The sequence below is a fragment of the Haliotis rufescens genome, unplaced genomic scaffold, assembly GCF_023055435.1.
Source record: "Haliotis rufescens isolate VD_foot unplaced genomic scaffold, xgHalRufe1.0.p SCAF_7, whole genome shotgun sequence".
Lineage (NCBI taxonomy): Eukaryota > Metazoa > Mollusca > Gastropoda > Lepetellida > Haliotidae > Haliotis > Haliotis rufescens.
In genome coordinates, this window is record NW_025964361.1 from 34,342,867 (window position 1) to 34,487,045 (window position 144,179).

The 144,179-nt window shown below is 40.3% G+C and overlaps 6 protein-coding genes across 6 annotated transcripts; 3 read left to right on the plus strand and 3 right to left on the minus strand.

The window, feature by feature from the left end:
- Positions 1 to 695: 695 nt before the first annotated feature.
- LOC124118282 (RING finger protein 150-like) lies at positions 696 to 35,196 on the minus strand. Its single transcript, XM_046480391.2, has 6 exons — positions 34,528 to 35,196; positions 15,446 to 15,708; positions 12,535 to 12,606; positions 9,513 to 9,595; positions 8,545 to 8,641; positions 696 to 8,024 (listed from the first exon to the last, which is right to left on the minus strand). The coding sequence occupies exons 1-6, from the start codon at positions 35,045 to 35,047 to the stop codon at positions 7,659 to 7,661; spliced, it is 1,401 nt and encodes a 466-aa protein (XP_046336347.1). The 5' UTR covers positions 35,048 to 35,196; the 3' UTR covers positions 696 to 7,658.
- Positions 35,197 to 55,427: 20,231 nt separating this feature from the next.
- Positions 55,428 to 92,415, minus strand: LOC124118287 (beta-1,3-galactosyltransferase 1-like). Its single transcript, XM_046480398.2, has 2 exons — positions 92,185 to 92,415; positions 55,428 to 57,008 (listed from the first exon to the last, which is right to left on the minus strand). The coding sequence occupies exon 2, from the start codon at positions 56,926 to 56,928 to the stop codon at positions 55,687 to 55,689; it is 1,242 nt and encodes a 413-aa protein (XP_046336354.2). The 5' UTR covers positions 56,929 to 57,008; positions 92,185 to 92,415; the 3' UTR covers positions 55,428 to 55,686.
- A 1,007-nt stretch (positions 92,416 to 93,422) lies between these two features.
- Positions 93,423 to 96,340, plus strand: LOC124118274 (fibrinogen alpha-1 chain-like). Its single transcript, XM_048388155.1, has 3 exons — positions 93,423 to 93,535; positions 93,925 to 94,947; positions 96,121 to 96,340. The coding sequence occupies exons 1-3, from the start codon at positions 93,423 to 93,425 to the stop codon at positions 96,338 to 96,340; spliced, it is 1,356 nt and encodes a 451-aa protein (XP_048244112.1).
- Positions 96,341 to 98,151: 1,811 nt separating this feature from the next.
- Positions 98,152 to 100,712, plus strand: LOC125376206 (low-density lipoprotein receptor-related protein-like). The gene is made up of 3 exons (XM_048388156.1): positions 98,152 to 98,225; positions 98,550 to 99,836; positions 100,007 to 100,712. The coding sequence occupies exons 1-3, from the start codon at positions 98,152 to 98,154 to the stop codon at positions 100,710 to 100,712; spliced, it is 2,067 nt and encodes a 688-aa protein (XP_048244113.1).
- A 3,170-nt stretch (positions 100,713 to 103,882) lies between these two features.
- LOC124117063 (beta-1,3-galactosyltransferase 1-like) lies at positions 103,883 to 115,883 on the minus strand. The gene is made up of 2 exons (XM_046478759.2): positions 115,784 to 115,883; positions 103,883 to 105,514 (listed from the first exon to the last, which is right to left on the minus strand). Exon 2 carries the CDS (start codon positions 105,479 to 105,481, stop codon positions 104,291 to 104,293), a length of 1,191 nt encoding a protein of 396 aa, XP_046334715.2. The 5' UTR covers positions 105,482 to 105,514; positions 115,784 to 115,883; the 3' UTR covers positions 103,883 to 104,290.
- Positions 115,884 to 140,365: 24,482 nt separating this feature from the next.
- On the plus strand, positions 140,366 to 142,821 carry LOC124117080 (UDP-GalNAc:beta-1,3-N-acetylgalactosaminyltransferase 1-like). Its single transcript, XM_046478786.2, has 2 exons — positions 140,366 to 140,671; positions 141,182 to 142,821. The coding sequence occupies exon 2, from the start codon at positions 141,207 to 141,209 to the stop codon at positions 142,398 to 142,400; it is 1,194 nt and encodes a 397-aa protein (XP_046334742.2). The 5' UTR covers positions 140,366 to 140,671; positions 141,182 to 141,206; the 3' UTR covers positions 142,401 to 142,821.
- The last annotated feature ends 1,358 nt before the right edge of the window (positions 142,822 to 144,179 follow it).

Below are 144,179 nucleotides of genomic sequence, written 5' to 3' on the forward strand. Positions count from 1 at the left end.
AGCGAATGACATTGCGGTAGCCGCCATCTTCTGCCGTTTGTAAAACCAAGGGATGTCACCCCAAATGGAATGTTTGGGACGGATGACATCACGACATCATGACTCTCCGCATTGATATACTTTGTTTTCAGTAATTAAAGTTTGATGTTTAATTGATTGTTTTGTTATGAGATTTATGAATCTGTCAATATAAGGATTGAAGTTGTATTGGTTGAATTTACCATGATGCGCTTTGCTCACGTGAGGCACTGTCTTCATCAGCTGATAAACGTCAACAAATACAACTTCAATCCTTAAATAATTTACATTTAGCCTTTTGTCAATCAATCATAAATTACGTTTAGCTTTGTCAATCAATCATAATTATCTTCAATCATCATTGATACACTACAATGCAAATATATTTAAACTTGAAGATAATTGTCTCATTGAATGCAACTGGAAGCACTTGGGAAGCATTAGGGAAGAATGGCAAACTAACTAGGTTATGACAAAATTCAAATCTATTCTCTAACCTTTATGTGCCAAGTCATGTGAGGATTGAAATAATACAGAAATGTCATTGGTTGGTTGGTTGGTTTGTTGTTTTATGCCACACTCAGCAATATTCCATCTATATGACAGCAGTCTGTAAATAATTGAGTCTGGACCAGACAATCCAGTGATTAATATCATGAGCATAGATCCATGCAATTGGGATATGATGACATGCATCAACCAAGTCTGACCACCCGATCCTGTTAGTCGCCTCTTACGACAAGCTTAGTTGCCTTTTACGGCAAGCATGGGTTGCTGAAGACCTATTCTACCCCGGATCTTCATCATGATATGCAATATTACCAATACCACATATACACCTACAAGAGCTGTTTTACCAAATGATACCAGTTTAAAAATCAGTATTGAAAAAGTTCCTAAGTGGTGTATATTACTTCACCTTAAATACCACATAAATCTCAGAATTTCAAAGTTGGTGTATCCTGATTTTGACAATGGATCTAGATATTGACAATGTATCCTGATATTGACAATGTAACCTGATATTAACAATGGATCCAGATATTGACAATGTATCTTGATACTGACAATGTATCCAGATATTGACAATGGATCCAGATATTGACAACGAATCCTGATATTGACAATGGATCCTGCATTCCTACATGCCTAGCATCTAAAGGTCCTGGATGTAGCTCCTGTGTGTCACCACTGTCACCATATTGAAAATGCATGCATTCATTGTTTATAGAAGATTAAATACAATAAACTTTGAGCAAACGGAATCAAGGTGGGTGGAATCAATTTCAAGAAATTTTAAGAAAAGTAACAAAACCATATCCCATACAAAGTACATTACAGAATGAACATAATAGAGAAAATCTGTCCCATATTTATCTGCTGCATTGACATGACAGAATATTGTGTAAACATCTTAAATTAAAAGTTTTGCAATTAAGAATTTCAGTACAGTGAACATAACGTGCATGCTGACAAAAAAACAAAGGTAACCCTTGTATAACGCAATTAACAAATACATAAACTGTAACCAAAACATTCCTCTCTCAGGTTCGTCTTGATGAATTCAACATGCTAAGCACTGATGTAAAAACAAACAGGTTAGTAGTCTTGTTTATGAAGTAATATTGGTGAATGGTAAATGTTAGTATGTTACAATGGACTTGCAGTCATGTGATCAAACACACATTTTTAAAATGGTGGTTCAAATGATGCATGTACACATACATTGATGCATGTAGGACATGCATACAGAATATGGGGACTGTAGGCTGTAGAGAACCAGAGGATGCAGCCATATCAGACTGAAAAAACATATATGCCTCTTGATTATCAGAAGAAATGTAAAGGTGAGATGGGCATAGATCTTTGAAAGGCATTTAGTCTGTCTCCCTGACCCGAGAGAATAAATTAAAAAAGGAACCCAACTCAAGTCTACAATTTGCTAAGTCTAAATTGCGTCAAGGATTGTTCTAGGCTCCATTTGGATCTTATTATATTTTTAGTAGATATAGATTCCTAAACTAGGGAACTTTATTACTGGGACTATATGTCAGTCCAAAAGGCATTTAGAAGTGGTATACATCAGCCAAGATTCATGGACGTTAATGTAGATAGGTCCATAACCCCTGGAGTAAGGGTGGTCGTATTACCGGTAAATTGAGGTTACTTCTTTCGACAATACATATTACAATATCATTTCTTAAAGATTGGCATATCGGGTAATTTCAAACAGCGATTTCTTATCATGTGTTTAATGTTATACACTTGCCAAATACCTTCACTGCACTAGCATGCATCTCGAACTTCGAAATGGCTGTTTATTTCTTGAATGAGTAAATTATGTTGTACCAGCATCTTGTTTTGTTCTATTTATGAACTTCAATTCATGCATTCATGTATCTGAATTCAAAATTTAGAATTACACAATATATTGTGATATGTATCGCAATACAGCCTTGTGCATCGTAAAATATTGTAATACACTTTAAACCTCCAATACCCATCCCTAGCCTGGGGAGTATGGTCTTGCCACATCACTGACAACACTGGGTCTCTGTCCAGTTAAACAAGCTGACATCAATACAGCTTTGTGCTCACAGATGAAATTGTCTGTAATTTCGGTTTCTGAAACATGTCTAGTACGTCTAGACTCATCCTCAATAATCCTCAGTATCCTATCTGCAATCCATTATGATAAACACCCTGTACCCATTCGCTGTGAATTGACGTCACCACCGCCATCGCTCCTATCATTAACTTAGCACTGAATTTCTCTCACTCAATTCAATTCAGACTCCAAAATGAAGCAGTTGTATTGAATGTGTCAAGGGTATATACCAAAACAGTATGGCGACATGATACACTGGAGATTGACGATGGTCTAGTCTGAATCGGCTAACTGTATAAGGTGGTCGAAGCATATAGCATGTCGAAGAGCAAAAGTATATTGAAAGAGCTGGTTGTGTATTCTGAAATACTGTTTTTTCCTTACCACTTGGATACTAATTCCAACAGTATTACTTTTTGTACTATACTTTACATAGCTATTTAGGCAGGCAACAATAGTGTTTGATTAAGAAAGGGCATTAACAGATTAGTGCTGTAAGTTCATAGGAATAAAGCTATAAGAATATTAACTCATACATGGCATATAGGGCATATTGTCACACTACCAGGTAGTAATAAATCCTTTTGAACACAACTGTAATGGATTAATGTACATTGGCTATATAATATGAAATTGAAATTTACATAATATGTCTGATATATATATAGTACACGTATGTAAAGGCTTTCGAAAGGTTACACATCTTTCAGAGGCTACTATTGTCTTTATGACTGAATACATAATGCCTAATGCCAAAACGATAAATATATGAATGACAGGGAGGAAAGTTATTATTTTTAATGGAATTGTAGGAAGTTAGAGCTTAAGAGGCCAATTGTATAAAACTGTGAGGTGAGGGGCATTTTATAAAATATTCTGTTCCACAAAATACTGCAATAAAATAAGTTTGCCTCCTGTTTCAAAAGCAAACAAGTGGTGAAGATCCAGAAAAAAATGTGTGGTGAAATTATTTTTGTGTTAAGCTACTCCTGGAGTAAACAAAAATTGTGTTCAATTAGGGACCGAAATATATCCCGTCTCTAACAAAAGATTCCCTCTCCCAACAAAACTAAATGGTTAAGCTGTTGAGGTGTCTAGGAAATGAGTGACATGGGAGGGATGTGACAGACACATGCTACTGGCAAGGGATGAACTGAACCTGTCAATGCTAGTACTACACTTGAAAGATGTGCAACCCATTGAACAGAGCCTCTGGGTGTAACAATACAATGACCTGACCTCATTCATCAGGAGTAGCACTCAGTGGGATGACTAACACATGACGACAGCATGATGTTAAGAAACGTTTGTTTTTTGTAACTTCAGCTGCAAATACATTATCATAAATCAACTTAGAAAAACTTTTACTTAACACCAATATTATTACTAAGCAATCATAACACTTCATCGATCATTCTCACTTTTAGAATAATGCTTCCTGTCATTGACTCTACGTCACTGCCAAAGGTTGGATTTTATTGTCTAGATATCAACAATGTTTCATTTATATCAACTAGAGGAATTTTCTACTCACCTGTATTGGCCTGCCTGCTCTACATTTTTTGTGGAATATAGTTGCACACATTTGTCTATATTTTCACTCTACAAACCAAGCAAGTAGTATGCAAACAAGGAAATGAAAACAGTGAGGCCTAAAGTTGTCCCTTAAACAATATGAGACAATGTTTGCTTAATGCTTTCAAATGGTTAATAGTTTTGCTTGAACTATATTTTCATGAATTTTTTTTAAAAGAAAAACAAACAAACAAAGAAGTGTCTTTGAAAAGAAAGTGTTTTGATATAATTTCCTGCATCCTAAGGCATATTGGGTTAGAACTTCACATTGGTTGTCATCCTAATACAGACGTTTCCAGCCTTTATTTGCATCTTGGAAGTTGTCATAGAAACACGACAGAAATCGGTCCAGAATAAATTAGAAAACAACATGTTTTCAAATGATTTGGCCGAATTATCTAGAACACTGTCATGATTTCACCTTATTTGATAAGACATTCTTCTATATCACTACCAAATTCAACAAAAGCCTAAGGATATTTCCAATAACAACCAGTCAATAGGAACCTATCAAAAACTTGTGTTGTGTTATGTAACCCATCTATAGATATTCTAAACCATTGCATTGATACACCTCCGCTGAAAGTGTTTGGGCATTATGATAATGAAACAGTATACTAAACATGATCATAAACATTCTTCCAACAAAGCAACAAGGATAGTTCTGTAGCAGATATCTCTCAAGTCTCCTGCATCTAGTTGAAGCATCCTCACACTGCTCCATCATTCAGTATGCTATAAATGCCATCAGCATACACTCCCTGTATAAACACTTTAGGTATTAACCAAGTTAACAAAAGAGGTTGTTTGAAAAGGTCTCATGTCATCTTTGTTAAAAGATGTCATTTAAAATATCAATATAATTTCCAATACAGGTATAATTTGACTAATCAAATAGTACATTGTGTTCTCTACAGTGCTAAACACATAGAAAAAAATTACAAAAACTCATCGCTGAAATGAAATTGTACAGATATAATTTCAGTAGTATTGGTATGAAAGATGTGTTGTCCCTCCAACCATAACACTGTATGTAAGGTATGAATTAACTCGGAATGAACAGTTTATAATCAGAAAATGACATGATGGTTTTTGAGACAACCCCTACACATTTGAAAGAAGATCAATATTGTGTTAAACATCAAGAACACTCAATGAAATCTACATAATGGAGATTACACACGGGACATAAGTATCATTGAAACACCACAACAATGAGGGCTTTTGAAGCATGCTTAATGTAGAATAGCTGTCATTACCCTGTGAAGGTGTGAAAGCAAACATGTTCACTTGAGAGTTTTACTTCAACCACATGAAGGTAATTCTGCATTTCTTTCAATCAATGGTATCTACTGACTGAGTGACTATCGCCATCTTCAAAAACATGTTTGCATCTTACAGATGTTACTATCGCTATCCTCAAAGACATGTTTGCATCTGAACAATATAAGAAGTTTTGTGTAGTACTTTTTAAGATTTGAAATAATATAAAACTCACATTTGTGACAGAAATAAAATTCGAAAATTTACAAAAAGTTGCTTAAATGTTCAAATGCAGGTTTCCAATATTGACATGGCAACTTTAGCTATGGACAACACCTTTGAGCAAAGGTGACTATTTTTATCCTTAGCAAATGTTGAGTAGTGTAAGTTGTCGGTTAATATATGTTTGAAACAGAAGTCATAGAAATTGGGTGATTGTTTTTTGAGACAACCATTTCTGTTCAGTGTAAATGCAAACAAATCATTTGTTTCGGGCGAGTTATCAGCCACTCACACTTGTAAGAAATACATACAAGATAAAAAGATTCAAGAAATACAATAGGAAGGAGATTGAAAAAGGTGTTTTCTTATAAAACAACAAAGTACATGCTTCATACTTAACAATCATGAATGTCTACAGACAGGACTACATTCACAGAAGTGATGGAAGAATGATAAGTGTCAATGATTCGTAAAAGATACCGTAACAGAAAGAGTGACACCGAATCACAAATTGTCAACGTCAACATTGAACATCAATTTCAACAACATTGCAAAAATAACAAAGAAAAGGTGAAAATGTGAAGCAGACTATAGCATAGCTAGTTAATGTTTCTTGGTGTTTAGTGATGAAAGAACAGGTGAACTTGTAAAACCATAGCCAGATCCTGCTTTGGTGATCATACTGAAGAAAACCTGAAAGTGGCACTTTCCATTCGAGGGTAACCTTAATAACCCCAACTGTTGTTGTTTGTTGTTTAATGCCACACTCAGCAATATTCCAGCCATATGCCGGTGAACTGTAAATCCGGATACGATGACATGCATCAACCAATTCCAACTAAAGTCATGACGATAACTGACGTGGACAATCAAAGTCTGAAATACTATTCAAAATTACAGTTCTGTCCAAACATGGCTGGATAGGACTTTACAAACACTTTGGTTCAAACCACATATCATAATTCCGAATATATACAAATTACGAAGGGTGACACAGAAAATGGCATATACAGAATAATCAGAACCACACCATTTTCAGAAGTTTTCCTCTTCACGGCCAAGTGCCACTATCCACACCATCGACTCAAAGATTTTCAACAGCAAGGACCAATCAAGTTCTGGCAACAATTCTATATGTCCAGCCTGTTACAAGGTCACTGTGTTCTCCACCAACCTTGCATTGTCTTTGGCATTCTGTTTGTACATCTAGTCTGCGACTAGGGCTGGATTCCATATTCACTGCCATGTGATGTCATTTGATACTCTCTGCTTGACACCAGGATCTTAAGCATTCTGCTTTCATTAACTTGGAGCAGGCACTTCAACCCAGCTATATACTAGTAAACTCACAATCTACCTAAATAATTTAATAGTTTTAAGTAAAATTGCACCAAACTAAATCTTTATGCTCATCTCTATGATAGTTTAAAGAATTATATACTGATAACCTATCAACTTGTCAAAATCAATTTCGCATAACACCTTTTTACAAAAGCGTTGATGTTTTATACAAAGACACCAATTTATTTACCGAAGTTTTCTAAAGTGAAAAAAGAGAGAAAAAATGTTTTCTTACAAAGTTACATTCTTCATCTTCCTTCTGGATGCTTACACATAGATTGCTATATAAGATCTGCATGTTGCAATTTCCTGAATTATTTACTGTTTACTGTCAAAGAGTTCTCATCAACAACCTGCTCAACAGACCTGCAGTGTCTAGAGACTTCGAGCCAAGTTTCTTGCCATTTACAACTGATTCACTGAATGAAACAGACACTTACATTCAATGGTGCCTTGTGCCATTACTCCATCATTGCCACCACTTTCAATATCTACATCTACTTAATCCACAGATTATGCTAATCACAAAAGGTTCCTTGATAGAAATATCTTCACTGTTTCCTCAATGGCTAAGTTGGAATGTGGAACACCGAATCCAACACTTATCACAGACCGGATCAGCGCATCCTGGCTACACTGATAAATCCCCTTCTGTGTCCGAGTCTTTTTGATTGACTACAGTACACGATGGTTCTACACCTGCTGCCCCGATATGATCCATTAACGAATGAAGCTCGGTACATTCAGAGTCACTGGAATGAGCACAGTCTTCACTTGGATCACAGGTGACGTGACTGGAATCTATACTAGCCCTGCCAGCACTGGTGCTTGTCTCACCCCCATGGTGGAGACACAGGTGCTGGGGAAGGAGGAGAACCTTGACCTCGCCGTCTGCACTCTGCTCATCCCCCACGGAAGTCTGCTCAATATCCTCGACAGGACCCATAGCGTTGCCACTCTCCCCATCAGGGTGTACACTGTCCTCGCTGCCGCCGACCTGCAGACATACAACAAAGGCTCAAAGTGAGTGAGTGAGTGAGTGAGTTGGGTTTAACGCCGCTTTTAACAGTATTCCAGTTATATCACGGCATGTCAGCTTAATGTGGGAGGAAAGCCTGAAGTGATACAGGTCTCAGACGTTTACCACCTCGGTGAAACCCACGAGCACGGGTATGGTGCTGACAAACCTAGAAACATAATCGGGGCGAACCGGGATTCGAACCCACAATCATAGGTTTCTGGCGTGTTCAAGGGACGCAACTCTGCACAGCGAATCGCAGCGCCTTAGACGACTGGGCCACCCGTGCCCCCCAAAGGCTCAAAGAGTCAGAGTCTGGTTAAACACCGCTTTGAACAGTTTATCCATCAAATTATCATAAATCATTTTGCATGAAAGAAAAATTCACCATTATCTGCAGCAAGTGAGTTGTTCCAATCATTCTGAGTCAACAACATAAACATGATAAAGAAAAACATTTATGTAGTGCAAACAACCAGAAGCTGTCAATGGTACTCACATGCATCCCATAAGCTCGGAGTATATCTAATTTACACATGGGGCAACTTCGCTGATCCAGCAACCATGGATCCACACAGGATTTATGAAATACATGCCTAGGGAGATAAACAGAACATGATGGAGAACATAGTCAAAAGTGTCAATACAATATAATACTCTCAAAAATATTTTACATTTTGCTGACATTTATGACCTATTTACATTGAAACTTGTTGTAATCCTTTCTGATTTCTTCTTCTGACATAGTGAACTTTGAGTGAGTGAGTGATTGTGGTTTTACGCCACTTTTAGCAATATTCCAGCAATGTTTCATGTCTATCTAACAGTATAGATTGGCTGGCGTATATCTGGACAACGCAGTGTTGTGTAAGCAAATTAACAAGATGTGCCAGGTTAGTGAAAGTTCCTGATAAGACAACTGACGGTGAGTAAGGAAACAGGATGTTATTTACTAAATCCTGTACTGGCTTGTTTGTCAATGTGTGGAGTGTATAAAATAAAGATGTCTCCTTTTGTGTTGTTGGTTTGTTTGTAAATATTACTGTGTCGTGAAACTATTGCATGTGTGTCAATTGCAGTTTTCACAGTACTTTACTGCTTGTAAAACCTTCCAGATTTACAGTATGACATACTACAGCAATACTACAGCCATATCATGGCAGACAAAAGCCCAAAGCCAGTGACTGATGGCATGAGAAAATACCCCAGTTATTGGGCATGTCGGGCTACACACTGTCACCATCCAATCCTCACTAAAGTCAGTCAAACCTTACGAGAAACAGCGCTACTGGGGACCTACACTCTGCCAGAATACTCTCAGGGTCTGCCTCAGTCAAACTAGTGCTTGACAACCAACACATTAGCATTCAACACAATTTTGCCAAATCGCACAAACCATATAATCCCCAAGTAAAGGACAAGGGAGACCTATTTTGCCCATGTTCATGTTTCTGCTAGTTTACTTACTTGCAAGGAAGCGTCCTAATGACATCATGCGCCTTGTATCCTTCAATGCATACAGCACACTGGTCAAAGTCAGTGCCCATTTCCTGGTGAAGAGAAAAATAAATACAGATCAGGTCATGCTGTCAGCTGAAAAGCTATGTGTTACATACAACAATAGCAGCTCTATTACTTTCCCATTCCATGACAACACTCATATCCACTGCCCAGTTGAATGCATACACAGAGTGAGGGAGCAAGCCTTTGATTTTCAGGGATGGGTATTTTCCTTAATAAAATGATTAAGTCCCTGATCCACTGATTTTTTTTTACATATGCCCTCACCATCCTGTACAGAACACAATATCAAAGTGTCCAAACATTACAGTTTGTTATTTTTATTTTTCTAAAAAAACAATTTATGCTGGAAAGAAACTCCATTAAAAAACTGCAAAACTGACCCCCCTATCTCCACGCGCACGCACGAACGCACGCACACACGCACGCACGCTCACACATTCACTCACTCACTCACTCACACACACACACACACAAAAAAAGACAAAACAAAAACACCTCCAAACAGTTGCTCCCTAAACAGTAAAGTAAGTTAGTAAGTTCAGCTACTTTAAATATGAACCACAGGTGTCGGAAGACTTAAGTAACAAAATCTTATGCTCATTTACTATCAAACACCCTTGTCTATGAATACGCAAGAAGCGAAATGTCATCTGAGAATATGACAACCTACTTCTATGGACTGGTACATTGGTGATACATCCCACCCAGTAGATAGCAGAATAAAAAAAACCAACAACTTCAACAGCCAAAGCAGAAAGCAAATCAGCCCTCTCAGACCACCACTAAGAGTTCCTAGCCATCAAATTCAGTTTGACCAAGTCCAAATCCTCTCTACCAATCATCAGGACTTCACAAAAAAGAAAACTCTGGGAGGCCATAGAAATCTGCCGTCACAAACCTTTGATCAACAGAGATTAAGGATATTACATCCTGTTTGCCTATGAAGATCAAATCAAGCAATCAGATTGTCCAACTCATTAACCCCTCCACTACATCTGGCTTCATTACCAGTGTACTTCTTCACCTGTGTGCTATTTGTTATTCTTACTGTACATCTGTTCATCCAATTCTCTGTGAGCTACTTGTTATTTATTACCTGTTGTGTTTAATGTTAATCTGCTGCTTATCACAACACATCATGTATATAAACCCCTCATTACTTAGTAAGGATAAGATATATGGATGAACAACTTCTTTATTACAAGTAGGAGCGATGTTTCAGTGTAGGTTCTAACACTGTTATTAAGGAAATGCCTCTTAAAGAAGTTACTCTCATCACTTGGTAGTTGTCTCTGTCGGTGTAAGAATCTACATGGAAACATTGCTATATACAAGAAGGGCAAAAGTGAGCGTGGCTCACTAATACCCCCGACCCGCCTAGTGTGTCAGCAGTTTCAAATTAAATAATGGATAGGGTTAGGGTTTGAAAAAATTAATTAAAAAATGGAAAATTAATAAAAACATTTTTTTCTTTTGAATGCTCCCTCCATATGACACAGATTATATGTTCTAAGTTTGAGATGAATCCACTGAATAGTTTAAGAGAAATCGCGTGGACAAAGTTTTCGGATGGACAGATGGACGGACGGAACCTTGGAATAACTATATACCCCTGACCTAAAAGGTCGTGGTATAACAAACCAGAAGTTCCTATCCATACAGTTGTATGCTTTCCTGACCAAGTCTCATCTATCAATGTTATATTTCCAAGAAACAATCAATATTTATTTGAGGGTACACCTGACATTTCTCTGTAGTCAGAAAATATTTGTCAATTTGCATTAGCTCTATATTAACTGACACGGTTCCTTTTGTGTAAGTATGAACAAACGTATTCAATGATGTCATGACTTCTCAAGACTTTGAAATAGCTGTACACACGAATGCAAGTCACTGGGTTGCCAGTGGTCAAGTGTTAAAATCATGTATACAGGAGAAGTCATGACACCATTGTAATGAAAGCTAGCTTTAAAAAGAACACCTCAATTTGAAGCTTAAGGATGTCTGCTAGTCTGTTTTTTCATACACTGTGCAACTCACACTGGTGTATGGGGACTCCTTCAACGACACATTCAAGTCAGTCTATCAACTATATGAAGAGATGAAACCAAGCAAAAGACAGCAGGAGTCAAATAGTTGGTGTGATGTACCACACAAAAAGAGAATTTAACATCATGCACATCATCAACGAAATATTGCTGTATGTTAGAAATTGTGGGAACTATGTACCATGATATACATGCAGGTGTATCATCCATTAGCTTAAAATATTGTGCACTAACATAGAAAAATTATGACGTTTTCTTATAGATGAAGATCTTATTTGTATGTTGATGAAATATCTAAAAATTAAATTGTGATATTGGTAAGTGATTTCCCTATATTCTCCCACAGTAACGTGCATTTCACTCATAAATTATCTTGAGGGTTTTGAGCAACAGAATGCACACCACCATTTTTCCTAATTTGTACACTTAAGATTAAATACATTTTTTTAGAAACATGTATCTTAGAAAAAGTAAATAACCCTTAATACTGACATCCTTAATAAAATACTAAGTAAACACATGGTTATAATGTTTTGTTGATGTTGTGTTCATTATTTAAACCTTCCATGGTTTGTTCTCATAAAAAACAGTGTGGTTTTTTAAGCCTTCTTATATTTCTTGGTTTACAGATGTTTTGGTTAAAAACAAATAATTGGCACAAGGAATAAAATAACAAAGAATACATTTGAGATCTGTTTATTTAATAAATATGTTTATGCTATGTGAGAAATGACATTTAAGCCTGTCTCACTGGTCTTGTTGTTTAACCTGATTGTGACAAACACAAAAGTCTTAATTGCTTATCAGATTATTTTTTCAGTTTTCATTATTATGGGGTCGGGAGAATTATCTTAAGAAATGTCCCGCCTTATCGGGATTAATATCTAACATATATGAACATGTCTGAAATTCTCTACCTTATCTCCATTCTTCACAGTCTTTTGTGGAATCTTGGCAATGGCTTTCTTTGCAGCACTTGCTAGTCGCCTCTGAAAATGTAGAACACAATATTTGAGGGCACTGCAGTCAATACTAAGTTAGCATATACGTTCAAAAGAGGTGAAATGGGTTGAATGTCACATTCAAGATTATTGCACGCTATAGAGCGACGTGCATTGATGAATGTGTATATGTCGGTTTCATAGAACTAGCCCACTGAGATACAATGTCACAGTTTAACATGGGTGCCCCACTCAGACACAATATACTGACTCTTAGCCAACCAGTTTTAACCCTTTAATGCTGAGTGCCAGGCAGGTTAACAAATACCATATCTTCTAATGTCTTTGGTATGATGCAGCCAGAGACCGAAACCATCGACCTTCCGTTCTCCCAGAGATGGTCAAAAGCCCAGAAATAGCAGTAGTATTTTACAGTGAGAGCGTGAAACATGTTTGTTTGTTGTTTGCTGTTAAACACCACACTCAGCAGTACTCCAACTAAAAGACAGCTGTCTCTAAATTATCAAACAAAGTCAGTGAGTCAGACCACCCAATTCCGTTAGTCGCCTCTTACAACAAGCATAGTCGCCTTTTACGGCAAGCACAGGTTGCTGAAGACCTATTCTACCTCGGATCAACATGTTTATTGCTATCAGATGTCACATGTCAACTGTCAACATAGTAAGATAATATTTCAACTATCAGCCTTGTAAGTGCAGTAGTATTCAGTAGCCCTGGAGCCTGTGACTGATGCAAAACATGGATGATGACATACCGAAATATTCCACATTCACTGAAGACATGAATGAACAAAAAATGACAGCAGCCTTATCTCTTGATTTGCACATAGATGTTACTCTATGCATCGATTACAGTGAATACCAGTGCGGCAAGCACTTCAGTTAAGCAATGACAAACTGCCTCATCTTGCACTAGAAATGTTATTGTCAATGAATTTACAAAGTGTAGAATATAAGACGCCTCTAATATGGCTTTTAAAAGATAGGAAAAGCCTGGATATCATTCCCTCTTTTATATTCCAGACATATTATTTGTTGTTCCTTGAACGAAACAATTTCATACAACTAAATACGGAAAGAGGGAAACACTGCCATGACAGGCAGGCGAGACATGTTGAATACATAGCCGCACGGAGGTGTCTATAAACGGAGCTTACATGCATATTCCTGAACTCCTAGCCCTATCATCTCATGTTTAATACAGATATCTAATGTGTGTACAAAGTCTTCCGATGACATTACTCTTTGCCATGTTGTGTGCAAGGTAGCTATTCAGTGTGGATAACTGAAGCATTTTCAATCTTTACTATTCTTCAGTAGACATGTCGTAGAGAATAATTTTTGTATGTGAGTTGGGTTTAACGCCGCTTTTAACATTATTCAAGTAATATCACGGCGTGTCAGCTTAATGTGGGAGGAAAGCCCGAAGTGATGCAGGTCTCAGACATTAACCACTTCAGTGAAACCCACGAGCACGGGTATGGTGCTGACAAACCTAGAAACATAATTGGGGCAAACCGGGATTCGAACCCACAATGATAGGTTTCTGGCATGTCCAGGGGACGCAACTCTGCGAATGATTTTTGTAAGGAATGTAGAATATGTATGTATGTATATCATACTTGATTATCCAGGGCGCTACAAGGGCTGATTGATAAGTTCTGAGCCTCACACAGAAAGACTAAAACTAATGACAATCAAAAAGCAGCTATGACATTGTTTGAGTCAAAACGGGTTCTGGACAGAGCTTCCTACATGATTAGGAACAGATGGAAGTCCAGATTAGGAGAATAAGTGGAGTGCTGAAGGGGTTCAAAGCCATGGTAGTCATGGCAATGACTGATTTGATCAATGATGTAATATCAAACTGAAAGAGCACACCTTTCCTTTGCCCTAATTTCATCCCATTATTGCCTGAAAAGTGAAGCATAATATGCTCCGCTTTTATTCGGTCCTTTTGGAAGATAATCCACCATGATGATACATGGAGCATCCCAGAACACAGAGTCTATAACCTTTCCAACTAACGGTGGCCTGCTTTGGTGGCGGTGATGTCAAATGTTTCCACTTTTTATTGTTGTTTGGACCCAGGTTTTATCCATGGACACAAATTGTTGCAAGAACCTTTATGGATCAGCTTCAAACAGAGCTACATTATCACAAGACATGTTGTGCCTGGTGTTTTTGATCGGATTTCACTCGCATTTGGAACTCATTGAGCTGATACTTTCTTTATACCAAAGTATCTGGGATCATGGGATATACTTTCTCGTGGGAAATGCCTACCAAACTAGCAAAATGACTCACTCATTCGACAGTCTGTTATCACGATATTATTGATCCTCGGAATCATTCTGGTGTTGCGACCCTCACCGACCTTTCAAGAAGGAGATCATCTTCAAAGCTTCCCTGGCACACGTTAACTCTTTATGGTGGCATAGTAAGGGGCATCCTTCCCAAGGTAGTACATTCATGAATGAATTTTGCCACAGCTAAAACCTCTGCTCAAATAACGTAATTTTTTGTGGATATACCTCTACAACATAATGTAGTGTCCACAACAAGTAACGTCACTATCTCAATCTCTCTCCTAACTCTGCACGGAATCCTTCTCAGTCATGAGTGTAATTTGATTGGACACCACATCATTTGAATCAGGCTTTAAAACATGTTAAAAGACAGTTGACAGCGAATGGGTCGAGAGTATTAACCATGATATACTACTCAACATTTACTAAGGATCAAAATAGTCATCTTTAGTTAAAGGGGTGGTCCTCAGCAAATGTTGTATTGTATAGAATGCAGATATAATACATTAGATAACCAAGGATGATTGAAATGTTCAAAAGAAATCATTCAAAACTTACTGCAAGTCGTTCCTTTGCATGAGCATAGCGGAACCGCTGGATATAGTAGAAGACGAGCCACGCAAGGGAGATAATCATCAGCACAATAAAAGAGACAGATACAAATACTACTGAAGTCTTGCTTGGGTTCTTATCAGTGCTGCTGTCCCTGCTTGTCTTTGCACCGACAGTGATTTGCATGGTCACATTGTAAGCCGTGTCAAGGAAGCCAGCTATTGTATTACCCTCGCTGTATGGAATTGAAATGGCGATGGCCCCTTCAACTGAAACACAAGAATGCACAGTGAATACCATATACTTATGTCACATTCAGTTTACAAAGTATTCATAAACAGAACCTAAAACCATGGTTGCTTCATGGCAGGTTCCAAGCTGACGTTTTATTTTCATTTAGTTCTTCTAACTTTCCAAAGATGTCACCAAGGGTTCAGATGTGATGAATTAAGTTTGGTCAACCAAGGCTTATTATCATTCATATGCCAACAATAATGTATTGTGTTTGGCTACAGGAGTGTGTGCACTAAAGTGAGTGAGTGAGTGAGTGAGTGAGTGAGTGAGTGAGTGAGTGAGTATGGTTTTACCCTGCTTTTAACAACATTCCAGCAATATCACGGTGGGGGACATCAGAAATTCAAGGATATCCTTGAATGGGCATGGAATTAAACTCTCTGACTTATCCTTACGTATGCTAAAATGCTAAGTTCAAGATTAAAGGGTCCAATGATGAGTAACAATGCTTCTCCAGGAATGTGGAAGTAGTATGTCACTGAAAGAATACAGTCTCGTGAAAAACGTATGAACATCAAAATGTGTCGTTCATACCAGGGGTCCGGAAAATTTAAAATCCCAATCGGACATTTACATCTAGGCCACGCCCCCTTCAAATAGCGTATTTTAGTACGACTTTTCACACACATTACAAGTTTACGTATTCATAATATGATGAATTATGAATTGTTTCAATTTAAATTGTTTAATTCAACGGACAATTAATAACAAATAATATCATTTTAGATTTACATGGAAAACATACGTTTGTTTCTGTCATAATAACGATCTATTAACGTAGTGAACGGTCTAATTAATATTCATGAGTTATATTCATGAGTCTGCTCAAGTGTACGCGTTGTAACATTTGGATCGAGACTATTATCCCATATTTGGTTATCACGTGACCTCACGGGAAAAGGTTTTTTTTAAACTAAAGATTTTTTTAAAAACAAGACAGATAATTTAATCACAAATACTAAAATATCGTTGATAGCAATAGTTATTTGAATACTTTTTTCATCTGTACTTAATTATTGACCATAAAAAAATTGGATATCGATCGTCCGAGAAAGCAAAATGGCGGTCAATCAAGATTCAATATACGACTAGCTACTGAAAAAAATAAAATCTGCAAATCCTCATTGTATGTCAACCAAGTGAAAGCCGTTAGCCACGACTTACAAAATGATCGTCCAGACTTTGAGGGTTTGGCAGATCCGCTCGACTGATCTGCATCGGTCGACTGGCTGTCGTCACGCTTTCGCTTCTTGTCTGAGGTTACATATCATAGCATTGTGAGGATAATGAGGTACATCGATGATGCAAGGTATTAATGTACAGTTGTAAACACTTTTCACTCAAATTAACAAGATGTTCTCAGTAATTAATCCTCGATTAATCAGTGTCAACTCAGTTTATTGCCTATAACAGTGATTGACCGATTGGACTATCATGTAGGTACGATGTATTTACAGCAATCAAAACAAACAAAGCTTGTCAGGGTAGTTAATCTTCATTGTGTTGCAACTGCAGACAGAAACTGCTCAGTCCTAACTGTTGATCATGTCCGGTCAAAATTTAAGAATGTCCGGACAATACTTTTTAAAATGTCCGGTAAGCAATATTTTAAAACGGACATTTGAGATTCCCAATCGGACATGTCCGGCGCATATGACGGTTTCCGGACCCCTGGTTCATACACTAATGACCTTACGTTTCCCGGTCATGTGACCAACCTCTCGTACAATGGAAAAGCTGTAGATCGTATAAACTTTACATTAAAACATTAATCAGAAGTTATACATCATATTCGGCAATATTACAGAACTATCATAGTGAGGGACACTAGAAATAGGTTTCAAATAATGTACCCATGTAAATTGTTGGGAATCAAACCCAGGCCATTGGTGTGACATTTGTTTGTATGTTGGTTAAAGCCGCACTCGGCAATGTTCCACCAATATGATGTGTTAAAACAATTTCTGGACCAGATAATTCAGTGATTGACATCATGGGGATCGGTCAACACAATTAAGATACAATGACATGCATCAACCAGCCTGATCCCGTTAGTCGCCTCTTACGACAAGCATAGTTGCCTCTTACAGTAACAATGGGTTGGTGAAAACCCGGATCTTCACAGGTTCATTGGTGTGATAAGCAACACTTCAACCACTAAGTTACCCCACTGTCCAAATATTTAAAGAGCTGATAATTTTTAGCCTAACAAAGACTGAAACATTGCCACTGAGGAATTAGGCCAATTGTGAACTGCATGATTCATGATACATCTGAATTAGAGACACAAACAAGGTGTGGGGGGACTTGATACTAAACTGCCATTAGACTGCTATTTTCGCCAAGCCTCGTCCCTGGATATTTTCAGGAAAACAACAGTTTTGGTATGAGGTTAACGAAGTTTAACGTAGAACTCACGCTTATTGCAAAAGCATAGTGGCATGCATGTGTGCATGCCTGCTTGAAATAGTTTGGACTAATGCCGGTTTTATAGTGGGAGTCCACTGAGATGCCACTAACATGGATACCCTGACTCTGAGCCGACCTGTCCCGGAATGCTGAATGCCAGGCAGGAAAACATGTACCATATTTTAATGTCATTTGGTAATGCATGGCCGGGGATGTAATAGGCTGATAATTGCAAGCCCGAGCCATGTGTAACCAACAAACAAAAAGAACATATGCAAAGTTGTTCATAATGTTCATACTGTGGCTAGACATAAAGGTTCCTGCAATGTCGTCACTGTAATCTAATACACACCATCTAGTGCAATACTGTATGAGTCATATATAAAACTATAGGATTTCATTATGCTAATGTGAAACTATGTGTGTTTTAATTCTAACGCTTCTCCACACCTGTGTGCAGCAAGTTAATGTCACGTGTCAGTCTACACGAGGGTCTACAGGGAGAGGGCACACCTGTATGCAGCAAGGTAATGTCATTTGATTGTCTACACGAGGGTCTACAGGGAGAGGGCACACCTGTATGCAGCAAGGTAATGTCACGTGACAGTCTACACGAGGGTCTACAGGGAGAGGGCACACCTGTGTGCAGCAAGGTAATGTCATGTGACTGTCTACACGAGGGTCTACAGGGAGTGGGCACACCTGTGTGCAGCAAGGTAATGTCATGTGATTGTCTACACGAGGGTATACAGGGAGAGGGCACACCTGTGTGCAGCAAGTTAATGTCATGTGATTGTCTTCACGAGGGTCTACAGGGAGAGGGCACACCTGTGTGCAGCAAGGTGATGTCATTTGATTGTCTTCACGAGGGTCTACAGGGAGAGGGCACACCTGTGTGCAGCAAGGTGATGTCATTTGATTGTCTACACGAGGGTCTACAGGGAGGGGTACACCTGTGTGCAGCAAGGTAATGTCATTTGATTGTCTACACGAGGGTCTACAGGGAGAGGGCACACCTGTATGCAGCAAGGTAATGTCACGTGACAGTCTACACGAGGGTCTACAGGGAGAGGGCACACCTGTGTGCAGCAAGGTAATGTTATGTGTCAGTCTACATGAGGATCTTCAGGGAGAGGGCACACCTGTGTGCAGCAAGGTAATGTTATGTGTCAGTCTACATGAGGATCTTCAGGGAGAGGGCACACCTGTGTGCAGCAAGGTAATGTCATGTGACTGTCTACACGAGGGTCTACAGGGAGAGGGCACACCTGTGTGCAGCAAGGTTATGTTATGTGTCAGTCTACATGAGGGTCTTCAGGGAGAGGGCACACCTGTGTGCAGCAAGGTAATGTCATGTGACTGTCTACATGAGGGTCTACAGGGAGAGGGCACACCTGTGTGCAGCAAGGTAATGTCATGTGACTGTCTACACGAGGGTCTACAGGGAGAGGGCACACCTGTGTGCAGCAAGGTAATGTTATGACTGTCTACAGTAGGGTCAACAAGGTTTGTTTGCCGCACTCAGCAATATTCCACCTACATGATGGCAGTCTGTAAATAATTAAGTGTGGACAATCCAGTGACTGACATCATGAACATCGATCTACACAGACATGCATCAACCAACACAGCGAGTCTGACCACCTGATCCCATTAGTCACCTATTGTGACATGCATAGTCGCTTCTTATGGTAAGCATGGGTGCTGAAGACCTATAATTCTAATGAGGATGTTCACGGGCATACAGCAGTGTCATGTCACATGGCTGTGCCTGTAGAAATTTAAGAACCGTTCTCTAATGGTTACTCTGGGGTGTGTAGATCTGAAGGTGCAGGTGACCCAAGCATTTGGTTTTGCAGGTTCTGACCAGAGAGGTCACTTTATCATGTTTACAATCAGCCATGTGATAACTGTACATATCACATTACAATTATCACACTCATTCTCACTACATCAATACCATCTTGGTATACTCCCCAAGGAGCTGAGAACGAAAATTTACTACAACTATTATTTTACATTATTTGTTACGACTACATGGATCCAATGTCATTTCAGCTATTCATGCTAATGCACATCTGGTCCTGAGTCATCCCGGTCATGCTTACAGTTACAATGAGATGTGTTTACAATCACAGGTTTGAACCAGTATTTCAACAAAACCAAGCGTGACCTATATAAAAATTGAGACTGAATACAGTGGATGCACAATATTTAACTGTGGGTCCATGGGTTTCAAACAGGCTGTCAGAATGATAAAAAAACAATTCAATGCATGCAAAATGATTTATGTTATATGTCTATTCTGTGAAGAATTACAATCAAAGTTAAGAATCAGACTGACCCCCATGTCCAACTTTCTTCCCCATGTTCATCATGTTCACATTCTCTCCATCTTTAAGTTGAGTTTCAAGCAAGGAAAATGTCATAGAGTTTACACCAGGTGAAGGTGAGGTGAGGTCAAATGGGGTTTAACGTCGCGTCCAAGATTATTGCACTTATATCGACGTGCATGCACGTGTATGTGTGTGTGTGGCTGCTTGTTCTAGTTCGGACTGATGCCGATTTTATAGTGCTAGCACGCTGAGATACCATGCCGCAGTTTAACATGAATACCCCACTCAGTCACAGCATACTGACTCCGAGCCGACCAGTCCTTGTTTTAGCCCCTTAATGCCGAGCGCCAGACAGGGTAACAACAAATACCATCTTTTAACGTCTTTTGGTGTGACGCGGCTGGGGATCGTACCCCGGACCTTCCGCTCTCCGGGCGGACGCTCTACCATTAGACCACAGAGGAGGTCTCACCAGGTGAAGGATCTCAGAGGATTCACAATATACAGTGTCATTGTACTAGTTGGGGTCAAGGGTGTCATGTGACCAGCCTGTCATCAACATGTATTTGAAGTGAAATAGAGTTTAACAATGCGCAATGTTTATTGCACCATCGTGTATGCACATGTGTGTGCATGCCTGCGTGTGTAGCTTCTTGTACTAGCCCAGGCTAATAGAGCGAGAGACGTTTTAAACAGATACCATGATGCTGTTTAATATGTATATCCCACTCAGAAACAGAAGACTCTGAGCTGACAAGTCCTTGTTCTATCCCCTTAATGCCAAGCGCCAGGCAGGGTAACAAAAAGTATCATCTTTTGACGTCTTTTGGTATGACCGGGGATTGAACCACTGACCTTCAGCTCTCTAGGCAGACGCTCTATCCACCAGACCACAGAGGCCATCTGGCAGCACATGGTAAAACCAATATGCATGGATACATGGAGTAGACAGATCATATCATTATCATGAGAATTATTATTATGAGAATAGCGGCTGTTTGCGTGCTTTCTTCTGTCATATTGATATCATAACCTACATTAATTATATATGTTTTTATTACATTGAATATTTTTTGCCATCAGGTATATTTGTTACAATTATGTCATCATAAATAATTAATACTTTTCACAGCTTTTCTTATCATGCTTATATTCTGAGTTAATATAGCAGTATAATACATGTATTACATATTGAGGCAGGGAGATTTGTTTTGTTTGTTTGTTTGTTCCTTAACGCCACACTCAGCAATACCTATATGACGGCAGTCTGTAAATGATAGAGTCTGGACCAGACAATCTAGTGATTGACATCATGACCATTGATCCACGCAATTGGGATTTGATGACATGCATCAACCAAATCAGCGCGCCTGACCACTTGATCCCGACAATCATGACAAGCATAGTCGCCTTTTACAGCAAGCATGGGTTACTGAAGTCCTATTATTCTACCTCGGATCTTCACGATTTGTCCAACATGTAGGTCAGAGGTCAACCTTCAGGACTTATGATCATGTTCTATTGAAGTAATATTCAAAATATTTCATTTTTATTTTAAATAATCTACAGAAAAAAAGAACAACTTTTGATTTACTATTATGGTGTTTTAATTGATATTAAGTCAATAATGAAACAACTTACAACAGAGACCGAATGATTTTCAGAGGAGAAAATGGACTGTTACTTTCTAGGTCAATCAATGAAAAATGAATGTGACCTACAGCACAATAGAAAACATGTGTTTTTTGTGTCCAATGTCATTTCAATGACAGGTCATAAATCTAAGGGCATTTCCAATACCACATACACAAGCAATAGCAATAAACACATCTTAGCAATAAAATAAATACATCTTATCAATAAAATAAACACATCTTAGCAATAAAATTAACACATCTTAGCAATAAAGTAAACACATCTTAGCAATAAAATAAACACATCTTAGCAATAAATGCATCTTATTTGCATATCATCAATCAGAATCGTAAATAGTAATTGGAAACCTGATCTCATAATGACAAGAGTGGCAGTTTCACATTTTCAACACGAAATAGATTTGCACAAATATTTACCCAGATTAAAAGTTTATTTAAAATCTTTGATCATGCAAAATTGCCTCGTTTTGAGTTGTTATTTCCCCTACTGCAAGCGAATGTTGAGAGTCAGTGTTAAAGCAGGTTCCCCTTTTTGGTATTTAGAATACACCCAGAAGGGAAAGTGACATGCATCAACAAAGTCAGCAAGCTTGACCGCCCAATCCTGTTAGTCGCCTCTTACGACAAGCATGGGTTGCTGAAGACCAATTCTAACCAGGATCTTCACAGGGGCATATTGTGAAGTGTCCCTTGTCTGAACATGAAACAATGCTGAATTCATCACAGACATATTGCCATTCACAATGAAATATAACCTGTAGGTAAACCATGTTTTTACAAGGGTGTGCATCAAGCTTGCTGGGGCTGCCAGTCTCTAGGGGTTTGGGCTGGGACGAATCCAAATTTACTACCCGGCTACCCATCCCCCTATTACCCGACCCTACCCAGGTACCCGCTGTAGGTCTCAAGAGATAGGTACTAACTGTCCGATTGGGAAAATTTGACCGTAGCTCTGGTAAAATGTGTCTAGATACATGTATGAAACGATCTGGTGTATACACTGAAGTTGACTGAAGTTTTATATTTATTCAAACATATGAAAGTCAGAAGGAATGGGCGTAGTAGTCAGGAAGAACTGCGAACATTAGTGACTTGTAGTTTAAACATAGGGTTTTAGATACTTTTGTCATTAAACAATATATCACGTGACTAACCACGGTTCCGGGTAGTCCTGTGGGTACCCGGGTCCTACTCAGTACCCACCCGACCCGAGTACCCGAGTTACCCGTCCCAGCCCTACTAGGGGTGATATGATACATTTGTGCACAGTGCACTATGGAGTTTTCATATGACGAAACGAAACATGATACGTTTTTTTTCTGTACCCATATAAGACAATACACTTGCTGATATAAATTTCTTACTACTCGTTCAATGACCCCTGAGCGCTTTTGTCAGTAAAATATCACAAAATGTGTTGTAATTGAGTCTACAGCTATCTTTTCCTTTTGAAGCTGTTTTGAAATATTTATAGCCAAGCAGTTTTAACACAATTTGATGTACATATGCATATTACGATACGTATCTTGACCTTACCGTTTCGTGATGATTGTCGAAGCTTACCCATATTGTGACTATGTGGTTAAAACTCAACAATCATGATTATCGCCAGTAAAATGGATACTTCTGGAAAAGCGCACTTTGCAATTTTTGTCATTACTATAGATAATATTTGTTATCAGCAGAATGGCTTGTTCTCACTAAGTATTCGCACACATGTAGTTACCATATTCTAAGTAATAAGCACCCTGCTCTAATAAGCGTCCACGCCGATATTTGCTGATATATTGGCTAGTGAACAATCCCAATTAGCACCCTTCTGATTGATCCATATACACAAGACTTATTTATTCATGTATCACATGCACTTGTGTGTTATAAGCACCCTTAATTACGGGCAATTAAATTCTGGAAAATATATATCTGTCGTGCATAATACGCACAGACTTTTATTTTGTATCATTTCAGGCTGTCAGCATAAACCACGAAATTTACGATCTTTCAACGCCACTAAAATTATATTCTAATAAGAGACCCCTATTTCTAATTTTGAGAGCGCCCTGGAATACGAATACGGTATCTTCGTTAATTAATCATCGTAATATTTCGTGGTTCTATTTCAAGTACCAAGGACTATAATCACTGAGTCTCACCATGCAACCAGTATGCGATATATGTAACTAGGCGAAGCCCATGTCTAGTAAAATTCTGTTCGGTCTAGTAAGCTCAAGAAATGATAGGCCACTAAAATCTATTAAACATGAAGTTTAGAGCCATGACCAAAATGAACAGACCACCCTACAAAATTACTGATGTTCCAGGTATGACAAGAATTGCTTGGGTCTATTCTACTTCGAATCCCCACAAGCTGCAGGATTAATAGTTTTGGGAAAAAGATTGAAAGTAGCAAAAATCAATTTCTATTTCATGACCACTGATTGATCGTTGTCCTGTAACAAAATATCCATGCAATACTCATCCTTTCTAGTTATTGATTTCAATGTGGCAGCAAAGTTTTTATGCTTTAGCTCACACTGAGCTAGAATGCTTACTGATTTCATTGAAGGGTAAATGCTATGTAAAACCTTTCATTACGAATACAGAACAGCCAATGAGATCTACGGCTAGGAACTTGATTTAACTTGCACCTTCTGCATGTTTACCTGAAAACCTAGTTGCACCTAACAAAACCAGGTTGCACCCTGGTCCCATAAATTAATTTTTGTTGAAACATAGGCTGGTCTGCTACCAGCGTCACACAAATTAATGATGTATTGCTGTAAAATCTAATAGGAACATGTGTACATAATCTTGAAGTACCCACAGTTTGATGACATCAAGCCCAAGACGGCATGACAAAAATTTGACAAAACACGTTGATTAACGAGGTCCAGCCTTGTTCTGCAAGGATGGATACTGGGCTTATATAGTCGGTTAACTCCTTTGCCTCGCGAAGATGGGACAAGTAAGGGTTAGTCAGACACAAACTTGTAGACATGTATATACAATGTGGACATAAATATGAAGTGGCCTATATTCAATGAGTTGCACAGGTGCATGTTTCATACAGCTCAATCAAGCCCTCCTATGTCACGGAACCAATCAGAGCTTCTTGTAGTTCTGAAAAACTCTTTGTTACATAATTTGCATAAGCAGTTGATCAGAATGAATTACTTTAATCATGTTATTTTGGAATCCCCATTACAGACAACCTGTTTTCTCCAAGTGTGTTGGACCCATGAAGATCAGGGGTAGAATAGGTCTTCAGCAACCAATGCTTGCCATAAAAGGCGACTATGCTTGTCGTAAGAGGTGACTAAAGGAATCGGGTTGATGGATGTCATTGTATCCCAACTGTGTGGATCGATGCTCATGCTGTCAATCACTGGATTATCTAGTCCGCACTCGATTATTTACAGACCGCTGTCATATAGCTGGAATATTGCTATGTGTGTGGCTTTAAACAACAAACATCATCATCATCATCATCATCATAATCAAAGTGTGTTGCTATTTTACTATTACTTCAGTGAGTGAGTGAGTTGGATTTTTACACCACTTTGAACAGTATTCCAGTTATATCTGTTAGCGAAATGAGGGAGAAAAGTCCTCATGAAAAGTGATGCAGGTCTCTGACATTTACAACTTTGGTGAAACCAACGAACCTAGAAACATAATTAGGGATTCAAACCCACAATCAGAGGTTTCTGGCGTGCCTAAAGGAGTGAGTGAGTTTGATTTTACGCCGCTTTTAGCAATATTCCAGCAATATCACGACGGGGGACACTAGAAATGGGCTTCACACATTGTACCCATGTCGGGAATCGAACCCGGGTCTTCGGCGTGAAGAGCGAACGCTTTTACCACTAGGCTACTCGACCGCCCCCGTGCCTAAAGGAAGCAACCACCAATAGAGAAAATTGTGGCGACCATTATTTCAGAGTTCCATATACAGTAAACTTTGTTTATAATGAACACGCTTATAACAAATTGACGGATATAACGAACTGTTTTACTGGTCCAGGCCATTTGCTGTATATCTTATCATATAAAATTAATGGATATACCGAACACATGAAACAATGGATATAGCGAACTCTGATTTTGTGATCCCGTGTGTACTCTGTCAACAACAGTTTTGATAATAACAAACTTTTATTCTCTGAGCTGCTCATGTGTCACCAATGAGCCTATCAAAACGTCTGCGGTCACAACGCACTTACATTAGTGGTCCCTTTGAGTTCATCATAACCGCAGTTTACTGTATATTTTTAAGCCATTAAAGTGAGGTAGAAAGAGACACAACGTCACGTTCAACATTATTACTTATAAAGCCTTTTTGTCATTAAGTACTTACTTACATACATGAATCATCCTTCCCATTGGGTATTTCATAGTTTTCTTTAGGTATTCAACATATTTTACTCCCTTGGATCCATTCTACTGAGTATCTTAAACCTATGGGTTGACATTTTTTAAATACTGTTTCAGGCATGTAAGGTAACTGCTAATTTTCTTCTGTTCATGTGCTGACCTAAATGTGTCAGATGTGGCATATGCTCAGAGTGATAAACATGTGTCAGTTGCAATAAGTGAGATGTAGTATTTGTGGATTATTCTCTGCTGTAGGGTTTATGGAAAGGTAATTTGCATTTGATCAGTAGATGGGAAAAGATATCCGGGTACACAAGCTGAAATGGCTACGATTGGGTTTCTGAAATGTTTACCGGTGCATATGTACACAAGGAAAATCAAAATTATTTATCACATAATTAGGAGAAAAACCTACTGTGTTTTCAAGGTAGAGGTAGGTTAGGAGATAAACATACTGTGTTTTCAAGGTAAAGGTAGATTAGGAGATAAACATACTGTGTTTTCAAGGTAGAGGTAGGTTAGGAGATAATATACTGTGTTTTCAAGGTAAAGGTAGGTTAGGTGATAAACATACTGTGTTTTCAAGCTAGAGGTAGGTTAGGAGATAAACATACTGTGTTTTCAAGGTAGAGGTAGGTTAGGAGATAAACATACTGTGTTTTCAAGGTAGAGGTAGGTTAGGAGATAAACATACTGTGTTTTCAAGCTAGAGGTAGGTTAGGAGATAAACATACTGTGTTTTCAAGCTAGAGGTAGGTTAGGAGATAAACATACTGTGTTTTCAAGGTAGAGGTAGGTTAGGAGATAAACATACTGTGTTTTCAAGGTAGAGGTAGGTTAGGAGATAAACATGCTGTGTTTTCAAGGTAGAGGTAGGTTAGGAGATAAATATACTGTGTTTTCAAGGTAGAGGTAGGTTAGGAGATAAACATACTGTGTTTTCAAGCTAGAGGTAGGTTAGGAGATAAACATACTGTGTTTTCAAGCTAGAGGTAGGTTAGGAGATAAACATACTGTGTTTTCAAGCTAGAGGTAGGTTAGGAGATAAACATACTGTGTTTTCAAGGTAGAGGTAGGTTAGGAGATAAACATACTGTGTTTTCAAGGTAGAGGTGGGTTAGGAGATAAACATACTGTGTTTTCAAGCTAGAGGTAGGTTAGGTGATAAACATACTGTGTTTTCAAGCTAGAGGTAGGTTAGGAGATAAACATACTGTGTTTTCAAGCTAGAGGTAGGTTAGGAGATAAACATACTGTGTTTTCAAGCTAGAGGTAGGTTAGGAGATAAACATGCTGTGTTTTAAAGGTAGAGGTAGGTTAGGAGATAAACATGCTGTGTTTTCAAGGTAGAGGTAGGTTAGGAGATAAACATACTGTGTTTTCAAGGTAGAGGTAGGTTAAGAGATAAATATACTGTGTTTTCAAGGTAAAGGTAGGTTAGGAGATAAACATACTGTGTTTTCAAGCTAGAGGTAGGTTAGGAGATAAACATACTGTGTTTTCAAGGAAGAGGTAGGTTAGGAGATAAACATGCTGTGTTTTCAAGGTAGAGGTAGGTTAGGAGATAAACATGCTGTGTTTTCAAGGTAGAGGTAGGTTAGGAGATAAACATGCTGTGTTTTCAAGGTAGAGGTAGGTTAGGAGATAAACATACTGTGTTTTCAAGGTAGAGGTAGGTTAGGAGATAAACATACTGTGTTTTCAAGGTAAAGGTAGGTTTGGTGATAAACATACTGTGTTTTCAAGGTAGAGGTAGGTTAGGTGATAAACATACTGTGTTTTCAAGGTAGAGGTAGGTTAGGAGATAAACATACTGTGTTTTCAAGGTAGAGGTAGGTTAGGAGATAAACATGCTGTGTTTTCAAGGTAGAGGTAGGTTAGGAGATAAACATACTGTGTTTTCAAGCTAGAGGTAGGTTAGGAGATAAACATACTGTGTTTTCAAGGTAAAGGTAGGTTTGGTGATAAACATACTGTGTTTTCAAGGTAGAGGTAGGTTAGGTGATAAACATACTGTGTTTTCAAGGTAAAGGTAGGTTAGGTGATAAACATGCTGTGTTTTCAAGGTGGAGGTAGGTTACCTGTAGGTTTAACTGCCCTACATTGAATTCGGAACCGAACACACACCAACAACAACCTTTAAACAAAAAATGGCTCTCTAAATGATCAAGCTATTTGTTAACACTGTAATTTTTCAGTCGAACTTATGACTGTACAGAAAGCTAAACTAACATGAGGTGGGCACCCCTAAAGAAAACTAAGCAAGCCTTGTATCGGGGGTTTTATTCTACCCCCAATGTCACTATTATTGGGCTCATATCGCTCATTGTGACGCAAAAGATATGACGCCACAGTCGTATATAGAAAAACGCCAAATAGCAAGCTCTCTGTTGTCCCCAAACTTGAAATACATTCTCTTTTCAGATTTCTATCGTGTTTTCTGCACGATATATATTGCCACTAGGGCTGTTACGATTCACTTGTGTATTCGGTGAATCGAACCGTATCCATTCATGAATTGAATTCGCTATCCGTGGCCACTAGAATCGAATATTTATGAATATGCAAGCATGTGCATGTACATAAAAATACCCATAAGAACATATTACATGCATAGATTTCTTCAAAAGACAACACTCTTATACTATTTACTTTGACAGTATTGTGGTAACTGGGCATTGTCGCTTTTTGAGCAGATACTAGTACCTGGATAAGTGCAGCAAATAAATGTATTAGTATATATTAATAATTAACAAAACATGTCAAATAATTTATGTTGTTATTGCTTCACTGAAAATAACAAATAATACATCAGCTGCTGACTTATTATTGTATTCGTGAATTAATATTCATATCCCTATATTCATGATACCAATCCTATTCGCCTCATAGTGTATTCGTTGCAGCCCTAATTGCCACACATCCTTTGAATAGTGTAGTAACAGCATGTAACTATGTAAATATGCCAACCGACATTTACTGTAAAGAAATACTATTCTGAACATATTGAGCTTCCTCTGTGATACCGCCATCAAATTGGCTGTTTCAATGAAATATAGTTTATTGTGATTTGACATCTCTATTTGACCAATCAAAATTGAGGATTTTCCAAATTCATGCAAGAGTGAGTGAGTATGGTTTTACGCCGCTTTTAGCAATATTCCAGCAATATCACGGTGGGGGGCACCAGAAATGGGCTTCACACATTGTACCCATGTTGGGAATCGAACCCGGGTCTTCGGCGTGACGAGCCAACACTTTAACCACTAGGCTACCCGACCGCCCCAATTCATGGAAGAATGCTCAATTGTATAATAACCATACTGGAGATACTTCAACGGGGGTGGGGTGCTTGTTGGGGGTTAAATGTGAGGCTATGAAACGTTTTAGGAAACAATCATAGTTTGATAGGCAATTAGTTGGAAGAGCATGAGCACATGACACATTTTATTAGGGCTGCAACGATACAGGCAGGTCACGATACGATACGCATCTCGATATTCTGGTCACGATACGATATGTATCTCGATACACAAAGATAAAAAAACAAGACTTAAAGCATGTCAAGATTGAAACTTTCATAATTTTGGAACAGTCAAAATTATTTTATAATAACAAGACTACTGACATTGTTAAGCTTCAAAGTGGAACTTTCTCTAACTTTCCTTCAAAACAATTCAAAGTTCAAACACCAGCAATAATTAATGTATTCCACCAGTGATACAACTTCAAAGAATTTTGATTCAATGGTCGAAGAAATTGTAACTAAAAGTATTGTTTTATCAGGAATAATATATTCCAATATCATGTTACTTTAGTTGCAGCTTTTACTTTATATATATATATATATATATATATTTAAAATTTTAAGAACCACAAGTGTAGCACTTGATACTGGTGATTGCTATTGCAGAATATTTTTACGTATGGAACAATTTGGCCAAATTGCCACAAATATGACTTTTAACGAGTCAAAGTATGGCATTTTTAATATATGTATCCATTCTTTACGGACTAAAGTTTGTTTCAATGCGTCAAAAGCAGTAATCTGACCGTGGTTGCTGTATCGCTTCACACATGATTTCACCTAACTTAATGAAAACAATATTAAATGAAATTATGAATGAAATTAATAAAATATATTACAAACACTAGTCCAGATATAATACGAACATGTTTTAATAGCAAGATAGTATAATAATGGTATTGAATTGAGTACTTCAGTTCGGATTTGCTGACTGGTATTTCCGGTGTTATGTGCTTGCGGTGATCAGCTGATAATGTTTTTTGAGATGGGGAAAAACATCTGTTAGTGTAAAACCTGAGCTTATTAAAAATGTAAGTATGTTTTTTGGGGCCATGTGTTAACGCGCGCTATAACCAAGTTAGCGGTTTATCGAAAGGCACAATAGCGAGGAAACGCTGTACTTGAGATTTGCGTTCCGTATCGTGGCGTATCGATAAATGGGCCCAGGTTTATCGTATATCGTATCGTGGGTCAAGTATCGCGATGCATCGGAATATTGGTGTATCGTTTCACCTGTTCATTTTATGGATAACAACGTGAAAAATCTGAAAATCGGTGATGACACCAGGTTGTAGCGAAAATGGTAAGCAAATATACACTTCAGCAAAGTCGATTGTTTAATTAGTCTGACATAAGTAAACAATGAGATGGAATATGACAGGATAAACATTTTGATACCATTTCATGGAGAAAGAGCAGGAAATATTGTTTAAGTTAGATCATGTCGACCCGAAGAGGGCAAGTAGCTAAGTTTTAAACATGATTAATTTTACATATCAAATATCAATCCAAATTTATATATTACTTCCATACATGTAGACATCCTAGGTTGACAGTATAGCTGTTCAATGATTGCATGTCAATTAATGGTGGGGAGGTGAAATGGGGTTTCGCGTTCAAAATTATTGCAATGTACATGTACAGCTGCTTGTAGTTGTACTAGCCCAGACTGATGTCAGTTTTAAAGTGCTAGCGCCTGAGATACCATGCCACAGTTTAACATGGACTCCCCACTCAGAACCAGTACACAGATTCCGTGCCAAGCAGACCTTGTTTTAGCCCCTCATGTAGAGTGCTGGGCAGATGCTATCCACTAGGCCATGGAGGCAGTAGCCAACTTAGGACTATTCTTCAATACTGCATGCATCATGTTTATCAGGTGAATGTTGTTTTAGAAGCCATAATCAACAGAGCCAAGGGATGGACAACCTTTGGTTCATTTGGCTACTGGGCCACCATTCTAGGATTAGTCAACACTGCTTACATCGTGAAGTAGTTAATATACAGATTACCACATACTGGTTCTAATACCAGGGATACGAATTAATGCTTGCCTGCAGGCCTAATCCAGTAGAAATAATGTCAGGCTAATAAAATCATAATTCTACTGACTCATAGGGCCTGTCACTAACATGTGTTGTATATTATCATGTCAAACTGCGTTGCTGGGCATTTGGCACTACCTTTCAAGTCTTTAAAGGTAGAAATTTGAAAGTCTTATTTCATAGGGACAAGTAACCTTTTGCAGGGCTAGCAGAAAAAAATTCTGTTGGCTTGTTTGGGTTTTTAATTAATTTCCATCCCTGTAATACCATCTGCCACAACCACGATACTTGTCGTCTATCTTATCATAATGAGTGTGTGAGTGAGTTGGGTTTAACGCCGCTTTTAACAGTATTCCAGTTATATCACGGCGTGTCAGCTTAATGTGGGAGGAAAGCCCGAAGTGATGCAGGTCTCAGACGTTTACCACTTCGGTGAAACCCACGTGCACGGGTATGGTGCTGACAAACCTAGAAACATAATCAGGGCGAACCGGGATTCGAACCCACAATCATAGGTCTTAGACGACTGGGCCACCCGTGTCCCCCTTTTCATAATGAACACTTTGCTACCATATTTACACACATTTTAAATATATATTCAAGTGTACACATTATGTCACGATTCACCAATACATCAGTGCCTCCATAATATTCTCAGACAATACGATACACGACACACACTAAACTGTATCTATTCATATTTTAATCCTGTATAGATTAATCATAATCCCCTATCGTTTCACAAACAGAACATTTAAATGATTAAAGGTAAAGGCATCAAGTTTTTTATGAGTAATTGTTATTTTCAAATGAATATTTTAATCTAGAACACATTTCGTGATAATGATGTTACATCAATGAATTTAGGTTACCCTGGGGTACTTAATATCTACTACTACATAACACAAAGTAGGTACAATTTATGGATGACAACCTCTTTGATGTACTTTTATTATGCCATTTTGTATAGATCCATGCACAGGTATGAGGCAAGACAACGGTATAAGGATCTATATATCGAAAAGCCACATTAATGGTATAGTTATGGTTGTTATCCATAAAGTGTGTCCACTTTGTCATCAGTCAACTTCTAGTGAGTGAGTGAGTGAGTATGGTTTTACGCCGCTTTTAGCAATATTCCAGCAATATCACGGCAGGGGACACCAGCAATGGGCTTCAGTCAACTTCTAGGAAATTTCAGCAAACAATAGAATTGTATGTGCAAGCAAAAGGAGAAGTAACAGCATAAAATAGGAAAAGAAGATTTTAATAGGCATTTTCACTTATTTAAAGGGGCGGTCGGGTAGCCCAGTGGTTAAAGCGTTCGCTCGTCACGCCGAAGACCTGGGTTCAATTCCCGACATGGGTACAATGTGTGAAGCCCATTTCTAGTGCCCCCCACCGTGATATTGCTGGAATATTGCTAAAAGCGGTGTAAAACCATACTCACTCACTCATAGTTCTCACTCCATCCCTATGTTCCTATGTGTTTTACAGATGAGCAGACACACAGAGAGTACATTGGACACACACACACACACACACACACACACACACAAAAACACAGACAGAGGTGCATGATATTACCGGTATACCACGATATGAAATACCAATGAATGCGTATCACAATATGTTTGGAAAATACCGGTACATTGTGTTTTTCAAAATCATGCATATCATCTTGTGGAAGGGTTTCCTATTGTGTCAACTAAAATGGAAATTGAGAAATTAGCAACGTTTTCCTGTGGTCGAAACAGGGAAACTATTTGTAACAGCTTTCAGTATATGATGTATCCATTAAGCATGCTTTGTGACCAAAGCAACATCCAACAAAATACAAAGTTCCCAAAAACATGCAGGGTGTGTGTGTGTGTGTGTGTGTGTGTGTGTGTGTGTTTGGTTCATAACAACAACAATTTATACACGAAAGAATGCATGCAATATAATGTGGTACGTCTCACAATACAGGAATTATTATTGCAATAAATTGTAGTACAACACACAGGCCAATACCCATCACTACACACACACACACACACACACACATATATACGTCTATGTCTTTGAGCTATGCATAAGAATACGAAATTGCTGCATATTTTATTCATGATCAACACATAATAATCAAAATAGCATTTGCAATAAACGTGCTGAAGCTTGCTATCGTTTGTTGTTTTCAGTAAAAATGATGTGTTGTTCTTTTTACCTGTTCACACATGTCAGATTGGACACTTAACTAATGAGATACAGGTGTATGCCTGTGAGCCATTCATAAGAATACAAAGTTGTTTTAAGTTTTTTGATAACATGATAAACACATAATTATCAAAATAACATTTGAAATCAACTTGCTGAAACTTTTATCACTGGTTGTTGTTTTCAATAAAACTGTTGTGTTTTTCTTTTCACCTGTTCATGCTGTGAAGTCAGATGTGTTCACACAAAAATAATTTATGGTGATATACTTTCTGACACCCAGAAACATATTGTCAAATGATGTACAATGATGCAAACATAAAATTTTCAAAGTAAAAACACATAATGTCTCTATCGCCATTGGAGGTGAACGTGACACGATGTGTCAGACTGTGAACGTGACACTGGCCCACTGCTTGTTGTGACACATATATTGTTTACACATAAATTATGGAATGAAAATAATACCTACCATCATGTTCCATGACATGCAAACTCTTCTCGTCCTTCTTATCGTTGTAGACAACGACTGCGGAAGCATTATACTTCATAGCATTGGTGATCTTCTTTGAAAAGGAACATTCTCCACGGGCAATCAATGCGATCCATTTCACCTGAGGAATTGTCACATTATAGTCACCACATCCATCGTTTTTGCCTAAAACTGTTTTAACGACGACGACGACACCACTCTCTGGCTCCACCTTCAGCCTTGCAGACTTCACTGCGACTCCGAATCTCCCCTTGTCACTCTTAAAATTACGGGTCTCGTTCGTTGCTTTTATTTTGTACGTTATATTTATAAACGCCTCATAGTACGAATCGGTCGTCGACGAGTGGTAATCTTCCGACAAAGCAAGTTTCGGTGATAGCAACAGAACCATTATGATCATCTTGAAGATGAGATGTGTCTTTGGTAGCCATATTTGATGGCAGGCGGTTGTTCCAGGAATAAATTCAAAAGCTGTTCCTTTCCTTCTGCAATCACACATTGTGATGAGAAGTGGTTGTTGTTTAAAACATTGAAAAACGAAGCTACTTTCTCAACCGCCAAGCGCAAATGTGTTCCAAATGCGAGGAATTTGTCAAAACATACGTAATACAGAGATGTGACCTCCCTCGTCCTCGCTCTGCAGTGTTTGGGTGTGACGTCATGAGATTGACATTGCTCGACAGCGCCATCTATAAACACAGGTCATTGAGTTGGCAAGTCCATTTAACAACAATGAGGAACAATAAATAACACGTTGACTGTTTTATGAAACTTCCATCAACTCTTTTAGAAGTTAGATAGGGATGAACAAGGGCTATATTCTCATATCGCACCGGTTGAACGAGATTATCATACGTCACAACATTGTAGCTGTGAGAAGTACACATATTGTTTTGGCCGACAACATTTAGGGTGATATGACACACACGCACACACACACACACACACACACATACACACACATATATTTACAACTTCTGAGCTGTATTGTGGACTTAGAACGTTGTTTCAACCCACTCAGTGAAACAAGCACACGATAAATTGTATCACTGAATACGTATACAACACGGAGTGGGTCAATATATTACAATATATGATACAATACAATATCAATTCATAAGAAATGAGATTTGGGGCGGGTCGCCATAATATATGGAACACATTAATTAATTTTTCATAGGGACACTGAATAAATTGTTTATCCTAATTTTATGGTTTAGCTCAATTGATGTGTTATATGGATCCATGTGCGCACGTGGAAAAAAGATCCATCAAAGACGTACATCTTAGGGTCGACTGGTTATATTGTATTTTTATATCATTTTAATCTGATTCATTTTTATTTGTTTTGTTTTGTTTATTTAAAATGCTAATGAAGTAGAAAACCCTGATATGAACACGTGATCAATAATGAATCGTGTTTGAAGAAATTGTATATTTGATTTCAACCAAAAATAATTATATATTTGACTGATATCTTCAGGATATTTTAAAACTCGTGCAACTAGCGGTATCGCGCCAAAACGTTTTGACTTCATTATTCATAGCATCTTCTTTAGAAATTTGGACTTGGACCCAACATTATCAATTTAGGACGCAAGCAATAATTGTACCAGGCGTCGCGGTATTCCGCTCTATCTACGTACATGCAATGTGTATCGAATTTGATAATTCTTGTCACAACACATACATTGCGCAATACGCTACAGTATACTATCCACACAATAACTGTTGACAGACAGGTGAGTCTGTACACAGATAGAGCGAGGAGGGTATGTGGAATGTCCGTCCCATCACTCAACCAATGAATGTGTGACTAAGCTTTGAAATTGGCCGCGCGAAGTTGTCTCCCTTAGTAGCTATCGCGAACACGCCAAGTGGGCCAGTTCATCCACTTGCTGGCTGGCTTGCTTTTGGACAAAACAAATCATTGGTATTGACAAAATCAAACGTTTTTGTTTCAAAGTACAGTCAATAATAAATATGACTACTTCTGAATATATGTTTCATAACAAGCCTATTTTAAGAAGCGGAATTGCACTCCTATAATTTAATGAAGCGATCGCCCTAATGGTTCAAGCCAATCCAAATTTGTTATAGATCTACATGACTGCATGTTACTAAAATCACACGCACCTAACAAATGTAATAATAAAATTCATTCCAAATGTTAGTGTCATGCATATAACCGTCATGCAAATAACGGTTTAAATGTACACACTATCTTCATTGATTATTATTATCATGTGTTGTTCAATAGGCAATTGAGACGAGGACAACATTTTGAGACAGTTGTCGGGTGGTATGCAGTATCTTTGTAGCCTATAGATCATGCAGACCATAGGAGTGTTGCTATTTTATCATGGTGACATTTTATTGTTTACTACTACTACTTCTACTACTACCACTACTACTACTACTACTACTACTACTACTACTACTACTACTAACTACTACTACTACTACTACTAACTACTACTACTACTACTACTACCAGAGAGTATGCTTACAATGCGCGAGGTCCCCAGTACCCATGCGTGTCTTATTGTAGGTATTAATGGGATAGAGTAGGTCCCCAGTACCCATGCGTGTCTCCATGTAGGTATTAATTGGACAGAGTAGGTCCCCAGTACCCATGCGTGTCTTATTGTAGGTATTAATGGGACGGAGTAGGTCTCCAGTACCCATGCGTGTCTCCATGTAGGTATTAATTGGACAGAGTAGGTCCCCAGTACCCATGCGTGTCTCCTTGTAGGTATTAATGGGATAGAGTAGGTCCCCAGTACCCATGCGTGTCTAATTGTAGGTATTAATGGGATAGAGTAGGGCCCCAGTACCCATGCGTGTCTAATTGTAGGTATTAATGGGATAGAGTAGGGCCCCAGTACCCATGCGTGTCTAATTGTAGGTATTAATGGGATAGAGTAGGGCCCCAGTACCCATGCGTGTCTAATTGTAGGTATTTAAGGGACAGAGTAGGGCCCCAGTATTAATGCGTGTCTCATTGTACGTATTTAAGGGACAGGGTAGGGTCCCAGTACCCATGTATGTCTAATTGTACGTATTTAAGGGACAGGGTAGGTCCCCGGTACCCATGCGTGTCTAATTGTAGGTATTAATGGGACAGAGTATGGCCCCAGTACCCATGTGTGTCTAATTGTAGGTATTTAAGGGACAGAGTAGGGCCCCAGTACCCATGCGTGTCTAATTGTAGGTATTTAAGGGGCAGAGTAGGGCCCCAGTACCCATGTGTGTCTAATTGTAGGTATTTAAGGGACAGAGTAGGTCCCTAGTACCCATGTGTGTCACCTTGTAGGTATTAAAGGGATAGAGTAGGGCCTCAATACCAATGTGTGCCTCCTTGTAGGTATTAATGGGGCAGAGTAGGGCCTCAGTACCAATGTGTGCCTCATTGTGGCGACACACTGCACAACCCTCAACACACTTCACATAAACTCGAGTCTGGGCCGAATTCGATATGGTATTTTACTTGGTTGACACTGATATCTGGACCGTCAATCAGTACAGAACCATCAAACACTTTAACACTGTACACTTCAGGTCCATTGCTAAAACTTTAATTAGCGGGTACCAGTAAAATGCACGTCAGAAATGGTATTAAATGTAATGGATCGTTGCCAACACGTCACAGATAGCCCACGTTTAACCGCATAACACACAGAGAGACCCGTAGGAATGAGGAAAATGAGTGCCAACCACACCCTGATCACAGGATACTTCAACTGTACACGTGCAACCATCGTCGGACTGTTTGACGTTACAGAGAGACTGACGTCGTCCAGATAACAGGTGCTTGAGCACTTTGCATTTGCGCAACAGGTTCGTTATATCCACGGAAACGGCAATAGCGTTAGGACGCCGCATCGGTCGACGCACCATGCTTTGACGTCTCCGTGTCGCAGGTATTCGAACCTACCACCCTATCAGAGGAATGGCCGCATCAGTCGACGCACCGTGCTTTGACGTCTCCGTGTTGCAGGTATTCGAACCTACCACCCTATCAGAGGAATGGCCGCATCAGTCGACGCACCGTGCTTTGACGTCTCCGTGTTGCAGGTATTCGAACCTACCACCCTATCAGAGGAATGGCCGCATCAGTCGACGCACCTTGCTTTGACGTCTCCGTGTTGCAGGTATTCGAACCTATCACCCTTTCCGAGGAATGGCCTTGACCTATGAACATCAACGTCGAATACGGCACTGGGCAAGGACAGGGCAAGTCTGGCAGATCTGTGACTGGCAGAGAGTGCTTTTTATTCACGAATGACGATTCTGCATATTCCATTGTGACGGTCGGGCTCGGGTGTATCGTCACAAAGGGGAAACGAATGGCACCAAGTGCATCCATATAGTGTAGGTGGGATGATGTTTTGTGGAGAAATTTGTGGAACATGTCATCATCTGTGACAACATCAATGGATCTACGAAATGACGTTTTACAACCGCGTGGTGTTAGTATTCCTTCGCGAACAGCAACAGGGAACACTCTTGCAACACGCAACGCTTGGCCAACACTGCAAAGGTCGTCCATGTTTGTTCATGGCTGCAGACAACACCGCCATACTTCCATTGCCAGCTGGCTCACCAGACTTAAACCCCTTTGAACAGTCGTAGGATCATCTGAATCGTCAGATCAGGAGGCATCCTCATCAACCACAGATCTGTCAACAGGTGGAAGCCACACCGAGGGACGCATGACAACCGATTCCCAATAACGTCATCAGGTGTCTGACGACGATGAGACGGTCATGTTCGATATCGAGAATGTCAGATATGTGTGAACCAACTCACGTCAAGTGTACGTCACCTGTTTTAAAAAATACCCACTGATATGATCAAACACAACATAATCGAATAACCATTTCTTGTTACAGTAAAGTACGGTTATAACGAACACAAAGGGACTACTAATTTTAGTTCGTATTAACCGTAGTTCCTTATAAGCATATATACAGCATAACTAAAGCAAATAGTCGGGACCAAAAAGTAAGTTCGTTATATCCGTCAGTTCGTTATAAGCGTGTTCGTTATAACCGTAGTTTACTGTAGTTTTATTTTTTAGCCACCATCAAACATAGGAGAATATTTTCTTTTGCCGAGCAATTTATTTATGTTAGTTATTCTTAATTATTGTAAGTGCAACATATAACTTATGTAAGCAATGTTGTGCCCCCAAATCAAGCAAAATGTTGAAAACAATACTCGTATTAGATTTAAAGTTTCTCGAACAAACAAACCCCTGACAGTCTTACTGGTACGGAGTGATCCAGCGTAAGGAGTTTTACCATAAAACTCGGACAAGGCACTGTAGTTTCAGTGTGGTTACAGTCTGTTTTCCAGATCCTAGGGAATACATTAAATAATAAATCCAACTCAAGTCTAGAATGATTCGGCTGGCCTAGACTGAAATTAAGCATTGTTCGGGGATTCATTTGGGGAATAATGTTTGTTTTGTAGTACCTTTTATATATGTTTTAAATACGATAACTTAGTTCTTGGACTAAATGTAGATGTGGTGGATTGAAATGTTAATGACCGAAATCTCCAAATGTAATATTACACTCCTTTCCCCAACACTGGAGACCTATGTATAGTGCTTGAGTGTTCATCGAACAAAAACAGTCCGTCAGTGTCGTTAACCGTATATCAGGGTGATCGGGAATTTGACCTCGACCATCCTATCAATAGCCTGGGGCTGAATCTAAAGGTTAGAATGGCAAGGCATATAGATCACCGTCAACAATAGACCATGAACTGGATACTCCTGATTGTACCTTACACAGATAGGGACAACTATAAGGACAAATGATGGAATGGGCGTGGTCCTTTGCCACACCCGGGGACGTTCAGTTCATTTCAGAATCAGTTAATGAGTGATGTTGCGTTACGCATGTATTTACGCCACGGCGACCTTTAAACGATCGAGTCCAACTCTAATTCGAAAGAAAATAATCTAACTCAGTCAACCAGTTACACTTTACGTGCTAATATACTAAATCTATTATTATGTCATTCGTGGCCAGGTGACTTGAGTTTTAGGTTTGATTTTATGCATTTTATTCCAGCTATGTATGGTGAGTGAGTGAGTATGGATTTACACCGCTTTTAGCAATATTCCAGCAATATCGCGGCGGGGGGCACCAGGAACCAGCTATGTATGACGGAGGCCTGTAAATAATCGAGTCTGGACCAGACAAGCCAGTGATTGGCATCACGATAAACGATCCACGCCATCGAGGTTCCATGCCACGTACTCATCCAAGTCAGTGATCATGACCACCCCGTCCATTAAATCACCCCGTACGACAGACACGGGTTGCTGGAGACCAATAGTAACTCGGGATCCCAGAGGGTGACTGTGTAGTCATTGTATGTAAGTGACTATTATTTATTACAAATTCAGAGCCTAATTCAGCAACATGATCCCAATTGGGCATTAAAACATTTTTTTTATTTATTAAAGTCTCATAAAAAACAGCGCCTAGGATCACCGATTACTAATTACACGTGCGAAGTGGTCGACGCACCTACTTTGCCCATACTGTCTCTCAATCACCACAATCACTTCAATTTTATTATGGACAGTACTCTTACATCCTATTTCTAAGGGTCGGAATGAGTGAGTTGGGTTTAACGCCGCTTTTCACAGTATTCCAGTCATTTCACGGCGTGTCAGCTTAATGTGGGAGGAAAGCCCGAAGTGATGCAGTTCTCAGACGTTTACCACTTCGGTGAAACCCACGAGTACTGGTATGGTGCTGACAAACCTAGAAACATAATCGGGACGAACCGGAATTCGAACCCACAATCATAGGTTTCTGGGGTGCCCAAGGGACGCAACTCTGCACAGCGAATCGCGGCGCCATAGACGACTGGGCCACCCGTGCCCCCCTAAGGGGCGGAGGGGCAGCCTAGTGGATAAAGAGTACTCGTGACGCTGAGACCCGGGTTCGATTTCCCACATGGAACAATGTGTGATGCCCATTTCTATTGGAATATTGGGGGCACGGGTGGCCCAGTCGTCTAAGGCGCCGCGATTCGCTGTGCAGAGTTGCGTCCCTTGGGTACGCCAGAAACCTATGATTGTGGGTTCGAATCCCGGTTCGCCCCGATTATGTTTCAAGGTTTGTCAGCACCATACCCGTGCTCGTGGTTTTCACCGAAGTGGTAAACGTCAGAGACCTGCATCACTTCGGGCTTTCCTCCCACAATAAGCTGACACTCCGTGATATAACTGGAATACTGTTAAAAGCGGCGTTAAACCCAACTCACTCACTCACTCACTATTGGAATATTGCTAAAAGCGGCGTAAAACCAAACTCATTCACTCGATCCTATTTCTACAGCGAGTTAATTACAATAAGGCTATATGTCTTTAGCAAATGTGGAAATGATTACTCGATCACACAGCTAAATTGAAATACACTCATACTATGAGACAGATCTTACCCGTGTTTAATTATTAGGATTACATTTTGATTTATATCAGAATATCTTAGCCATGCACATATTTAAAAATACAATTCTGAATGCCAGGGGAACGTGGAAACTATCAATCTCAACATATAAAACAACACTTTGCATTCTTCCAACAGGGAAATTAATGACTATCCGTTTCAATCTAAGTAGACAGACATGCTTTTTCGTGATAACACTTTTCAGCAGTTCTGTCGCGGAGTACGTAATTGACACCACGCAAGAGCACAATTGGAACATAAACATGTCAGCGATGCTGGCCTCATGTTTGCGGAGATATAATCAAGAGCAGCCGTCATATTTATTATCTGAACATGTCCACGCGATATGAAAGCGTTTGTGACTAGAGTTTCATGGTCTTGGGACGCTTAGCGTTCTTCACGCACGACGAGGCTCCTTAAATCGATATGTTATCAACATCAGCATCCGAGTAGGTCAAGTGCGGGCAGGGGTCAAACTACCACATACAATAACTGATATTAAGCAGTGGCTTTAAGGGCAGTAGGAACATGATGGCAAGTGCGTAGAAAGGTCACTAATTATGCTTATCAATGTTCTCCTCATATACCGTGGTAAACATGCATGGATGGAGGTTAACGCCGATTTGATTTGACAATGAACTGAGGCAGCGAGTTGTACAATTACAACCACCACCACCACCATTACCACCACCACCACTATCACCACCACCACCACCACTACCACTACCACCACCACCACCACCACCATTACCACCACCACCACCACCACCACCACTACCACTACCACTACCACTACCACTAACACCACCACCACCACCACCACTCCCACTACCACTACCACTACCACTACACCACTACCACTACCACTTCCACTACCACTACCACCACCACCACCACCACCATTACCACCACCACTACCACTACCACTACCACTACCACTACCACCACCACTACCACCACCACCACCACCACCACCACCACCACTACCACTACCACTAACACCACCACCACCACCACCACCACTCCCACTACCACTACCACTACACCACTACCACTACCACTACCACTACCACTACCACCACCACCACCACCACCACTACTACTACTACTGCTACTGCTACTGCTGCTGCTACTACTACTACAGTAACTACATGCCCATGATGTGACTTGGTTGATGCATGTCATCCTTGGTCGTTGTCAATCGCTGTGATATAGCTGACATATTGATGAATGAGGCGTTAAACAACAAACAAACAAACAAACAAAACTACTACTACAGCTACTACTGCTGCTGCTGCTGCTGCTACTACTACTGCTACTACTACTACTACTACTATTACAATTTATATACATTTGTATCCCGCTGCTGCGACACAACGCAGGCCCAAACTGCATTCAATTATTACCCCGGGCATAGAGTCAGTGCATTCAGCTTGCATTCCCTGCTCACTTAGGCCTGATACAAGGATGCTTATAGTAACTAGGTCATATCATGTTATGAAGTACGTATGACATAAACATATGTCAGCCGTGTTTGTGGCTTTGAGCAACACATTCATTCGACATATTCACAAATGACATATTACGTGCAACATAAACGACACAACCTAATGCGAGCTGGGACACGTTTATGGTATTAGTATGTCCTCTGGTGTGCTGAGTCGGGCAACCCTTAAACGTGTATAGTGACCATTGTATCTAGATACGTATCGTACTGTGACCAGTGTATCTAGATACGTATCGTACTGTGACCAGTGTATCTAGATACGTATCGTACTGTGACCAGTGTATCTAGATACGTATCGTACTGTGACCAGTGTATATAGATACGTATCGTACAGTGACCAGTGTATCTAGATACGTATCGTACTGTGTCAAGTGTATCTAGATACGTATCGTACTGTGTCCAGTGTATCTAGATACGTATCGTACTGTGACCAGTGTATATAGATACGTATCGTACTGTGTCCAGTGTATCTAGATACGTATCGTACAGTGACCCGTGTATCTAGAAACGTATCGTGCAGTGACCAGTGTATCGAGATACGTATCGTACTGTGACCAGTGTATCTAGATACGTATCGTACAGTGACCAGTGTATCTAGAAACGTATCGTGCAGTGTCCAGTGTATCTAGATACGTATCGCACTGTGTCCAGTGTATCTAGATACGTATCGTTCTGTGTCCAGTGTATCTAGATACGTATCGCACTGTGTCCAGTGTATCTAGATACGTATCGTACTGTGTCCAGTGTATCTAGATACGTATCGTACAGTGACCAGTGTATCTAGAAACGTATCGTACAGTGACCAGTGTATCTAGATACGTATCGTACTGTGTCCAGTGTATCTAGATACGTATCGTACTGTGTCCAGTGTATCGAGATACGTATCGTACTGTGTCCAGTGTATCTAGATACGTATTGTGTAGCGACCAGTGTATCGAGATACGTACCGTGTAATGACCAGTGTATCGAGATAGTATCATATTGTGATCAGTGTATCGAGATACGTATCGTGTGGTGACCAGTGTATCGAGATACGTATCATGTGGTGACAAGTGCATCGAGATAGTATCATATTGTGATCAGTGTATCGAGATACGCATCGTATTGTGACCAGTGCATCGAAATACGTATTGTATTGGAACTAGTGTATCAAGATACGTATAATATTGTGACCAGTGCATCGAGATACGTATCATGTGGTGACCAGTGTATCGAGACACGTATCATATTGTGACCAGTGTATCGAGATGCGTATCTTATGGTGACCAGCATATCGAGATACGTATCATGTGGTGATAAGTGTATCGAGATAGTATCATATTGTGATCAGTGTATCGAGATACGTCTCGTATTGTGACCAGTGCATCGAAAAACGTATTGTATAGTAACTAGTGTATCAAGATACGTATCATATTGTGACCAGTGTATCGAGATGCGTATCGTGTGGTGCCCAGTGTATCGAGATACGTATCGTGCTGTGACCAGTGTATCGAGATACGTATCGTGTGGTGACCAGTGTATCGTGATACGTATTGTGTGGTGACCAGTGTATCGAGATAGTATCATTTTGTGCCCAGTGTATCGAGATACGTATCATATCGTGATCAGAGTACCAAGATACGTATCGTCACCGGTGTACCGAGATACGTCTTCTATCGTCACCAGTCTATCGGGATACGTATTTTGCCTAATGTATCGAGATACGTATCGTATTGTGACCAGTGTATCGAGATACGTATCATGTGGTGACCAGTGCATCGAGATACGTATCGTATTGTAGCCAGTGTATCAAGATACGTATCATATTGTGACCAGTGTATCGAGATACGTATCGTATGGTGACTAGTGTATCGAGATATGTATCGTGTAGTGCCCAGTGTATCGAGATACGTATCGTATTGTGACCAGTGTATCGAAATATGTATCGTGTGGTGCCCAGTGTATCGAGATACGTATCGTTTTGTGACCAGTGTATCGAGATACGTATTGTGTAGTGACCAGTGTAGCGAGATACGTATCATGTGGTGACCAGTGCATCGAGATACGTATCATGTGGTGACCAGTGTATCGAGATAGTATCGTATTGTGCCCAGTGTATCGAGATACGTATCGTATTGTAGCCAGTGTATCAAGATACGTATCATATTGTGACCATTGTTTCGAGAAACGTATCGTGTGGTGGCCAGTGTATCGAGATACGTATCGTGTGGTGACCAGTTTATCGAGATACGTATCGTGTGGTGACCAGTGTATGGAGATACGTGTTGTGTGGTGACCAGTGTATCGAGATTCGTATCGTGTGGTGACAAGTGTATCGAGATACGTATCGTATTGTGACAAGTGTATCGAGATACGTATCCTGTGGTGCCCAGTGTATCGAGATACGTATCGTATTGTGACCAGTGTATCGAAATACGTATCGTGTGGTGACCAGTGTATCGAGATACGTATCGTATTGTGACCAGTATATCGAGATACGTATCGTGTGGTGACCAGTGTATGGAGATACGTGTTGTGTGGTGACCAGTGTATCGAGATAGTATCATATCGTGATCTGAGTACCAAGATACGTATCGTCACCGGTGTACCGAGATACGTCTTCTATCGTCACCAGTCTATCGGGATACGTATCATCTTACACACCTGTGAATGAGAAACCCATTTGAGATGCCTGGTATCAAACCACTCTCCTACCCAGAGATCCATGCGACCAGCATAGTACCTCTGCCATCGTATTGTATCGTGACTGGTGTATAGAGATAAGTATTGTATCATGGCCAGTGCATCGAGAAACGTATAATATCGTGATTTGTGCATCGAGAAACGTATTAGAGAAACGATAGTGACCTTCCGTATCTCTGTGACCTCTGAACATGAAATAGAGGTACTAGCCTTAACAAATCTTATCATGTAGGCAGACACACAAACGACATCATATCGGGTACTCAAACAAGATTGGACACTCACAATCTTTTAAAATGCTTTTGTGCTTTATACGACCGACTCGCTAGATTTAGCACACTCTGTCATTCTATTTGAGGACCATCCACCACCTGAAAAAACACACCATCATCAGACAGATTCAGCGACTTGAACACTCGCTCTCATTCCGTTTGAAGCACACCCACACACTTCAACACATGTCATGATCCTATACAAGCCAGTTGGAACACACAGTAGTGCTATATAAGGAAGATTAGCTGGCCTAATGAGCCAAGGCAATGACAGAATAATAGATATGGTAGATCTCATAATTAAGACTCACTTTCGTATGCTACGCCCGGGGCAAATTAAGATAATGACTTTGGGCTGAGTATCTCTATCGAACAAACTTTGCTCATGTTTGGCGAGAAAAGTCACAACAAGCAGGAAACAATGGCCAAAGATTTTTTATTCCATGCAAGTTCATCGGTCCACCCTTTGTTAGAAATGTATCAACGGAAGCTTTTTTTTTGCAACGCCTTTGGTCGTCGCTTCGTTGTCATGCCGCCATATGTCTTCCTGTTGTTTGCTGAAATATATAGTGCTGTTATTCGACACGACAATGGTATATCACTGACAATTCATTTTACCGCAGTAATATTCCCATTACTTGCACTTAGTAAACACCTGCAACTGCACTTGATAGGTTAAGAAATGATGGTACAAACAGAAATGTTCGAACATGTTTACCTCTGCCCAGAGTGTAAATGTTTGGTACAGTTATCTGGTATGTGGCAACCGATACCAACGGAAGTTTACGGGGTCTGCGGTATGCTAGGTCAAATACATGCGTTAATTTAATAACTATGTTATCTATTTTTTTTCCATGTGAATGCTGTTGATTCCAGACTTGCAACATCAACTACTACACAGTATAAGTAAGAATATACTTCAGAAAACTACCCGACAGCCAAACTGTAGTTCTGCGCCATGACTGTGGGATTCGTGTTCATATTAAAATGGTTTTATTAAAAGCCGAGGCAAGTCTAGATCAAACGAAACCAAGTCTAGTTTTCTTGATTCCACACATGAAAACAACAGATGTTATTCTAGTCAAATGGGTGAAAAGCGTAATATCCTGATGGCAGGCAGTTAGTTCCAAAAAGAGGTGGAATGTAAACTACTTACCGATACTGATAGTTATAATGTTAAATTAACAAATAAAATATTTGAAAGGAGTCCTGACTGTCTGGATAGGTCATCACACTGACATGTCCGACCTGAAGCGAGTGTTGATTGCAAACCTGAAGCAGAAGTAATATCCCAAGAAAGCTTGAAGCGGATATCTATTGCAAACCTGAAGCAGTAGTAATCTCACAAGAAAGCTTGAAGCGGATATCTCAAGCAATAGTAATCTAAACACACCGTGAAGCAGGAGTAATCTAAACTCACCGTGAAGCAGAAGTAATCTAAACACACCATGAAGTAGAAGTAATCTAAACAAACCGTGAAACAGGGGAAATCTAAACTCACTGTGAAGCAGGAGAAAGCTAAGCAAACTGTGAAGCAGGAGTAATCTAAACACACCGTGAAACAGGGGAAGTCCAAACACACCGTGAAGCAGGAGTAATCTAAACACACCGTGAAACAGGGGAAATCCAAACACACCGTGAAGCAGGAGTAATCTCAACACACCGTGAAACAGGGGAAATCTAAACACACCGTGAAGCAGGAGAAATCTTAACACACCATGCCATACAAATATGTGATAAATCATGTATAAAAACATCCGAAAACATAGAAAATGTACTTTTAAGTAGCTTTTGAGTCGCTGAAATGTGAAGTGAAAATGTCAAAAACTAAAATGGAAATGTCAAAAACCAAAACGAACAGGTCAAAAACTAAAATGAAAATGTAAAAAACACAAAACGAAAATGTCAAAAACTAAAATGAATACACAGAAAACTATTTCCACCGCGGTGTAAATATTATCACTGCGGTGGAAATAGTTTTCACCTCGGTGTAAATATTATCTCCGCGGTGGAAATAGTTTTCTGTATTTTCATTTTAGTTTTTGACATTTTCGTTTTGTGTTTTTGACATTTTCATTTTAGTTTTTGACATTTTCGTTTCGTTTTTCAGCGATTCAATATCTTCTTTACACATGATTTATCACATATTTGTAAGACAAATCGTGTTAATTTGCAAAAGGTTACGATAACAGTAAGTGAAATATCAAAATATTGAAAAACAGACTCCGTGTCCCTTATGGGCCACCGTACTTATGGCAGTACTTCCCACGGGATATGTAAAGTCTCTTTCGTTTCATTGTTTATTCTTTTGAAGCGAGATATAGACGAAGCTATCGTTCGGAACTCCCCGCGTTAACCTTTTCGAGGTTGCGTGATTAGAAAACACATTCCGGCTGTCACTTAAACCTGATCTGGTAAGCGACGCTCTGATTGCTCTGATTAAAGGTCGTTCTGACATGACCCGTAATGTGATGTCCTCAGAGCTTTGTTAGCTGTAGCGAGAACTAAGATATGATTCTAATGCAAGATTGCATATATTAATGATATTCCACAGTTATCTATTGCAAGCATTACTTAGAAGTGTGTAGGATATTCACTTGCCCATTAGATGTGTGTTTATGTCCAATAATCCTCATGTACGGAACATGTTAAAATCGTATAAAACATCATTCATGTGTACAACAGTAAAACATGCTAGCCCAATTTGCGTTTGTTAACCATACATTGTTCTATTTGTTGAGACAATGTAATGATTTTGGTGAAGGAATTTATTATACACCAGCATTAGTATATGCGTGCGTATGTGTGTGTGTGTATGTATGTGTATGCGTGTGCTTGTGCGTGTGTATGTGAGTGTATGTGTGTATTTGTGTGTGTGGGTATGGGTATGGGTATGTGTGTATATATGTGTGTATGTGTGTGTTGTGTGTATCTGTATATGTGTGTAACATGATCGTTTATTAATTCAATCATGAATACATGCATTCGATTGTTGATATAAATACTTTACAATCAATAAAGCAACCTTGATTATGATTTGATTGTCTTCTCGTTTATTTTGAACATTCGTGTCGTTTCAAATACAAGCAATAAAACACTTCAGGAAGAGAATTTATGGATGTCAACTTCTTTATTATGAGGAACACAACGTTTCGGAGTACTTACTCCTTACAGAAAACATATATATATGTACCTGTAAGAACAACAAAAGTAATACGATAACAAATGAGGAAACTTAACACGGGAAGCCAACAGTTAATTGACGCAACTGACTATAATAATCCAGTGGGAACTGGACTTTTATAGTCAGTTATCTCCCTTACCTCGGGAAGATGGTCGTGTATGTGATCGATGCAGTGTGGTCGGGGTCGCTGACTTGGTGGATTGTGTGTTATCGTGACTCTAGGGTGTAGACTATTGCTCATAATATCAAGTTGTACCCGAGTGCAAATTTCATGATGCGCACGTAAAATCACTACAACTGACTTGCGTTTCTGTAATATTTACTCACAGTTAATATCCCTTTATGGTTGGTTGTTGGTTTCTTGTTTAACGCCGCACTCAGCAATATTCCAGCTATATGGCGGCGGTCTGTAAATAATCGAGCCTGGACCAGACAATCCACTGATTGACATCATGAGCATCGATCCACGCAATTGGGATACGATGACATGCATCAACCATGTCAGCGAGCTTGACCTGCCGATCCCGCTAGTCGCCTCTTACGACAAGCACCATCGCTTTTTTATTGCAAGTATTGGTTGCTGAAGACCTATTCTACCCCGAATCTTCACGGGTCTATTACAGGAATGATGCAGATGAGATAATAATATGTATTTTAAATTGAAGATTGTTCTTATAGTTACAAAAGAAGCAACTGCTGACAAGCATTGATTGCATGAATTTAACTGTGGGGCAAAAGAAATGATACCGTTTTTTATGTAAATGAAAAGTGAAAAAAGATGTTAAATTTCGATTATGTCTATTTAACCATCACACATTCATGCCATGGTTTGTAAGAAAGGAATCTGCAATCACATGATTCCCTACAATGTCTGAATTGTAAATTTGTGCCGACAAAGCAAATTCATTGACTTTCAAAGATAAGGTGGCTAAGCGACCAATCAGAAGTTGAGGACTATGTAATTTTTTTTATTTTTAAAAGTTTCAAATTAAACTATATCTTAGAAAATAAACCCACGTAGAACCTTCCTTTGAGTGCTTGGCGCCAATACAGTTCATGTTTGGGATATAATATCGCCAAGTCAAAGATGTGATAAAATCAACTGAGAGGTATAGTTTCGTTTGCTCCTCAGTTTATGAAGCATGCTATGTGCCAGATTACAGATTCCTGCTTAGACGACATAATTAAATTGTATTTACCTAGCTCCGGATTCGTAAAATATTAAACGGATATATCGTTGACGAAGATCGCAATTTGCCTCACAGACAGTGATATTCATTCTCGATATAATATAACCCTGATTACAAATCTTTTAGCCAATTGTATATGTAAATATTTACCAGATTTAACATTGAGAAAGTGTGAACTACAACGAAGCTATTGCTGAGAGAGGCGGTCGGATTGCCTTGTGGTTAAAGTGTTCGCTCGTCACGCCGAAGACCCGAGTTCTATTCCCGACATGGGTACAATGTGTGAAGGCCATTTCTGGTGTCTCCCGCCGTGATATTGCTGGAATATTGCTAAAAGCGGCGTAAAACCATACTCACTCACTCACTGTTGTTGAGAATATCAGTTATTAAATATTTTATATAAAATATATCCTTATAGTAGGTGCAATTACCAAACTTGGGACCACTTGATAGCGAAAGATGCCAATTGTGATCATAGTTATACAATAAACTACGTTTATAACGAACACGCTAATAACGAACTGACGGGTGTAATGAACCGTTTTTGGTCCCGTACATTTGCTGTATATATGCTGTAAATGTGCAGACAACAAACTACGGTTATAACGAACTAAATTTAGTGGTCTCTTTGAGTTAGTTATAATCGTAGTTTACTGTATTTCAATCGTGGAACAAATTCTGTAATAAACGATATACTATAATCTACTTCCTGTTACTACCCACACATACATGACCAAAACCATTGTCATACAAAAGGGATATAACTCTTGACACCCAGTTCATTTCACCATAAAAAAAGAAGCCGGTCATGCGTGTGCTCAGTAATAACTGTATAAAGGGCCATAAAATCAAAGATAGTTTTGTAAGATGCCGGGCCTCTAAAAGACGCCGGGTCAATTGTTCAGTGCAAAAAATAGAAGCCGGGCCTCTAATAGACGCCGGGTCAAAGGCTTAGCTACGAACACAAACTATTTCCATTTCGTGACGATTCGGGACATTCGTGGTCATAGTGAGATGGGGGTATTAATAGACGCCGGGCCTCTAATTGACGCCGGGTCAAAGGTTTGTCCGCTATAGATAGAAGCCCGGGCGTCTAATAGAGGAAATACGGTACTAACGGAAAAATAATCGTGCTTCAATTAAGAAAAAAATATTCTGAAATTAAATATGCATCTTTTTCAGTACGTATTCATGAAGACATCACCACGACTTTAAAGTCGTTATCCTCTATTCGCGTAAATAACGCTAACGCAATGCCACAGCTTGCTGAAAATTAGCGTCTGCGCGCCGTGGACATGCTGCAAACAGGAATGGCGCAAAACGAGGTTACTAGACGTTTGAATGTTCTCGAAACACAATATTGCCATTTTGTTAGATGTTTTCTACAGCAGGACAACAACTCATGACTTACTACGGGCCGGTCATTCACGTATGACATCACGTCAACAAGACAACCATATTCGGTTGGTGCATCTACGAAATCGATACCAAACATACACATGAACAGCTCGGACAATTCCTGGATATACCAACTAGTGGCAGAACCATAGGCAACTGGTTGGTCCAGACACACAGCGATACGCCCTATTTTGCTGCCACGTCATCGTCAGGCACACCTAGCCTGGTGTAGACAGCATCCGAGGTTGATGGTCCTGCAAGGGTCTACATGCGTCCGGGAGAACGTTTCAGCGACGCATGCGTACATCAGCGTCGTCAGTTTGGTGGGTGGAAGTGTAATGGTATGGGGTGACATCACAATTCATGGGACCACGGATGGAAATGCTAACACACACGTTGCACCTGCTGACTTTTTAAGGCAACATAACATTGCTGTACTGTTATGGCCGGCTGTTTCTCCAGACCTCTTCCCCACAGAACATGTCTGGGATGAGATGTATCGACGTCTACGACAGGATCAGAAGCAACCAGTTATGCTCGCTCAGCTGGGCCAATCTTTGGTTGACATTTGGAACAACAACCCCCAGGCTGTTTTCAATCATCTACATCATCAGCTGCCTCGCCTGTATCAACACAAATGGTGGTCGCATCCGATATTGACTTTGTTGATAAAGTTGTTAGACCACCTCTCTTTAAAGGCTTGTTGCTCTGTCTCCTGTTACCAGGTATGGGATTTGTCATTGAATTTGTTATGATAAAGCATTGATCAGACAATTGACCAAATATTATTTTGTGTTTGCAATAACAAAACATTTACACCTTTTATGAAGCAAAATTACTTTCCCCCCCGTTTTAAATAATTTCCACTGGAAAGTAAATGTTTTGCGTGTCACGTCATATTGAAGGAGTCCCCCAGAATCAGTGATGGATTGTTTGAACATCGACAACACGTTTCTTGTTTGGTATAATTAGAAATGAAGGCCTAATCAACCTTTGACCCGTGAAGATCCGGGTTGGAATAGGTCTTCAGCAACCAATGCTTTCCGTAAAAGGCGATTATGATTGTCGCAAGAGGCGATTAAAGGGATCGGGTGGTCAAGCTCGCTCACGTGGTTGATGCATGACATCGTATCCCAATTGCTTAGATCGATGCTCATGATGCCAATCACTGGATTGTCTGGTCTAAACTCGATTATTGACAGACCGCCGTCATACAGCTGGAATATTACGGAGTGCGGCATTAAACAACAAACAAATCAATCAAAAAATCTTGCATGTAAAGTAACAATTCGCCTTATGTATAATTAATGCGTTAGTTAGTGGAAGTTGTTTTTCGTTGCAGAAAATATTTTTGCAGTTTAATCATGGCGGCCTGTAATTAACCAAGTTTGGGCCAGATAAACCAGTGGGAGACATGAACAACTACTCGTGCCGTCGGTGTACGATAGCACATACTCAACCAATTCCCACACTGTAACCATCTAATCCCCCTTCTGACGACCATTAATGGGGACCTAGGACCTCTACCCTGATATTCTCTCTGCGTTTGAAATGTCATAGAATGTTACTCTTTTTGTTATTTATGGTTGCATGATAAGCACTGGGGTTTTCAAATAGAGCAATACTGTATGAATGCCTTCAACTAGATATAAAAGTATTTATTAATTATATATTTTGCAACAGTAATATTGATATATTTCATAAATATGTTTATATGATAGACACTTGTTGTATAGAATCGGCAGCCTTGAACATGAACCTGCTGTTAAAGTATTACATTATAGAATGATGTCGGTAGTTTTCTCTATATGAATAAATATTTGAATATATTTGATTAGTCTTTTGGTTACAAAATAATTTTCACTGTTGTTTTACACTGACACTTGTTTCCAAAAACTATTAAAAGATACTTTTTGATAATTCTCGAAATTGACTTCAAACACATTTTCTATTGAATGTATGCATGCTTGTTGAGACTGCATGAACTGCCGTTGCGTTGTAATGTCAGATGTAAAGAAGCTATAAATGTCAACCGAATTTGTAGGATGTGTAATACTGATAGCATTGAAGATGAACTCCATTTCATAATTACATACCGAAGGGGCATACTTCATCAAACAATTGTAAATTTAATAAATTCCTGACTTCTAATGATGTGTCAATCCTTAACAAATGTGCATTAAAGAAACTCTGAAATGTAAATATGCACTTGATAGTAAGTATATTGTGTCATCTACCGCTTAATTGCCATATAGATAGATAGATAGATAGATAGATAGATAGATAGATAGATAGATAGATAATATACGGAAAATAAACTTACTTACTTACTCGAAACCTACTTACTCATATGACCCTTGCCCTCTTATTTTGAGTTCGTAGTTTAGAAAAATAGACACTCGAGACCGGTTCATTCGTAATTGTTGACCGTAATCTTCGCAGTCAACATAGCATGCATTAATATGCCTAACAAAGCGGCGTTAAACTCCACCCAGTCTGTCAGTATGCTTAGCAAGGGCTCGACAAAGGTTGCAGCGGGAATGTACCAAGGATTTACAGAAGCGTTAACCTGCTACAACAGTGTGAAGATTTATGCGACAGCTGATCAGGTAAACTCTATTAACACTGAAAATGTGGATAAACGTTTTCCATATCTGAATCTACAGCTAGCGACAAGAATATTTCTTGAAAATGGCGCTTCATCTAGCGAAACATGAGCTTGAAGAGAATAGAATAGAAATATACTATTTCTACTCATTTGAAGTACTACATTACAGTTACTCAAAAATGACAATTTAGAACTGCATAATGTAGTAACTTTGAACTTATATTTATCAATCTTAGCTCAAAGCAGTTATACTACTTACTTACTTACTTACTTACTTACTTTGGAGATTTAACGTGCGCTTTCCGACTGATGCGTATTTCGCACACGGGCCCGGCCAGGCCATTTAATGTGTTTCCGAAAGGGGCGAAGGTGGACTGTGCAACCCAAGAGGGGGGTTTTAGGGGTTGCTTATATAGAATTTGGGAATTTTGAGATTTGGAATAGATGCCGATGGGATTGGGGAGGAGAACTAGGGGAGCTGGGTATGGTGGATGTTTGTTTGTTTATGTGATTTTGATTTGGTGAGTTATTGTGTTTTTAGATGCGTTTTATTAGTTCCGTTTTGATTAAGAATACGCCTAAGGCCTTGAAGTTTCAGATGAGGTTCAATGTTTTGATGAAAAGAAGCATGTGTTGTATTGCGAAATAACCGTATTATGTTTCTAAAAAGAAATTCACAACTACTGAACGTTTTCGACTATTGACAAATCTTCAAAAATTCAAGTTCTATAGGTGCGTCTATTATCTAAATGACATCGCCTGATACACGACGTCGAAAATACATTTGTTTGAGATTATTCTGTTGGTAAATATCAATCATCAGTGTTCATTATCATATTGTATTTGTTTCCAGTGTCTAAAGGGAATAGGACCACAATGAGCTCCCCGGTCAATGACAATTGCTTTTCGGTTAAGTTCCTTATAATCAAATGTCTTATTCCATGGACACTGCACCAAAATGTCGCTGAAGTCTGTTCTTTGTACCCCGGCTTTCATGGCCAACACAACACTCACATACACGTCATCCATGCTCATTAGTCTGTTGGTTTCAGAAACCTTGTACATGGCAGCCCAGCTTTCTGGAGTTGTCAGGTAGGCGAAGCCTAAACAAAATGGCGGCAGAGCAGAAAAGGGATACTCCGATTCTGGGGTGTGCCATTTTGACCTTTTGTTTCTGATAGGACCTTGTCCTCGTAACAATTTACATCCAATAGTGAGCCCTTCAGGTTTAGTGCTCAGAATGTGGTCAATAATTCTGTATGGGTTCACAAACGTGTCGTCATCCAACTTCAATATATGTTTCGCGTTGCAGTTGTACTTGAACCAGTGCATTGCCATGATGTGTTTTCTCACAAGATTCTTGTAGGAGTCTGGGAAATTCCCCTGCACAATATCGCCATACATTTGGGACTCGTATCGCAAAGCATCCCGTTCTCGTTGTTGCTTCGGCGCTGCTAACATGAATACAACGGTTTTATGTCTGTCTCTGTAAGATCCAATCGATCCAAAGGTTTCTCGTATCAGATTCCTCTTTTTGGTATTGCCAGGAGCTGAATGAATGATAATAACCAAGAAAGTGGAACCAGATCTACAAGCATTTGTGTTAAGGGAAAACTGGAACCTGTGAAGATTAACAAAATGGTCTTTTGTCTCATTAGACTTCAGTTGAAAGAATTCCGATATTAAGGGAGATATGTCTTTACCTCGTACTAAGGTAGGAGGGAATACTGTTGTTCCTGTTGGTGGCGTTGCTGCTGCTGTCGAGGAAGAACGACGTGCTGATGTCACGGTAGGCAACGTGTCTGACATACGTTTCCTCGTGTGTGTTGCGTTAGATAGGTGACCCTCATGAATTCCATGTGAAGAAAGGTTTCCCATAGGACGAGCGACGACGTTCGTTCGACCATTTACCACCCCATAATTTACGGTGACTTTGCGAAGATTGTCTTGTTTCAATGTCGACCGATTTGACATGGCCCATGTACTGATATAAAGGTACACGGATATGCACAATAACACGACACTGGAGTAGAAGTATCTCCGTTGAAATATAAAACCCATCACCAATCCGTGAACTGCTCAACAGTTGTCTGGAGCCCAGGGGTCATATGACCACTTGTTTCAATACTTGGCGCCGTAATCTGAAACAAATATATGACAGTTTCACAAGTTGAGAGTGCGCATGCCTGTAATGACTATGAGTGAGTGAGTATGGTTTTACGTCGCTTTTAGTAACATTCCAGCAATATCACGGCGGGGGACACCAGAAATGGGCTTCACACATTGTATCCATGTCGGGAATCGAACCCGGGTCTTCGGCGTGACGAGCGAGCGCTTTAACCACTAGGCTACCCGACCGCCCCTGTAATAACTATGAGACAAACAAGGCCGAGTGAAACACCCGACCGATTAAGCTGTTCAAGTTTTATCACGTGTTTATGTTCACTAGTTAACTAGGGTGGTGTGAACCTTCTCATTTCTGCCTCAGAATACATTGCGTTTAAAACATAATCCAGCCATATAACCGAAGTTGCAACCACGACTGGTGATCACACATTGTACCCATGCGATAATTTAACCCCCAGTGTATATGTAGAGGAGAACGCTATTCCTTTGATGTCTGTTGTGCAAATTCGATTAGCAAAATCTTTACCAAATATTAGTTTAAGATATTTGACAAGTTGACCATACAGTTTTGGAATACAACTTCACCTTGAACCATTAATAATTTCTGCTTAGTTTACAACTTTCCTTTTCCGGACCAAAATATGTCCTGGATAAACCATTGGCTATTTGTTATAAAATATTTCCATCAACATCGATCGAAATCAGTTACAGCATCTGATTATTAACTTCCTTGTGGTTAAAGCCTTCTCTCTTCACGGGTTCGATTCCCAACATGTGCAGAATGTGTGAATTCTATTTCTAGTATCCCCTGCAGTGATATTGCGGGAATATTGCTGAAAGGGAAGAAGAACACATACTCTCTCACCCACCATTCACTTTATCATGCAACTAGCATTGCTACTGCAATAATGAGATACAGTAAACTACGTTTATAACGAACACGCTTATAACAAACTGACGGATATAACGAAATGTGTTTTGTTTCCGTCCATTTGCTGTACTTATGCTATATATAATATATGCTTATAACGAGCAACGGTTATAACGAACTAAAATTAGTAGTCCCTTTGAGTTTGCTACAACGTGAGGTTGCTGTAAATTAAACACGGTAATAAAGTTCTGACTTAATATGGTTAACGCACGTAATCATTGTACATATGAGGAAAGTAATTCACACACTTTGAACAACTTCCCGTAACCGAAACGAATAACTTCAGATAAACTGTGGGGGCACGGGTGGCGCCACAATTCGCCACAATTCGCGTCCCTTAGACACCCCAGAAACCTATGATTGTGGGTTCGAATCCCGGTTCGCCCCGATTATGTTTCTAGGTTTGTCATCACCATACCCGTACTCGTGGGTTTCACCGAAGTGGTAAACGTCGAAGACCTGCATCACTTCGGACGTTAAAAATGGTACTTGTTGCTACCCTGTCTCGCGCTCGGCATTAAGGGGCTAAAACAAGGACTGGTCGGCTCGGAGTCAGTATACTGTGTCTGAGTGGGGTATTCATGTTAAACTGCGGCATGGTATCTCAGCGTGCTAGCACTATAAATCGGCATCAGTCCGGACTAGTACAAGCAGCCACACACACACACATACACGTGCATGCACGTCGCCATATAAGTGCAATAATCTTGGACGCGACGATAAACCCCATTTCACCTCACCTCACCATACCTCACCTCACCGACATCGAGCTGAGGGTGTTGCGTTCGCGCGACAATTTCTCTTCTTTATGCAGCTATATGTATAGGGGAATGTCCGAGTAACTCTCCATTCCTTAAAAATAATGGAGCAGAGGCCCCGCAGGGGCCGAGGCCCATTATTTTTAAGGAATGGAGAGTTACGAGGATATTCCCCTACTTAAAACTCATCCCTACTTTTACACTTTGACGAAATATTCTGTAGTTGAAAATATTTGAAAAATACAAAGTCTGCTTCAAGATGATGTACAGTTGAAAAGCAACTCTCCCTTCCTGAAAAATAATGGAGCGTTCAAACAATAGAATGACGTCACAGATGTGTTTTAATTCGTGTTAAACATGTAAGGGGAAAATGTATTTTTGCCACGCAGTCAGACTGTATTCTTTTGACGGAACATGACGCTTTTATACAGTAAGGTTAGTCCGGTAGATGAAAGGTTACAGAATCAGATGCTTATAATTATAAACCTTCGGTTATATTGAAGCAAAATACATTCGGGGTGAGGTAAAATGGGTGAGTTGAACGTCTGCTGAAGATTCTTGCACTTATATAGCAACGCTTGTGTGTGTACGCGGACAGGTATCGAACACCGATCTTCCGCTCTCCTGACATATTTATCCACTAGACCACAGAGGAGGCCCCATGCTACTTAGAAGACGAGACTACACTCAAGTCTTCAAATAGTATTCAAGTACTATATCAACCTGAGAACGGAGCGACTATCTACATACCGTGAATGGATAAACTGTATGGATAACTGTATGTATTTTATGAAAAAATAAATAATCTAGAAGCGCATATAAAAGCAAGTCTAGCCAGCTCAAGCTAGCTCTATTCTGAAATCAGTAAAGGGGATTTTTTTTTTTAGAGTCAAGAAGGATATTGTGTAATATAAGATTTCAGAGACTAAATGTTAGTCTACTTGCAACCTCATGTAAACAGACACCGTTTTGCGTTTTCGCGAACAATTTGTGTGATCACTGATTTTCATTGATCCATTCATTTATACTTTGCGGCTATTTTGCCTTAAGCCAAATGGAATATGTTTCGGTGGATGCCACATACTTTTTCAACTCTTCAGCAGATTCAATGCCTTTGGCAATTCGATTTTTTCTTGGAATCCGAACCTCTTTGAAGACAGTTGTTTCGACATAACGGAATGGAATAATTGTATGTGTTTAGTTTTATACAGGTTTGAAATTAATGGAAATATAAAGCCATGCCTCAACTGTTTCCATATGATGAGACATTGATGCAAATGACGCTTGTTTGTTTGTTGTTTAACGCCGCACTCAGCAATATTCCAGCTATTTGACGGCGGTCTGTATATAATCGAGCCTGGACCAGACAATCCAGTGATTGACATCATGAGCATCGATCCACGCAATCGGGATACGATGACATGCATCAACCATGTCAGCGAGCCTGACAACCCTCTTACGATAAGCGTAGTCGTCTTTTTCGGCAAGCGTGGGTTGCTGAAGACCTATTCTAACCGAATCGTCACGGGATGCAAATGCCGTTTGAAATATATTTGACATACTTCAGTAATTATCGATAGTCTTTATGTCCCATTACTGGTATCATTACAATTTGATAGTGATTCATAAACACATGCTCATGATATTGTCGGAATCGTACAATCGATTCTGCTTTATACAGACATGCAACGCCATGGCGTGGAGAGGGCGTCATAATGGAGATTGTGTTGGGTATTGAGCCTTTTAATGAGCAGCTACTTGGATTCCTTTGTTCTGACATTGAGTGAGTGAGTGAGTTTTGTTTAACGCCGCTTTTATCACTATTCCAGTTATATCACGGCGTGTCAGCTTAATGTGTGAGGAAAGCCCGAAATGATGCAGGTCTCAAACGTTTACCACTTCGGTGAAACCCACGAGAACGGGTATGGTGCTGACAAACCTAGAAACATAATCGGGACCAACCGGGATTCGAACCCACAATCATAGGTTTTTGGCGTGCCCAAGGGACGCAACTCTGCACAGCGAATCGCGGCGCCTTAGACGACTGGGCCACCCGTGCCCCCTAATGACATTGAGAGACAGGGTCTAAACCATGCAGAGATGTATTGATGTATTCTAAATTGATTTAGGGCGTTTGCCTGGCTGCATTTTCAACGGTAAACCCACAAATATTATACACTCAGAATAACCGCCACTAAAACATTTATTTTTGTCATATCTTTGGAACTAAACATGATGGAACCACAAAAAACATTTCTCTTTTGTCTTCAGATACAAGGAATCTATTGAACCATACGTTAACCCTCAATATGTCAAGAAATCAAGATGGACGCCATTTTAGAACAAATCCGATCACTAACTGCGCCCGATGCAAACAGTGACATATGTCCATGAGTGACCTAATCTTATCATTCTGTTATTAGTTGTAATGTAGGGGAAGCTAACTGTAAATGATACAACTATACAGTCGAACCACGCTTATCCGGACACTTGCGTTTTCTCCAATATTGTTCGGATAAACGAGTTTCCGGGTATCTGAATCCCTTAACTGACCAGAATTACCCTCCTTACACAAATATTACCGGGGTATATGTGAAATGAATTGCAGAAGTACTATTTGTAAAGGATCGACCGATTGATAAATACAATACACAACGACAGGGCTGCGACTAAGCCGTTTATGATTGAAAAAGCTATGTTTAGCCTAGTTTATATAATACACTTCTATATTGAGTGAGTGAGTTTAGATTAAATAGATTTATAGTCACATCGGCAATATTTCAGCCATATCATGACTAAATGAAGTTGTTCAGTAATAATACATAATTATAGATTATAAAATCTTCCGACAAAGGACAGTCAAAGCATTAGAATATCACAGGTGTTGATTTAAAACTAGTATGTAACTATAAAAATGTGACTATCACAAACGATACATTGTAAAAATGGACTAGAAATCACCATCAACCAAAGTTAGGCCACCATACTAGGGACCATGGGGACTTACGGTACCTCTGCTTCCTACATGGTACCCTAGCAGGATTTACACCATCCCTCTTGCTAGTGGTGATTGTTAGAAAGTTTGAGCCAAAACATTTAAAAACTACATTTATTCTACGATTAAAAACATGGAAAATGAAAAAACTTTGAATGAAATGGGACTTACGTACCTTCTCAGGGGGACACACTTGTTTTGAATATAGTTGTGAGGGATAGGTTTAGGCAACCTGGCACACATAAACATTAATTATATCATTGTACCTCCACGAGATGAAGCTCGTTCATGTGTGAAAAATGTAATATAGATATTTATCATATAATGGGTAGGTTTCTCGGCAGGATAAAGCCAACGGATAAAAACGATATCCGTTGGGGTCATATGCGGATAGAGATGCAAATATCAAAGGTCAAGTAGGGACTACTTTCACTGTTTATAATCAAACATGGCGATGCCCTCGTCATTCGGCGATCGAGTCAGAATTAACCATCGGGATTCCGGATAAACTACAGGGATAATTGCTATCATTATCAAAAGAACAGTCTAATATACTGAAAATCAGTGTCTATCTGTGACTTAACTAAGGCATTTTATAAGTTTTGGCAACTTTGGAGATATAAATTTCGAAACAATTTTGCGAGGGCACGAGGCTAGCCAAGCGGGGCCAGTAGCCTTATCTGTGCTTGAAGACCTCTGCGGCTTGAAACCTTCTCCACAATTTAAAATAGTTGGATTTGGCCGAAATATGTTTGAATTTTTACCTTGTTTCGTTTTGTCGCTGTGTATACATCTGACAACACTTCCTAACGTTATGACAGGACAGACCGACTGTCACCAACGTCTGACCGTGGCTGTGACGTCTCATAGACTAGGGTTAGAGTAACTTCCCTTTGACAAAGGGCAGTTACTCTAGCGGACAGACCGATGGATTGCCGCGAAAGGCAATTAAAAACAATTGTTGTTTTGTGTATATGTTGCTTCGCCACTGTATAAGAAACAGATTTCTGTTGGAACTATATTGGCTACTGTCACTGTCCGACTGACACATCACTTACCCTGTGACGTAATAGATATTAATGCGCGCATTCCAGGAAAACTCAATGTTTCGGTAATGTTTATGAGAGAGGGAAAGCGACTTTTTGAAGCACAGAATTAAAGAATGACATTATTTGATAAAGAGGTTATCACGCTTGTGTGTTTGGGGATGGTAAATATCCTGCATTAGGAATAAACACTATGTATTTAGCTCTCCAAGGCTCGCTAAATACAATGTTTATTCCTAATCCAGGATATTTACCATCCCCAAACACACTCGCGTGATAACCTCTATATATTATGCATGAATGAAAAAAAGGAAGAAACAAACGAAAGCAAAAAACTAAGGTTTCACTTTTATTCGCTATTATGAATCTTTGGAATGGTATTAGCTTGTGTAACATCTTATACAACTTATATATGATCTCCTTTGTCAACACAGAATGCTCGGAAATACACAAATCAGCTCCAAATACCGCTTGAAAGGCTTGCTTTTGAATGATAATGTAAGAATCTACTGCAGGTACATGCCATTGTTGAGAGATGCATTATTGCATCTTTCACTGAATATGCGATGTACCGAAAATCAAACTGAACTAATAACTTACATATTGTGCATCTTGAAAGAAAAAATGCAAGTTTTTCTTGTGAAATCATCGAATAACGTCCCTCACTACTCTCTAATTGAAACTGTGTAACTTCTTGATTTTGAGATGGACCCCGTGTCAAAGACATTTAAAGTCTTGTCAACGGCCTGATCAGGAAAGATAATTCGGTGCAACTTTGAAAGTGGTATTTTCAATGCTCTTAAATGTCTCTCTTTAAACTGGAAACATTCCGATGTGTGTATATATAGTTACATGAATTTGAATGTATTCAATAGAGAAAAACGGTGTCTCAAGAGGTTGACAGATAATAGCTCTCCATACAATTATAAGATGTATCAGTGTTACACGGGAATAAGAGGACTTGGCGTGTCTTCCAACATCAACACAGTACATTGAGCCACCTGGGAAAGGGTCATTTCACCAACGACATCTCAAATTCTGTAGGTCATCTGTCAGCTATATGGAGTACCCGAGGCAGACACGGGTGACGATGTACGAGCTCCACTGTTCTGCATAGGGGGAGCACAGGAAGCTTTAACCCCACATCTGATGCGGCACTATTTTACACAGTGCAAGCCATTACCAAGCCAGTGTCTTGATTCAAGCCCACGTGCCTTCTTGTTCATAAAAGTAAGCACTTACATGTTCGTGTTTACTGGCATTGAACGCACATCGTTTCTGTCGTAATATTTCTTCGTCAAATGGTCCCCTGTGGTAAAGTTCCAAACAAACGAAGGCTTTATCTTCCCCATGGCCACTCGCAATTAAATATCCCTCGCTAACCTCGCTGAGCATCCTTTGTCCAACGCCCTATATTCGTATAGAATATTGTTGACTGTGTTTGGCCTGGAGTTTGAGTTTCTGCCACTAATGGCCTGAAGTGCACTTAGCGAGTCTGATAGGACGACTGCCTATGCTTCCGGAAGTTCCGGTATGAGTTTGAGTGCATGATGAATTGCCTCCAATTCAGCCGTGAATACTGATTGACCATCAGGCAAGCGAACTGAATGTGCTTGGGGTTTGGAGCTGTCCAGCTGTCCCAGGTAGTTTGAATTTTAGTGATAGCTACTGATCGTAGTAGGGTTGGGTTTTCACTTTTAGTGACTTCTGATGTTAAAGCAGTGTCAACTTTGGGAGTTTTTAAAGTCCAGGGAGGGTGTAACCCTTTGTAGTGACTTTCTGGAGGCTGAATGTCATCGCAATTGTGACTTCGAATGAGTTCACGTACTAATATCCCAGATGGCTTTAGTGAGGGATTTTTTCGAGCTAGGGCTTCATCTCGAGTGTTTTTGTCTTGCCATATCTTTTTAACCAAAGGGTGTGATGTTCGTCCCCAGAACGATAATATTGCCTGCTCTCTTCTTAGTTTCAATGGGAGTTCTCCCGTTTCTACTTGTAGTGCTTCTAGTGAGGTGCCTGTCGCTGCGCCTGTGGCTAGCATTAGGGCTTTGTATTGTATTCTTTCTAGGCGCCTCAAGACAGTATTTGATGCTGAATGAAAAGCCTCACAACCAGTCAATTTTTGATCTGATAAGAGCTTTGTAGAGGTCCAGCTGAGTGTCCCTCGATGTGCCCCAAGATGTGCCTGAAATTGCCCGTAATACGTTCAGGTCTTTTTTACATCTGTTTTCGACATATTCTATATGCTTGCGCCAAGTGAGGTGTTGATCAAGGATCACCCCAAGAAATATTGCAGATTTTTCGAATTTGATAGGTTTGATAGGTTTGACATAGATAAATAAGTTGCAATCTTTATGTATTCCATCAAATACATACTGTATGTATTCTTAAGAAACTCCTCTCCTCTCCTCTCCTCTCCTCTCCTCTCCTCTCCTCTGTTTGAACAGCACGGGCGCTAATCTAAACTACGGTAATCCGGTGTTTTTATAGCCATTACTCATTTCTCGCTTTCGTGGGACAAATACACCAACTTGGGTTTTCGCTTTACTGATACTAGGGAAAATTGGATTTTCGCTAACCCGGCACGACACCACTTTGTTTGGAAGGTCGAGCGCCGACGGAGATGAATAGAGGTTATCACGCGAGTGTGTTTGGTGATGGTAAATATCCTGCATTAGGAATAAACATAGTATTTAGAGAGCCTTGCCGAGCTAAATACGTAGTGCTTATTCCTAATACACACTGGACGGGAAAACGATGCTTTTTGCTCCCCCTTGTACAACTGTTAACAGACAATCAGATGGCGCTGGTCCCCCGACGCACGTGATGCCCAAGGCTTCCCTTAGGGAGCATTAGGTTTCGTATCTCTGGCATGCCTTGCTCAAATGACATCACTAATGGGTCGTTTGGTCGGATTTAAAGGGGCACTGATCTAAAGCAATTCCCCGGGACTGGTTGTTGCCTTTGTTATTGTTTTTTCCCAGTGAGTACCCGGATGTATAGCAGAAATCTAGACTAGTTCCGTAGTTCGCGACCTCTGCTGCGCCATTCGTGAGCGCATTAGTCATTTTTATGGGTAGTAATAAGGGCGTATGGTCACATTGATCAACAAAAGGAAAGTTTTCGAGATAATAAGGATATGTAGGTATCGTTGTGGGTAGCATCGGTAATGGTGACGAAGTTTTGATAAGTCACTAGCTTGGTAATTTTGCGATTTTCGTTTACACTATTTTGACTTGCAACACAAAGTAACTATTTCACCTGAGCATTGAAAATGTCACGTTGAAAAGTACATTTCTATGTTGTATGGCTTCTAATCCTACATAATAATCTGTTGTGGTGTTTTAGGTCCTTTTGGTCGTCTTAATCGATTTTAGTCGATCTGGACAGATCTTTCAGTCAAAATGACTGAAATTTTTACACATTTTATAAATTGCCTGAGAGAATCACATTTTACAAATTGACGGTAATATATACACGATGACAAAGGAAAAGACTTGTGAAAACAACGTCTATCGCGCATTGAAGAATTTCCCAACCAAGCCGTAGAGGAACAAGAACGAATCGGTTCAATGCTACAGCAAATGAAGGAAAACAAAATGCATATACCATAATTACAACCTACCAAATTTATGTGTATAATTTTAGGCAGCTTCCTTGTTCGAGGAATGTATCCGTGAATATCCACACAAAGGAATAATATCCCACTCGTCTGCAGCTGTACAAAGAAACTTATTCGATGTCCAATCAAATATTTTGAAAGATATATATCGTTTCGGGATATTATAACCCGTGTTCGTTTCTCAACTGATCACTTGGATTGTTTCGGGTGTTTCACATAGGTGTCAAGTCTCAAGGGTCGGCTGAGAAAGCCCACGTGACAACTATTTTCATAACGTCCACGGTTCCTAAAAAATCCATTGAGTGATAGATAACAATGAGCAATCAATCAACGTATTATCAGTTAACCCTTATAACAGAGTATGTTGCTTTTACATTGGCACTTCACGCCATGATATGAGTGTATTCCTTTTGTTTTAGTAAATCTAGACATGTAAACACTCACTTTTGACATATCCACTGCGCAAGACACTGCAAACACGAAAACGTCGTTTTTTTCCGTATATGGTCATTGGACGGAAAAACGACGTTATTTGGACGTTTTCAAACCATCGTTTTTCCGTCCAAATAACGTCGTTATTTGACATCGGAATTTACTGGGAGAGAACGATAGCGTTAAGCTCCTCCCTTTCTTGATTGACATTGTCAATCAAGCAACAGCGTCTACCGGTATTTCTACTTCTCAGATTTCATTGGTCAGTCCCCGCGTGTTAGATTACAGGCCCGCGTTTGACGCTGCACTCGAAGCGCTTAGCGGAAGTACTGAAATCAATCGTTCTGCGCATGCGGATTACTTAATGCCTTGACCAAATTTTCCGTTCTGTGCATGCGCGATTTCGCGTATTGTTTCCTAGATTTAATGTCACCACTATTTGACAATGGTTCATAAACACAGTCACGTGAAGGTTCGGAATCGTAACGAGTAACTCCATTTAAATTGAAGAGGATTCCCAGTGATATGGGAGATTCCAAGATGAAACTATTCTATGGCCATCTAGGCTGCCATCCCAACCGATCTAAACGGGACCCGATAGCTTATTGTATGCTATATAGTTATATGGAAGTGGACAAGAACTATACATTGTATTCCGTCCGATTGTTCTTGCATTTACTTATAAGTCAGGAAAATGGACTTAAAAGGGGAGTTGTTGAATGTAATTATTTTAATTATTAAATGTTGCCTATACACTAATCTGGACGAACTTCTCATTGTTCTGTTTATGTCATCCTATATACTATTAGTATGTTACCGTTCTAAAGTCAACCTCTCAAATAACATTATATTGTTCATAGTATCAAGTTTAATCAACAATATCAAGAGCAGCGATTTAAACCACTGAAACACCCAAACACAAGGCTGTTATCAAGCGCTAGTGCAGACGTGATGCATCGTAAAAACTGTATCGTGATGTCTTCAGAAATTCAATTATACTACGAGATAGTACGGCTAACGCTGACTCACCGGTGGAACAAAGACAATATCGCTAATACAGATATAACGTATTTGAATGTTAATACTAAAGACAAACAATCATTATTTTTGCAGTGACGATATAACACGTATACACGTTTATTGTTAACTTTCATCAGTTTTGCTCTTCATTTTAATAACTTTGTTTTCACATATATATGTATCAATACCCGACAAGCATGTCATACATAACTATGGGGCAGTTTTCAATCTTGTACTGACTTACTCTGGTGTTAATGAGCGAAGTTTATTGGCTTGTTTGTAAAACCCCGTTTTTCTTGTAATCCTATTATTACTTAGTTTAATTCTATCTAATGACACCCTGTTCTCTGGATCATGGCTTCGTGACTATCCATAACAATTAAGATGAACATTCAGTTCAAGTAAATGAATGAGTTTGTTTTGACGCTACAGTCAGTCAAAAAACCAATGCTGTGAGGTTTGATAACACACTTCTACCAGGTCGAACATCGTGGATCCTCATTTTCTGCCTAAAGAGAATCATAGTTCATATGCTTATCCATCTGCGAATACCCTCCCACTCAAGATGACCTTACTTGTTGCTAAATCTATCATCTATCCCCCTAATCTCACCCGCCCCCACCCCCCACACGCACGCAAACACGCACACACGCACACACACACACGCACGCACGAACGCGCGCACGCACGCACGCACGCACGCACGCACGCACGCACGCACACACACACACACACACACACACACACAAACAACTGACCTAAATAACCTGGACAGGAAATACTGCTGATAGCCTCTGGTCAACTCAGCCGCGCCACCGAAGAATGTTCGTCCAACTCTGCAGGGGGCATTCTCAGTGGCTTCAACCGCGCTGAAATGTTTTCGCCTTGCATCCAAGATGGTGGACAAGTGAAATCGTATGAAATTTGGCTATTTTAGGTCCTATCTCTTTTTTGATTACCCAATAAAGTCAATTCATAGTTACACGGTTGTGAAGAAGCTTACAACTTTATAAGACTTATTCATCTCATTCCAAAAAAGCTACTCGCGCTCACATAAAGTTGTAGTTATTATGTCACTGTTTTATTTCTTTAAAAATATATTACATGTTCAACAATAACAATTAAGATGAACATTCAATTTCCGATATAAGTAAATGAATAAGTGTGTTTTACGCCACAATCAGTCAAAAACCAACGTTGTCCGGTCTGATGACACACAATCTACCAGGTAGCACATTGTGTACACCCTATCCCCATTGAAGTCTCCACTGTGGGTATTCCTGGGGACGAAAAGGCCCCATGTACCTAGGAATTTCATCAATACATTCATGCGCGGCATTCTCTGCCTAAAGAAGATCATATAGTTAACATGCTAATCCAACTCGAACTACCATCCCGCTCAAGATGAATGTTTTATGTAACATCCAACAGGTGCACGCTCACACACATATTTGGATTTACCAATCCCTGAATTGAGAAGACGTGCGTTACGAAGCTCCTCCAAGTCATCATCAATATCCGTATTTGTCTGTGATATCATTACCCATCCAAAGCCGAATATTCATTGATTGTATTTTCTTGACAACAAATGTTATAATTGGGATAACACTTTCTGAGTAAAGTACAGATTCTCGTACTTTCTTGGGTTGAGCCCCGTCCGGGATTTGAACCCACACTGTGAGTGAGGCACCCAATCGCCAGAACACAAAGTTGGCGATCTAACCCAGCCACCGAACCAAAAATGTTAGTCCAGATGACGTATACTTTGTGTACTCTGACAAGAGAAAAATGGCACGGCTTCTATGACCGAAAGCTTTGAACCAACAATGCCTTTAAGAAAGTGGTCAACAGTAACACACATTATATTTGGATACCACTTTCTCAGTAAACTACATATTTTTAGGGTGGAGATAATAGACGTTGATGGTTGATTATCAATGGACAAATTAAAGCCAAAACTTAACTTATGAATGATTCGTAATGGGAAATGGACAATGGGCAAACGGGAGGCGGGGTAATCAGCGCCATGCCAGTTATCTGTTTGCTTCCCTTGTTGCGTTCCCTTCTTTGCTATCTTTTTACTTTTGTTGTTCTTACAGGTACAAATATATGTTCTCTGCCTCATAGCATTTAATAATATGCACCTGATGAAGGAGAAAGTATATATTCCGAAAGGCAGTGTTCCTCCGTTGACATCCATAAATATTTTTCCTTGTGTGTATCAGTTCTTAATGCCCTTCAAAGACTCAATCTAGCTTTGTTTTTAAATGTGGTGATATTTGCGTAGAATATAATATGGTCATGCCTATATACATTTGGGTCTTTGTCTACATAAGCATTTAGACATACAATTTAGAGCTAAGGACATTGCTAATTCTGCAGGCATGAAGTACACGTCATAGCAAGCTGTGATCTTTATTCATACTTTAGATATTCGTAATGGAGATCTGTAACTGAAGTTTACTTTAATCTTCCGCAACTCTCACCTCCTGACCAGTTGAACGTCTTAGTGCATTCAGATGCCATTGTAAAATTCCAGGCTGCCCCTCTTTCTGTGATGTTTTGACGGATGAAATCTATTGCGTTATAATAATCTCTGTTTGCTGATATATAATATGTAAATGTTGTAAAATATTTACGATATTTTAAACGTGTAATTCGATGCTTATGCAATGCAATGTGAACATAAGTGCGGATGCACGAAGGCGGTTATAGTCATAGTTATACTGCGATGGATGTAGGGGAATGGTAGGGAGGGTGTATGTATGTGTGAAAGCACGAATACCGATACATGAGGGCGGATATAGTTATAGTTCGATGGATGTTGGGGAATGGTGGGAGGATGGATTATGTATGAAAGCATGCGCATGGATCCATGATGGCTGACGTAGACATAATGGTGGGGGAAAGAAGAATGTGATGTGTGTGTGTGTGTGTGTGCGTGCGTGCATGCGTGCATGCGTTGTGATACGAGGGTTGGCGAACATGTTGTCAGATGATTGTGTGAGTAAGTTAAGTGGTTGAGGATGTGGCAGGTATGAGTATTGATACATGCAGACTTGAGGTTGGGGGACTGGTTGTGCCTGTACTGAGGTCTTTTGTTTCACTCACTTATAGTGTTTTCTTTCACTCAAATACTGTTTTACGCATTTTAATGACTGCAACTGTAGTGACTCAAAGGTCATACTGGCCGGGCATTCAACATATCTACCCCAACTACATACGTAGCCATTTTTATGGTGTACAATTCTTCTTCTACCTCTCTCTCTCACACACACACACACACACACACACACACACACACACACACACACACACACACACACACACATTAATTGTTTTATTAAATGTATCTTCGAGAGTCAGTAAGAAACTAGAAATAACTGCCTTTGTTCTGTAAACCTCACCAAGTTTCAGCTTTCGCCTCTTCCTTTGTGGACTGAGGTTTCACATTTGTAAAATGATCTCTCTTATCTGTCTGTACCATCAACTTAACTGCCCTCACCCCCTGCAGTTTTCCCGTCCTATATTGCCAAGCAGGTGACCCACAAGGAGGAATGCCGCCCTCCCTCAGTCCAGTGATACTGTGCCTAGCACAATATGTTGGGGATACGTAGCCTTGCTGTGGGCAAACATTTTGTAACAATTTGTCAAACTTTGATATGTAAACAGCAAATATTATTCAGTTTTATTTCAACAAAAACGGAAACAATCGGATCCTACTATTTTTGTGGATACCATAACAATAAATCAAGCAAATAGATCCTTTGAGCTGGCATGAATATAAAAAATAATTAGCAAGTCGATAGTCATAATTCCCTCTGTTGGTCCCACGTGAAATGTTGTTCATGAATAGAATAGATGGCTGATAGACGTTCAACCGAATATTATCATTTGCTAACTTCAACTGTTCATCTAATTTCCATGAATGTATGTTACATAGTTCATATGTTCATGGGCTTCTTCACTGAATGTATAGTGTGGAGGACTACTTCACTTGAGGATAAGTAACATAAATAATGATGATAATTATGATAGTATTGCCATTATTATTCCAGGCCTTCAGATTATTAAAAAAAAGTTAATATTATGTTTTCATAGAGAGAAAGAGGTATGGAGATTGTGAGATTATTTTTAGCATCGGAATTGTTAACATAATTCTTAAAGATATTATGTTTTGTTTGTTTGTTGTTAAATGCTGCACTCAGCAACGTAAGGATATTAAAACATTACATTTAGGTTCAGTTGTATTTTTATATTTGTATCATTTTGCAAATGTTACAGAGACCTGATAAGGGATATATAATCATGTATAGTCCCTATTCTTAAAGTAAGAATATGTTAGATTTATCAACCAGAAATATTGCACACAAGAGGATAATCATATTTCATGACACTATTCAACGTCGAAGTCAACGATATTTGTGTATGTTATTGCTACATGACACGGATACGTCATGATAAAGCAATTAGAAATTGGCATTTGCAATTGATGATATAAGATAGCTACGCGATAAATCACAAAGAACAAAGAAGGAAGCGATATTTATTTCACGATAAAACATTGTTCTATCATGACGTCATTTATTGAGATTCGAACATGCACTCGCAACTTGAAAAGTAAAATTTGTAAATTTGACCTTATTTTTGAGAGGTATGTGTCTGGTGAGTTGTTCCCAATAAATGTTGCTGGAGAATCCGAAAATGAGAGTGATATGACAATCGGTATTGGGAGAAAAGGTACAGATGATTGACGAGAAAATTGTGAGAATATGCGGGACCAAACTCAAATCCTAAAATGGATTTATCTAGCATGGCCGCTGTCGGATTCTATTCAAGGAATCATCATTATTTAAGTACGGGTAAATATTGTAAAGCGTGTATCTTTTCCTAATTTAACACCCTAAAAGAGGCTGTACGTAATGTTGATATCTCATATAGAAATAAACGAGTCTCGGTCGTTGTTTATCGTACAATAAACAACTCCCACTCGTCGTTTGTTTCTTAATAACATGACCATATACACTAACATTATATCTTTTCATGTTTATCGGTCAACAAAAGCGACATAAGCATTTCCATTATAATGAGAAACCCTTGCCAAAAGTAGCGCCAACTGCACCATTGCGACAACATCAGGAGCATGTTTCATGATTCATCATAATAAATGATGACATAGGATGCTCGCAAAAACGCGAGCTCATTCCGATGCTCGCAAAAACGCGAGCTCATTCCGATCCACTTGTTGCACCCGCCACAAACACATCCAAAGGCAAGCCAATTGTTCACCCGAAAAGGCAGAGAATTGCATCTGACATCATTTTTGTCATTGATACGTCAAACCTGGAAATGCCGTATACACGTGCAACACAAAGCCCAAGCCAGGACCCAAATCCTTCAAACCCGGCCAAAGTTCTGTTAATTACATACATTTCCCCCTAACCTTAAATAATCTATACTAGTTCTGAAGTAAATCGTATTTACCCGTATGAATCGTCTTATGTTATTTATTGCCGATAAACAGAATATGCACACTTTCTGAAAGTACTGTGTGATAAGTCACGCACCAAACCTATACTCTCGATATACATGCTGCTCTTACTTAAAAAAGAATATTGGGCTAACAAGATACGTATATTAAAGTACCATGCTTTCCTGATGTGCTCTCATTCTTATTTGAAATAATGGCATAAATAGTTACCACTCATCTTCCAATATTTTTCAAGTTTGTGTTGATCACGAACATATTTGAATATGTACAACATCTATACTTACTTATCTTTATACTTAAAGGCATCAGGTTTGTCTGTCATAAGACCGCGAAACAAATATGTCCAACACAGCCCAATATTTGGCTCTTGGCTCCTTGTTCTTATATTTTATAAGTATTAGGGCTGCAACGATACACCTAGGTCACGATACGATGCGTATCTCGATACTTACATCACGATTCGATACGTATCTCGATACGCTATGATACACATAGTGACAAGAGAAGAAAAGAGATAAATGAATTAAACTTAGTTTATTAAAATGAAAAATTGAATGAAAGTGAATGAACATTCATGAGTCATAAAATATATACTGTAATGAGTATTTTAACTTAATGAATCATCTGCCATTACCATGTAAATGGCTAGCAAACACAAACGTAACAGTCCTACATATTTGTGAGTGGTGACTAGATGGTAGATTCTAGGAGTAAATACTAAATGTACCAGTGTCCAGTAACTAATGATTTTCCATTTTCATGTATAAAGGCAAAAAAACAATTAAAAACAACTGTAGCAGCAGCCATGTTATACACCATTTGAGAGGTCTAATCCTGGTGTTTATAAATATGAAAGTTGTGTTTATAACATTATTTAAATAATGCATTGACAACTTAATTAAGTTCGTTGTAAAAATACAAAATGTAAGCTAACACATTCATAACGTCCAGATTAAGGACCAAGAAAGCGAAAATTTGATGATTTGGGGCAAATATAAGATTTCAAAAGATCTAAATCTACTTATTTCTTTTTTATTTTCATTTACGTAATTGGAAAATTATTTTAAAAAGAATTATGAATAGTATCTGATTTCACCCATTTATAGATAACAGCGGCTGTCCGCTAAGTAACATGAAGAAATACCTCCGTTTTCGAAAGCTTCGTATGAATAACACGTTCGTCGAAGACTGACATATAACACATCGTTAGAAAGTTTGTTGTTTCATCTACATGCTCGTAACATTGCCTGGAGTCTTTTCGTAGGTATAACATAAGATTTCATTGGATTCAAAAAAAGTTTCTAATGACGCTTTCTTGCCGAAATCTGCTACAAGGTTCATTATTGGTCAAATTTGAGCACGTGACCTGAGGCAGGCAATCAAATTACAACTCCTCGTGTACGATGAATAACAGATTTTTACGAAATATTTTGGTTAAATCGTGTTATTCTGAACGTTTTAAGCAGGAAATCGCGATCTATATTAAAAATATGGAGCTTCGTGGACGTATCACACTAGGTTACAAGCTGTGACAAAGATTTTTCGCGCATATATTTTGGCATTGAACATCGTGTCTGAGCCGAGATTTCGAGGCGCCAAAAGCCGAGATGTCATTTGACTAACATTACACGCGATCGCATGAAAAGATGGAAATAATAACTTAGCTGTAAGTTTGACCACTTTTAGATATATTTTGTAGATTTTATTTATAACTTTGTATAATAAATTTAAAGATTTGCTTGAAACGTCTTTGTTTTGCGCTTTGACATGTTCGATGTGCACCCGTTGTCTAAGTGTGCGTCCGAGAATTATATTTCCAATAACATTGCGGGAAATAGTGAATAACTTTTAAATCTATCGATAAAAATGATAAATTGAAATAGAATTCGTATTTCAGACATTGTGAGATGTGTTAGATTTAATAAATGAATGGTATGACAGGTAGGTCCATAAAAATATATACTATTTTGACGTGACTAAGGTTTGGCCAGTTAACCGGCCTACGGCCGGTGCCTGGGGAATTGGTGCCTACGGTGTTGAAAGAGTTTAAACACATTTAAAACGTATCTGTGATAAAAGTTTATGTACAAAAACAAAGACGTACGTATATACGTCTTTGAAAAAAACGTATCGTGAAAAATCGAGATACAGCACCTCACAAATCGCACACTATATCGTATGGAGTGAATCGCGATGCATCGGTGTCCCGGGATATCGTTTCAGCCCTAATAAGTATTGTTTAAACAACTGTTTTTTTCTGTAAAATATGTTCATTTCAGAAATTAGATGTTATTCTAGCATTAGGTCTGTGGTACGTTTACTGCATCAGCATTACATTAAAACGATATTACATTATATAAATCCATACAGAGGAAATGCTTAACATTTATCTTTTAAGGAAGAGTGCAGGGCGACTTGCTTTATACATATAAATGTGGACATATATGTACGGACATTTGGATGATACAGATATACCTCCTTAAAGATAGTGTTCGTAGATGACTGTAGAAAATGGAATAATTATGTGAGTAATCGGGTTAATACCACTTCCAGCAATATTTAGCCATATTGCGATATTGGTTTCCAACATACAAGACGGACCATGAAATTATGACTTGAATTTGGACCTGGCTTTCTGGTGTGATGTAACACCCCAGAATCTCCGGTAGAAAAAGGGCTCAAAGCACGAATTAAGATCACGAGATGATACTGATGTATGCATCTGGACATATATTTGCGTAGTATTACTACCTTAATTCATCAGTATATATGTATTTTGCAAAAAAAGGATATTATAGGATCGACGCTGACATGCGCATATAACCTATTCACAAGTGCTGTAATATTTCATTTCTTCTGACACATATCGACACGAGAAATTATATTTAAATTTAAAAGGAGCCCAAGTGGGATAGAAATTTGAGTCTGAACCTGTTGAACAAGGCTTGTTTCATTTTGGGCTATAGCATTGCCGCAAGGCCTGGGCGGAAGGGAACACCTGTTTGCACCCATCAGATACCAATCACAACTTCTCTCTCCAAACGAAAACAAAATACGAAAAATGTCGGAAGTGTATCCTTCTAATTTTCTATTTAGATACATGTTTTAACTTTAAAGTAATTATATGTATCTCACGTATTATTGGTATCTGTGATGCTGGTACCGTTTTGTTGCCATTGTGTAGCTTTTGTGGAGTTATTATGAATATCAAATACATGCCTTGAAATATGGACTTGTGAAAGAACTCATCATTGAATCATTTGCATTTAAATTAATGCATATACCATTTACTTGGCGTGTATGGACATATTATCCATCTACTTATACACACTTATTATGGACATATACAGAATTTCATTGTACCTTATTATTTAAAAAAATACCCGTGAAGATCCGGGTTAGAATAGGCATTCAACAACCCATGCTTCTACGAAGGCGACTTGGCTCGCTGACTTGGTTGATGCATGTCATCGTATCCCAAATGCGTAGATCGGTGCTCTTGATGATACTGACTAAATGTTTGGTCCAGACTGGATTATTTACGAACCACCGTCATATAGCTGGTATATTGCTGAGTGCGGCGTTAAACAACAAACAATCAAACAAAATCTATATAATTATTAAACACCTTCCAACAATAAGAAATTAAACTTATATTTTCTAAATATTCTGTTATATTTATAACATAATTTGATTCATAATTTAATTATTGCGTTGCTTTCTTCCCTGTCATTCAATGTGCATGTTCAAACCCCTAAACTTTTAATATTTCATTTTTCATAAATGGCTACGTTAGTGCGTTGCCTAGATCTCTCGTTACCTACTCACAAGAATAGATTAAAATAATTTGTTTTACTATCATATTTCTGTTTATCTAATTCATAATACAAAATTGATAATTCATTTATAATAGTATAGATCATATTCGTGTATATCACTATCTGATGCTAAGGTTTTATTTCAGAAAATATAATTAATTCAAAATGTAGAAAGATACACAATTTGCCATTATTTGACTTTTAAACTGTACAAAGTATGATATAATGATCAGAATACCTGTAACGGGTAGTATTTAAGAAAGAAATATTTGTCGAGAAGTCCCATTTTTTTAGATATGCCCTTCAGTAGTATTATTGCATATCTCCAGAGAGAGGTTTACATTGTAGTTCTCATTATTTGTGGATAATTCAAAAAGCAACATAGAAAATATATATGCTACCATGACGAAAGAATACAGAGTATACATAACTCGCAATTCTATATATTCAGCAAACAGCCCAAAACCGAAACTCCACAACATATCCGATTACACTGATTAAGGCTGTCCCAGTTCTCCATGCGATACTGACGCCCGTTCGTCTCCCAGACCATACAGAATAAATTTAAAAGGAATCCAGCTCAAGTCTAGAACGATTTGGCAAGCCTAGATTGCCTTAATTCTATCCATGAAAGTAAGCATTAATAAAACAATATTGTTCTTGTCTGCTTCAGATTATATTTTGTAGATACTTATTTTAACTAGGAAAATTGTACTGACACCGGCGCTGTCCCTATTGAAGCTATCCATAAGAATTTCGAATTGCCTTCCATTGTTCGATGTCAATACATCGATGACAAGTGAGGATATCATAAAGTAATCGTTGATGCCGCGCTACACTTTGATAAAAATTATAATCAAGTTGACTGGTGTGTACATTACTACAGTGAACATGTACATGATCTTGCCCTAAAAACCAAATGCCGTAATGTCAAATACTAATTTATTATTGTGTGATGAATTTAACTGGATCAGTGGTAACATGTAATATTAATATTCCAACAATTTCTTTCCTGGTTGGTCCATCCATGTCTACAAAATGAAAATAATACAATTAAAATGGAGCATAGAACAATTCTTAATTTCAGGCTAGAGCTGTGGAAATCTAGACTTTCCCAATCATTATAGACTTGAGTTGGTCTCATGTTTTACATTATTCTCTTGGGTCAACGTCACAGCTCATACCATACACTAACAAGACCAGCTTGCCCCCCGCCGGAGCGCCTGGATGTTGGTTATATCATCTAACATGGCCAACTCTGCTCTTAAGTAAACAAGAACCTAATCAGCGAGGGGCCCTTTATCATCCCTATGTGGCTGCTTATAAAAATCTGATATCTTTTCCCAAAGACCTGGTTAATAATATATTTTCTGCTGAATATTCGAAACAAATAGAATGATATATGACGGCGGTCTGTTGTATATGAAATATATGCAAATTGAATCTTGAATCTTGAAAGTTGTAACATGTCCGCAAATAAGTATCACATGCTGTATACAGTATATCAACTGCAATATACTGTATACATCAGTATACAGTGTGTCGCGAGCTCTGCGCTGGGCTGGAGTACACATTTCCTACACCTCTCCCTTCGGCAAACACATCACGAGGGTTGCAACGAGGTCACAGGTCAGGCGTGCACTCGTCAGTGGTCTAATACGGTCAAGAGTAAGATCTTCCAGAAGACCACTGCACTGGAGGTATGTGGATTATTGAGGAGGTACTACGTGTTTGGAACTGGGAGTTGAACACTAAGCACTTTTAGAGAAGAGCTCACAATAAAACGTTATGGACTCGCGGACGGACTTGTGTTTTCATTTCAAGACGTACATTTATCAGGTTGAACTTCCTAACTGTAACAATAACTGAACTTTACGCCTTTTATACACATTTGTGATCGGGCGACAATGCGACAACGAGACATATTTTGACCTTGAAAATGTCGCGTTACGGCATCGTCGCCCTTTTGTAAAATAAAGAAAAGGATTATCAAAGAGCGACAATGCGAACACGCGACAATGCGACAAATGGCCAATTGTCGCGCTTTTGTTAATTTTGACACGTTTTGCTTGTTTTTGGAAAGGCGTCAATGCGACAATGCGACAACGAGACAATGTCCCTTCCATAGTAATCCGTGCAAATAAAACTGAGTAATGAAATAGAAGTCTGACATGCCAGTTAAAAGATAGAGTGTTGCAGCTTCTGATTTCATAGATCTTCAAGAAGGGTTATCAATAATGGGATGGGTGATGAGTTCAACTGCATACGCTGTGATTAACAATAATGCTCCGAGTCAATACATTTTGTCAAATGTATGACATGTATTACGTGAATGAACATATTGTTTATACTCGTCCATGTTTTTGACGGACAAAATAATTTACATGCTCGGTAAAACTGAGGACGGGCATCATTGTGTGTTTCCGTGCTTTGTTCAGGTGAACAATTGACTTGTCCATGCATGTTTTGTGACGGGTGCCACTTGTGTGGCAGGATACGCTCACCTTTTCCCGAACACCCATTGGAGGACTTGAACCACTTCGGATTTTTATCCCACATCAGTCTGATACACCATGATATAACTGAAATACTGAAATACTGTACAGTTGAAAATGATGTTTAATGCGATTACCGTAGTGTGTTACTGCAACTGTTCATATTTTGTGCAGTGATGTTATGTAATATGTAAAAGAAAGCATATTCAATTATCCAATTGATTTGAATAGAATATACTTGCGTCAGTGTATTTTATTAACGCCCCAAATCGTAATTTAAACACATAAAATAACAGATCACGCATGGTGCCTTGACTTACTACTAGATTTAATGGGCCACCCCGGATGATAAAATAGTTCCCCCAAAGCGAGGAACATATGTTTTAGTATGTTTACAAGAAATATATTCCAAACAATATCCTCATTAGATGAGAAGATCTTTTACAGAATTACCTCAGTAAGTCAATTACAATGACAGAGCGTCGTAATACATTTACATCAAGTACAATACGTCAAAATGGCCGACACGATAAACGTGACGGGAGGTATTTTCGAAGTTGTTAATTAACCTGTGGCTATTTCAAGCCTTTGGCATCACTGATCAATTGGCAGATCATTGAAAGGTGATTGTGAAGATGTGTCAAATAGATACTAAGGTAAATTCATAGATTTCTGTAAATTGTCACTGCGACAGTTTGGATTTTTTTTCGTGTTTTTTCTCTCTGGGATGGGTTGCAGCGAGGGTATCCTTAAATGGGCTTGCAACCACGCTTCTGTATGAATTCGTACCAGGGAATTCCAAGGGTTTTCCCCAGGAATGTGGAAGTAGTCAGTGTTTACGCCTTTTCAAGAATACAGTCACGTGAAGAACGTCATGTGACCGACCTCGCGTCCAAGTCGTATATCTTGTAAACTTCACATTTAAAAATTAGTTATTGTTATAACCAAATGAAACACAACCCATTATCCGATAGGGGTAACTGTACATAGCCGTTACCACAATAAACTTAGTAACATTGTTTGGTTTGACTTCTTGGCGCGTGTCTGAATTCCATTAACATGTAACATATCCTAAAACTAGCCTATCAGCAAATCTTGCTGCACTGCGCGCGACAGATACTAGAGCAAGGCATGCCAGAAATACGAAACCTAAAGCTTCCGAAAGGAAGCCTTGGACATCACGTGCGTCGGGGGACCAGCGCCATCTGATTGGCCGTTAACAGTTGTACAAGGCGGAGCAAAAAGCATCGTTTTTCCGTCCATTTTACGCTTGAAAAACTCGACCCTTTTCTGGACACTTTCTAGACGCTGACCAATTAATCAATTTTAATGAATTTTTAGTCGTTTTTCCGTCCAATGACCATATACGGAAAAAAACGACGTTTTCGTGTTTGCAGTGAGATAACAGTGATTAATCAATCAACGTACTTTCTGTTAATCCTTTGATGACTAGGAACGATCCGTTGATTTACAAAAAAAGGAAATCAACTGATCATTCACCTCTTGCTGGGCTGGCACGTGCATATTACATAACACACATTTCACCTCACTTCAAACCTGGATTTAGATTGAATAATTACCCCAGACACAATAAATGCCAAATGGGAACCTTTGTCAGGTAATCTGGGTGGTGCTACCACTAATTATACCTGTAATAAATTCATTAACTGAGCATCAAGTGAATGACGACAAATACACAAGTATAGGGTTATACCAGAAAACGTGGACAACAAGGGAGTAGTAATCGTATTATCGACGCAATCCGAAATCCGAAAATGCTTTCACTGCATGGATACTATTTATATTATTATTATTAAACTATAACCATCTGGGGTATTTCCCAATGACGACATCCGATGAGCTCCGCCGTTCTTTTTGTCTGTTTCTTCAGGCTGAAGAAATTAATTTACATGCGCCCCTTGTCGAAATCTTGTAGGAGATAGTAAGTCCTGCTTAGGAGATAGTAAGTCTTACGTAGGCGATACTAAGTCCTACGTAGAAGATAATAAGTCCTACGTAGGAGATACTTAGACAACAAAAAATTCACCGTGGCCCTACTACGCTTCCGTAGAACATCATAGAAGGAGAGGCACCCAGGAATCTTACAGTGGCATCAGGACTCATTAAGATGTTCAACTGGTCAGCAGGTGAGGGTTGCGGAAAATTACGATAGACTTCAGTTACAGATCTCCATAACGAATATCTAAAGTGTGAATAAATAAAAGTCATCTTCAGCGGGACGGTATTTGGAGATGGATTAGCATATGAACAATGATTCTCTTTAGGTAGCCAGTGCCGCGTATGATTTTATTGATAATGGTAATATGCACAGAGCGGATTAAATGAGGATCCACGAAGTTCGATCTAGTAGAAGTGTGTCATCAAGCCGCACAACATTGGCCTTTGACTGACTGTGGCGTTAAAGCACACTCATTAATTTACTTATATGGGGAACTGAATGTTCATCAATTGTTATGGATTGTCGCGGAGCTGTGATCCAGAGAACAGGTTACCATTAAATAAGAATAAAGTTACCAGAAAAAAGGGTATAACCTAGCCAGTAAGCTTCCCTCAGTAACACCAGAGTAAGTCAGTACAAGACTGAAGACTGCCCCCATAATTATGTGTTACAGACCAGTCGGGTAGTGCTACATGTATATTGTGAAAACACAACTGTTGAAAGTTACTAATAAACGTTTAAGTGTTCTATCTTCACTGAACAAATAATGACGTGTGATTGTCTTTAGGTGTTAACATTCAAATACATGATATCTGTATCCGGAGGGGGAGCATGGGCGGATACAACGTATAAATTACCACCAAAGACAATAAATAGATCTTAATTGTGATCTTTTAATTACACAGGTTACGGTATTAGCACGGTATGCATAGAGTTGATGAAATAGTTCATGAAGTATAAAAGATGACTATAACAGTATTTAAATGACTACGGTAATGGAATTGTGGTATAGGCTGTGTTGTAGCGTATGTAACTATATGAGGGACGGGACTCTTTACAATATATTCAAATACTTACTTAATGAGGATAAAACCTAAGAAATATAGAATGCGTTGTTATAGCCTATTCTGTAAGCGCACACTGAAGGTAAAGCTGCTCATATAACCTTTGATCGGTGGACTGTCGGAAAATATGGAATAACCGACCTACGTATAGAATAAATCTTGCTTGAGTGTTAACTCTAGGAACCGTTTTGTGCCTAAGCTACATGTACGCTTCTCTACTACACGGAAATATAAACTGTATATGCATCTGGTATTTTGAACAGATGATGTTAGACATAGAAGGGGAAAATAATCATGGATGTCGAAATATAGGAGAGAACTATTGGTGCCGCATATTAATGACACATAAACTGGAGGAGCCCACGACGCATTACACTTCAAACAACACTGGGAAGTTACTGTGTATTAAACGGTAAATAATATATATAATGAGCAGTCATTTAGAACTTGTACACAGTAGATTGAGAGTTACAATATGGCAGTACTGATTCAACTTAACTATAACATTTTCTAGACAATAATAACAATGAAATAAGAAGTTTAGTCATAAAATAGGAATATTTAAATGTTTCTTACCTTGAAACAAGAGAGAAGGGAGCTGTGAGGTCCTTAGGGTTTATTCAAGCAAGTGTGCTGAGGGGCCTGTCCTCATTTCGCCTACACCTCATTTCGCCTACAGCCTTTTCAAAACAAATTTACAGCTGACTGCACATAAGTCAAGTGCTGTGTTATCTCTAAAATAATGAACTGACCCAAAAGAAGGTTAAACAGACAAGACAATCTTAAAGGAGCACTGATCTAACGCAATTCCCCGGGACTGGTTGTTGCCTTTGTTATTGTTTTTTCCCAGTGAGTACCCGGATGATACGCAACGCAACTCAGCGTGACCAGAGACTGGGCTACCGTCTGCAAGGACAGCTAAATAAACTTGGAGGCTGGAGGCAATATTGGTTTTACGCATTTTTGCATAAACACTGATTGGTTAACTGTGATCTTTAAATATTTCGACAAAGGGCGCATGTTAATTAATTTCTTCAGCCTGAACAAACAGACAAAAAGAACGACGGAGCTCATCGGATGTCGTCATTTGGAAATACCCCAGATGGTTATAGTTTAATACTAAAAAAAGTATCCATACATTGTTTAATAGCTGATATTTATATTATGCAGTAATAATAATGACTCATACTGTAGCTTTAGTACATATCCAACGGCATCAAGGAATTTCATTACAGTTTTTCTTGTGTGGACACACTTCCAGTGAACAGCAACTTGACGCTTGACATCCAGTCTGTATCTATAGCCTGCATAAAGTACTTGCTGGCCACGTCTTTGTGATGTTACAAACTCCGCTCTCTGGAGATTTGCCATTTTGATGCTGACTAGTAAGCTTACTTACTTATATTGGAGATTTAACGTGCGCTTTCCGACTGCAAGCGTATGTCGCACACGGATAGTAAGCTTACTTACTTACTTACTTTGGAGATTTAACGTGCGCTTTCCGACTGATGCGTATTTCGCACACGGGCCCGGCCAGGCCATTTAATGTGTTTCCGAAAGGGGCGAAGGTGGTCTGTGCAACCCAAGAGGGGGGTTTTAGGGGTTGCTTATATAGAATTTGGGAATTTTGAGATTTGGAATAGATGCCGATGGGATTGGGGAGGAGAACTAAGGGAGCTGGGTATGGTGGATGTTTGTTTGTTTATGTGATTTTGATTTGGTGAGTTATTGTGTTTTTAGATGCGTTTTATTAGTTCCGTTTTGATTAAGAATACGCCTAAGGCCTTGAAGTTTTCTAGTTTATTTTGTGGGTTTAGTATTGCTTCTAGAGTTAGAGCCTTGTTTAGATTGAGGGTGGTTTGTAATGCGGTTCGATGTGTTAGGTAGTGTGTGCAGTGGATGAGTGCGTGTTCTGGGGTTTCTGGTTGTTTGCAGTGTGGGCAGTTACCTGTAGTGTGTTTTTTAAAATTTTTTAGGTGGTTATTTAGGTTGGTGTGTCCTGTTTGGAGTTTAGTGATTACTCTGTCGATTTTTTTGGATGGATGGAGAATTTTTGGTTTGGTCAGTGGTTTGCTGAGCACTTTTTTGATTTGGCTATTTGAGTTTAGATATAGGTTATGCCATTTTTTGGTGATTTTTTGCTTGTTTACACTTTTAATTTCTGATTTTGAGATGGGTAAGTTTAAGCTTATTTCTGGGATTTTGAGGGATAGTTTAGCTGCTTTATCGGCGTTTTCATTACCGTATATTCCTACGTGGGCGGGTATCCACAAGAAGGTTATTTGTTTGCCTGCCTTAGTTAGGTCGTTGGAGCTTTTAAGTATTTGATTTATTAATTTAGGTCGGTTTTTGGTATTTTTGTTTTGGAGGGCTTGCAGTCCACTTAGGGAGTCGGTAAGTATTAGGATTTTTTTTGTGGTTTTTGGATTCTTGATGATGGAGGGCTGTGGCCATGCCCATTAGTTCTGCCGTGAATATTGATTGGTTGTTTGGGAGTCGGAAGGATTGTGTGGTTTTAGTTGGTTGTGTGGTATGGACTCCGAAACCTGTGTGTTTGGAGGTCGGATCTGAGGATCCGTCCGTGTAAATGTGACACCAATTTGGCCAATTTTCGTGTATGTATGCTAGTGTGGTAGTTTTAGCTATGTTTGGGTCGGTTTGTTTATTTATTTGGCTAGCTAGTGTTGTGTCTATTTTTGGTATTTTAAGTTTAGGGGTGAAGATATTTGATTGTTTGCAGTTTTGTTTTAGATTTTTAATTTGGTGTTCATTTAGGTAGTTTGTTATTCTTTGGGATATTGGGGTAAGTAAGGGGTGTTTACGAGCTAGAGCTTGTTTTTTTGGGCTGATGTTTTGGTTTATTAAGTTTTGGATGAGAGGGTTTGATTGGGACGCGGCCCAGAAATTTAAGCTTAGCTGTTCCCTGCGTAGACTTAGTGGCATTTCTCCTGTTAAGGCCTGAAGTGAGGTGTAGGAGGTGCCATGTTGGGTGCGTGTAATTAGTTTGAGAGCCTGATATTGTATTGAGTCAAGTTTTTTAGATAGAGAGTTGTTTAGGGTGTTGTATATGGCGCAGCCGTAGTCTAGTTTTGATCTAATTAGTGATATGTAGAGAGAGAGGAGGGTATCTTTGGATGCTCCCCAGTTAGAACCAGTTAGGCATCTTAGGGTGTTTAGGTCTTTACTGCATTTAGTTGTTAGGTTTTGGATGTGAGCATCCCAGGTGAGATGTTCATCGAAAATAAGTCCTAAGAATTTGGTTTGTTTTTGAAATTTGATTGTTTGATTGTTTAGCTGGAGGATTGGGGAGGCGGGTTTCATGTTTTTATGTTTGAATACTATTCCTGTTGTTTTTTCTGAGTTAAGGGAGAAGCCCCATTTGTCAGCCCACTGTTGTATTTTATTAAGAGATTTTTGGAGTACATTTTGGACCATGTTCATGCTTTTAGTGCGGATCTAGATGGCTCCATCATCCGCGAATTTTGATGTGTTTACTTTAGGGGATAGGCCCTCGAATAGATCGTTTATCATTATATTGAAGAGGGTGGGGCTGAGGATACTGCCCTGTGGAGTACCATTTTCTAGGGGACATTGGTCCGATAGAGTTTGGTCTATACCCACGGTTATTTTACGATTGTTTAGGAAGTCCTGGATGTAGTTTATTATCTGACCTTTGAGTCCTATTTTTTTAAGTTTTTGTATTAGCCCATCGTGCCATACCATGTCGAAAGCTTTAGAGAAGTCTAAGAAGATGCCTGTGGTATATTGTTTATTTAGCTGTCCTGTCTTAATATCTTGTTCTAGTCGGGTGAGGTTATCTAGGGTTGAGCGGCCAGGAGTGAAACCGCTTTGATCTGGGTTTATGATGTTATTTTGGGTTAAGTAATGTTGTAATCTATTTTTAGCCATTGATTCCATTACTTTACATAAGTTTGAAGTTAGGGATATTGGTCTATATGAGTTAGCTTGATTAGCTGGTTTATTAGGTTTAGGGATTGGTATGACTAGGGCCTGTTTCCAGGGAGTAGGAACCTGTCCGTTTAGGTAGATGAGATTGTATAGTTTGAGTAGTGCCTGGAGTAGTTTTAGGGGGAGTTTTTTAATTATTTGGTAAGAAGTTAGGTCTAATCCTGGGGCTGTGCCCTTTTTCCTGTTTTGGATTACGTAGAGGAGCTCCTCCATTGTGTAGGGTTGATTTATTTCTAGATTGTTATTGTTTGGTTCTTTTGTGGGTTTGTTTTCTGTTTTAAGTTTATCTTGGAATTTTTTACTGAAGTTGGTGTTACTGCTAACGGCCGAAAAGTGGTTGGCGAGATTATTTGGTTTTTGGGCGGGGTTGGTTGAGTTGTCAATGTTAGGGGTTTTTTTTATGTCGTTTTAAGCCTCTGATGGCGTGGATTTTGCGCCAGACCGTTCTGGCATCTGTACGGTTATTTATACCTTCGCAGAATTTTTTCCAGTCTCTACTTTTGGCTATTTGGACTAGTTTTTGAACCTGGTGGTTTAGTTCGTGGGCTATGTTTAAATATTTGTAGTCGCGTTTTGCTTTATTGAAGGCTGATTTACGTTTTCGTCTAGTCTGTTCTATTTCCTCATTCCACCATGGTACCGTCGGTTTGCCTGTCTTAGATGTTTTGAAGGGGATGGAGGTTTTGGCTGCGTTTATTATATAGTCTGTTAGGTTTTTACAATAGGTTTCTGGATCATTATTTTCTATTTCGTTTAGGTTAGCTTCGTTGCAGATATCTTGGAATTGGTCCCAGTTAGCTTTATTGTAATGGAATTTTGGTTCTTGGTTTTCTGTTTGGATTGGTACGTTTGTATTTCCTATGGTTATGTTTATGGGGAAGTGGTCACTACCTAGCGGGACGTCGTGCACTTCCCATTGAGTACTTTGGGCTAGATCTGCGGGATAGTAAGCTGATAGGTCAGGTACATATATACCAATGCAATAATAACAACAATAACAGTTCAACAATTGAGCAGACATCTTATTTCCTTTAATTAAACCAATACTAAGAACTAACCAATTTGTAACAATAACAAACAATGTGAGAAGCGATGATAGGCTTCTTTACACCTTAATTATTAAATAAGATTTATTTACTAAACAAGATTTACTTGCACATTCAAAACAACTAAGGATTAACAGAATGACCAAGTCAAACAAGAGTTGTGAGAAGTTGTCATAGGTTGTAAAAACTTCACTTTAAACCTCCATGCCGCTTGGATTAGATTAGAGCTTGGATTAGTTAACAGCCTAAGATGGACAATGCCCATTCATATAATAGGGGTGAGGCAATTAAGCATTTGAATTATTGTAGGCGAAATGAGGGCAAGCCTGCTGAGGACCAACACCCAAGGAGTTATATACCCCTACAGCTCTACTCTTATCACAAAAACAATTACTTTGAAGTTGTAATGTCGGTCTCTGTTATCTGCACTAGGCTGTCCAAGTTGACTACACAAAAGCAGGTGGTAATAGAATAGTATCAGTATTGCCTAACAAGAGTTTATTTTAATGACGGTTTTAGATGATGGTCAAAACCTGCGCCAGTGAATGGCCAGTGAATGGGAGGCTAGTCGAGAAAAACATACTTGATTATAACCTTCTGGCAGCACGATTTTTGAGCCGTTTTACGTCAGCCTTAACCAACTCATTCCTTTTCGATAAAGATATAAGAGTTCAGTGATTTTAGTTTTCTACGGAAATAGTTTCATGAACTATTTCACCAACTCTATGCATACCGTGCTAATACCGTAACCTGTGTAATTAAAAAAATCATTGTCTTGTCATTATTACCAATAGAAACGTAGAGCTTACGCCGTTCGACCCAATTTAGAGACAATACATCATACATTCTCACAATTAAGATCTATTTATTGTCTTTGGTGGTAATTTATACTCTGTATCCGCTCATGCTCCCCCTCCGGATACAGATATCATGTATTTGAATGTTAACACTATAGACAAGCACAGGTCATTATTTGTTCAGTGAAGATAGAACACTTAAACAGTTGTGTTTTCACAATATACATGTAGCACTACCCGACTGGTCTGTAAACACATAATTATGGGGGCAGTTTTCAGTCTTGTACTGACTTACTCTGGTGTTACTGAGGGAAGCTTATTGGCTAGGTTATACCCTTTTTTCTGGTAACTTTATTCTTATTTAATGGCAACCTGTTCTCTGGATCACAGCTCCGCGACAATCCATAACAATTGATGAACATTCAGTTCCCCATATAAGTAAATTAATGAGTGTGTTTTAACGCCACAGTCAGTCAAAGGCCAATGTTGTGCGGCTTGATGACACACTTCTACTAGATCGAACTTCGTGGATCCTCATTTAATCCGCTCTGTGCATATTACCATTATCAATAAAATCATACGCTGCACTGGCTACCTAAAGAGAATCATTGTTCATATGCTAATCCATCTCCAAATACCGTCCCGCTGAAGATGACTTTTATTTATTCACACTTTAGATATTCGTTATGGAGATCTGTAACTGAAGTCTATCGTAATTTTCCGCAACCCTCACCTGCTGACCAGTTGAACATCTTAATGAGTCCTGATGCCACTGTAAGATTCCTGGGTGCCTCTCCTTCTATGATGTTCTACGGAAGCGAAGTAGGGCCACGGTGAATTTTTTGTTGTCTAAGTATCTCCTACGTAGGACTTATTATCTTCTACGTAGGACTTAGTATCGCCTACGTAAGACTTACTATCTCTTAAGTAGGACTTACTATCTCCTACAAGATTTCGACAAGGGGCGCATGTAAATTAATTTCTTCAGCCTGAAGAAACAGACAAAAAGAACGGCGGAGCTCATCGGATGTCGTCATTGGGAAATACCCCAGATGGTTATAGTTTAATAATAATATAAATAGTATCCATGCAGTGAAAGCATTTTCGGATTTCGGATTGCGTCGATAATACGATTACTACTCCCTTGTTGTCCACGTTTTCTGGTATAACCCTATACTTGTGTATTTGTCGTCATTCACTTGATGCTCAGTTAATGAATTTATTACAGGTATAATTAGTGGTAGCGCCACCCAGATTACCTGACAAAGGTTCCCATTTGGCATTTATTGTGTCTGGGGTAATTATTCAATCTAAATCCAGGTTTGAAGTGAGGTGAAATGTGTGTTATGTAATATGCACGTGCCAGCCCAGCAAGAGGTGAATGATCAGTTGATTTCCTTTTTTTGTAAATCAACGGATCGTTCCTAGTCATCAAAGGATTAACAGAAAGTACGTTGATTGATTAATCACTGTTATCTTGCGCAGTGGATATGTCAAAAGTGAGTGTTTACATGTCTAGATTTACTAAAACAAAAGGAATGCACTCATATCATGGCGTGAAGTGCCAATGTAAAAACAACATACTTTGTTCAAAGGGTTAACTGATAATACGTTGATTGATTGCTCATTGTTATCTATCACTCAATGGATTTTTTAGGAACCGTGGACGTTATGAAAATAGTTGTCACGTGGGCTTTCTCAGCCGACCCTTGAGACTTGACACCTATGTGAAACACCTGAAACAATCCAAGTGATCAGTTGAGAAACGAACACGGGTTATAATATCCCGAAACGATATATATCTTTCAAAATATTTGATTGGACATCGAATAAGTTTCTTTGTACAGCTGCAGACGAGTGGGATATTATTCCTTTGTGTGGATATTCACGGATACATTCCTCGAACAAGGAAGCTGCCTAAAATTATACACATAAATTTGGTAGGTTGTAATTATGGTATTTGCATTTTGTTTTCCTTCATTTGCTGTAGCATTGAACCGATTCGTTCTTGTTCCTCTACGGCTTGGTTGGGAAATTCTTCAATGCGCGATAGACGTTGTTTTCACAAGTCTTTTCCCTTGTCATCGTGTATATATTACCGTCAATTTGTAAAATGTGATTCTCTCAGGCAATTTATAAAATGTGTAAACATTTCAGTCATTTTGACTGAAAGATCTGTCCAGATCGACTAAAATTGATTAAGACGATCAAAAGGGCCTAAAACACCACAACAGATTATTATGTAGGATTAGAAGCCATACAACATAGAAATGTACTTTTCAACGTGACATTTTCAATGCTCAGGTGAAATAGTTACTTTGTGTTGCAAGTCAAAATAGTGTAAACGAAAATCGCAAAATTACCAAGCTAGTGACTTATCAAAACTTCGTCACCATTACCGATGCTACCCACAACGATACCTACATTTCCTTATTATCTCGAAAACCTTCCTTTTGTTGATCAATGTGACCATACGCCCTTATTACTACCCATAAAAATGACTAATGCGCTCACGAATGGCGCAGCAGAGGTCGCGAACTACGGAACTAGTCTAGATTTCTGCTATACATCCGGGTACTCACTGGGAAAAAACAACAACAAAGGCAACAACCAGTCCCGGGGAATTGCTTTAGATCAGTGCCCCTTTAAATCCGACCAAACGACCCATTAGTGATGTCATTTGAGCAAGGCATGCCAGAGATACGAAACCTAATGCTCCCTAAGGGAAGCCTTGGGCATCACGTGCGTCGGGGGACCAGCGCCATCTGATTGTCTGTTAACAGTTGTACAAGGGGGAGCAAAAAGCATCGTTTTCCCGTCCAGTGTGTATTAGTAATAAGCACTATGTATTTAGCTCGCCAATGCTCTCTAAATACTATGTTTATTCCTAATGCAGGATATTTACCATCACCAAACACACTCGCGTGGTAACCTCTATTCATCTCCGTGGGCGCTCGACATTCCAAACATTATCAAACATTATCAGAATCAGAATCAGTTTATCAAACATTATCAATAGAACAAGGGCCGGACGAACGCGCCGACTTTATCTATGATTACGTAATTTACTGTTCGCGTGAATGAGCTTGCCAAGGAGCAGCCGTCATGGTCGACCAGTGGCGATAAAAACGAGAAATACTGGTCTAGCGACTTTCGAATTTTCGAATTTTCTAGTTTAAGTTTAATTTGTTAAAAATATAAAAAGTGTAATGAAATATATGCACTGTAACAATATAGCTCGCACACATATTAGCGAGCGCATAAGCAGGTGTGTTGTTCCCGCAGATCCAAATCATGATCTGGGATACGAACCTACGATCAGCAGATCTTTGCAGGACTGGGGATATCATAATTACACTTGTCTGCAACACTATCTGTAACTGCGGTAACAACAACACATTGATGGCAACATCTCCACCAATTCCTCACTGAACGGTAGACAACTAAAGTAAACACAACATTTTTTTCTAATAAGACATAAGGAATCAATAATACGTCTCAAGACCTACCGCTTGTTTACACTACACTCACCGATTATTGTTATAACTTCTTTAAATTAGAAGTTTAGAAGTTGATATGATGAACAAGGGAGAAAGGTCTTTCGCGTGACGAGCGAAAGTCAGTTAGAAACGCTATGTGTGGGCAATAGTTATTTTGACAATATGTCGTTAGGCCACTGTCTAAAACACAGGTTTCAAATGAAACTATATTGCCTGTTGGAAATGTTCGACAGACAAATTACTCACCTCCTGACATGATACAGATTAATACGCACATTCCAGGAAAGCTTGCGATGTTCAATGTTCAATATTTACCATCCCAAAACACACTCGCGTGACTCGTTCAATGAATTGAATCCGACTTTTCATCTCGCCGAGAAACGACTTTGACGAGTTCAGCTACCCTTGTAGTAGCAAATTCATACGTGTAGATTTTTGGAAAGATATGCTCTGATTCATTCTGGTTAAACTCAGACATAGCTGTACAACGACTGGTTACGCAATGTTTAATACATGCATATTACTTTCATGGAATCTTAATTGTTGTTTGAAGAACAGTAAGAGCGCATGCCTAGACTTACAGATGAGTTTGTTGTTTATTGTTGAAGATCTTACACAAACGCAAACCCCCTATCATGCAACTATTCCATTTAAACTTGATCAGGGGGTATTCTATAAAACCCAGCCAAGCATAGCAAACCCAGATTCTCCATGCTGGCTATCTCAATGGGGTGTTCTGTTCTCCTTTGCCGGCTGGTATTTTTCTCGTAACAAAACCCCATCAGACCGAGATAATCCCTGCAACACTAGTGATTAAGCCTATAGTTAGTTCCAGACTCCTGTGAATACTGAGGCATGCATAGAGAGTTTAATTGTCTTGACATACTCTACCTATAACGCAACTTGTGCCCATTGTTAGTCCTGCACCATGACCGTGGAATATATTTATTTTATGAAAAAATAATAATCTAGAAATGCATACAAAAGCAAGTCTAGCCAGCTCAAGCTAGCTCTCTGAAATCAGCATAGGGAATTTTTTTATTTTTAGAGTCAAGAAGGATATTGTGTAATATAAGATTTCAGAGACTAAATGTTAGTCTAGCCCATTGTACGCTCGTACACTAAACTCTGCCCAACGTCAGAATTAGGAATAGATAAAGCGTCGACCAGTGTATTTGCCACTTTGCAAAGACACTTACTGGGTGAGGCAGTATTTATAAAATAGTGTAATTTATTATAAAAATGGATATCAATTTATGATGAAATAAATAATACTCCTTATTGCCAAGGCTTGGCTGGATCACACTGTTCATCCTGGAACAGACTATAGCTTTGAAATGCCCGAACCGTTTGTTTTAAATCCCCCAGTCTGCCGGCAAAGTGAGAACAAACCATCTCAATACCTCAAATATGTTTATTGTTAGAAGAAGTATGTTCAAAATCCGCAACAAGGGTCATCTGTCCCTTACACAGCTGTATCTTATATGAAGGAGAGTGGTGATGGGGAGGAGAGTGGGGGCAAGGAGGACAGTGAGGACAGGGGGAAGTGTGTGGACAGGAGTGTGATGACAGGAAGAGCGTGGAGACAGGGAGGACAGTGAGGACGGGGGGGGGGGGGGGTGAGGACGGGGGGAGCGTGAAGACAGGGAGGAGAGTGAGAACAGGGGGAAGTGTGAGGGCAAGGAGGAGCGTGGAGACAGGGAGGACTGTGAGGACAGGAGGAGCGTGGAGACAGGGGGAACAGGGGGAAGTGTGAAGACAAGGAGGAGAGTGAGAACAGAGGGAAGTGTGGGGACAGGGGGAACAGGGGGAAGTGTGAAGACAGGGAGGAGAGTGAGAACAGGGGGAAGTGTGGGGACAGGGAGGAGAGTGAGAACAGGGGGAAGTGTGGGGACAGGGAGGAGAGTGAGAACAGGGGGAAGTGTGGGGACAGGGGGAGCGTGGAGACCGGGAGGACAGTGAGGTCAGGCGGAAGTGTGTGGACAGGGGGAACAGGGGGAAGTGTGAAGACAGGGAGGAGAGTGAGAACAGAGGGAAGTGTGTGGACAGGGGGAACAGGGGGAAGTGTGAAGACAGGGAGGAGAGTGAGAACAGGGGGAAGTGTGTGGACAGGGGGAACAGGGGGAAGTGTGAAGACAGGGAGGAGAGTGAGAACAGGGGGAAGTGTGTGGACAGGGGGAACAGGGGGAAGTGTGAAGACAGGGAGGAGAGTGAGAACAGAGGGAAGTGTGTGGACAGGGGGAACAGGGGGAAGTGTGAAGACAGGGAGGAGAGTGAGAACAGGGGGAAGTGTGTGGACAGGGGGAACAGGGGGAAGTGTGAAGACAGGGAGGAGAGTGAGAACAGGGGGAAGTGTGTGGACAGGGGGAACAGGGGGAAGTGTGAAGACAGGGAGGAGAGTGAGAACAGAGGGAAGTGTGTGGACAGGGGGAACAGGGGGAAGTGTGAAGACAGGGAGGAGAGTGAGAACAGGGGGAAGTGTGTGGACAGGGGGAACAGGGGGAAGTGTGAAGACAGGGAGGAGAGTGAGAACAGGGGGAAGTGTGGGGACAGGGGGAGCGTGGAGACCGGGAGGACAGTGAGGTCAGGCGGAAGTGTGTGGACAGGGGGAACAGGGGGAAGTGTGAAGACAGGGAGGAGAGTGAGAACAGAGGGAAGTGTGTGGACAGGGGGAACAGGGGGAAGTGTGAAGACAGGGAGGAGAGTGAGAACAGGGGGAAGTGTGTGGACAGGGGGAACAGGGGGAAGTGTGAAGACAGGGAGGAGAGTGAGAACAGGGGGAAGTGTGTGGACAGGGGGAACAGGGGGAAGTGTGAAGACAGGGAGGAGAGTGAGAACAGAGGGAAGTGTGTGGACAGGGGGAACAGGGGGAAGTGTGAAGACAGGGAGGAGAGTGAGAACAGGGGGAAGTGTGTGGACAGGGGGAACAGGGGGAAGTGTGAAGACAGGGAGGAGAGTGAGAACAGGGGGAAGTGTGGGGACAGGGGGAGCGTGGAGACAGGGAGGACAGTGAGGACAGGAGGTGTGTGAGAACAGGGGGAAGTGTGAGGACAGGAGGAGCGTGGAGACAGGGAGGACAGTGAGGTCAGGCGGAAGTGTGTGGACAGGGGGAACAGGGGGAAGTGTGAAGACAGGGAGGAGAGTGAGAACAGGGGGAAGTGTGGGGACAGGGAGGAGAGTGAGAACAGGGGGAAGTGTGGGGACAGGGGGAGCGTGGAGACCGGGAGGACAGTGAGGACAGGAGGTGTGTGAGAACAGGGGGAAGTGTGAGGACAGGGGGAGCGTGGAGACAGGGAGGACAGTGACGACAGGGGGAAGTGTGAGGACAGGGGGAGCGTGGAGACAGGGAGGACAGTGACGACAGGGGGAAGTGTGAGGACAGGGGGAGCGTGGAGACAGGGAGGACAGTGACGACAGGGGGAAGTGTGAGGACAGGGGGAGAGTGAGAACAGGGAAAGGGAGGACAGTGAGGACAGGGGGAGGGGGGAGGGGGACAGGGGAAAGTGTGAGGACAAGGAGAGAGAGCGGGGACAGGGAGGAGCGTGGGGACGGGGGGCGGGGGGGGGGGGGGGGGGCAGTGAGGACAGGGGGAGAGTGAGGACAGGGGGAGAGTGAGGACAGGGGAACGTGTGAGGACAAGGGGACGTGTGATGACAAGGAGGAGAGTGGGGACAGGGAGGACAGTGAGGTCGGGGGAAGTGTGAAGACAGGAGAAGCGGGGAGACAAGGGGAAGTGTGAAGACAGGGAGGACAGCGAGGACAGGGGGAGAGTGAGGACAGTGGGAAGTGTGAGGACAAGGAGGAGAGTGGGGACAGGGAGGACAGTGAGGACAGGGGGGAAGTGTGAAGACAGGGAGGAGAGTGGGGACAAGGAGGACAGTGAGGACAGGGGGATGTGTGGGGACAAGGTGGAGTGTGGGTATAGGGAGATATGTGGGGACAGGAAGATAGGTGGGGAGAGGGGGGGGGGGGGGGGTTAGGGGACTGGGAGGAGGGGGGACAGAGTGGAGTGTGGGGACTGGTAGACATGTGGGGACAGGGTAGAGTTTTGGGACAAGGTGGAGTGTGGGGACTGGGAGGAGTGTGGGGAGAGGGTGGAGTGTGGGGACAGGGAGATATGTGGGGACAGGGGGGGAGTAGGGACAGCTAGATATGTGGGGATGGGGAGATATGTGAGGACAGGGAAGAGAGTGGCGACAGGGTGGAGAGTGGGGACAGGGTGGAGAGTGGGGACAGGGTGGAGTGTGGGGACAGGGAGGTGTGTGGGGACAGGGTGGAGAGTGGGGACAGGGAGGTGTGTGGGGACAGGGTGGAGAGTGGGGACAGGGAGGTGTGTAGGGATCGGGGGCAGTGTGAGGACAGAGAGAAATGTGAGGACAGGGAGGAGAGTAGGGACAGATAAATTTGTGTTGAGATTGTAGTGTGTGAAACAGGGAGATCAGAGGGGACAAGGTGAAGTGACAGGACAGGGAGGAGAGTAGGGAAAGGTAGATATGTCGGGATAGGGTGGAGTGTAGGGAGAGGGTGATGTGTGGGGACAGGGAGGAGAGTAGGGACAGGTAGATATGTGGGGACAGGGTGGAGCGTGGGGAGAGTGTGATATGTGGGGACAGGGTGGAGTGTGGGGAGAGGGTGATATGTGGGGACAGGGTGGAGTGTGGGGAGAGGGTGATATGTGGGGACAGGGTAGAGTGTGGGAAGAGGGTGATGTGTGGGGACAGGGATATGTGTGGGGACAGGGAGGAGAGTAGGGACAGGTAGATATGTGGGGACAGGGTGGAGTGTGGGGACAGGGAGGAGAGTAGGGGCAGGTAGATATGTGGGGACAGGGTGGAGTGTGGGGAGAGGGTGATATGTGGGGACAGGGTGGAGTGTGGGGAAAGGGTGATATGTGGGGAGAGGGTGGAGTGTGGGGAGAGGGTTATATGTGGGGACAGGGAGGAGAGTTGGCACAAGGAGAAGTGTGGGGAGAGGGTGGAGTGTGGGTAGAGGGTGATATGTGGGGACAGGGAGGAGCGTGGGGAGAGGGTGATGTGTGGGGACGGGGAGATGTGTGGGGAGAGGGAGAAGTGTGGGGACTGGGAGGTGTGTGGGGACAGGGTGGAGTGTGGGGTCAGGGAGATATGTGGGGACAGGGAAGAGAGTAGGGACAGGTAGATATGTGGGGACAGGGTGGAGTGTGGGGACAGGGAGGAGAGTAGGGGCAGGTAGATATGTGGGGACAGGGTGGAGTGTGGGGAGAGGGTGATGTGTGGGGACAGGGTGGAGTGTGGGGAAAGGGTGATATGTGGGGAGAGGGTGGAGTGTGGGGAGAGGGTTATATGTGGGGACAGGGAGGAGAGTAGGGACAGGTAGATATGTGGGGACAGGGTGGAGTATGGGGAGAGGGTGATATGTGGGGACAGGGTGAAGTGTGGGGAGAGGGAGATATGTGGGGACAGGGAGAAGTGTGGGAACAGGGAGAAGTGTGGGGACTGGGAGGAGTGTTGGGACAGAGAGATATGTGGGGACAGGAAGGAGAGTTGGCACAAAGAGAAGTGTGGGGAGAGGGTGGAGTGTGGGTAGAGGGTGATATGTGGGGACAGGGAGGAGCGTGGGGAGAGGGTGATGTGTGGGGACGGGGAGATGTGTGGGGACAGTGAGATGTGTGGGAACTGGGAGGAGAGTAGGGACAGGTAGATATGTGGGGACAGGGTGGAGCGTGGGGAGAGGGTTATATGTGGGGACAGAGTGGAGTGTGGGGACAGGGAGGAGTGTGGGGAGAGGGTGGAGTGTGGGGACAGGGAGATGTGTGGGGACAGGGAGGAGAGTAGGGACAGGTAGATATGTGGGGACAGGGTGGAGTGTGGGGAGAGGGTGATATGTGGGGACAGGGTGGAGTGTGGGGACAGGGTGATATGTGGGGACATGGTGGAGTGTGGGGAGAGGGAGATGTGTGGGGACAGTAAGATGTGCTGGGACTGGAAGGAGAGTAGGGACAGGTAGATATGTTGGGACAGGGTGGAGTGTGGGGAGAGGGTGATATGTGGGGACAGAGTGGAATGTGGGGACAGGGAGGAGTGTGGGGAGAGGGTGGAGTGTGGGGACAGGGAGATGTGTGGGGACAGGGAGGAGAGTAGGGACAGGTAGATATGTGGGGACAGGGTGGAGTGTGGGGAGAGGGTGATATGTGGGGACAGGGTGGAGTGTGGGGACAGGGTGATATGTGGGGACATGGTGGAGTGTGGGGAGAGGGAGATGTGTGGGGACAGTGAGATGTGCTGGGACTGGAAGGAGAGTAGGGACAGGTAGATATGTTGGGACAGGGTGGAGTGTGGGGAGAGGGTGATATGTGGGGACAGAGTGGAGTGTGGGGACAGGGTGATATGTGGGGACATGGTGGAGTGTGGGGAGAGGGAGATGTGTGGGGACAGGGAGGAGAGTAGGGACAGGTAGATATGTGGGGACAGGGTGGAGTGTGGGGAGAGGGTGATATGTGGGGACAGGGTGGAGTGTGGGGAGAGGGTGATATGTGGGGACATGGTGGAGTGTGGGGAGAGGGTGATGTGTGGGGACAGGGTGGAGTGTGGGGACTGGAAGGAGAGTAGGGACAGGTAGATATGTTGGGACAGGGTGGAGTGTGGGGAGAGGGTGATATGTGGGGACAGGGTGGAGTGTGGGAAGAGGGTGATATGTGGGGACAGGGTGGAGTGTGGGGAGAAGGTGATATGTGGGGACAGGGAGAAGTGTGGGAACAGGGAGAAGTGTGGGGACTGGGAGGAGAGTAGGGACAGAGAGATATGTGGGGACAGGAAGGAGAGTTGGCACAAGGAGAAGTGTGGGGACAGGGTGGAGTGTAGGGAGAGGGTGATATGTGGGGACAGGGAGATGTGTGGAGACAGGGTGGAGTGTGGGGACAGAAAGATATGTGGGGACAGGAAGGAGAGTTGGCACAAGGAGAAGTGTGGGGACAGGGTGGAGTGTAGGGAGAGGGTGATGTGTGGGGACAGGGAGATGTGTGGAGACAGGGTGGAGTGGGGGGACAGGGCGACATCTGGGGACAGGGTGAAATGTGGGGACAGGGAAGTGTGTGGAGACAGGGTGGAGTGTGGGGACAGGGAGACACCTGGGGACAGGGTGAAATGTGGAGACAGGGTGGAGTGTGGGGACAGGGAGATATGTTGGGACAGGGAGATGTGTGGGGACAGGGTGGAGTATGGGGAGAGGGTGATATGTGGGGACAGGGTGGAGTGTGGGGAGAGGGTAATATGTGGGGACAGGGTGGAGTGTGGGGAGAGGGTGATATGTGGGGACAGGGTGGAGTGTGTGGAGAAGGTGATATGTGGGGACAGGGAGATGTGTGGGGACAGTGAGATGTGTGGGAACTGGGAGGAGAGTAGGGACAGGGAGACATCTGGGGACAGGGTGGAGTGTGGGGACAGGGTGGAGTGTGGGGAGAGGGTGATATGTGGGGACAGGGTGGAGTGTGGGGAGAAGGTGATATGTGGGGACAGGGAGATGTGTGGGGACAGTGAGATGTGTGGGAACTGGGAGGAGAGTAGGGACAGGGAGACATCTGGGGACAGGGTGGAGTGTGGGGACAGGGTGGAGTGTGGGGAGAGGGTGATATGTGGGGACAGGGTGGAGTGTGGGGAGAAGGTGATATGTGGGGACAGGGAGATGTGTGGGGACAGGGAGATGTGTGGGAACTGGGAGGAGAGTAGGGACAGGGAGACATCCGGGGAGAGGTCTGGAGTGTGGGGACAGGGAGGAGTGTGGGGAGAGGGTGGAGAGTGGGGAGAGGGTGGAGTGTGGGGACTGGGAAAAGTGTGGGGACAGGGTGGAGTCTGGGGACAGGTAGATATTTGGGGACAGGGTGGAGTGTGGGGGGAGGATGGAGTGTGGGGACTGGGAAAAGTGTGGGGACAGGGTAGGGTGTGGGGACAGGGAGATGTGTGGGGACGGAGATGTGTGGGGACAGGGAGGAGAGTAGGTACAGCTAGACATGTGGGGACAGGGTGGAGTGTGTGGAGAGGATGGAGTATGGGGACAGGGTGGAGTGTGGGAACAGCTAGATATGTGGGGACAGGGTGGAGTGTGTGGAGAGGATGGAGTATGAGGACAGGGTGGAGTGTGGGGACAGGGTGGAGTGTGGGGACAGGGAGATGTGTGGGGACAGGGTGGAGTGTGGAGACAGGGTTGAGCGTGGGGAGAGGGTGGAGTGTGGGGAGAGGGTGGAGTGTTGGGAGAGGGAGATGTGTGGGGAGAGGTTGGAGTGTGGGGACAGGGTGGAGCGTGGGGAGAGGGTGGAGTGTTGGGAGAGGGAGATGTGTGGGGAGAGGTTGGAGTGTGGGGACAGGGTGGAGCGTGGGGAGAGGGTGGAGTGTGGGGAGAGGGTGGAGTGTGGGGACTGGGAGATGTGTGGGGAGAGGTTGGAGTGTGGGGACAGGGTGGAGCGTGGGGAGAGGGTGGAGTGTGGGGAGAGGGTGGAGTGTTGGGAGAGGGAGATGTGTTGGGAGAGGTTGGAGTGTGGGGACAGGGTGGAGCGTGGGGAGAGGGTGGAGTGTGGGGAGAGGGTGGAGTGTTGGGAGAGGGAGATGTGTGGGGAGAGGTTGGAGTGTGGGGACAGGGTGGAGCGTGGGGAGAGGGTGGAGTGTTGGGAGAGGGAGATGTGTGGGGAGAGGTTGGAGTGTGGGGACAGGGTGGAGCGTGGGGAGAGGGTGGAGTGTGGGGAGAGGGTGGAGTGTGGGGACTGGGAAAAGTGTGGGGACAGGGAGGAGAGTAGGTACAGCTAGACATGTGGGGACAGGGTGGAGTGTGTGGAGAGGGTGGAGTGTGGGGACTGGGAAAAGTGTGGGGACAGGGATTATGTAATATAATGATTAAGCAATGGTTCCTCAGAAAAATGACCAACTGAAGAAATATACATGATAAAAATAGATTTTTGACAATAACAAGCATGAAATACTCATTCCCCGCCAATATGACATGCCCGGTTGCAATGGAAACTCGAAAAATATTATTTTTTTAAATTTAATTATAACGCAACCTATTAAGACAGCTTTGCCAAGGGTCAAATAACTGTCAGGCCTCGATATGGGGAATTACCTTTTTGGAGGTAGACTTGAAACAAGAGAGGAGAGAGCTGTGGGTTTATTCAAACAAGTGTGTTTATATCATGCAAAATACATGAATTAATATATAATAATGACATACAATGATGATAGTGACACCCCTGTCGTGGACCATACTGTGTGAACAGGCCATGTGTTCAGACATTAACTTTTCACGTTGGTCAGCGTTCGGTCAATTGACATTTTGATACCAGAAAGGGGCCAGTGAATTCGATTGGGACCAGCGACACATGAACTTTTATGAATGGTGGTGTCATATTTTGGCCATGTGCAGTGACATTTGACATTTGTGGATCACTTTTAATCAATTATATATTGTACTTGAATACTATATCGTGATGTTTATGATTTGTGGTTATGCGAAGTAACATGGGGTCATTTCCCTTATTCTTTAGCATGTAAGTACATTTTGACTATAGAGGTCCTTGGCGAGCTAAATACAAAGTGTTTATTGCTAATACGGGATATTGACCATCCCCAAACACACAAGCGTGATAATATCTTTATCATATAATGCCATTCTTTAATTCTGTGCTTTAAAATCGCTTTCCCTCTCTCACAAACATTACCGAAACATTGCGAATTTTCCTGGAATGCGCGCATTTATATTTATTACGTCACAGGGTAAGTGATGTGTCAGTCGGACAATGACAGTAGCCAATATAGTTCCAACTGAAATCTGTTTCTTATACAGTGGCGAAGCAACATATACGCAAAACAACAATCGTTTTTAATTGCCTTTCGCGGCAATCCATAGGTCTGTCCGCTAGAGTAACTGCCCTTTGTCAAAGGGAAGCTACTCTAACCCTAGTTTATGAGACGTCATGGCCACGGTCAGACGTTGTTGACAGTCGGTCTGTCCTGTCATAACGTTAAGAAACGTAGTCAGATGTACAAACAGCGACAAAACGAAGCAAGGTAAAAATTCAAACATATTTCGGCAAAATCCAACTATTTTGATTTGTGGAGAAGGTTTCAAGCCGCAGAGGTCTACAAGCACAGATATGGCTACTGATCCCGCTTGGCTAGGCCTCGTGCCCTCGCAAAATTGTTTCGAAATTTATATCTCCAAAGATGCCAAAACTTATAAAATGCCTCAGCTACGTCACAGATAGACACTGATTTTCAGTATATTAGACTGTTCTTTTTATAATGATAGCAATTATCTCTGTAGTTTATCCAGACTCCCGATGGTTAATTCTGACTCGATCGCCGAATGACGAGGGCGACGCCATGTTTGTTTATAAACAGTGAAAGAAGTCCTACTTGACCTTTGATATTTGCATCTCTATCCGCATATGACCCCAACGGATATCGTTTTTATCCGTTGGCTTGATCCTGCCGAGAAACCTACCCATTATATGATAAATTAGAATATTCGCTGTTTTCCGGGTATTCATACATTTTTGAAATTGGTTACAATTTTATATATGGAATGATCGATCCAGTTTTACTTCAATTGTGCTAATTGTGATTGTATTTTAACATATCAGACCTGACCTAGTATTTACTTCATCCGAGTTGTTGACAGCTCTTGTCCACAGGCGGAGGATGTTATAAGGTAAAAATGCATCCCCAAAATTATAACAAAGACAACTTTTATATTGGATGGTTACAGCTTTAAACACGAGGTAGACAGAAAGCCTAAGTGTTGGCACAAACAAGCAGGCAATCAATAGGGCGATTACAGTGACAGGATATTTCGGGATAGCTTCGGTGGTGTCGTCGCCATTTAATCAATAGACACCTTTAATCGGTTAGTAGGTTCCGGTAGTTTTCTGATCACGACACAAACACGAGTTCATTGTCTGATATTGCTCTTAATCAATTAAAAGGATTTATGATGACCTGTGACAAAGACAGGCCAGGCCCGAACACTTTAAAATGATACCGTCAACAGTAGGGGTCAGTGAGTATGGTTTTACGCCGCTTTTAGCACTCTTCCAGCATTATCACGGCGGGTCAACATTTGGAGAGGAGAGCGCGGTTTCCAGTCGATCGGGTCGAACCCGGATCGTTCTACGTTCTTCTCATTTAGTGACGATCCTGGTCGGTCTGATCCTGTCGTATATAATTAGATGGACGGAGAGTAAATAAACCTAATGTGAGTATATAAAGCGGGTGTTGCGTTTCTTTATTTTGTGAGTATACATACTGAATATTCGGAGTAAGCGTCGTTAGACCAATCAATCTATTGATGCTGACAGGGCGAGCTGCAAAGTCATGGCTTAACTGGCCATGATGACAAGGAACGACAATGCGTGTAGGTAACTGTAGTAGGGTCCCACTTGACGCCCGAAAGCAGTTACGACAATATATGGGTACACGACCACTGGTACCTGTTGAAAAGTTGTGTGTCGCAAGTTGTTTTTTTTGTTTAACGCCACACTCAGCAATATTCCAGGTATATGACTGCGGTCTGTAAATAATCGAGTCTGGACCAGACCATCCAGTGATTGATATCATGCGCACCGATCTACGCAATTGGGATACGATGACATGCATCAACCAAATCAGCGAGCCTGACCACCGAATCCCGTTAGTAGCCTCTTACGACAAGCATTGTCAACTTTTACAGCAGGCATGGGTTCTGAAGACCTGTTCTACCCCGGGTCTTCACGGGTCGTGTGTCTCAAGTTCTGGGTCACATAACATGATGCACAGAACCAAGGGAAGTTATTGAAAGGGCAGTCAAATAAGTATTGGCATTGGACATTCACAAACCATATCATTAGATCATCAGTTTCTGTATTTTAATATGATTATGACACTTTGTGTACAAAGATTCCTCAGAAAATGGAAACAATGTTAACAAATAGCTATTTCTAAAGGTAATACATAACACCTTTCCAGGTGTATATACATTAAAGACATCAACAGATACATCTTTCTGTATCTGGCTACATCGCGAGAGACTGTTTACTGTGTCTCCCGTGTGTATGTTTGCATTTAATGATAAAATTCCACGAAGTTAGTTTTATACAGCTCCTGACATCAAGCATCAAGCTGCCAGATCGGCTTAAACAGATATCTGTACAGCATGTTGGTCATGTAGAGATGATCACGAATGGCTGGAACACTCAAATCTCCAATGCAAGACAAGCTGAACAGGCGTCTTGTTTGGTTCTTTATGCTCACCTTTGCTAAGGGCTAAGACGGAAATCTTGGTCGCCTGGTTTAACCTTTACATGTGCGATTGTTACCTGGTTTTATCCCTTCTATTCCAGTATGAAATTTCACTAATCTATGTTATTCATTTCCTGCAGTTTGGGCCAGAATGTAAAGGGAATATCTCTACATTTGTTTCTTCTGTCTAAAACAATTGCTTTGACATTCAACGCTCTTTCAGTCATCCTGGAACTATCTGTAGGACAGCTGTACAACAAGTTCTCGAAGTTTCTCTTTTCCACTCCAACCTTCGTGGCCAACACACCACTTACATACACATCATCCATGTCCATGAGACGGTAAGTTTCCGAAGCTTTGTACATGGCGCTCCAAGCTGTTGGTGTTGTAATATAAGCAAAGCCGAGACAAAATGGTGGCAAGACTGGAAATGGATACTGGGATACCGATGTGTACCATTTAGATTTTTTTCTTCTATTTGGCGGATCACCTGAAATGATTTTACAATGCATCGTCATTCCCAAAGGATTTGCTATTAGTAAAAAATCTATAATTCTATAAGGGTTAACAAAGGTGTCATCGTCTAATTTAAGGATATACCGTGGGTTACAGTTTAATGTGACCCAGTGCATAGCCATGATGTGTTTTCTGTTTAGACTTTTATAACTATCCAGGAAATTGCCCTGAACAATATCATTGTAATGTTGCGATTCTCTGTTTATGGATTCGTGCACAGATTGCTGTCTGACAGCTCCCAAACAAAAGACAACTGCCAGGCGATTGTCCCTGTAGCTTTCAACAGACCCAAAAGATGTTCGGATAAGATCCCTCTTATTCTTGTTCATGGGAGCAGAATGTACCACTATTATTAAGAAAAGGCTTCCCCTTGAACATTTGTCTGAACTATGAGTGAAGGAATATCGGTGGAGGTTGATGAAAGGGTCTTTTGTCTCGTTTGCCAGCATAGTGAAGTGTTTTTCAATATGAAGGTTAATGTCATTTCCATTTACTAAAGTTGAATATAGTTCTGAGTTAGGTATAAAGTCATCATCCCGAGTCTTTGAAGAATAAAGTCTTGTCGTGCTGAAAGCGGGTAATGTACGCTTTGAAGTAGCTGACATTGGTGGCTCTGCTTTCATCTCGCTTAATTTCCCGATCATTCTATTGTGTCCAAGTTCCTTCATGGATTGTTGACAGAATATACGAAATCGTGGCTGTGATGTCATCGCGCCGAGGTTCCAGCAGAGGTACATAGATACGCATATGCAAGATATGCAAAAGAGGAACCATGACTTGGACTTCATACTGATCTCTGCTGGAGACGAGCAATGTTGTCTCTGAAAGACACGGAGTGTTGTAAATTAGAACGGTTGTTACAATCATAATAAAAAATAAACCGCCAAGTAAGTGTCACCGTTGTGTTGCTGATACCACTAATACCACAATAAGCGATTTCTTTCACTGAAAGTACGTACATAAACGAAATAATATTTTCATAAGGCATATAAGCCTAACATGACAGGAAAACTCAGTTATCGCCATTCCTTTAGTGGAGGGTGCGTCTGAAAGGAGAGTGACAGGTCCGGGGTTCGATCCCCGGCCGTGTGAAACCAAAAGACGTTTAAAATGGTACTTGTTGTTTCCCTGCCTGACGCTCGGCATTAGGGGACTAATATTAGAACTGGTAGGCTCGGAGTCAGTATACTGTGTCTGAGTGGGATATTCATGTTAAACTGCGCAATGGTATCTCAATGGGCTAGCACTATAAAATCGGCATTTGTCGGACTAGTGCAAATAGCCACACACATACGTGCATGCACGTTGTTATATAAGTGCAACAGTCTTGAACGCGACGTTAAGCCAATTCAACCTAACCTCAAATGAAATATTTGCAAAAACGTAATGCACCAAACCTGACGATCAACTTGAAACCATCTTCCCGAGGCAAGTGAGTTAACTGACAATAAAAGTCCAGTTTCCACCCTTGCCGAACTAGGCTGGTATTATGGAGTTAGATTTTGGCTGGACTAACGAGTCTATGCATAGTCCAATCAAAATCGCGCACCGAGATCGAAATCCGGTTTGTAAAGTGTCATGCAGATTTCGGTCGACTGCAGGATTTGTAAAGCATGTGCACCGCTAGCTCGTTGTCAACAGATATTTTCTAAATCTTTTTATATTTTTAATCAAAGTGCTCACGTGATTCTATGCACTTCGCGATGTAAGACCCGTTTCGTCACAATATAGATCTTGGTTATCGATCAGATCAAATGCAAGTGATACGAGAGGTGGAATCTGATTGGTCCATAGGAGAGGCATAGAAGGAACATAACTCGTAATAGCCAGTGGTGCCGCTACGATCGGGCCCAGGAATTCCAGCCTAGTTCGGCAAGGGTCGAAACTGGACTTTTAAAGTCAGTTAACTCCCTTGCCTCGGGAAGATGACTTAAAACCTACTTGACAGCTTTCCATGGTGTTTTTGAAAAACGTGCTCATACATGTTCCATCAATACAGGGCACATATCGCAATGGAATGGCGCATCAATCAATAGCATGGAACTTAATACAGTTGCCTGGTATATGCGAGGGTTGACTTATAAGTCATGAGCCTCACACAGAAGGAATTCCGTTATAGTGGCATATTTTGTTATGAGGTTACTAGAAATTTTGTTTAACGTCGAGTTCATGACCATTGCATTTATATAGCGACTGTGTGTGTGTGCGTGCGTGCGTGCGCGCGCTCAGGTGTGTCTTTTTGTTTGTTTGTTTGTTTGTTGTTTGACGCCGCACTCGGCAATATTCCAGTTAAATGATAAATAATCGAGTCTGGACCAGACAATCCAGTGATTGTCATCATGCACATTGATCTTCGCCATTGGGATACGATGGCATGCATCACCCTAGTCAGCGAACCTGACCATCCGATCCCGTTACTCGCTTCTTACAAGTATAGTCGCCTCTTAAGACAAGCATGTGTTGCTGAAGAACAATTCTGCTTGTACTCGTCTGCACGTATGCCGCTTTTACCGTGATAGCCCACTGAGATACCATGCTCCAGTTTCAAATGGATACCTCACTCGGACTCCGAGCCGACCAGTCCTTGTATTTCTCCCCTTAATTTCGAGCGCCAGGCGGGGAAACAACAATTCCCATATCTAAACGTCTTTTGGTATGACGTGGCCGGGGGATCGAAACACCGACCTTCAGATCTCCTTCAGATGTTCTATTCATTGGACCATGGAGGTGCTCCGTTTGTTGTGGACATTACGTGGTTTCATATATCCACGAAAAAGAGCAAACAAGTCAGAAACATAAGCAGGATTCTATTACCTTTGGAAAATGGACAAACACGAGGAACGTGATGATCAAGTACTTGCAGAAAAGGGCTTCACATGAAAAATCATCCATGATGATATGAGTACAACACCTTCCCATGCAGCCGCAAACACATCAGAGTTTAAAGCGCGGCAGAGAAACCTTGTACACGACCCCCGTCCAGGAAGGTCCGTGACATCAGCAACGCCAGAAATGGCCCAGAGAATCCACGCTGTGGTGATGAGCGAGCGTCGAATGACTGAGCATCATATTGCTATTTCAGTAAGCATTTCCTGGGAGAGGAGACATTTCACAGACACTTTGGAAAGTATCGGCTCGTTGGTTCCAAAGCTTCTGACATCTGATCAAATTCGCACCAGCCACATATGTCGTGATAATCTAGTTCTGTTAGAAGCTGATCCAGAAAGTTTTTTTCCAATGATTTGTTATTATGGATGGGTTCATCACTTCAAACCACTCAACAATCAAAACAGTGGAAGCATTAACACACCTCCAATGAAGGCAAAGACTGTCCCATCAGCTGGAAAGGATATGTCTCAGTGTTCTGGGATGCCGAGGGTGGCATCATGTTGGACTATCTTCCAAAAGGTCAGAAAATAAATGAAGCATATTATGCTGCACTTTTGAGGTGATCACAGGATGAAATTAACACCAAGAGACGTGAGATGCTAGGAATAAGTGCGCCCTTCCATTAGAAAAATGCTTAAGTGCACAAATCAGTCACTTCCATCGCTACAATCCACATGTGTGGCTGTGAACCCCTTCGGAATCTGCGTTCTTCTCCTGATCTGGTTCAGAGTTCCATCTGTCCCCAAACGTGGAGAAATCCCTAACCGGAACCCATTTGGACGCGACCGATGACGTCATAGCAGCTGTTGAGAACTTTTTGAAGAGCCAAGAAAGTCCCTCCATCATCGTTGGTAAACATGTATCATTGTGGAAGAAGATTTTGTTGAAATTCAGTCATCTTAATGTCGTAAGGTCGAATCTTTCCCTGTGAGGCTTAGAACCCGTCGTAAATCGATGACCTTGTTCACAGCTAACATTCAATTATGCAGCCCTGAGTTCACTCACAGAAGTTATACAGCTGTAATGAAGACTGTTCTACTGTTACACGTCAGCAAACACACAACTTTAGTTATAACATAGCTTTGCCTGCGTTTGTGGCGGGTGCTAACAGTTGGGCAGGATACGCTCACCTTTTCGCGAACACCTGGTATCATCATTTGCTCATGAGAGTGCGAACTACTCCGCTTTTAGCACATATTTCTAATGAATATGGAAACGGGTTCTGTCGCTTTTGTTTCAGTGAGGTGAAATGAGGTTTAACGTCGCGTTCAAGGGATTTCGAAAAGCTTAGTTTTGATATTTTTGCTGTATGTGAAACTTTATTAAGCCCAAATGAAGTGCCAAATATATTATTGTGTATTTGATGTGTGTTTAAGTAGACAGTCAATTCATTCCAGAATCGTTTCATAAGTGCACATGACAGAAACACATAAACAATTTTCTGGCTCCATCTGACAGAAAGAACAAGCGTTTTCATGTTAAATAGTTCTTTCAATAGTTTCTTTCTGTAAGTAGTTTCATGAGTAGATGCCCAATGAAAGTCCGTTATTTTAGCATCTTTCAAATGAAGTATTGTCATATATTATAGTATTGTGATAATTATCTATGGTATTCATGAGAATGCAAGGAGGAGAATGTGTATCTGTGAAAAGTGTGTGTGTGTGTGTGTGTATCTGTGAAAAGTGTGTGTGTGTGTGTGTGTGTGTGTGTGTGTGTGTGTGTGTGTGTGTGTGTGTGTGTGTGTGTTTACCGCCTGTAAGGCCAGTACGACCTGTCGACGCAGAGCAGTTTTTCAAGAATTTGCCCAAGCGTGTGTTTCTTATTTGAATATAGATCGGCTCTATGTGTGCGAGTCATTCACCACGCTCTGTGGAATTAAGATCGAATTTATTATTTTTTAAGTCTGTCAATAATCTACATTTTACTAGCCTGAATTTTTGTGGACATGGATTTGAAAACTCAGAATTTATTACTCTATTTGACAGCTCTGACTAGAATTGGTCTCAAGGAAAGAAGCACTTATCAACTTGATGAACTTAATATCAGTGAGTGAGTGAGTTGGGTTTAACGCCGCTTTTAACAGTATTCCAGTCATATCACGGCGTGTCAGCTTAATGTGGGAGGAAAGCCCGAAATGATGCAGGTCTCAGACGTTTACCACTTCGGTGAAATCCACGAGCACGGGCATGGTGCTGACAAACCTAGAAACATAATCGCAATGTGTTGAGGGTCAGCAACCCTGCGGACTCCTTCGCTTGGATGAAGTCGGCAGTCCTGAAAAGTGAAACAGAAGACTTTCTGTTTGCTGCTCAGGATCAGTCGCTTCCCACTAGAAACCGCCAATGTGTGATTTTGCATCAAAATTTGAATATGAAATGAAGATTAAACAATTAATTTAATGAGAATGTCCAACATTTTGTCAGTGGTTGCCCAGCTTTGGCACAAAGTATCTTAATCGACATGATGGAGTGGTTCGATCCTTCTATTACCGTCTTTGCCATATATACTTGTGGTTTTGACTCAGAGGTCCATCCATGGTACGACCCAAAATATGTAGAGGGCGTCATGGAAATGATAAAGACAAAGTCCTTATCCAGGCCAACAAACCTGATCCTCTCCTTTTTCATAAATCCAATGAAATCATTAATATCATTGAATTTTCTGCCCCTTTGGCAGGAATGTGACTGAGGAAAAAACATGCCAAATATGCGGACCTCGCTTTCGAAATGACACGCTTGCATCCCAAGTTCCAAGTTGTCCGACTCCCCTTTGTATCCTGTGCCTCAGGATTGGTACCTCCCAATCTGATGAATGGCACTGGGAGAGTTCCCGGATTTGCTACCAGGAAAACATCCCTTCTGAAATCTGGGTAATGCAGATCTCTGCAGTGTTGGGAAGTATTCACATTCTCCGAAAGGTTCTGGGTGGGTTAGATATGGCAGCGCTTCCTGAGAGTCCCATTCGCTGTCTTGGGCCGCGTGTAGAGGGGGAAAGGACCCAGATCTGATGATGAGCCCAACCAGCCTGACTGCCAGGATCACCAAACCCTCTTTGCTGCAATTGCTATTTTATTCTGTACATAATTCTATTGGGATTTTATCCAAAAACAAAATTGTCCTCCAAAACTCTTGAATTTTTTTTATTATAGACTGTTGAAAAAAACAGGAATTGCCAGCCACAACAATCACACTGTTCCAAGATGGGTTTTTTGTATTGGCGCTGAGTCAGCGCTCAAAGAGTACTCCTACATGTTTTAAATTTGTTTTAAATTAATTATCTTATCTTTGAAAATCAAACATGGTAGGGGTCATGTGGTTCCAAATTCATTTCTAACCCCAGTCTTCATTTACCCAATTTACTTTTACACAACATTACCAAGGCACAGAATACATTTTACTGGTGCGGGAATGGGCGATGGTTGAATAGGCATAATCAAATTTAAGAACAGTTGTCAATAATTTCATTAATCACACACTCGATATACTCTTTTCCTATCAGAATGGACAATTAACTCAGTTGATACTTTTAGACAGTTACATGTTGAGCAATTATATTTAATTTTATCTGCAGGTATAAGGCCTGATGCATGACTGTCAGGCTCCGTACGTCCTTCCTATAATGGAAATGCAACAAATCAGACCCACATGCCTATAGACCCATTTCAATACTGACCTGCTTCAGAAAACATTTACCCACCACGCCCAGCAATAGATTGAATAAATGGCTTCAAATAATGCATTTACTTTGCCAGTGCAAGCCGGATTTCGAAAATATGTTTCTACAGTTCATTTTTGTAATGGATATACTGATAAAGTTTGTAATATTTAAATGTGCATAACTTCATTTGTAAATATATATAGTCATGTAATATAGTTTATTCTGTCATTTTGTACCATCGTGTCCGTGGTATAGATGTAGAGTGTCGGAGTCAGCATACTGTGTCTGAGTGGGGTGTTCATGTTAAACTGCGGCATGGTATCTCAGTGTGCTAGCACTATAAACCGGCATCAGTCCGGACTATTACAAGCAGACACACACCCACGTGCATGCACGTCGCTATATAAGTCCAATAATCATTGACACGACGTTAAAATCAATTTCACCTCACCTCACCTTGTACCACCGTGGGTGATTTTCGAGAATAAATATGAATTGAGTTATTGAGTTGAGTTGAGATTGCTCGGGTGGATTAAGTGCAACCACGATGAGGAATTGACGAGGTTGAGACTGAACATGATGGCCTCTTGGCTGATTCTTAACGAATAGAAACATATGCATGTTGAACGGTAGAGTGGGAACTGACTTAAAAGTGAAAGTTTAAATCACGTGCGGACTAAGCTAAAGAATGAATTCTGTGGTGAACGTAAACCTTTCAACAAGGACTCAAAGAAGCTTTGAGGCAATTTGAACTTCAGAAGAAAGTTTATCTGAGATTAGGTGTTAATTAAGCGACTCATCAAGCGGTATGGATACGATAGTCAACTATCAGACATACTCTAAAGAAGAAGTCAGAAAGGCTATTAACAAAGGCTTCACTCGATAAGGCGGCTGATTTAAATAATATATATCCCGATCGCTGTGCTGAAGAACGAGGTATGTGTAGAATTGTGTGAAAATGATAACTAGTATAGTTCGACCTTATGGAACATTGTGAAGATACTGACACCAGAGACCCTCTTAGACCTATGACAGTGTTATCCATACCATTGAAGATATGTGCTGATGTTATCAACATAGTTCGTGTAAATACTTGAGGTGGAAAATATTCTGTGGCATTTGATTACACTGACAGTTAGCGGTACCTAGGTTATGGTTCTTATTTTCTTTGTTTGGTGTTTAAACGCCGCATTCAACAGTATTTCAAGTGACGGTGATTATTGTTGAATGTACACTGTAAAATTATTCATCAAGGGTCCTCATCGGCAGCGCTGGGTTTCCTGTTGCATAGGTATGATTTATGTATAGATATGCACTGCAATATGTTTTCCTCGTCTCTATGACAACCGGTACAACCGGTGCTCGCCTCCTGTTAAGAAAAACGGGTTGCCAACAAGTATAAGGAAATGTACACCATCAAGCATCGTGACTGTAGAGCTTTTCGGTGCTATTCCAGAATTACACCTAACGTTGTTAAGAAAAACGGGTTGCCAACAAGTATAAGGAAATGTACACCATCAAGCATCGTGACTGTAGAGCTTTTCGGTGCTATTCCAGAATTACACCTAACGTTGTTAAGAAAAACGGGTTGCCAACAAGTATAAGGAAATGTACACCATCAAGCATCGTGACTGTAGAGCTTTTCGGTGCTATTCCAGAATTACACCTAACGTTGTTAAGAAAAACGGGTTGCCAACAAGTATAAGGAAATGTACACCATCAAGCATCGTGACTGTAGAGCTTTTCGGTGCTATTCCAGAATTACACCTAACGTTGTTAAGAAAAACGGGTTGCCAACAAGTATAAGGAAATGTACACCATCAAGCATCGTGACTGTAGAGCTTTTCGGTGCTATTCCAGAATTACACCTAACGTTGTTAAGAAAAACGGGTTGCCAACAAGTATAAGGAAATGTACACCATCAAGCATCGTGACTGTAGAGCTTTTCGGTGCTATTCCAGAATTACACCTAACGTTGTTAAGAAAAACGGGTTGCCAACAAGTATAAGGAAATGTACACCATCAAGCATCGTGACTGTAGACCTTTCGGTGCTATTCCAGAATTACACCTAACGTTGTTAAGAAAAACGGGTTGCCAACAAGTATAAGGAAATGTACACCATCAAGCATCGTGACTGTAGAGCTTTTCGGTGCTATTCCAGAATTACACCTAACGTTGTTAAGAAAAACGGGTTGCCAACAAGTATTAGGAAATGTACACCATCGAGCATCGTGACTGTAGAGCTTTTCGGTGCTATTCCAGAATTACACCTAACGTTGTTAAGAAAAACGGGTTGCCAACAAGTATAAGGAAATGTACACCATCAAGCATCGTGACTGTAGAGCTTTTCGGTGCTATTCCAGAATTACACCTAACGTTGTTAAGAAAAACGGGTTGCCAACAAGTATAAGGAAATGTACACCATCAAGCATCGTGACTGTAGAGCTTTTCGGTGCTATTCCAGAATTACACCTAACGTTGCCGTTAGAGGAGACATGGGCTTGCCAGGTCCCCAGTATAAGGCGTACATAGAGACAGAACGGCTGTGGTGCAGACTTGTGGGGTTGTTTCAAACAAGACTCACAACTAAAATCAAGTCTTGGTCCAATCATTTGAATGTCCGGTTGTGTGCAATGCATTAGCTCCTGTGAACTATGTTCACTGGGCCTTTTTGTAAATGGCCTAATTGCAGCACTAAAAAATGTTCTTACTGGTGTTGTTTTGCCATCTGCAGTTTATGATAGAATATGTAACTGTATTTGTAATGAGTAAGGATGAGACATATGGACGAACAACTTCTTTATTACAATTAGGAGCGATGGTTTCGGTGTAGGTTCTAACACCGTTATCAAGCGAGTGAAGTACAGAGTATGGTTGACAAGAATATATACAGGAGAGGAGGTAGTGTTTATACAGTTGAGTAGGTTTAAGATCAGTTACACTGTTGTATTTGTAATGAGTTGTGTTTCTGCATATAGTTAGTTAGTGAATGCAACAACCGTGTCCATGACACTTTTGGAGGAACATACACACAAGCAATGCAGAACCTACCAACAAGAAAGGAAATGTATTCAATACTGCGAGATGACATTATGTGCCACGTTTGTTAAAGAAATATGGTACGGTTTTAAAGATCTGCCCCGGAAACGAGGACTACCACCATTTTCAGTCTAAGTCAAAGTCGTTGCCATGGAAATGGAAAAATAATTTTTTTTTAAATCCCAAACTATCAAAAGGCACCAGTTCACCACTAGACCTATCTATGTGCCACGTTTGGTCAAGAAATATGGTACGTTTTTAAAGATCTGCTCCGGAAACAAGGACTACCACCATTTTCAGTCTATGTCAAAGTCGTTGCCATGGAAACTCGAATTATTTTTTTCCAGATCTGCTCCGGAAACGAAATGTGACTTATGGACGGACGGACGGAAGGATGGCAGGACGGAAGGACGGACGGACGGCACCCATTACTATATTCCCTTTCCACTTCGTGGCGGGGGATAAAAAGTGTTTGGTGATTTTGGTGTTACGGATATTCTTAACGGCAAAGACAAGTCATCAGGAAACAGTTTAAATCAAATATATAAGCGCCTCAAAGAAACAGACTGTGCCATTTGGTATGAAACGTCTAAATTAAGAAAACACAAGATTTTATTTGTCTTTGAATACAGAACCTTATCCTATGATCCCACATTACAAACGTTTTATTTTAGCTTAAGGTGTAACTCTTCCTTACCAGAAATAGAAACGGCCAGATATTATAATTCCCCTCTTCAAAGTGTGTGGATTTTATTTTAAATGTATCGAAGATGAAAAACAATTTATATTGCAATGTCCATTTTATAATGATATGTGTTGAGCTAAAAATTCAAAATATTTTAGATTAACCAGCATTTGTCCATAACTTCTAAGATGTTAAGAAGAAACCTTTTCGACAAAATAATGTTATTAGAGGAAAATTTGGTCAAATGTGTAAAAAATGTTCTCTCGTTGTAAATGTCTCAAAGTCATATGCTTTCTTTGCATGTCGTTTCCCGTAAAAGTTGAATAAAAAAAATTAATATCACAAGATTGATTTATTTGTATAAACACATTTGTCAGAGTCTCATCGGCCTGATACGACAAGTATAACATATACCAATTTGTTTCACTATGTATCTGTACATGTTGTTTTATGCGTGACACTATTGTAAACAATCCAGGCAGCCAATATAGCACAGCATTCATTATCTATTGCGTTTGATTGATGAATATCATACATCCATCTAACCAAGCTGGTTTCAGTTGTGATGGCAGCACGGAAACTTTTGCATTTGAACATTCCAAACGAAATTTCCGGGCACCGGCAAATCTAAATATCCTCAATAAAGTTATCTCATAAGTAAACAAATAAACACACACACACACGCACGCACGCATGCACACACGCACAAACACACTCACATACAAACACACACATGTGGACGTCACATACACACACATACAAATTATACCGTGTAGGATGCGTAAATTATGACAGTAAAACAGAAAACAGTTTACTTACCAACAAGTTAGCTGTCACAGTATGAACTGAGAGCCGTTTGTAGAATCAATACAGAGGACCTGTGAGTGTGACTCCATTGGGCAATTCAGTTAGATTTGATATGTTAGTCAGTGGGCTTCTAAACCAAAGTACTTCTTCACCCCGCCGGCAAACATTTGTCCACTATTTATTTACAATTGTGTCGCGCTTGAACCATTAGCGTACATTATGAACTCTATATTGTGTACAGAGTACAACGTGCTTGAAATCTAACCTTTGTGAAAAATACGCCCTGTGTATTTACTGTTCACTCTCGGGGACACGGGCGGCCCAATCGTCTGGCAACTGTGATTGGGGTTTCTACCCGGTGTGCCCCGATTATGTTTCTAGGTTTGTCTTTATGTCTTTTGTGTTCGTACATGTGTGGGCCAACGGCCCATGGCACATTTATTAGTCCACAGCATATAATACAGATTCACGATAATTAAATTGAGTGAGTTGGGTTTAACGCCGCTTTTAACACTATTCCAGTTATATCACGGCGTGTCAGCTTAATGTGGGAGGAAAGCCCGAAGTGATGCAGGTCTCAGACGTTTACTACCTCGGTGAAACCGACGAGCACGGGTATGGTGCTGACAAACCTAGAAACATAATCGGGGCGATCCGGGATTCGAACCCACAATCATAGGTTTCTGACGTGCCCAAGGGACGCAACCCTGCACAGCGAATCGCGGCGCCTTAGACGACTGGGCCACCCGTGCCCCCTCACGATAATTAAAGGCGTCATACATATACATTGCAATATTTCTAATTCATAGTCACACATCAAAGTAATAAATGTATCTAGTGTAGGATAGACATAATATTTTTCATGTTGCCTTTAATTAACATATTCTTTTACGAATTAACAAAAAGTGATATTCATTTTCCATACAACCAGTATTACATATTTTACAAATCCTCAACTCTCTTGGTGTTTTATCATACCGCCCTGCTTCACCATATAAAGAATGTGAGCTGCAACGGAAACGACTTATTGCCGACCTAAATTTACCAATAGTTAAAGCAAATATATATGGTTCAACACAGAATGATGTTTTAAATAGGCAACAATAATGATCTTAGAGCTATTAGTAACTGATGAATGACAAATCCATTCTAAACCTGATACAAATTCATCAATAAACAAGTTTGGAAAATCGACAATCTGATTGTTCCAAACATAGTCTATTCCAATATTATACAAGAGGCGCTTAATTTTAGACACCCAAATATATTTGCCATTTAAAGCTTCAAGATACAATATATTATAACTTTTCTTCGGGTAACGGGAATCAACCACATTTAAAATCTTATAGACTAACATCTAGTCTCTGAAATGAACATATGGTACAGAAAAAACAGTTGCTCAGTTATCTTAATAAAAATATAATAAAAAGGGAGCCCAGTGATTCTCTTCATTTCCTGATACTGCAGTAATCTAGACTTGCCAAACATTAGACTTGCAGGGGCTGTATTTGATTTATATTTGTATCAGGGTCTTTAAGACAGACTAAAAATCTTACACCAGTATCAGTGCAACGTTGGTAGGCTGTAATTTACATAATACATATATCTTCCACATTCACCGCGGACAGTATGGTCTGTCATGGAAGCTTTAACCCCCAAAACTGTTTACAAGCTAGGTTTATCAGCACCATACCCTCCTCATGGTTTGACCAGAGTCGAACATCTCTGAAACCTGCATCACATGTGGTATAAACATATTTTATTCAACTTAACTTGAAAGGGATTGGTAAACAGGCCCAACTGGCTTATGTAAATACCGCTCCCTGTTACATAATTACATTTATGTTGACATCAAAACTTTTAGGTCAAGAAACAATTCAAATTTTATAATAAGACGACCAATCGTGTTACCAACACTACAATCATGTGCGTATAACCTTAACATATATTTATGCTCAATGTACAAGCCTACCACTATTTTCTATAAAATCATGGACAGTCATAAGTATGTTGTGGTTTACGTTGCTTGTTAAATTCTTGTTGCCATACTATGCTGTTTTCAGATCAAAACCCTTTATGTAATAGTACATAGTGCTTCTAATGTTATGATAAGTAGGACAAGTAAAGAGGAAGATAAGTGGAGACTCCAAATAAAAACCACACTGACGTGCTGCAATATTTGAAATATGTCTTTCAACTCTATAGCTATTGAGATCACTGCATCCAAATCTTTAACGAGCATCCAAATATATGTAACCCTAAACTAGATATAAAAGAATGGTAATTAATTTAATGCATTTTGTATTATTTTACCGGTAAATGTTTATATCATCATTAACATTTAGACGCCCTTTTCCGAAGATTACCGCCCATATTATAATATTATGACATACAACATCATGTTATATATGGGGGCACGGGTGGCCCAGTCGTCTAAGGCGCCGCGATTCGCTGTGCAGAGTTGCGTCCCTTGGGCACGCCAGAAATCTATGATTGCGGGTTCAAATCCCGGTTCGCCCCGATTATGTTTCTAGGTTTGTCAGCACGATACCCGTGCCCGTGGGTTTCACCGAAGTGGTAAACGTCTGTGACCTGCATCACTTCGGGCTTCCCTCCCACATTAAGCTGACACGCCGCGATATAACTGGAATACTGTTAAAAGCGGCGTTAAACCCAACTCACTCACTCACTCACTCATGTTATATATTCCATTTTCGAACCTACACACCATGTTTTTTCATAGGTTATATCCGAATTTTCGCATTACCTATAAGATACATTGGTTAACCTTGTTAACGTTTCGGCAACGTTATCATTACAACAATGATATGATGAAACAGTTATTAGTTACTGTAAACACTGTAAAGAGAGTAAAACAAACAAAGCCGGTAGCGAAGGCGAGAAGCCGTTGAGAATATACCGGACAAGCATTTCCACGACCTTGTTCAAGGAGAGCGCTTTAAAATCGTTGTTAGTTCAACCATTACACTCGTGAAATTAAAGGACAAGCGCGGTGAAAAGGTGCGAGGTTACCCCATGCCAACCAGTGAGAACAGTGCAACGTAACATGGCATGATAAGGTTACATTTTCCCACGCCATAAAGAGCCAGAAGTTTGATGTGGCGTCACGGTTGGGAACAATGAAATTCTTTTCGTTAGTATTGCACAATCCAAAACAATCTAGCTTATTACTGTTTCCATAATATTAATTTTACATATATACGAATCAGAGGAAGGGTGTGTGAGTTGGGTTTTAACGCCGCTTTTACCAGTATTGCAGTTATATCGCGGGGATTCGAACCGGGATTCGAACCCACAATCACAGGTTTATGGCGTGCCCAAGCAAGGCAACCCTGCATCGCGACGCCTTAGACGACTGTGCGTTATGTGAGTTTGTGTGATTTTATAGGTTTAGAATTTTAAGGTTTATGGACAGCTTGTTTGTTGATACGGCCGAGTAGGCCTGTTTTGATAAAGTAGATGCCTTAAAAGTTTGTAAGTCATTTAGGGGGTTTAGTAGCGTTGCTAGTGTCATTCGATTGTTGCAGTTTAGTGTGGACTGGAGTGTTGTTCTGTGTTGATGGTAATGTGTGCAATATAGTATAATTACATGTTCTTGAGTTTCTTTTTAGTTGCAGTTAGGGCATTTACCGGTTTGGTGTTGTTGTTTATTTAATTTGGTGTCGGTGGGAGTGTAACGTAGTGTAGCCTGTTTGTAGTTTAGTTACTACTCTGTCATTTGTTTTTGTTTTATGATGGATGTTTGGTTTCTTGGGTGGCTTTTGTAGCAGGTGTTTTAGTTTGCAGTCAGATTTCTGATAGTTATGTTGCCACTTTTGGACGATTTTCCCCTTTGTGATACTTTTAATTTCGTGTTTTGATATTGGTAGGTCGATGCTTACTTCTTCTAATTTTAGTGCTGATTTGGCTGCTTTGTGTGTTCGTTGCAAAACGCTACAACATGGGCAGAGATCCAAACTATTTCTATGTTATTACCTAGTTTACGTAGATTGTTTGCGCTTTTAATTATCTGTTGTATTAGTGTTGGGCGCTTTTTTGTGTTTTTGTTTTCATGGCCTGGACCCCACTTAATGAGTCTGAAAGGATTAGGTATTTTTGGTGTCTATTCATTTGATCGCTGTGCAGGGCTGTTACAATCCCCATTAATTCGGCTGTGAAAATTAATTGATCATCTGGGAGCCTATAGGATTTTGTTTCTTTTTGGGTTTGTTGATATGGATGCCGAATCCTGTGCGTTTTGAGCCTGGGTCAGAGACCCGTCTGTGTAAATGTGGCACCAATTTGGCCATTTTTCGTGAATGTATGCAAGTGTGGTGAATTTAGCGGAATGTCGGTTTGATGTTTGGGTATGAAGGTGTTATTTGATGCTGTGTTTAGTTTTAAATTATTTAGGTTGTGTGAATTCAGGTAATTTATTATGCGTTTATTATTGGTATTAATTGAGGATGGTTGTTGCGAGCTAGAGCTTGGAGTCTGGGGCTTATGTTGGTTTTAAGGATTTGTTGGTTTTATTGGGTTGAAGCCCAGTAATTTATTGTTAGATGTTCTCGGCGTAGATCCAGGGGTATTTCGCCTGTTATTGCCTGCAGTGATATGCGCGGTGTGCCTTGCTGAGTGCGTGTATCTATCTTAAGTGCTTGATATTGAATTGAGTTTAGTTTATCGCTTAATGAGGAATCTAAGGTGTTGTATATTTGGCATCCATAGTCTATTTTTGAACTCATGAGTGATTTCTAAAGTGATAGTAGGGTTTCTTTAGAGGCCCCCCAGTTGGAACCTGTCAGGCAGCGTAGTGTGTTTAGGTCTTTAGTGCATCTATTTGTTAGGTTTTTAATGTGAGAACCCCAGGTGAGGTGTTCATCAAAGATTAGTCCAAGAAATTTGGTTTCTTCTAGGAATTGTTTGGTTTATTTGTTTAGTTGTAGTTTGGGGGTGTTTGCACGCATATTTCTGTGTTTGAATACTATCCCTGTAGTTTTTTCGGCATTTAGTGAGACACCCAATGTATTTGCCCATATTTGAATTTTATTGATGCATTCTGCAAGAATCTTTTAGCCATATTTATTCTTCTTATGCTGACCTAGGGGGCTCCATCATCCGTGTATTTGGAAGTTTGAATTGTATTGGGTATTCCCTCCAACAGGTCATTGATCATAATGTTGAAGAGTGTTGGGCTTAGAATACTACCCTGGGGTGTGACATTTTCTAACGGACACTGCCACGGTTATTTTGCGGTTAGGTAGGAAGTCTTGGATAAAGTGTATTATTTGGCCTTTGAGTCCTGCTTTTTTTTAGTTTTTGAATTAGCCCGTTATGCCATACCATATCGAAAGCTTTAGAGAAGTCTAGAAATATGCCTACTGTGTATTGTCGGTTTAGTTGGCCCGTTTTGATATAGTGTTCTAATCGGGCGAGGTTGTCTAAGGTTGAGCGGACTGTGGTGAATCCACTTTGATCATGGTTTATTATATTGTTTTGGTCTAGATAGTGTCGGAGTCTATTTTTGACCATTGCCTCCACGATTTTACATAAGTTTAAGGTTAGGGAGATTGGTCTGTAAGAGATTGCCCGGTTTGTTCGGCTTTGGTATTGGGATGACCAATGCCTCTTTCCATAAAGTAGGAAACTAACCGTTTTGGAAGATGAGATTGTATAGTTTTAGTAGTGATTCCAGAAGATTTTTGGGTAAATTTATTTGGTATGAGGTTAGGCCCAATCCGGGGGCTGTTCCTATTATTTAGTACGTGGAGTAGTTCCTCTAGAGTATATTGTTGGTTAATTTCTAGGTTATCATCTTTGGGTAATTTGGAGAATTTATTTTGATTTTTTAATTGTTTTTGGAATTCCTCGGAGAAGTTACTATTACTACAAATGGCTGAGAAGTGGTCTGCGAAGTTATTTGCTTTTTGTTTAGGGTTTGTTGAATTATTTATGTTCGGTGTTGTTTTGGTTCGTTTAATGCCTTTGATTGCGTGTATTTTGCGCCATACTGTTCTTGCTTCTGTGTGATGGTTTATTTCTTCGCAGAATTTTTTCCAGTTTTTGGCTTTTTCCGTTTTGACTAGGCTTTGTTCTTCAATTTAATTGATGTGCTATCTTTAGATGTGTTTAGTCTCGTTTAGCTTTATTAAATGCGCTTTTGCGTTTTTTCTATGTTTTTGAATTTCCTCGGTCCACCCGGGTACCAATAAGTGAGTTGAGTTGAGTATAATTTTAAAGACCTTTTATTTAAGCTATATCGCGGAGTGTAAGCTCACTGGGCATGAAAATCCCAAAGTGACGCCAATTTTTCACTCCTTTGTTGACCCCGACAAGCATGGGGTGCTGAAAAGAACTGCAGTCGGGGCAGATCTAGGATTAACACCTATAGTTACAGGCATTATACGGTTTTCAGTATTACATTACTCATGAATATTCCTCTCGCGTGACATAACAACATGTTTCACTGCCTTGAAGTCAAGTTCTGAAAGAACTTACACAAATTTGACATTTCCTGTAATGTCTTGTTATCATACTGTTAATCGATAAATATGTTATTACCGACTTTCTAGACCCCTCCGTATCAACATAAAGGGCGCACTTCCAAGTATAGTAGGTCATATTTTACCTGTAGCTGTCGATCGCAAAGAAGATTATTTTGTTCGATGCTTCAGGTTGCCCGCTTTAGATGGATACCAATTTACTTCTGCCGTTTTGTCGTTTGTCCCATTGGTGTTTTCTCGCTACTTTACCGTTCGGAGAATACATGGGCTGATTTCTCACGTTTGGGGTCTTTTTTGGACAACACCTTGGACCGATTACTGGCGTGTCACAGTCATTTCGGGATGGTCGAGACCTTGATATAGATTGTTATAGAGCCAAACACCACTGCGTCCAAGTTGAAGATAACAACGTAAATTCTTCGAATTATCCGAGGTTCGACACAACCGAAAAAATAACTGGGAATACATTTACCGACTGGCATGAAGAATGAACAACACGAAGCATATACGACAAAAAAAACCGAGAAAATGAAATAAAAATGGCCAACATTTCTTTTATTATTGATCATTATTGAAAACAATGGCATCGGAATTGATTGAATCAAATAGCATACAAAATATGTATGCATTTATATAATCTTATATATAACTTCGAGACAACCGTAACTTCCATAATCCGATTCGACACATCTGTACATTTGCCAATGTTGAGGTTGCTGTTTCCAAACACAGGACACTCAACTCCTGCCGGGGTATTGTTCGTGACAGGACCCGTTCCCTGTCTGACATGTCAGAACAAGAAATAGTTTCAGAGTTGAAAAATCGAGGAGTGTCATCTGTGAAACGTTTCACCAGACAGAAGGATTCCACTATTGAATCAACTAACACGTACTTGTTCACTTTTACGCGTTCCTCAATCCCACAGTCAATTAAAGCTGGATATGTTAACATCGGAGTGGAGGTGTATGTCCCCAATCCACTCCGCTTTAGATGTCAACATTTTTGCCATGGCTCAAAGTCCTGTACTCGTTCCGTTGTTTGTCAACGCTGTGTCGACAGCCATGAAAATACGGATTGCCAACAAGCCCTCAAATGTGCAAACTGTGATGGCCAACATATGGCCTCCTCCAAATTATGCCCTGTTTGGCAAAATAAATCTCAAATACTGAAAATAAAGTGCGAGAAAAACATCACGTTTCGAGAGGCTAGAAATTGGTCTTTTAGAATTTTGTTTTAATGAATAATAATGTGATTATTTCTGTAATTGACGCGAATAACTGCAATACTGCGGATGTGGCTTTAAGCAATATTTACTCTCTCACTGACAGTGATATTTTGTTTCCAGCTTCCGGACACTTTAATGTTTTCACTATCCATGAACATTCATGTACACAATTTCTTTTGTTAAATTATATTTAGCATGTTGAGGGTTTTAATTTAAAGTACATAGAAAACAGTATCAAAGGGAGAGGAATCTACTCTACTCTACATGGGACTTTTTGTATGTAAATTACATAGCATGTTCAAGCTCAAGTCATACATTTTCTAAATGCTACTTGGAGAATGAAGAGCATGAAAGAAACATGATCACTGTGCATGACTACTAATGTGCACATGCGCCTTGACCTTATGATATTACGCATGCGCACGGAGAGCGTCTAAAAAACGAGAACGCGAGATCGCGAGAAAATAAAATGTCGCATTCTCGCGTTCTCGCGATTTTGTGTTTTTGTGACCTAATTTGACAAGTCGAGATTGCGAGATTGCGAGAATTTTCATCATATCCAAATGTCCAAAAGTGCTATGTATCAAAAACACGCATTCTCGTGTTTTTGGCATATTTAGCTCGTTTCCAAAGGTCGAGATGGCGAGAATGCGAGATCGCGAGAATGTCCCTTACAGTATTCCATAAATACCTGTAGGAACATATTGTTTATACTCGTCCATGTTTTTGACGGACAATATAAATAACATGCTCGGTAATAGTGAGGACGGGCATCATTGTGTGTTTCCGTGCTTTTTCCAGGTGAACAATTGACTTGTCCTTGCATGTGTTTGTGATGGGTGCCACCTGTGTGGCAGAATACGCTCACCTTTTCGCGAATACCCGTTGGATAGCCCGAACCACTTCGGATTTTTATCTCACATTAGTCTGATACACCGTGATATAACTGAAATACTGTTCAAAGTGGTGTTTAATGCGATCACCGTAGTGTGTTACTACAACTGTCCAAATTTTGTGTAGTGATGTTATGTAATATGTAAAATAAAGCATATTCAATTATCCAATTGATTAGAATATACTTGCGTCAGTGTATTTTATTAACGCCCCAAACCGTATATGTTAAACACATATAATAACAGATCATATACACGCATGGTGCCTTGAGTATTAGCTTTAATAGGCAATTCCGGAATAAAATAGTTCCCCCAAAAGCGAGGAACACCTGTTTTATATGCTCATTAGATGAGAAGGTCTGTTAAGAACTACCTCAGTAAGTCAATCACTATGACAGAGCGTCGTAATACATTATATTTACATCAAGTACAAGACGTCAAAATGGCCGTCACGATAAACGTGACGGGAGATATTTCCGAAGTTGTTAATTAATTAACCTGTGGCGATTTCAAGCCTTTGTCATCACCGAATGTAAAAAATGTTCTTTAATAAGACAATCTTTGTTTATCAACGTTAGGAATATAGGGACCCAGGCAAATTTAGAAACAATTCTTTGTGGTAACAAAAATCTATCTGAAGAACAAAATAACTTAATTTTTAAATATGTCCATAAATTTATTGTAGAAACAAACATATTTTAAATTGTATCCTAATACATGACGAACTATAACAAGAATTATATTTCACGAGCTACTTTCAAATTATCTGGATTTTACAAGTGATTGGAACATATAATACATGGTTGTTTCAACACTCTGATTTTGATGTCAAACAATAGCATTCCCTGTAACTATCACAGCTTAGTTACATTCTAGATTTCCCGCCCTTGTCTGTTACATGTAGTATAATAACTACTGTGTTATTTTATTAATATATCATGTACCATTGTATACCAAAAATGTAAATTCATCATGTGTATATATGTAGATGTATGTGTGAGTGTATGTAGGTATATGTGTTTGTGTGTATTACTGTATATATATATATATATGTATGTATGTATGTATGTATGTATGTATGTATGTATGTATGTATGTATGTATGTATATATATATATATTTATATATATATATATATATATGAATATGTATGTGTTATTATATTTTCTCATTACTTGTAATTCCTATGCACTATACATTTATTCTCCACCACAGAATTCACATACCACAATGTAATGAAATGTATATAGGAGAAGGCCTCGTAAGTGTGTCACTTGTGCCTAATCCATTTGGTTTTCCGGAATAAAATATGTTTAAATCAATACCGCCGCTGGTAGTTTAATTTGTGAAAAATAGCAGGACATTCAGTTGTCGGGGTTCTCCTCGAACTCTAGCTGGGCTAACAGATGACTCACTAGTCTAAGATGTATTAAAAAAACACAATTAATTCTCAACCTTATCTAAAGCAAATTCAACAAGAGACACATAGTTGTTGATAGAGGCTACTTGTTATAATATGCTGTTGATTAAAATATGTATGTATATCTGGCTGTCTTGTCATCCCTTCATTCAGTAAAGTGGACTGTTCCAACTACCCACATTACCTAATTATAAATCTCATCCAGGCATGGCATACCCACATCACCTAATTGTATTTTGGTACCTAGTTGGGACAAATTAGGCGATCTGGGAGGACACCGTTATATCATCTAACATGGCCAACTCTGCTCTTAAGTAAACAAGAACCTAATCAGTGAGGGGTCCTTTATCATCCCTATTTGACTGCTTATAAAAATCTTATTATATATTTTTGCTGCTGAATATTCGAAACAGAGTGATTGAGTTGGTACAACACATGAATACGGTTCCATTTTAAATGACTGCAGCGCTCCATTATGAAAACAAATTGTTTTAACGCCGCTCTCAGCAGCATTCCAGTGATATATGACGGCGGTCTGTTGTATATGAAATAAATGCAAATTGAATCTTGAATCTTGAAAGTTGCAGCTTTTCCGCAAATCAGTATCACATGCAGTATGTGGATTGTTGATGAGGTACAACGTGTTTGGAACTGGGAGTTGAACACTAAGCACTTATAGAGAAGAGCTCACCATAAAACGTTATGGACTCGCGGACGGACTTGTGTTTTCAATTCAAGACGTACATGTACCAAGTTGAACTTCTACGACAGATATAACTTGGTTACCGCTTCCTAACTGTAACATTAACTGAACTTTACGCCTTTTAGACATATTTGTGATGGGGCGACAATGCGACAAGGAGACATATTTTGACATTGAAAAAAGTCGCGTTACGGCATTGTCGCCCTTTTGTAAATTATAGAAAGAGATTATTCAAAGAGCGACAATGCGACAATGCGACAATGTCCCTTCCAGGATTCCATAGTGATCCGTGCAAAAAAAATGAGTTATGAAATAGAAGTTTAACATGCTGTTAAAAGATAAAGTGTAAAAATGCGCTGATGAGTTCACCTGCATGCCGAGTCTATACGCTGTGATCAACAAACATGGCATTGCCTAAAAGTCGGGCCGGGCCGGGCCGGGCCAAGACGGGCCAAAGTGTTACTGGCTAATTACTTCATTATCGGCGATCATACCTACATATTATTGATGCAACATACACACATGACATTAATGAACAATCACCAAACAAAAAAGTGCACCATAGATAAGTAATTCGGAGTAAATCGCTTGAAAACCAGAAAGTGGAGCAGTGTGTAAGCGTCGCTGATCTTGGTAACATGTAAAAGAGCAATCGTTAAACGAAGTAAGATTTGAAACGTATCAAATACTTCTAGCTATCGTGATACAAATTTCCATCTGTGAGCATAGTGTTTATATTTATAGGAACGTTCTATATATAAGTTAATACCACTTTATAATGTCACTGATCGTCGTATTTAAAGCAGACACGTTGGTTAAGGTAGACCTCTTCTCCCTATACTCTCAACAGTCACACAGGTGTTCGGTCCGACTTGGCCCGGGCTTTAAACTCACATATGTATCATCAAATGGATTCACATCTATAAACTAGTATAATATCTACCTAAATACCACTTTATAGTGTCTCAGATCACTGTACTTAAAGAAAACAAGGTGCTCAAAGTGAAGCATTTTTACTGTATTTTCTTGAAAAAATCTATGTCAGAAGTGTTCGGTCCGACTTGGCTCGGGCTGTCAAAATCAACTTAAACCTCACAGATGTATCATCAAATGGATTCAAATCTATAGATTAGTATCATATCTGCCTATAAACCACTTTATAGTGTCTCAGATCGCTGTACTTAAAGAAAACAAGGTGCTCAAAGTGAAGCCCTTTTCCCCTTACATTCTCAACATAGTCTCTATCAGAAGTGTTTTTCTTGTGTTGGGTCCGACTTGGCCCAGGCGGTCAAAATCAACTTTAAACATACAGATGTATCTTCAAATGTGTTTACATCTATAGATTAGTGTTATATCTACCTATATACCACTTTATTATGTCACGGTACATCGTATTTAAAGAAAACAAGGTACTCAAAGTGAAGAATTTTTACTGTATTTTCTTAAGAAAGTCTCTGTCAGAAGTGTTCGGTCCGACTTGGCCCGGGCTGTCAAAATCAACTTAAACCTCACAGATGTATCATCAAATGGATTCAAATCTTTAGATTAGTATTATATCTACCTAAATACCACTTTATAGTGTCTCAGATCGCTGTACTTAAAGAAAACACGGGGCTCAAAGTGAAGCCCTTTTCCCTCTACATTCTCAACATAGTCTCTATCAGAAGTGTTTGTCTTGTGTTGGGTCCGACTTGGCCCGGGCGGTCAAAATCAACTTTTAACACACAGATGTATCTTTAAATGTGTTTACATCTATAGATAAGTGTTTTTATATCTACCTATATACCACTTTATAATGTCACGGTACATCGTATTTAAAGAAAACAAGGGGCTCAAAGTGAAGCATTTCTACTGTATTTTCTTAAGAAATTCTATGTCAGAAGTGTTCGGTCCGACTTGGCCCGGGCTGTCAAAATCAACTTAAACCTCACAGATGTATCATCAAATGGATTCACATCTTTAGATTAGTATTATATCTACCTAAATACCACTTTATTGTGTCACGGTACATCGTATTTAAAGAAAACAAGGTGCTCAAAGGGAAGCATTTGTACTGTATTTTCTTAAGAAAATCTCTGTCGGAAGTGTTCGGTCCGACTTGGCCCGGGCTGTCAAAATCAACTTAAACTCCACAGATGTATCATCAAATGGATTCACATCTTTAGATTAGTATTATATCTACCTAAATACCACTTTATAGTGTCTCAGATCGTTGTACTTAAAGAAAACAAGGGGCTCAAAGTGAAGCCCTTTTCCCTCTACATTCTTAACATAGTCTCTTTTTAGAAGTGTTTTTCTTGTGTTGGGTCCGACTTGGCCCGGACTGTCAAAATCAACTTAAACTCCACAGATGTATCATCAAATGGATTCATATGTTTAGATTAGTATTATATCTACCTAAATACCACTTTATTATGTCACGGTACATCGTATTTAAAAAAAAAAACAAGGCGCTCAAAGTGAAGCATTTTTACTGTATTTTCTTAAGAAATTCTATGTCAGAAGTGTTCGCGTATTTTTGTGCTTAAGTCACTTGGACATTGTTTAGCTTCATAAACTGTTCATAAGAAACATGTCAGACAGCTTTGACATCATTGATGTCTTATGACATGTGTAAACCTTAGGGGAAATGAGCTCAAGTAAATACAGAAACAGAGGGTCTAAAATTGCCACAGTGTTAGGCCCGAAAGTCTATTTAGGATTTAAATTGTGATTAAGGAAGTAGAGGGTAGAGAGAGAACAAGATAACAAATCTTAACAAAACCCTTACCCCGCCGTCACATCTGCACACAAAGCAAGTGCAAAGTCTAAGCTAGGCTACATTTGCATTTCTTTAGCCGTTTACAGATGCCTCGACAACATTTTTCAACCATTAATGACTTCAACCAGAGACCATATATCGGTATATGGCCTCTGCTTCAACCTTGGCTCTCAACTAGTACAGGTAAACATGGCTATTAATGTTCATGTGTGTCAGGTTGCCCCAACCTCTCCGTCGTATCTGTACACAAAACAAGTGCATAGTCTAAACTAGGCTACATATGCATTTCTTCAGCCGTTTCAATAATGCAGTGCGCTGTCACAGCATGCTGCGTAGGTCTGTACAGCACAATGTATTTAATTAGTAATTGGTCGATCCTTCATAAATCATATTTTTGCCATTCATTTTACATATGCCTCAGTAGAATTGAGGTAGGGGAAGGACTTCTGGTCAGATAACAAGGTATTCAGATATCCAGAAACTCGTTTATCCGGACAACATTTTAGAAAAAGCAATTGTCCGGATAAGCGAGGTCCGACTGTATAGCGCGTGATACATGACAAAACAGATGTGATTCGCACCTGCTGAAGGGATATCAATGGACCCTGATCATACTACACATTGGTTGCTTATTATTATTATTATTATTATTATTATTATTATTAAACATATTGTATTGTCCAATTGGACAAATGGATTGGGCACATGTGCAGCACTTATTACCACCTTCTCCCTATATACAGTTTTACATAATATTGCATAATGAAAATTAACAATTTACAGTTGAAGCATCACATTGTGGAAACATAGTGCGCAATATAAATTTATATACAGTGCTCATATGAAGGATATGTACAATGTGCTGGAAAGTGAAGACAGTGTGCATCTCATACATATGCTAATATTATACATGTTAGTGTTGTATATAGATTTAACAATATTAATGATTAACAGTTTGGAAACAATAATATGCTAGCTACTGAATCTGTTAGTCGTTTCTATAAATTTGTGTACAGACAAGAATATTTTTGTATTCAGGAAAACATCTAAGTTTGGATCACAAAAAAGAATACTATTTAGAGTTGTTTGTCCTCCAAGATTATCGATAGCTGTCAGTAATGTCTCCCTAATATCATCATATAAGGTACATTGGAAGAAGAAATGGAATGAATTTTCACAAGGAGCTCCGCATTTACAGGAAATAGTATCAGATAAATTAACACGAAACAGGTTGGAATTTAGTGTGCTACAATTGTGTCTCAATCTAGTGTGCAATATGTTTGTAGATCTCTCACCGCAATTATAGTGCATAGGTGGTGATGTAGGCTGCTCAGATGCGACAGCTTTAAAATAAGATATTGACGGACTATCCCTGATTCCTGATGATAGACTATTCCATTGGCCTAATGTATCTATAATATAAGACCTTTTAAACGTAGATGTCCGTGCAAATGGAACTACAAAATCATGGCGGTTTCTGAGATTATAACTGACCTTCTGTGACACAGCTGGTGGTATAAGATCAGTTACATATGAAGGACATGGCTTATTTATTATTTTATACATAGTTACAAGTTTGTTGACGTTTCTTCTATACGCATAGATATATGTATCCACGTCACACACACCTAGAACAAGTACACTTATTTGAATATTACTAATATTACATGAATGTTACTGAGCAGTCAGTTAGAGTTTATATCTTTGCGCTTAATCAGCAACATTAAGCCTTTCACGTATATTACAACTTTGTAAGTTAACGTTCCTTTCCAGAAATACCATAGCATGGTGACAGAGATGAACTTCTACCCCATGAGATGTGTCATTGACTAAAATCTGCTTTGTTAATTTGATTTCAAGTGATAGCCTTCACCTGGAAGGAATTTATATTTGTATTATTTCAATTTTTCTTTTCATATATATCCCTCTGAATTTTGGGTTTTGAAATAGCATGTCGCAGAAAATAACTCCTGTTGGACCCTTAGACTTGCAAGAATACTCTAATCATTGGCCGAAACATGCCCCATCTGTGCTTCTTGCTGTGTCAGACCAAACCCATACTGTTGAATTTCTCAAAAGCTTTAAAAGGGTTAAAGCTATTTTTGGAAGTATAAATGGGTTGATTGGTGCTAGAAGTAGCAAATGGAGTTATGTCCGATGAAATTCTCTGTTTTGACTTGTGCTTATCGGGTTTAACAACTAACTTGCCTTTGCGTGTGTTTGTTCCACCGGTGGTGCAGGATACGCTCACCTCTATGCAAACACCTGTTTTCCTCACTGTTTGATAGTAGTTTATACACGTAAGTATGTATAAGTTGTATGTCATCTTAATATATCACTTGTGTTATCCCTCTTTTTGGGGTGTACTACAAACATAAATCAAAGTTTCTTTTGAGCTATCATGAATATCATAAAATACTTAGCGAGTCTATGCTTATCATTATCATACATATTCTTCACGAATACTGTAAATCATGAAACGTGTAACCAAATTAATGCGAGTTTAGACCGCTGGCTAGACTAACATCTAGTTTCTGAAATGAACATATTTTACAAAAATAAAAACAATTGTTTGATTATATTGATAAAATATATAACTGCAGTAATCTAGTCTTGCCATAAGATTGACTTGCATCGGCTATATTGGATATATTTGTTTCAGGAACTGTATGACAGGCCTAAAATGCGTCACGAAAGTAATGCGATTAACTTTGCTTTTGACCTATAAAAGCTAACCAGCAAAAGCAAACACGGCGTTGTTTACAATGAACGCATGTCTAAACAAACATCCTTTTTTATATACTTAAGTAGAAGTATCACGATGGACAGTGCATACAACTGTTTGGCAAACAATATCAAGCAATATTTTAGATTCAGAATCAACATACCATGACATAACAGAAACATATATATATTAAATTGTATATATTCATATTTGCCGCTATTCACGATAATTTATTTTACCGTCACTGTTTAAAACTACTCTGAACTACTTGTATGTATAGATCATCTTATTTGTAAACAGTATGCGGACGTATTATATATCCAACAGTTTCAAAAGTCTGCAGAAATCTTCTATTTCTTTATTATGTAAAATGCTGTCAACATGAATAAATTCCAAGAATTATTTCATAACACTCCAAATATAGTTGTCATAATGAACATAGTTTTAAAGTATATTTGTCACATGCAATAATACTGTCCGGTATTATTAGTAATATTTTCAATATCAATCACATATTGTGAGAATCCAGTAAAAAGGAACTGAGTAAAGCAGTGGTAAAATCTATCCATATATACAAAATTGTATATTTTTGGATATACCATATACATGTATACAAAATTGTATATTTTTGGATATATTGGAATTTTCCCTTGTGATACTTTCACTGGCCACTGACAAAGATTAGCAGTATTAGAATAAGAAACTAAATTAAATCCAGTATGACGTGATGATGTGTAAGCATACAGAAAACTAAGAGAGCCCAACTTACCTCAGTTTCTGTACCGTATTTGCGCTTACCTCCTTTTGCATCCTGCGTATCATTCAACCTGTCGGATCGACTTGTCCCGGGTGGTTAATAATCTTAAACATGACGACTGTAAAACTCACTCACTCACTCACTCACTCACTCACTCACTCACTCACTCACTCACTCACTCACTCACTCACTCACTCACTCACTCACTCACTCACTCACTCACTCACTCACTCACTCACTCACTCACTCACTCACTCACTCACTCACTCACTCACTCACTCACTCACTCACTCACTCACTCACTCACTCACTCACTCACTCACTCACTCACTCACTCACTCACTCACTCACTCACTCACTCACTCACTCACTCACTCACTCACTCACTCACTCACTCACTCACTCACTCACTCACTCACTCACTCACTCACTCACTCACTCACTCACTCACTCACTCACTCACTCACTCACTCACTCACTCACTCACTCACTCACTCACTCACTCACTCACTCACTCACTCACTCACTCACTCACTCACTCACTCACTCACTCACTCACTCACTCACTCACTCACTCACTCACTCACTTACTTTGGAGATTTAACGTGCGCTTTCCGACTGATGCGTATTTCGCACACGGGCCCGGCCAGGCCATTTAATGTGTTTCCGAAAGGTGCGAAAGTGGTGTGTGCAACCCAAGAGGGGGCTTTAGGGGTTGCTTATATAAACTTACTTACTTTGGAGAATTTTGAGATTTGGAATAGATGCCGATGGGGTTGGGGAGGAGAACTAAGGGAGCTGGGTAAGGTTGATGTTTGTTTGTTTATGTGATTTTGATTTGGTAGGTTATTGTGTTTTTAGATGCGTTTTATTAGTTCCGTTTTGATTAAGAATACGTCTAAGGCCTTGAAGTTTTCTAGTTTATTTTGTGGGTTAAGTATTGCTTCTAGAGTGAGCTAGTGGGCAGTTACCTGTAGTGTGTTTATTTTATTTTTTTTAGGTGGTTATTTAGGTTGGTGTGTCCTGTTTGGAGTTTAGTGATTACTCTGTCGATTTTTTTGGATGGATGGAGAATTTTTGGTTTGGTTAGCTTATATAAAGAAAAAAGTTGCTAAATATATAGAGAACTTTAATTTATGGCGTCTTTTAACCATCACGACAATAATACTGAGTGGTCCAAGTCAGGTTCAGGAGAAGTGTGTTTTCACAGAACGAGCTGCTCGGAGATGCAGCACGTATTCTCGCGGTATGGCAGATTACAACTGTCTCAGATAATCCTGTTTTCCTAAACACACTCATAGATAATAGAAGCATTAAGCAGGGTTGAGGGAGAGGTTTATCCTGAAATGCAAAGTATCTCACCTTACCTTCTCCAAGTGTTACCCTGTGAGTATGATCCTTGAAAAAACCCACGACGGATTAGGTAAAAGCAAGGGATTTCCCTTACTAATATTCAATGTGGTTTCCGCAAAAACAGAAGTACTATTGATCATTAAGTGCGATTAGAATCCTTTGTTAAAAATAATAATAAACAACACGTAGTATCAATTTTCTTTGATCTTGAGAAAGATTTAATGCAGAAGAGTGAGTGAGTGAGTGAGTGAGTTGGGTTTAACGCCGCTTTTAACAGTATTCCAGTTATATCACGGCGTGTCAGCTTAATGTGGGAGGAAAGCCCGAAGTGATGCAGGTCTCAGACGTTTACTACCTCGGTGAAACCCACGAGCACGGGTATGGTGCTGACAAACCTAGAAACATAATCGGGGCGAACCGGGACTCGAACCCACAATCATAGGTTTCTGGCGTGCCCAAGGGACGCAACTCTGCTCAGCGAATCGCGGCGCCTTAGACGACTGGGCCACCCGTACCCACTAATGCAGAAGAAGTGGGACACTCAAGTAGACAATAAATTACATGAAATTAAACCCACTATTGGTTACATCTACTTCGGTTGTCAGTCCCGTTTTGAAGAGGTCGTATTAAGACGATGTCGCATTTTTGGCAATTCGCGCTACACAAACGAATATTTGTTGAAAGGTGAGGATCCTCCGTTCTGCATTCCTTGTGATGAAAGAATCACGGTCAAGCATGTCCTTCTTGACTGTGTTGATTTTTCCATCACAAGGGATAAATATTTCAAGGTTACATCTATGAAGGATCTTTTTAATATCAGTTCTGATTAAGTTATTGTTTTTTTAAAAGAAATTGAATTGTTCCATAAATTTTGATTAATATGTTGTGTATATAATATAGTGTTTTTATAATTGACAGAATAAAAGTTATAACTGAGATTGTGGCTGTATCCTCGAAGGGGGTTGAAGTAGTATCAAATTATTGTCCACTGGAGAGGATATGTAAGACCAAGTCATTCAAAGTAGATTTATTCTTACCACATCCTTTAACCGTAAAATATATGTTGTTTTATAAATTACCTTGATCTACCTTCAGTTGTTGGAAATCAATGGCCTGTTTTTATAATGTATTGTTATGTATCGTAATATCCATTTTATGATTCAATACTAGTTTTAAATATTTCTCTGTGATAAGTCTAGTTTTTTTACAGCCCGTCGTTGGCAGTTTTTTATACGTTTCAAAGTATTTATGATCTTTAACCTTGATAGTCGCGATATGGCTGACATATTGCCGATGTGACTTACGACTTAACTCACTCACTCCAGTGGAAGATAACGTTACTATAGGCAAACCGTTACGAGAGAGAGAGTGAGTGAGTGAGTGAATGAGTGAACGAGTGAGTGAGTGAGTGAGTGAGTGAAAATTTAACGTCACATCGGCAATATTTCAGCCATATAGTGACGAGAACATTAATAGTTAATAAATTTAGACGCGAGATAGAGAGAGAGAGAGAGAGAGAGAGAGAGAGAGAGAGAGAGAGAGAGAGAGAAGTTAAACTGAGGAGAGAGAGAGAGAGAGAGAGAGAGAGACGTTAAACTGACATAGCGCATAGACATAGACATGCTGGTGGACGCTGCACGCACAACTTTTAGCGTTAGGAGCATTCGGGTGAATCGTTGGTTGGTTGGTTTGATGTTTAACGCCACATTCAGCAATATTCCACCTATATGACGGCGGTCTGTAAATAATCGAGTCTGGACCAGACAATCCAGTGATTGATATAATGAGCATCGATCCACGCAATTGGGATCGATGACATGCATCAACCAAGTCAGCGAGCCTGACCACCCGATCCCGTTAGTCGCCTTTTACGACAAGCACAGTCACCTTTTACTGCAGGCATGGGTTGCTGAAGACCTATTCTAACCCGGAATCTTCACGGGTCTCGAGCGAATCGTCCCAAACAGAGTAAGAAGAAAAAAGATAAACCGTGGTTTAATAATGAGTGCAGGAAAAACAATATAAGTTACGTAACACCCAATCAAATAGAACGCACTATCATCAAATGTCAAGAGCGTATAAGAAATGTATGGACAAAAGTATAAAACAATATCAAAATGAAACAAGTAAACAGTTCCGGGACCTTAAGAAATACTCACCAAAAGAATATTGGAAGCTACTAAATAAATGCGATATGACCAAATCCGAAAACACTCCTGATATTGAAACTTCACCAGTTGCGTAGCATTCCGGCCATGGCCAGCGTGATGAATATTATGGGATTACTGGTGTCTCTTGGAACATAGAAAGATTCAAATAAAAATTGTGTATACCTTCTGTTTGTGGCTTTATCTACAAATATAATATTATAGGTCTAGTAGAGACCTGGGCTGATAATTATCGTATTCTATTTTCCTGGAAATACACAGTTTCGGAACACTCGAAGCAAAAGTGAGGACCACTTTATTAGAAAGGTAATTAAAATGATCCCTAATTATAGACATATTACACTTTTAGAAGTAGCAGTGAAGAGAGAACGTATTCGAAAAACATACGGCTCAGTGGCCAAATACAAGGGCAGGAAACTGGCCCATGTTTTCATGTTGGGAACAACTAATGACGACAGGGTCCAAAACTCAATCATCAACGAGAGCAAGCTTTATGGAGATATTGTCCAAGGAAACTTTCCTGATATTTACACAAGCTTACCTCGGAAGCATATTATGTCAATGGATTGGTATTTACGCCACTGTAATTCCTCATATATATTAAAGCTGGACGACGATGTTTTCATCAATCCTTACCGTGTTGTTGACTTTCTTACTGGTGGTCACCTTGACCAGAGGACAATGTACTGCACAAAAATCACAGGACGTGGTCCAGTGAGGGGTTCAAAGTATAAAATCTACGTTTCTTACGAAGAATACCCTTTTGATATCTACCCTTCATTTTGTTTAGGATATGCATACATCACGACTCCCGGAGTTTGGCACTTGATGCATGAAGTATCAAAGAACAGCAAATCTCTGCATGTGGATGATGATGTCGTTAGTACTGCGCTGGCAATGAAAGCTGGAGTACAAAAAGTAGACTTTGGTAAAATAATTTTCGATTGTTGGTATCACATGAAGGACCTGAATAAAGAGACACTTCAAAAGAAGGCAATAGTCATGGACAGGGCATACGTTTGTGGCCACCAACCTTTTACCTACTGGGATCTTATAAAGGAAGACTAAGACTCACGAAGAACGAGTAATGGTTCTAACAAATGCCAGACTTTCAGAGGACATATCTCATTTTACTGTTTGTACATTCCAGTGGAGCGAATTGCTAGATTACTTATTTACTTTGCGAAAACACAACTATACCTGTCGTGCCAAAGCAAATTATGCTGTGCAGTTTAGTTAACTTAGTGTCTTTATTCAAACTCTGAGAGGGAGCTAGTTTCATGACGAAGGGATTCTTATGATATCATCAAACCTTGACGATGTTGCAGGTATGTTGCTTCCCCTACCGACAAAGGCAGTGTAAATTGTTCGGCCTCATATATTCTTCTTATATACTGAACAAAAAAAGTTCCTGTGACATTGAAAAAGATTTAATGCAATGTTATGTTTTTTACAAAATCTGAAACAATTTCGGTTTGCAACAGATAAAAGACTCCTGTAAGTGTTCAAATGGTTTATTTTGCCATACTGACTTCAGAAAAAGCGTTATTTCATTAAAAAAACATGAACATGCCAAAATGTCAATTTACAAATAACCAAACACATGGTTGACGTCGAAAGGGGCCGATTCATCTCATCCCACGTGTGCTCGATTGGTGAGAGATCAGGGGAGCGAGCCGGCCAGGGGATGACATTCACGGTGTTTTGTTGAAGAGAATCCTGATCAAGTCGAGCAAGATGAGGCCGGGCGTTGTCATGTTGAAAGGTAATGCCTGGGCCATGACGACGCAAAAACGGTAGAACAACAGGGCCGATGATCTCGCCGCGGTAGCGCTGTCCGTTGAGATTTCCCTCTAACACTATCAAACGGGTCCTCTGTCTTCCTGTAATCCCACCCCATACGATAACGCTACCGCCCCCGAACCGATCTTCTCCCATGACACAATGATTGACGTAACGTTCACCTCGACGTCGGTACACTCGAATCCGTCCATCGGATGGTTTCTGACTGTATTCGTCTTTTGCCAACGTTGCCATAAAAACCAAATGGTGTTTCTGTGGACATTAAATTGTCTTGCAACAACACGTTGACTCGACCCTGCTTCAAGCATACCAATTGCTCGCAGACGCTCATTTTAGGACAGACGTGGCATTTCGTAATGTTTGAATAATTGCGTAATGTTGTTGTTTTTCTGAGTGGTTGTTGTGAGCACGATGCTAAACAATGCATATGGAATCCCGTTAACGCACATGTTTTTATACCCATTCTTGGGTAGTGAAAGGGATGGGGCTTGCATAAAAGTCAACTTTTGCATTGAATGCATGCTTTTCTGTAGCAGTTGCGTTTTTGTTACTTGATTCCATACATGTAGTACAATATTGAAAACCAAACTTTACTTGTTTGAAAAATACACTAAGATATTGGTGTCACGGGAACTTTTGTTGTTGAGTATATTTCATAATTGTTGTTGCTCTAATCCAAATTTAATTTATTCGCTCTGATAATTTTTCTTGGTTTCATAGTACCATATCCTTACTCGTGGAAGTAATCATGGACCACTTCGGGATTTCCTCCCAAATAAAGTTGATTCGCCGTACTGTCAAAAGCGGCGCAAAACTCGGCTCGCTCAAACCCAAAGTATTTTTTTCTGTCATATCTACTCAATGGCCTAGTGACTGTAATCATTTTCTCATTCATCAATCTGCCGTATTTAGAAGCCCTTAGTTCCAAGCTTGAAAGTGGAATTGGTGTTTATTAGTATTCCAAGTTTAAAACACTTCATATTAATATATGTTTTTTTGTTCTGTACACAAGCGATAGGCAATATGCCAGGTTATTTTCATTTCCAATTAGACACGTTTGTTTGTTTTTGTTTAACGCCGCAATTAAATATGTACAGCAGTTTGAAACTAAATCAGGTGTTGCTATTCCTTTTACCATGCGGCATGAACATGGAACTGCCTTGTCTGTCTCGTAGGTGGCTGTGAAAACAGATGAATGATTACTCGGTGACGGTCACAGGATCCATATTGTTATCACTTGTCTGTTATTAATAAATATGGGGTACTCAGGCTTTTCTCACGAACTTTGTTCGACTTGCAACCAGCTATGAGTTGAGATTTTACCTCCGCTTCAATTCTATCACCAAAATTACATGTGCTTGCATGCTGTCTCAGTTCATGATAAAACTCATCAATTGAATCCGACTTCTGTTTTAATTGACGAAAGCAATATCTCTGGAATTCCAGATTAACTTGTGGATTGAAGTGATTCGTTATCGCCGTGACAAGCTTTCCAAAATGTGTCTCATTGTCAATAGGGGTTAATTCACCTGCCGGTATCGCATCAACGATGTCATTCAAATCGTCCCCAGCAAACGATAATAGCAACGCTTTCTTTTGCCTGTCATCTGTGATGTTATATCCGACAAACACATTGTTTTCCAATCGGAAGCGCCACTTATTCCACCTCACTAACTTCCCATCCGACTTGCAGTCAAACGGAGGATAACTTGGTAACGATACAGTCACCGGTCAGTCACCGGTCCCGCGGGCGCAGGCGGTTGACGAACCTCACCGTCTTGATTATCTGCCATCGCTCGTCGCCAATATGATGTTTACAAGTTGGTAAACTTGTATGCAATTAATATGAGTCGATGGACTCGATGTTCGATGGAGCAACGTGTTGAAGAAAACGCAACACAGCGGTAACCATGCTTGATTGTTTACTTGCTATCCCCTAATATTGTACAAGGGACATAACCTCGGTAATACTGCTAGTAAACATACCGCTAAACAAAAGGCTAAACACTACAGGTGTGGTCGTCATCATTTGAGTAACACACATCACAGGCGTCCGTATCTAAAAATAGACACCCTTCGGGCTCGCGTGTGGAGATGGTCATGAATATGCATGAGGGTGTCCATTTTTAGATACGGACTCCTGTGCACACATACAATCAAGTACCTTCGTGATGTTGAGAATCGATTTTGAAACAAAACCTTACCGAGCCATTTTTCTGGATCGAAACGAACAAGCTGTCCCGACCGATATCAGTAATCAAACGACGTTGTGAAGTTAATAAAAACAATGCCACATGCTACTTCTTGTTGATTTCCAGTTAGGAGAAGTAGCACAGAAGATCCGGGGAAACCACGAACAGGAATGGATGGCAAGGCGCGTTTGTTGATCATAAAATAGCACGATAAATATTACAATATTACGTAAGCCACGAACATCAATCATAGGCAAGTCGAGAACAACAATAACAGGCAAGCAACGAACAGCAAGTCAAGAGCAGCAGTCACGGGCAGGCAACGAACAGCAATCACGGGCAACCTGAGAACAATAATCGCAAGCAAGTGCAAGGCGTGAACAGAAACTACGCACTGGTATGTAGGATTACATGTAGCTTCGCGCTCCTAAAGTTTCGATTGATATAGATAGGAATTTGTTTGTTTATTGTTTGACGCCGCACTCAGCAATATTCAAGCTATATGACGGCGGTCTGTAAATAATCGAGCCTGGACCTGACAATCGAGTGATCCACGCATTTGGGATACGATGACATGCATCAACCAAGTCAGCGAGCCTGACCACCTGATCCAGTTAGTCTCCTCTTACGAAAAGCATTTATCGTGTTTTATGACCAGCATCGGTTCCTGAAGATCTATTCTAACCCGCATCTTCACGGGTCGATATAGATAGGAAAATACAGAGCATCAGCATATAGTAACGATCTCAATGAAATGAATCTTATTCCATTCTATGTCACTGATGCCTCAATCATCCAAGGTAAGAATATATCTACGATATTGTATAATTCGATGAGTCGGTATGCTTTTAAAACACCTTCAATCATTTTAGAGATTAATCTTATGACCTCTAAAATTGTTTTTCAGGATTTTTTCCTTCCAATCAATAACGATGAGACTAAAACGTAATTTAAAATGGATGTGCTATTGCCTCGGCGTATGCGTTTGTCTGTATTGGGGAATTGGATTATCAAGAACCAAGGATGACTCTTTAACCCCAACTGACCACACAGCTCAGCACACTGTGCTGGAACAACCCAAACATCAACAGACAGGCTTGAATAACAAACCGTCCGGATTAGTTGGTTTAAAGCAATCAGAGGTGCCTACCAAAAATGTGAAACCATTTCATGAAGAAGCCAAACAGATAAATGAACATGACAAGCACATGTCCAGGGGCTATTCTTTGCCACCAGCGTTATTGAATGGGACAGACATGAATCCGAAGATAATGGCCTTCTTAACAATGAACGCATCTGATCACAGAGATCGGTATATAAATCTGCACCAATTTATGTACTCCCTTAACACCAGTGTTTGTTCAAATACAAACGTATTCTTGATGTTAGTAATACATTCAGCTACGGGGAATGCAAGGAAGAGAGAACGTATTCGAAAAACATACGGCTCAGTGGCCAAATACAAGGGCAGGAAACTGGCCCATGTTTTCATGTTGGGAACATCTAATAACGACAGGGTCCAAAACTCAATCATCAACGAGAGCAAGCTTTATGGAGATATTGTCCAAGGAAACTTTCCTGATATTTACACAAGCTTACCTCGGAAGCATATTATGTCAATGGATTGGTATTTACGCCACTGTAATTCCTCATATATATTAAAGCTGGACGACGATGTTTTCATCAATCCTTACCGTGTTGTTGACTTTCTTACTGGTGGTCACCTTGACCAGAGGACAATGTACTGCACAAAAATCACAGGACGTGGTCCAGTGAGGGGTTCAAAGTATAAAAGCTACGTTTCTTACGAAGAATACCCTTTTGATATCTACCCTTCATTTTGTTTAGGATATGCATACATCACGACTCCCGGAGTTTGGCACTTGATGCATGAAGTATCAAAGAACAGCAAATCTCTGCGTATGGATGACGTTTTCGTTAGTACTGCGCTGGCAATGAAAGCTGGAGTACAAAAAGTAGACTTTGGCAAAATAATTTTCGATTGTCGGTTTCACATGAAGGACCTGAATAAAGAGACACTTCAAAAGAAGGCAATAGTCATGGACAGGGCATACGTTTGTGGCCACCAACCTTTTACCTACTGGGATCTTATAAAGGAAGACTAAGACTCACGAAGAACGAGTAATGGTTCTAACAAATGCCAGATCTCATTTTACTGTTTGTACATTCCAGTGGAGCGAATTGCTAGATTACTTATTTACTTTGCGAAAACAAAACCACACCTGTCGTGCTAAAGCAAATTATGCTGTGCAGTTTAGTTAACTTAGTGTCTTTATTAAAACTCTGAGAGGGAGCCAGTTACATGACGAAGGGATTCTTATGATATCATCAAACCTTGACGATGTTGCAGGTATGTTGCTTTCCCTACCGACAAAGGCAGTGTAATTTGTTCGGCCTCATATATTCTTCTTATATACTGAACAACAAAAGTTCCTGTGACATTGAAAAGTATTTAATGCAATGTTATGTTTTTTACCAAATCTGAAACAATTTCGGTTTGCAACAGATAAACGACTTCTGTAAGTGTTCAAATGGTTTATTTTGCCATACTGACTTCAGAAAATGCATGATTTCATAAAAAAACAAACCATGAACATGTCAAAATGTCAATTTACAAATAACCATGAACGTGGTTGACGTCGAAGGCGCCGATTAATCTCATCCCACATGTGCTCGATTGGTGATAGATCAGGGGAGCGAGCCGGATGACATTCACGGTGTTTTGTTGAAGAGAATCCTGAACAAGTCGAGCAAGATGAGGCCGGGCGTTGTCATGTTGAAAGGTAATGCCTGGGCCATGACTTCGCAAAAACGGTAGAACAACAGGGCCGATGATCTCGCCGCGGTAGCGCTGTCCGTTGATATTTCCCTCTACCACTATCAAACGGGTCCTCTGTCTTCCTGTAATCCCACCCCATACGATAACGCTACCGCTCCCGAACCGATCTTCTTCCATGACACAATGATTGACGTAACGTTCACCTCGACGTCGGTACACTCGAATCCGTCCATCGCTGTGGCTGAGGTGAAAACGAGACTCGTCAGTGAACAGAACTTGTCCCCACTGCATGGCCGTCCAGCGTAAACGCTGTCTGCACCACTGTAAACGTGCTTGACGGTGGTCTCCTGTCAAAATCGGACGTCTGGGGGGTCTTCTGGCGACAATCCCTGAACATCTGAGGCGACGACGTACGGTTTGGGAAGATATTCGTCGAGGGCAAGGGATGCTTCTTTCAGTCACTGTTGCTGGCTGGAATCGATTTCGTAGATGTGTTTTTCGAATCCAGTTGTTTTGTCGATTATTGGGTACGCGTGGCCTGCCACTCCGAGGATGGTCTCTGACTGCAATCGTCTGTTGCCAACGTTGCCATAAAAACCAAATGGTGTTTCTGTGGACATTAAATTGTCTTGCAACATCACGTTGACTCGATCCTGCTTCAAGCATACCAATGGCTCGCAGACGCTCATTTTAGGACAGGTGTGGCATTTCGTAATGTTTGAATAATTGCGTAATGTTGTTGTTTCTCTGAGTGGTTGTTGTGAGCACGATGCTAAACAATGCATATGGAATCCTGTTAACGCACATGTTTTTATACCCATTCTTGGGTAGTGAAAGGGATGGGGCTTGCATAAAAGTCAACTTTTGCATTGAATGCATGTTTTTCTGTAGCAGTTGCGTTTTTGTGACTTGATTCCATACATGTAGTACAATATTGAAAACCAAACTTTACTTGTTTGAAAAATACACTAAGATATTGGTGTCACGGGAACTTTTGTTGTTGAGTATATTTCATAATTGTTGTTGCTCTAATCCAAATTAAATTTATTCGCTCTGATAATTTTTCTTGGTTTCAAGGTACCATATCCTTACTCGTGGAAGTAAT

Coding starts and splice junctions, on each gene's coding strand:
- LOC124118282 (XM_046480391.2), bottom strand. CDS start 35,047: ATGTGTGATTGCAGAAGGAAAGGAACAGCTTTTGAATTTATTCCTGGA. Junction 12,607..15,445: donor ATGCAAAGGAACGACTTGCA/GTAAGTTTTGAA, acceptor CTACATTTTCAG/AGGCGACTAGCAAGTGCTGC. Junction 8,025..8,544: donor TCCGAGCTTATGGGATGCAT/GTGAGTACCATT, acceptor GTATGTCTGCAG/GTCGGCGGCAGCGAGGACAG.
- LOC124118287 (XM_046480398.2), bottom strand. CDS start 56,928: ATGGGTTTTATATTTCAACGGAGATACTTCTACTCCAGTGTCGTGTTA.
- LOC124118274 (XM_048388155.1), top strand. CDS start 93,423: ATGAAGGAGAGTGGTGATGGGGAGGAGAGTGGGGGCAAGGAGGACAGT. Junction 93,536..93,924: donor GCGTGGAGACAGGGAGGACA/GTGAGGACGGGG, acceptor GTGTGTGGACAG/GGGGAACAGGGGGAAGTGTG. Junction 94,948..96,120: donor GCGTGGAGACAGGGAGGACA/GTGAGGACAGGA, acceptor ATGTGAGGACAG/GGAAGAGAGTGGCGACAGGG.
- LOC125376206 (XM_048388156.1), top strand. CDS start 98,152: ATGGTGGAGTGTGGGGAGAGGGAGATGTGTGGGGACAGTGAGATGTGC. Junction 98,226..98,549: donor TGGAAGGAGAGTAGGGACAG/GTAGATATGTTG, acceptor ATGTTGGGACAG/GGTGGAGTGTGGGGAGAGGG. Junction 99,837..100,006: donor GTGTGGGGACTGGGAAAAGT/GTGGGGACAGGG, acceptor ATGTGGGGACAG/GGTGGAGTGTGTGGAGAGGA.
- LOC124117063 (XM_046478759.2), bottom strand. CDS start 105,481: ATGAAGTCCAAGTCATGGTTCCTCTTTTGCATATCTTGCATATGCGTA.
- LOC124117080 (XM_046478786.2), top strand. CDS start 141,207: ATGAGACTAAAACGTAATTTAAAATGGATGTGCTATTGCCTCGGCGTA.